Source organism: Mytilus galloprovincialis, chromosome 5, assembly GCF_965363235.1.
Source record: "Mytilus galloprovincialis chromosome 5, xbMytGall1.hap1.1, whole genome shotgun sequence".
NCBI lineage: Eukaryota > Metazoa > Mollusca > Bivalvia > Mytilida > Mytilidae > Mytilus > Mytilus galloprovincialis.
The window spans coordinates 7,961,303-8,105,481 of NC_134842.1; the positions used below are offsets into that span (position 1 = coordinate 7,961,303).

Here is a 144,179-nt window from a genome sequence, read left to right on the forward strand (position 1 = left end):
TACATCATCTGACATCAGACTCGGACTTCTCTTGAACTGAATTTTAATGCGCATATTGTTATACGTTTACTTTTCTGCATTGGCTAGAGGCGTAGGGGATGGTTGAAATCTCATAAACATGTTTAACCCTGCCGCAATTATGCGCCTGTCCCAAGTCAGGAGCCTCTGGCCTTTGTTAGTCTTGTATGATTTTTAATTTCAGTTTCTGATGTATAATTCAGAGTTTAGTATGACGTCCATGATCACTGTACTAGTAAACATATTTTTATAGGGTCAGCTGAAAGACGCCTAATGATGCGGGAGTTTCACGCTACATTTAAGACCCATTGGTGGCCTTCGACTGTTGTCTGCTCTGTGGTCGAGTTGTTGTAGCTTTGACACATTTTCCATTTCCTTTCTCAATTTTATTCCTGTACTTGAATAAATGTAACTCCGTAACTGTGAATGCTTTCTTGGGTTTTTTTTCTCGAGAGAGAGAGAGAGATTGGTTACAAATACACAATTTCCTTCCTGTTTGAATGGTTTTTGTTTACGGACCAATATACCTTGCTATTAGTTGTGAGCCAAGGCTCGGTGTTGAAAACATTACTTTAGCCTATATTTGTTTTTCATTTACAAATTGTGCTTAGATGGAGAATTGCCGCATCTTCACTCCTACCTCAACTTTTTATGTTTTTATATTATGTCTGTTACTGTTACCTCGAACTCATACACTCTCAACAGTCATTCAGACATATGTGAATCTTACTAATCTTACTAATCTAACTAATCGTTCCAGATGAAATGTAATCCAGAAAAACGCCTCGGACGCATCAAAAAATACAGCTTGTTGTTTTGAATTTTGTACAGCTCTGGGTTTTTAAAATCATAGATGGAAAAAAATGGTAATGCCATGACTAAAAAAAAAGACAAACAGACAAATAATACTACACACGGTACAACATGGAAAACTTAAGACGAAGCAAACACCAAACCCACCAAAAAACTGGGGATGATCTCAGATGATTCGGAAGGGTAAACATAACCTGCTCCACATGCGTCACCCGTCATGTTGCTCATGTTATTACAAACCTAGTAAATAGTCTAGTTCGTTAGTTTATTCGAGAAAAGGGAACGGGATTGTAGTGACGACATAAGAAACATATCCAACGAATGGTACTAATGTACAATTTAGACGTTTATCCAAAAAAATCGAGCTCCTGAGGCCAAATAAAAAAATGAAGTTAAGCAAAAGATGACAAAATCAAACCCTTTCAATAAACGGATTTTTTACACGTTTTCCTTAATTGTTTTATTAAACCAGTGTCACGGGTGAGCACTGCATTTTTTTTTCAAACGAAAGAGTTAAGCAAAAACAGCCCATTGTTCATTTTCCAATTATCACTAGTAGTTATCAAAGGTACCAGGATTATAATTTAGATACATAGACTCATCAGTGACGCTCAGATCAAAAAAGTTATGATGCCAAACAAGTACAAAGTTGAAGACATTGAGGACCCAAAATTCCAAAAAATTGTGCCAAATACGGCTAAGGTAATCTATTCATAGGATAAGAAAATCCTTAGTTTTTCGAAAAATTTTAAATTTGGTAACAGGAAATTTATAAAAATGACCATATAATTGTTATGCATGTCAACGCCGAAGTGTCCGTAGTTGTCGTTTGTTAATGTGATTCATGTGTGTTTGTCGTTTCTCGTTTTTTATATAGATTGGACCGTTGGTTTTTCCGTATGAATGGCTTTACACTGGTATTTTGTGGGGCCCTTTTTAGCTTGCTTTTCGGTGTGAGCCAAAGCTCAGTGTTGAAGACCGTACCTTGACCAGTAATGGTTTACTTTTAGAAATTTATAAATTGTGATTTGGATGGAGAGTTGTCTCATTGGCACTCATACGACATCTTCATATATCAAAGTAACTATACTTGGCGTATTTGTATTGTCGCCAAAACGTCTTTGTGTCTAACGAATGAGTGAAAGTTACAATATTACAGGTTGTTTTGCTTTTTACTCTACGATAATTGATGATTGATGAAGCACTATCCATTCCACATATTATCATAAACGAGTATAATCAAGCCATTGCGACCATTTGACAATAAAGCAAACACTTCAGTAAACCAGTATCACAGAATTATCCACAGTAAAGAAGCTGAAACGTGACCATGGAACATCTACAAGTATAAAACAAAATCAACACTGTCGATGTGAGCTCGAGCCAAGGCTCCCTGTTGAAGCCCGTACTGTGACCTACAATGGTCACTTAAACATACTTATAGCAAGCAAGTGGCTCATTTAGTTTTAATACTTGATTTATTAAAACATTCAACATAGATACCACTACTATAATTTCTGTACGTCAGGCGCGCGCGTTTCGTCTAGAAATGACTCTTCAGTGACGATTGAATTAAAAAAGTACAAAATTCCAAATAATGTTCGACGATGGAGAGCATTAGAGCATTTAGGATTTTACTTTTTTCTATATTTTGATTTTGAATGTCGTTCTGTGATTTTCTTAAATTAACTCAACAATATTGACGCCTAATGACAATTTACATGGAGAACACACTTTTTTCAACAATAATGTTCATTATTGTGTACATTTGGTATAATATTTATTCATTTAAAGATTGGTTGCACAATGTATGTCGTGCGAATCAACACTTGATACTGACAGAGATTTTTCGAATGTTTTAAAGTAGTCACCTTGCTTATTCATAAACTAACTATTGTATCTTACTCGATCAATGGTTAATCATAACGATTTTGGTGAAGATAAGTCATTAATTGTTTTAAAAATCAATCAGTATTTAAGTGGCACCTTTTATCCTTGATACGTCAGCCTTGTTTTCCGAAATTTTTTATTATTCTCTTATTTTATCTTATGATACATTTGATTTAACCTTAATGTTAAACATCCTATTTTATAAATTTATCAGACCTAAACGATGGCTTTACAAATTGGAGTTTAAGCTAGCTATAATACCAGAATTAGCCCACCGTTTTCTTCGGAATAAAATATCTGTAACAAAATCAAGAATCTAAAATTTGATTTACACGTTCCTTTGATTGATAACATTATTTTGTATTTTTAATTGACTTCCCCTTTTTGAGTTTACGTCACAGTTTTGTATTTTTAATCAATCTAACTCTGTTTTAAATATGGTCTCCTAGGCTACATCACAAATTTATTTCATTCATAAACATTTAGCAAACTTATGCTGATTAAACTATACATGCATGTTAACACTTACTTCGGGTAAAGACAATTTTAATTCTGGCTAATTAAGTACTCTTCAATAAAAACGAATAGAACATATCTTAGTTCAGAGCATATATAGAATTAAATATGCCCGATATTTAAGGAATGACTGTAATATTTTTTCTGTCTATTCGAAATAACATAAAAAATTTGGTGCACACTGAATAACGCGCGTAGCGGGTTATTAAACAGTGTGCACCACATATTTTATGTTATTTCGAATAGACAGAAAAAATATTACAGTCATTTCTTATAATTTAATTCCAAATTCCATTTTAAACCGTAGAAAACCATGAAAAAACGTTGATGACGTCACGGTCACATGACTAAATTTTGTCTATGGGCTAATAACAAAATAACGTCAGCCAATCAGAAGACGCGTTGCATCCTAAATTAATTATAAAACAATGGCAATTCATTTTTGATATTTTTAAAAGTTCTATTAAGTAACTGGATTTGTTATTTATCATATTGTGAGTGTAGAATAACTGCACGAAAGACGTCGACTTTCAGTTTGCATAATTCAATATTAATGCATTTTAATAACATTGATCAAACAGAACATGCTTACGAAAAATGAAATACTTTAGTGTTCACTGATAAAATTATTGAATGAAATATTTTATCAACTGACTCACTGTTTAATATCTAATTATTTGTTTATTTTTATCGTATTTCGTAACATCTTTATCTTTGTGTCCTAAATTTAGAAACAAAAATCGATATTAAACAATGTCAAAATATTGTATGTTCTTTAGATACTGATTTAATTTTAAAGTTTTTCAATACATATATATGCCAACTGAAAAATGTCCCCTAGGTACGTGTATACATTAAAAAGTTACACAAAATAGATTGAGGTTTTGTTTACTATAAAACATCAAGCTATTACAAACAATATGTAGTAAGAGAATCTATTTATTGTTATACACAAATCCTTGTGTTTGAATGAATGCAAATTTTAAGAAAAGATGATATGCAAATGTTAAGTGTAACATATTAAACATTACCAAATATCAAGAGGATTTGATTTGTATTTTTTGATAAAATGCAACATGTTTTAAGAATAGAATGCATGTATTCACCCAAAAAAAAGATTGAATGAAATTCGAAAAATAAGACAAAATATCAACCGTATCGGTAAAACAAATGGTATAAGATATCAAGAAGCCTTGATTTGTGGGTACTGTAAAAAAAATGAAAGATATAAACAAAAGAGGGCGATCAAACGTAGATATGGGACGCATACATAAATCATGATGACCTACTGAAGAAGTTAGGAAACTATTGACAAATATTTTATCGTTAATGGTGATTCGTAGATTTGCAATAAAATATATAGGTAAAAATAAACAAAGTATTTACAAGTTGTAGAACCATGTTTATTCTTATTTTGAAATAGATAAATAATAAGTAATTACTTCTTCTATTTGGTAGTTTTACATAATAATATCTAAGTAGCGTAAGATGTATTTATAACTAATTATCAGGTTACATTAACCATGTTAACACTTATCAATGTAATCTACCTCGCACGTTTAACTGTAGCTTATGGAAAGGATATCCCATTATACCAAGTATTCAAAGAGGAAGTAAATAAGCACTAAGCACAAATAACCATTTAGTGGTGTAATCGCAAACCATTGTAAACATAACATAGAGGACAGATTTTTAGATAAGGTAAGTCTTCCCAACCATCTTAGTAATATACATCATCATACAAGTTGAAATAATGTATTGTATATGTGAAATAGTTTGATTTAAATTGATGTTCCACACTATCTAAAAACAAAATGACATGTTGAATTCTGAAAACGAAACTACTACAGTATATTCAACATTGTATTCTCGAATAGACTTTCATTTCGTTATGTGCGCTTTATATATCAATAATAACTTATCAACACATTTGGATTCGTATAACAGTAGTTTTCGATTTCTCTTTTTTCATCATTTTTAAAAACAGCCTTGTATAAATTAATGAAATTAATTAATTAAAAAATGTCAACTTATTAGATAAAAATGTGTTGGGCCTATAAAGATAAATCTGGATTTGTTTTATCTACGCAGCGACCATGGCATTTTTAGATTCAAGCGTAATTCAAATTCTTCAAACGAAAAAGGAATTCAAATCGATATTTTTTTCACATAAAAAAATCTAATGGGGTCTGTTTTTGAAAGTAAGCTGTGTGAAAACTTTCTAATCTGATGTGTAAAGAAACAATGCGTTTTGATCTGGAACTGCTGGAATGGAAACAGTACAAAATGCAACTATAATTTCAATCGTAAGGCAAAAACCTGCTATAGCCGTTTTGGTGACATATAGTCAGATAAAATAGCTAAACAAAGGCGCATGGCAAATCGACTTCAATGTATTAAGATAAAAAAAAAAAAAACATGCACACTAATATAAATCAGGCCTGGAACAAATATCTTTAAAACAGAAATGAAAATGTTCACTCGCAAATCATGCATTCAAAAAAATATTATTAAAGTCATTTTGGATTTTCTAAACACAAAAAGGCAAAATGGTTTTTGTATACGAAATAACAGACTCTGTTGATTCAAGTGAAAAATTAACGGCACCTTATATAATTAAAAACCAATTGTTCAGATAACAATTGAAGGTCTTTCCATTAGTTAATATCTATTTTGATATTAAAATATAAAAAATCAGTCTAAAATGTCAGTTCATATGGCTTTATGATGTATAAATATGAATTTAAAGCAAAGGTCAAAATCTAGAACGTCAAATTAATCTATGACATTGACCTCAATTTCAAGGTAACAAACTGAGGATCTCAAATCAAAAGACCCTAGGTCTCTAATATGTATGGTTAATAAGTTATATCACTTTACCCATAATTTAAGATATGATAGGGGTGAAAACTCCCATTCATTACTTACGCACCCTTTCAACTAAAATTATTTAGTTACCACATGTCGCAACTAACAATTTATACAAAATAATTTGTCGATATCTTAAAAGGTTAATAAAAATGAGTGAAAATAAGACAAATTCAAAAATTGGAATATGATCTTGACCTTTGACCTTGACCTAATTTTCATTTTTTTGGACCAAGGACCTCAAATCAAAAGATCCTAGGTCTCTATCACTTATGGTGTTCTAGTTTAAAATACATTTCAAAATTTCAAATACAAAAGGGGAAATAACTCTCATATGGAGCCTTCATATTGCTTCGGTCGAAATTGGACAAATCATGCGAAGGATATAACGAGCAATTTTATGAAATAAATTTGTCGTAATCTTTTACGGTTGCGAAGGAGTCGTGGACACAAAGAAAACAGTGTTTGAAGAGATCACTCCTACAAAGAAAAGTATTCGGTTACGCAGGGTAAATTTCAAAAGCGCATAAACTGTTCAATATCATATACCAAATATCTAAGCGACATATTGCGAAACAAGCATTTATCGCAAGAACAAAATTAGGCGGAAGAAAAAAAAAATAATCAGAAGAAAAACATTAGGTCTTTCCACAGAAAAGTGGAAAGACCTAATTAATAAAGCCTTATCTGACAATTGTGATTCAATAAGATCATACAAAATAGCAAAATCGTTGATGTACAAAATACATAACAATTTAGTTTAGGCGGATACTCGTGATTTCTCTCAATATGACCTATCGTTTACTGCATATATATGTGTCTCTGTTATGCTTATGGTATCATCCGTTTCCTTGTGATTTTTGTCCAACTCATCTGCTACTTGGTATACATATTCAATGCCTTTAGAGTCCTGCGTAATGGCAAATGCTATTTTTTCATACCTCGGAGATTTTCTCTGCCCCTTCTACATAAATAAAATATTACTTTACAGTTTACCGCGCTTTTTGCATGTAAACATCAAAAAAGATTAAGACATCCGAGTGACCCGATGATATAGACTGTACGTGAAACTTCACGGCAAAACTTCCAGTAATAAAAATGTCGGATTCCACATTAAAAATAGTCTTGCATTTTGCGAAGGTCTTGATTATACAGTGCAAACACAATGAAAAGGTAGAACAGTAGTTGATTTTATTTAAGATAATTGAAAAACGTCATCTTGGATGAATGCAGTTGGTAGTTTAAAAATTGACGACAAAAAACACGATGCAAATTTTTCATGACGGAGACTATAGTGCGGAACCAATCCTATTTGTTTTGTTTATTTATCGTTAAGTGACATCAAACTTTAAAGGGAGTTAACTCGTGATCATTGAGGTGCGACAAGGGTTATTGACTGGCAAATAATAGGGTTGTTCGATAGAGGCTTCAATATGTCGAGGTTATTGCTGCCAATTTTCGGAAAACTATGACATGTGATTATATATTAGCCAATCAAATAGCTTCTATATAATAAAAGGTATAGTTATAAAAGGTATTTCACGTTTTACTGGTTTCCGATGTCTTACACAAATTTTTCTCTTTATTATCAAATATGTAACATATTTTAGGTAGATCTCAGATAAAAATGTTATTGAAATTTATTTTCAGATGAAAAGCAGAACTAGTGTAGGGCTCCTTTTATTAGTTTTTGTCTTCATAGCGAATAATAATAACGTAAGTATTTACATGTAACTTAAAGTGACAGCAGTTTCAATGAATTTCAGGAACGATTTATTAAAGCTTACCCTTGACAATGCTTGATCAGGAAATACTATTTACATTAAAATTATTTTTCTTTTCTTTTTCCAGAGTGGACTATGATTAACTAATTAACATAGTTTGTTTTTTATACGACTAAAATATTTTCCGGCCGTATAATGGTGTCATCGTTGTAACCGTCCGATATTTGATTTCCAGATAATAAATTGCAAATAAGTAAATGGAATTCTTTGACATTTAACAGTACGGTGTCATACCGCAATAGAAAAGTTCGCTATGAAATTGTACAACGAGATTTCATATTGCAACAGGAAAGTATGAATTGATTCATGATATCAAAATAATCATTTATATGACTCAATCATACGATATTTACGATAGATATTTAGCTTATCTGCAAAAATTCCATCATCATGCCTTGTATATTCTGTACTGTCATACAACTCTAGATTCCACTAACGAGGAAAGGTAAGATTAGGCCACCGAAAACTCAATTATTAATTCATTTTATGTGACCAAGTGTAATTTTATTACAGGTTTTTTTCAGAACATACATTATGTATTATTACGTCTTTACAAGTACCTAGATAGTTATCAAAGGTACCAAGATTATAATGTAATACGTCAGACGCGCGTGTCGTCTACATAAGACTCATCAGTGACAATCAGGTCAAAATAGTTGTAAAGCCAAACAAGTACAAAGTTGAAGAGCATTGAGGACCAAAAATTCTAAAAAGTTGTGTCAAATACGACTAAGGCAATCTATTTCTAGGATAAGAAAATCCTTAGTTTTTCGAAAAAATTAAGTTTTGACACCGAGAAATTTATGAAAATGACAATTTAATTGATATTCATGTCAACACCGAATTGCCGACTACTGGGCTAGAACCTGTATCCGTCTGTTACCGATACATCATTAGTGGTGCTATAAACCAAATATTTTTTCAACATAAGTATTCTATCGTAATTCGTTTTGTGACAATGAGCACTTTTTCTGTATTTCAAATTAATTTGTTAGTACATGACTGTATATTTGAAATTCCACAAGAAATTCAAGTTAGTTACAAATGTAAACGTTCACGAAACCTAAACACTTCTTAATGGAAATTGTATCAATCGTTTTTCCCGGTCTAGATTGTGAATGCCTGTAAAATATATGAGTTCGAATGCACAGATGGAAGTTGTATCAATTCAACATTGAAATGCAATTACGATTTTGACTGTCCAGATCGCCACGATGAGGTTAATTGTGAGTATATTGTACATGTAAAGGAAACAATTATAGGCCATTGTTATATTATAGTTGTTTCTGTGTGTGCTTCATTGTAGTGTTTCTGTTGTGCCGTTGTTCTCCTCTTATATTTGATGTGTTTCCTTCAGTTTTAGATTGTAACCAGGATTTTCTTTTTCTCAATCGATTTATGAATTTCGAACAGCGATATACTACTGTTCCCTTATTTATAGGTTACAACAATTCATTTATGTTCAAATGTCATGTCTTTTTTATTAACAACAAACAGATTAAAATCAAGTTTATCGAAATGGTAATCATCTCAAGTTTTTATTATTTTCCTCTCAATCTGCCAATGTATCTATGCTTTCTAATTGTATTTCACGTATTGAATTTGAAAAAAAGGAGTTTGTTATTTATGCAAAGGGACGAGAAAATATTTCAAAAAATCTCTGTTCACTGTTCATTGGATTGCATGTTTTGTAGATTTTTTGATAAAAAGGGATGGCTTTTGTTGACATTATAAAACAATTTACTTGTTTACTGCAACAATTTATTTGAATAAAACATAGGTTAGAAGTGTTTTAAAATCAAGATGATATGTGCCAAATAAATGATTTATATTTATCAATTAAATCGAACAAGGAAACAGTCTTACAATGGTTTAATGTTCACGTTTATTATTATTATTTACCTATGTTATATAGGTACATATATTCAGCCATGCCCTGAAGGAAACTATAGATGTGCAACAGGCGAATGTGTTAACAATAAAACCGAATGTCCAATAATGACATCATTAGTATCGTTATCTTCTACCATTGCTGTCGATATTCAATCTTCCTTTGTGTCACCAACTACTAGTTCAAAGATGATATCAGCCACCAGTCATCCAAATACGTATACATTACTGAGTTCTGGTTTATCGTCAACAGTAATACATCATTTACAGTCATCATCTGCTTTTATATCATCAACAATTTCAATAGAACCAACAACAATGCATCATTCATATCAGACCTCTTTTATACAAACAACACCAACGTATCCCGTAAAGACACCTAGGTCTCCAACAGACGATCAAAAACCCGATGAGGAAAGTAATAAGTTATTATGTAAGTTCTTTATTCTCTTGATAACGAACAGAAACATGGAATTTTAAATGAATCAAAGTAAGGGTTGAAAATTGTTACCTCCTCAATTTAAGTATTTCAAATTTCAGAATAATGCAAAGATTTGTTCTAACATGTTTAAACCATCGATATTTTATATAAACTTTTGTAATTGTACATATTGATAGTTTCTTAAGAAAATGATTTAATCAAACTGAAGCCTTATTTGTTATTTTTTATATGATGTTATGTAAATACGTATAAAAAATATATAACTGTAAATTTTTTCTTAAATAAAATGGCCGTATGTATGGCGTCAGAATAAGAATTGTAATCACTATTCATACAAGCTCAGGCCCCACAGAAACAACCTCTGATATACAGGTTTGTAAAAATAAATCTGAAGCGTTTAAAGTTTGCATGTTTATAGAGTTTGTATCGGAGAGCAATTAAATCGTTAAGAAGATGTCTCCACCAAATATACAAACTAGTATATATTTGTTTAGGGGCCAGCTGAAGGACGCCTCTGGGTGCGAGAATTTCTCGTTGCATTGAAGACCTGTTGATGACCTTCTGTTGTTGTCTGCTCTATGGTCGGGTTGTTGTCACTTTGGCACATTCCCCATTTCCATTCTCAATTTAAAATATAAGATGTGTGGCGTACAATTCGAGACATTATAATATTGTTCAAAAGCAAAACGTCATATTCTAGATTATTTTTTGATTTTTTATTGATATTTTTATAATAAATATTTTGCTTTTCAGATTTATTATTTCTCTTAGTTTTATTGGTTCCATTGATTGTCTTGGTCGGATGGAGATATAGAATGAACATGAGGTAAATAAATTGATCTCATAAGATATTTTCCTTTGGTTTTGCCATATTATTAACCAGTAGTACCGGAATAATTCGTATATATTGTTTTTGGAAGTTAAAATATTAAACAGACCTTTAAGTTTAGCACATGAAATTATCAAAACAAAATAATATACATGTATTAGACAATAACACAAAAAGAGCGGGTATATACCAAAAGCAATACAATAATTAAGAAAAGATTAGTCATAATAAAAAGTAGTAAAAGGAGTTCTCAGAACAATATAAATGAAATATTCAAAAGAGAAAAATGATGAAAATAAAAACAATAATTACACAACCTATAACCAGGTAAATTAAGTGAAAATCAAAAGCATTAACTCAGCCGAATTCAAAATATAGATGAAAAACCACAGCCGATTTGCACAACCTAATTTTAAAAAAGAAAAACAATAGGCATTTTAGATACGTTACATTGTGAATATATACAGTCGCCTTCTTAACATATATATACATGATATACTAGCAAAAGGTATTAGATGTGCATCATAAAAAAAACTGCTGAAAGTGCATCATATAAAAACTGCAGAAAGTTAAATTTAATGTTCTAAGTTATAATGCGTCAAATATTTTAATATTGATTTTTTGGACAGTATTTGGGATATTAATCTCCCTCCGATGATAATAAAATTTAGGAAAACCCATATTAACAACAAAAACCAATTGTATTGTATGTTTTCTATCAAAATGAAACTCTTTAATTGCAGTGTGGAATACACAAATACCCATTTTGTTAAAACCAGAGTGTTGTAACGTAACTGCACTTTAATAACTAACATCACTTGTGTATATAGATTTAATGATTATACAACTCGTCTAAACATCAACCCAGCAATGTTAGATCTGTAAATTTGCTTTCGCAAATTTTAGGTTCTTCCCTCGCCGGGATTCGAACCCATGCTACTGTGATATCGTGACACCAAATCGCCTGCACTGCAGCCGTCCCGCTAGACCACACGACCACCTGGGCTCTCAAAAAAAAGAGCTTTCGCTGGCCATGTGTTACCTTTCCATGTCAGTTTTAATCTAGCGGCGTACTACAGTACATGATATATAAGGCATGAAGATGTTATTGTTACAGATCAGTTAAATTATCTATAGTAAAGGATCCTACAAATTAATGTAAGATACAGTCACAGAAAATAATTATATTCATAAGTACGTCTGAGTCAATGGCAACCCTACAACAGAGGTATCCATCGGATCGCCATCAATGATGGTGATACATGGCTGTGTACATAATGTATATACAACTCGTCTAAACATCAACCCAACAATGTTAGATCTGTAAATTTGCTTTCGCAAATTTTTGGTTCTTCCCTCGCCGGGATTCGAACATATGCTACTGTGATATCGTGACACCAAATCGCCTGCACTGCAGCCGTCCCGCTAGACCACACGACCACCTGGGCTCTAAAAAAAAGAGCTTTCGCTGGCCATGTGTTACCTTTCCACGTCAGTTTTAATCTAGCGGCGTACTACAGTACATGATATATAAGGCATGAAGATGTTATTGTTACAGATCAGCTAAATTATCTATAGTAAAGGATCCTACAAATTAATGTAAGATACAGTCACAGAAAATAATTATATTCATAAGTACGTCTGAGTCAATGACAACCCTACAACAGAGGTATCCATCGGATCGCCATCAATGATGGTGATACATGGCTGTGTACATAATGTATATACAACTCGTCTAAACATCAACCCAACAATGTTAGATCTGTAAATTTGCTTTCGCAAATTTTTGGTTCTTCCCTCGCCGGGATTCGAACCCATGCTACTGTGATATCGTGACACCAAATCGCCTGCACTGCAGCCGTCCCGCTAGACCACACGACCACCTGGGCTCTCAAAAAATAAGAGCTTTCGCTGGCCATGTGTTACCTTTCCACGTCAGTTTTAATCTAGCGGCGTACTACAGTACATGATATATAAGGCATGAAGATGTTATTGTTACATATCAGCTAAATTATCTATAGTAAAGGATCCTACAAATTAATGTAAGATACAGTCATAGAAAATAATTATATTCATAAGTACGTCTGAGTCAGTGACAACCCTACAACAGATGTATCCATCGGATCGCCATCAATGATGGTGATACATGGCTGTGTACATAATGTATATTCAACTCGTCTAAACATCAACCCAACAATGTTAGATCTGTAAATTTGCTTTCGCAAATTTTTGGTTCTTCCCTCGCCGGGATTCGAACATATGCTACTGTGATATCGTGACACCAAATCGCCTGCACTGCAGCCGTCCCGCTAGACCACACGACCACCTGGGCTCTCAAAAAAAAGAGCTTTCGCTGGCCATGTGTTACCTTTCCACGTCAGTTTTAATCTAGCGGCGTACTACAGTACATGATATATAAGCCATGAAGATGTTATTGTTACAGATCAGCTAAATTATCTATAGTAAAGGATCCTACAAATTAATGTAAGATACAGTCACAGAAAATAATTATATTCATAAGTACGTCTGAGTCAATGACAACCCTACAACAGAGGTATCCATCGGATCGCCATCAATGATGGTGATACATGGCTGTGTACATAATGTATGTACAACTCGTCTAAACATCAACCCAACAATGTTAGATCTGTAAATTTGCTTTCGCAAATTTTTGGTTTTTCCCTCGCCGGGATTCGAACCCATGCTACTGTGATATCGTGACACCAAATCGCCTGCACTGCAGCCGTCCCGCTAGACCACACGACCACCTGGGCTCTCAAAAAATAAGAGCTTTCGCTGGCCATGTGTTACCTTTCCACGTCAGTTTTAATCTAGCGGCGTACTACAGTACATGATATATTAGGCATGAAGATGTTATTGTTACATATCAGCTAAATTATCTATAGTAAAGGATCCTACAAATTAATGTAAGATACAGTCATAGAAAATAATTATATTCATAAGTACGTCTGAGTCAGTGACAACCCTACAACAGATGTATCCATCGTATCGCCATCAATGATGGTGATACATGGCTGTGTACATAATGTATATACAACTCGTCTAAACATTAACCCAACAATTTTAGATCTGTAAATTTGCTTTCGCAAATTTTTGGTTCTTCCCTCGCCGGGATTCGAACCCATGCTACTGTGATATCGTGACACCAAATCGCCTGCACTGCAGCCGTCCCGCTAGACCACACGACCACCTGGGCTCTCAAAAAATAAGAGCTTTCGCTGGCCATGTGTTACCTTTCCACGTCAGTTTTAATCTAGCGGCGTACTACAGTACATGATATATAAGGCATGAAGATGTTATTGTTACATATCAGCTAAATTATCTATAGTAAAGGATCCTACAAATTAATGTAAGATACAGTCATAGAAAATAATTATATTCATAAGTACGTCTGAGTCAGTGACAACCCTACAACAGATGTATCCATCGGATCGCCATCAATGATGGTGATACATGGCTGTGTACATAATGTATATTCAACTCGTCTAAACATCAACCCAACAATGTTAGATCTGTAGATTTGCTTTCGCAAATTTTTGGTTCTTCCCTCGCCGGGATTCGAACATATGCTACTGTGATATCGTGACACCAAATCGCCTGCACTGCAGCCGTCCCGCTAGACCACACGACCACCTGGGCTCTCAAAAAAAAGAGCTTTCGCTGGCCATGTGTTACCTTTCCACGTCAGTTTTAATCTAGCGGCGTACTACAGTACATGATATATAAGGCATGAAGATGTTATTGTTACAGATCAGCTAAATTATCTATAGTAAAGGATCCTACAAATTAATGTAAGATACAGTCACAGAAAATAATTATATTCATAAGTACGTCTGAGTCAATGACAACCCTACAACAGAGGTATCCATCGGATCGCCATCAATGATGGTGATACATGGCTGTGTACATAATGTATGTACAACTCGTCTAAACATCAACCCAACAATATTAGATCTGTAAATTTGCTTTCGCAAATTTTTGGTTTTTCCCTCGCCGGGATTCGAACCCATGCTACTGTGATATCGTGACACCAAATCGCCTGCACTGCAGCCGTCCCGCTAGACCACACGACCACCTGGGCTCTCAAAAAATAAGAGCTTTCGCTGGCCATGTGTTACCTTTCCACGTCAGTTTTAATCTAGCGGCGTACTACAGTACATGATATATAAGGCATGAAGATGTTATTGTTACATATCAGCTAAATTATCTATAGTAAAGGATCCTACAAATTAATGTAAGATACAGTCATAGAAAATAATTATATTCATAAGTACGTCTGAGTCAGTGACAACCCTACAACAGATGTATCCATCGTATCGCCATCAATGATGGTGATACATGGCTGTGTACATAATGTATATACAACTCGTCTAAACATTAACCCAACAATGTTAGATCTGTAAATTTGCTTTCGCAAATTTTTGGTTCTTCCCTCGCCGGGATTCGAACCCATGCTACTGTGATATCGTGAAACCAAATCGCCTGCACTGCAGCCGTCTAGATTATATATCTTTTTTTTCCTTCATATTTTAACCTGATAGTAATTTTTCTTTTTTGGTATCTTAGAGTCCTTAATTAGCGTATCAAGCATTTTCCAAGCATGACCTTACATTTTGTTTATGTGAAGTTTAAATGTAATTGAGCATGTAAAGATAAGTTTCAATCGAAACGGAAATAAAAAAGTAAAAAAAAAAACACACAAAATATTGTAATATAAAGAGATGTTCTGTATTAGAACCAATATATTTTTACAAATGTATTTATCTTTTTTTGTCTAGAAGCATGATCTACAGAGTAACAAGGAGGGGGAATCATTACCATGATGCTTCGAGGAATAGGTATGCTGTATGATTCATTATTTTTTTTATAACGGATACCATTAAAATATCTTTATTTATGTTCTGAACAACTGTAAAACGTCCGTAGGGGATACGTATGTAATTTACCTTCCATGTTTTTTTTTTTTTTTTTTTGTATTGTGGTATCCATAATTAAACTGTATAATTGCCAGTGTGAAATATCTGTTGCATCTTTTAGAAATGCCTTTATTATCATCTGACAGTTTCATACTATGTCAATCAATACTGTTCTACCATGCCTTTTTTTTCTCCCAAAAATAATATCTTTATTGCACTTTTCTTTGCTGTTTTGACAAATTACTCAACCTACAGCAGTTGATTCCTTGTGAATTAGTCACTGGATAACCAGGGAATTTATTTAGTGAATTCATATCTATAGGTAGTTTGTTCTACCATATCAATCAATCAATATATACAGGCAAAGACAGAAGCATGACTTTGTTAATTCTTATTCTTCATTAATTTGTTTGGCTTAATTCTATTTTAACTGCTGACTTAACGTGAAACGTGATTTATCAAAAGATTGAAATAGTTGTACAAAATACTGGAGGCCGTTAGATGTCAGACAGATATTTCATTAGATCGACCAAATTATGATGGTGTCCGTAAAACTTTCGAAGGTTGAATTCGACTTTATCACTGAGAACATTAGTTCAATAGAGAACTTTTAAACAACAATCCTATATCATGGAATTCATAATAGGAATAAAAACTCTTGAATTTCATATCACCTTTTGGAAATATATACCATACATGTATGCAGACGCTGCTGAAATGTTTCTACATAGAAATTGAATGATCACAGACGGAAACTGAACACATCTTTTTGTCGTAAAATGTGTTCTTGCAGTTTGTACGTAAATTGTCTTCAGTCAAAAAAGTATATAACAGAGTATGTATTTATGAAATCAAAGAGTATAAGTAACATAAACGAAACTGTCTTGTTGTATGACTATTTCAAATTGATGTTTTTGACGGATGTGCATGTAAATTCTAACGTTGTTTTGTTTTGTTTTTTTTTTTTGCAGAGAGATGCATTAGGGAGTAAGATAAAATATGAGAAAAATCATTTCCCTGAATCAACAATAGTCCAACAGACCAGTTAAACAAATACTTGCAATTGAACTCACCCTCTGTAAAGCATTTATCCAAGGGCATACTATACAGTTACAGTGAAGGCTATGACGTTGCCAACGTAAATGATGTTTTTCACCGCGTCAAAATTGAAATATCGGGTTAAGATGCTGGATTTTATCATTCGGATGATTTAACTGGTAAACGGGACGCCTCTTTTTAAAAATGACACTTTGCTTGATACTGTATGAGGATTGTTAATGGCTAATTCAGCGAAAAAATTATATATGGTTTTTTTTTAAAGAAAATTATACAGAAAAAAATGTTGTTCTTTCACTAAAATCTTGAGCATGTGACAACAAAATGGATATTTCGAAATATTGGTACACACATTAATGCACAGTTATGTGCTCCTAAAATAGATTCTGATCCAGCCGAGTTATGAGGAGGAAAGATTAAAAAGGACACTCCAAAAGTTTTATGGGCACCATCACGAATCCATACTATGTGTCTGTGTCTAAACATACATTTTTACCACGTCTTTGATTTTGATTTACCCTGTCCGTGGTCTGGTCAGTTAAGTATCGAATGTGACCAATTTCCGAATATGACTGTTTTGTAGGGTATATTCTGAGCCAAAAAAGTTTAGCAACACTTTTATTTTAATTTTTTTTTTTTGTGTTTCTGCAGAAAAAAAATATTCAAACATCATTGATATAATCCTTAGTTTTACCTGTAATTTAAAACAGACGTACTTTTTTCCTGGTGATTGATTTCGCGCCATTTCAACTTTGCACGTGTAATTGACGTTTTACCTTCTGTACCTGTACTTTTAAATTGATAGTAAAACTTTCTTTTTCACTGACGTTCAGAAACATGCCATTGATAGGAAAAACACATACACCTTTGAAAAAATTGCATGGCGTCAACCAGGGATACCCGAAAATGACCGTCAGAAAGGTCTTGGACTGGTTGATGTCGGAATGAGTTTTGCTGACAGCGTGGATCGATTTAATGTGCATACGGCTATAGTTTAGAGAATAACAAACAGATATCGACAAATTGCAACTGCACAGGATAGGTCGATATCCCGTAGACCAAAAAAACTATCGCCAAAGTAGGAGCGATACCTTTGCTTTTCATCAACACGTGACAAGTTTTTTTCGGCCACAAAAGTAGTGGATTGACTAAGGGCAGCTGCTGGTGTGCCTGCCAATCCTTCTTTGGTGCACTAAGGGCATGGCTGAGAAAATGATTTTGAATAACAGTATATTCATTTCCGCATTTTTACCCTCCCGCGCTCCATACAAAGAAAATTCTAATGAATGTGAGTGATAAACACCCATATTGCTTCTGACATGTAATACTTCCAGTTTTTTATTATTAAAATTATATGTTGTTATGATTTTGTAATAAAATAAAATTTCATATTTTTGTTGCTAAACTTTTTTGGCTCAGTATACATTTGCATCGCTATTAGTTTTGTATTGTATTTCTATCACGTAATGTTGTGATTGCAGCGTTGTTTTTAACATTGCTATATTAACAGGATGTTGTGCTAGCAATAAAACCAGGTTCAATCCACAATATTTTTTTTCTTAAAATGGCCTGTACCAAGTCAAAAATACAAATAGCTTAATCGATTACTTTCTACTGAACAACGGTAAACTACTTTTGCCTTAATGTACAGCAGATATTCCTGACGCGTTGACGAATAACCGTTCGTGTTTTTTATTCGAAATTAAGAAAAATGAAATGTACTAGTCCAAGAAACTGAAATGTTAGAACATGTCTGAAATTTTGACTCCATTTGTTTCTAAAAATAGCATATGAAGGTAAATGATTGTAACATATTTCAATCGACTACATGTAGGTTCAAAAAAGCTTGTAGGCAAACTTTTGTCTACAATTCACCGCGGGATCAAAACTGTATCGTATGCCTTTGAAATACAATTATTTATATACTTGATAAATAGTTCATCAGGGCTTATTTTTATATGTTTTATACATTATTTATTTAAAATAAAATGTATTATATCTATATCTGTTTTTTTGCATATCAAGAATAAATTGTTTTTTAACAAAATAACCATTGATGTTGTCTTTAATGAGATATCATATCTTTGTGTTACTAGCTTAAACTGAATGTAGTGTCTGTTATATATTCAACATTTCTAATATTGATCATAAGCTATATTAATGACAACTAAAGCCACGTTTTATTTGACCAAACTTAAGTTGTACCATTTAATACGGTAAATAAGACCGTTAACAATAACACTCGATTAACAACATGGTTCATACAGGAAGTCGAAGTGTAACTAATCCAGATTTACCGTTTGTTTAAAAATATTTCTGTAATAAAGAGCGGAATCTGTTCATCAAAATAGTTATAAAAGGTACCAGGATTATAATGCAGTACGCCAGACGCGCGTTTCGTCTACATAAGACACATCAGTGACGCTCATATCGAAATTTTATAAATCCAAACAAGTACAAAGTTGAAGAGCATTGAGGATCCAAAATTCAAAAAAAAAAAAATGTGCCCAATACGGCTAAGGTAATCTATATATGCCTGGAATAGGAAAATCTTGAGTTTTTCGAAAAATGCAAAGCTTTGTAAACAGGAAATTTATAAAAAAAAAAATGACCACATTATTGTAATTCATGTAAACACCGAAATGTTGACTACTGGGCTAGTGATACCCTCGGGGACGAAACGTCTCCCAGCAGTGGCATCGACTAGGGCAATATATATTATGAAATGGTTAAAATGTTTCAACGAACTTTCTTTTAAATCTCGGTTGGTGAATAAAGGTATCATAAAAACAACAATGTTTCAAGTCGATTATGCAAAACTGACTTCTCGTAAATTTCTGATTATTTTTAATGTGGTCCTTTTTATCATATAGTTATTTGAGTATTTAGATCTTATAGAATGTAGTTTTAGAATTAAAAATGTGGTTGTTAAATTTGATAGATGTTTTTTGTTCTTCTTTGTTAAATATTTGTTTGTTTTGAGATTGTGCTTACTGGTGTAGCCATATAATGACAATGTTACCTATCATGTCTGTTTTGTTCAAGCATTCTTATAAACTAATGGCTTTTGATGCGACTGTCATACAAGTGAGAGGTTTAGCGCTATGAAACCAGGTTCAATCCACAATTTTTTATATTAGAAAATGCCTGTACCAAATCAGGAATATGACAGTTGTTGACCATTCCTTTGATGTGTTTTATCATTTGATATTGTCATTTGATTAGGGACTTTTCGTTTTGAATTTCCTCTGAGTTCAGTATTTTTATTATTTTACTTTTAATACATGTACAAACTGACTTTAAAATGTTTTAGTTTGAGCGTTTCTCTAAAATTATGAAAATTTTCATATTGACAACGCAATAAATAAATAGTTTCATTTGTTATCTATTTGAGTAGTCCTTTAATCAAATATTATTAAGTTTTGAAATTACGCACATAATCAAAATTTAACAAAGATCAGATATCGTTTATATTCTCATGACGACAGGTATGGACAGTTCAAATAAGAACAAAGAAACAAAAAAAGACATAGCTTCAAAGCACATTAGCAAATATAAAAGACAAGAATACAAAAATATGCAATAACACAATGATAGGATATATAAGTTTCCAGACCATATCAGTCTTTGGACCTTATACGTATACTCGTACGGTCGAACCTTACGCGTAGGGTTGGACCGTATGAGTATACTCGTACGGTCTAGTACGAGCTTGACCATATACATGTATTTGGACCATATGGGGTAATTTTAGAATACACATTTATGAGAATATTGAATTGTGTTTTAAAATTAATATTAATACAATAAGATGAATAAAGTGAAGGAGCGAACATTCAATCAATAAAAATTTAATATTCATTTATTTGTCTATCTGAATCCAATTAAGCTCTATCGCCCAAGGAGCCCATGACGCTTGCAATATGCAATGTCAGTTTTTTTTTTACGTTTACATGTTTTTTTCATGCATGTTTCTTTCCATTTGCAGTTTTCAATTGCAAATTTCTATATATTCTAAAAAAAATATTTCCATATTATGTATAAACTTCTAATAACTAGAACTTCAATGAGCATAATGCAATGTTTGACAGTGATATACTGTATTTACTGACATGCTGAATACATGAGATGAACAGATTAAATTAACGTGACTTTTTAAACCATTAAAATATTCAGTTTTTTTCAATTACAATTGAACATTTTATATCAACTCGAGATTTCAGTTTTGTTGCACTATAGGTTAATATATAATGAACTTGGTCAACTTTTTAAACTATGGCAGATAGTACGCGTCCAGTACGACCGTATGCATCATTTGAAAAAGTAAGCATATGGTCCAGACCGTACGCGTACGGTCTAAATACTCATATGGTTTGGAACATAAGTACAGTGTCACGTCATATGTAACAGAGAAACACAAAAAGCAATAAAAACAAAGTACATTAGCAAAAAAAAAAAGACAAGAATACAAATTTTAACCATAGCACAATACCACAATGACGGAAAGTTTAAGTACGGAGCAACGTCATATGTAACAAAGAAACACAACGAGGCTCATAGACAAAGCACATAAGCCAAAATTAAAGACATGAATAGACAAATTTACCATAGCGCAGTTAACACAATAACGGGATGTATAAGTACAGAGCCACGTCAAATGTATATCACAAAAGTAGACTAAACATCAAAGTAATTTTCAAAAAGACAACTTAAAAAACACTATAATTCGTTATGAAGATGATAAACAACGTTAGTACACAGAATCTATAAATAACGGTAACAGTAATTCAACAGCGGTTAAATTAATTGTCACATGAATATGGATTCAATCATGTCAAAACATTGATTTGCAAGTAAATTATTCAACAGAAATGTATCTTATTTTACTTTCCCATCCTTAAACCAAACTTGCTGCTTAAGGCGAATTATATTACCACTATGTCACTTCCATGCATATGGCCATAAATTTTAAACGATTTAACAAACAACAACAAAAAATATTTGATTTTTTATTTCTCGTAGCAAAATCATTTTATGTTAGCAAACAAAAAAAACATTGTTTTCTTTTAAATTTAAGTGTGTAATCTCAATAGCTAGTCAACTAAAACATTGATTTTTCTGTCTTAAAATAGATTTTCCAAAATTGTATGTTTACAATAAATTCTGTATATCTTTCAATCGTTCTAATTATAACCATTGATAACTTTTCACAAACTTTTCTTCGTATATTGACATTTTACGAAATTTAGAATTGATTTGCACCTATTGGTGTTACATGTGAACGATAACTACATTTTATTTAATAACGGAATATCAGTTATATATGAAGAGTATTACTTAACTCATTGAAGGGTCAAATAATGGATATTATTTTTATTGATATGACATGATTTAACGTACATTTAATGGTATAAATGCTATGTTATTGCATTGTTATGTTGTTTGCCATTAAAACGAAGGAATTTCTCTATTCTATTTGACACTTTCACGAGTTGAATTATGGTTGTATCAAACTATATCTATCTGCATATTATCGACTGTAGATTGATCATTTTGAAATATTGAATGTATTATAAATAACATTTTTGATAAAGGGTAGGAAGATCTGATTCGCTTCTTGAAGTTAAAGATACTGCATGATCAATAGTGTTCGAAAAGAGAAATGCCAAGATATATTCAACAGTATGAAGAATGCAACATCTTTAAATTCGTTGCACTATTAGGTGAATTTTGTCATGACGACAATTACTAGGCAAAGCAATAACCGCAATTTTTATTTTGAGTTATCAAGTATTTTACAAGTGATCAAGATAATTGTGTATACTGAGCGACACATGATTTATACATCGACGAAGACATTACAAGTATGCAACCTCTTCACCAGGGCAATACTGAATAGCTGTTGTAGAGAATAATAGTCTTTTCATACATACAGATACATGTCCAAGTGTAAGCAACACCATCAAGAAAATAAATACTGAACGAAAATTCACATAAACTCAGCATCGATACCAGGAGTGCAATCTCCGAAAGGTGTCACACTTAATTATGTATTAATTAAGTATTTTCTAGTACATTTGTTGTTAGCTCTTACATCTCCTAAATGCAATCATGCATTTCAGAAAAAAACTAATCTTCACCTCCTGTTATCTTTAGAACAATTGCTAACAAAAGCAGTTATGCCCTTGAAATAATAATAATTGACAATTATCACAAAGAACAATTATTAAACATTCTATTCTAGTTTTGGACGGTTCAAATTTAGTAATCGATTACGACAGTTCTAACTTAGAACAAACCTTGACAGTTCCATTTAAGAACTGTTGGCCAACGTTCATCCATGATACATTTGGGCGGTTTGAAAATAGAAGTTTGAACATTTTTATGCAACCATTCCGTAACGTTAATAACGTCTGGTATTGTTCTTTATGAACTTCTATTTTCTGAACCCCCTTTTTTATTATTGTTTGTTTCAATGTTTTCGAGAACATTTTGTTTAATTGTGTACCTGACAGTACTTTCCAATGACAGTTGACACAGATTAGGATAGTTTTTTTTATATTTTTTTTTGCAACAATAATTTTGTCCTTTCGCGCCAGAAGTTATTTTCATTCCATTTTTTTTTATATCTAAGCTCTTATGAACATATAACATCCATCATAAGCCTTAAGCCAATATTTTAAATCTGACACCTTAACTGAATGTTAAATGCATAGCACTGTTCTCATATTTATAAACAAAATATGTGTGTATATGTTTATGACAAACAGCCAGATGACACACATAAACAAATAGAATTAAGTATTGTTTATATCAGCCTCATTTCCAGTGTACCTGATTTCACTTTTAGACTTTTAAGAAAAGGTGTCTCTATTGAAACTTATAACTCGTCTTTTTTATTGAATGTATTTAGGGAGCAACAAACAGTCTTCAACATAAGATAGAAGACTTAACAATACGCCAAGCACTAAAAGAGGGGCGACAGCTACATCAGGGATATTCAAACACTTGGATAAAAAATAAACTGTCAACGCCATGGCTAAAAAGAAAAAACAAACAAACAGACAGAAAAAAACATTAGTCAACAAGACACAACATAACACACTAAAACATAGCTACACAAACCCCACCACAAAAATTGGGGGGGGGGGGGGGGATATCAGGTGCTCTGGAGGAAGAGTAAGCAGATCCTGCTCCATATGTGGCTCTCGTCGTTTCAATCACTCAGAGTCTAGTAGTTGTGATTAAATTAGAGACAAAAATATGAGGAAGAAAACGGGACTTAATTTAAAATTTTAAAACAAGCCTAAAGATATGGTTAAAAACAATCAGTGAACTAATCCAGATTTTGAACAGACTTATAAATATGTATAATGCTTAAACTGGTACATGTATATATATTAATCTCTGACCCGTCATCTGTATATATATTTAATTTAAATAATGACAGATAACTAACCGTGTATACGACATTTAAATTTTAATCATTATATTTACTAACAAAGAAGAACATTCTAGCCATGAATACATCAAATTGGGTTTTCCTATTTTGATATTATCTGTGTTGGTTTAAACATATTGATTGGAATATAATGAACCGACCTACATTTGGTGTTTAGTTCGTGATAAACGTACATTGTTATGAGATAGAAGGAACTATAAACACATTATTTAACTCAGGTTAAGTTATTTGATATAACTGAATATTTTTTTGTAACTGTATATCTAACACATTAAGACCTCAAACTTACACTTTTGTACATCCGATTTGTAGTTTAACAAGTATTTTTTCCCCGCTTTTAAACCCAGATTTTGTTAAAAGAAAAGTTCCGCTTAAGAATGAATACAACTGTTTGTACATTTTCTAAATACTTTTGTATACGCGAGAAGAAAATGCGTTCAACATATTTACTTTATGAAATCTATCTAAAAATACGATGAATGAATTGACTATCTTTACATGTGTTTTTTAGGTGTAACTTAGTACCATTACCGGTGAGTGTTGTTATATAAGACTACAAAGATCATAATGAAAACCACCATATTCCAGTGTACATTATTTGTAATAGCTGCAGTTCATATATCTGTTAGTACTTAATGTAGAAATACGTAAAATATTTTTTTTTAAATACGCATTCCCGAAATTTTAAAATATTTAGAATGGTTAGACAAATTTGATCATACATTTTTACATGTATAAAAAGTAAAAAAAAAACAAAAATACCACATCAAACGTCTGGCATGATCCTGACATGGTACAGTCATATTCTTAGGTTTAAAAAAAAAAAAGTGGATTAAATCTGGTTTTATAACTAGCTAAATATCATACTGGTGTGACAGTTGCATAAACCCCAAGTATTCTATAAAGTGGTTAACTTCCTTATTTAGCACAATCTGGAAACATAAAGCCTCTACTTATTAAATCAAAACTTAAATCTGCTGTATAGTTTTTAATTGTAAAAAAAGAGTTACCAAAGCATACATACACATGAAGTTTGATTGCTCCCCTCTTTATGTCTCTGCAACATAAATTACAATAATTGATAATAGAATTACCAAAGCATGCATACACCTGAGTTTTGATTGCTCCCCTTTTTAAATATGCTACATAGTTTACAATTGATAAAAAGAGTTACCAAAGCATACATACACATGAATTATGATTGCTCCCCTCTTTAATAGTTATCAAAGTTCCTTAAGTCTGATAGATAGTTTACAATTGATAAATAGAGTTACCAAAGCATAGTACTATTTTTTTTATATAAATAAAGCCGCTACTTTTCTCGTTGTCATTGTCATATCGGGGCCTTTTATAGCTGACTATGCGGTATGGGCTTTTCTCATTGTTAAAGGTCGTACGGTGACCTATAGTTGTTAACGTCTGTGTCATTATGGTCTCTTGTTGACAGTTGTCTCATTGGCAATCATACCACATCTTCTTTTTTATATACACATGAGTTTTTTTGCTTCCCTCTTCAAGTCTGCTACATAGTTTATAATTAATAAATAGAGTTACCAAAGCATATATACACATGGGTTTTGATAGCTTCCCTCTTTAAGTCTGCTACATAGTTTATAATTGATAAATACCAAATGTAGAGTTACCAAAGCATATATACACATGAGTTTTAATTGCTCCCCTCTTTAAGTCTGCTACATAGTTTACAATTGATAAATAGAGTTACCAAAGCATATATACACATGGGTTTTGATAGCTTCCCTCTTTAAGTCTGCTACATAGTTTTATAATTGATAAATACCAAATGTAGAGTTACCAAAGCATATATCGTCGCTGTTATGCAAAAACCTCGTATCTAAGGTTTTGATAATTTTACACCAGGCAGTAAAAACTGAAATCTTTTTATCGATTATTTAGAATTAAATATGTATGTTCCACTGTATGCAAAAATATCTGACCTTCTAACCAATCAATTACCAAGACGAGCAAAAATTTCTGCACCTATATATTGTAATTTCAAAGCTTTTCATTATTTCTAAGCTATATTAGAACCTAAAATTGATAAAACTGTACCTGTTATAATGTCAGCTGCCGTGACATGTGTTTTTCTTTTGAGATACGATATTTTCGCACAACAAAATGTGTCATCAATCCGACTACACTTTTTCGTCACATGTCAGAATTCGGGTTAATGATTGGTTAGAAGATCAGATATTTTCGCATACAGTGGAAGATACATATTTAAATTCTAATTAATCGATAAAAAGATTTCCGCAAAAAATTGAGATACGAGATTTTTGCATAACAGCGACGATATACTCATAAATTCTGATTGCTCCCCTCTTTAATAGTTATCAAAGGTCTTTAAGTCTGCTACATAGTTTACAATTGATAAAAAGAGTTACCAAAGCATACATTCAAATGAGTTTTGATTGCTCCCCTCTTTATGTCTGCTTCATAGTTTACAATTGATAAATAGAGTTACCAAAGCATACATAAACATGAGTTTTAATTGCTCCCCTCTTAAGTTCTGCTACATAATATACAATTGATAAATAGAGATTCCAAAGCATACATACACATGAGTTTTAATTGCTCCCCTCTCTAAGTCTGTGACATAGTTTACAATTGATAAGTAGAGTTACCAAAGCATACAAACACATGGGTTTTGATGCTCACCTCTATAAGTCTGCTTCATAGTTTATAATTGATAAATAGAGTTATAAAAGCATACATACACATGAGTTTTGATTGCTCCCCTTTTAAGTCTGCTTCATTGTTTATAATTGATAAATAGAGTTACCAAAGCATATATACTCATGAATTTTAATTGCTCCCCTCTTTAATAGTTATCAAAGGTCTTTAAGTCTGCTACATAGTTTACAATTGATAAATAGAGTTACCAAAGCATACATTCAAATTAGTTTTGATTGCTCCCCTCTTTAAGTCTGCTTCATAGTTTATAATTGATAAATAGAGTTAACAAAGCCTACATACACATGAGTTTTAATTGCTCCCCTCTTAAGTTCTGCTACATAATATACAATTGATAAATAGAGATTCCAAAGCATACATACACATGAGTTATAATTGCTCCCCTCTCTAAGTCTGTGACATAGTTTACAATTGATAAATAGAGTTACCAAAGCATACAAACACGTGGGTTTTGATGCTCACCTCTATAAGTCTGCTTCATAGTTAATAATTGATAAATAGAGTTACCAAAGCATACATTCACATGAGTTTTGATTGCTCCCCTCTTTAAATCTGCTTCATAGTTTATAATTGATTAATAGAGTTACCAAAGCATACATACACATTAGTTTTGATTGCTCCCCTCTTAAGTTCTGCTACATAATATACAATTGATAAATAGAAATTCGTAAGCATACATACACATGAGTTATAATTGCTCCCCTCTCTAAGTCTGCTGTATAGTTTATAATAGATAAATAGAGTTAACAAAGCATACATAAACATGACTTTTATTTGCTCCCTTCGTTGTATTTTCTCTCTTTCGTACAATTTGCTATGAAATTATACTAGGACGCCCATATGCATATTTACCGAGGGAGTGTCCGTATTGATAAGTGTATCATAAAGGTGGAGTTTTAAGAAAACTAATGATTGCATTACATGTATAACTATAACGCTAATAATCTTTATTATTCTTTTAACAATTTGAAATTTAAAAAAAAGCAATTAAGATATATTTCAAATGTCAAATTTAATTACCTACAAATTGAATTCACTTCAAAAATACCATTTTCAAACCAATAACTTGTTGGTTATGATTTTCTTGTTTTTATTTTTTATTTTTATATAGACAGTTGAGTCATGTAATACAACTGAATTTACTTGTACAAGCGGCGAATGTATTGATTTAGGACTTAGATGTGACAATGATTTTAATTGTGGAGATAAAACTGATGAAGAAAACTGTAAGTTTATTGTAGGCTAGGACTGTTATTTTCCAACGTATAGATACTGTGGGGGTGGGGAGTGTGCAGGACGTTTTTCGGGAAGTCGGAATCGGATGTTATTAAGCTCGGGATTTTTGGATCCGGGAATTCTTTTTTCGAATTTCTTAAAATTCAGGACCTCTGGATTTCATGTGTTATAAAGCCGGGATTTCGGGATCAGGACACCTCCAACCCCCTCCCCCTACACTTCATAGAAGGGTTATTATTTTGGATTTTGATTTGTTAGCATGTCTTTCCTGTTATTGTGGGATCTTTAAAATTCTTCAATAAACACTTGAGTACATGTAATTTAGAGAGAGGAAATCCTAATGACAAACAGGAAACTTAACTCACTGCGGTATCCTGAATACGATTTCTCGTCATATATTTTATAACATTATCACCTTCTTATTTAGAAGTATGTGACCTTGCTACACAAATATTATCACTTGCATAAAACTCTTTTGCGGTAAATTCAAAAACTTATTTTAAATTGAATGAACCTGTATTTTATGTTGCACAATAAAAGGTCAAAATCTATAAAAATAATAATAAATTGGTCAAACAGTGTAATCCCTAGTTCCTATAAATCGATCAAAAATCAACATTTCAATTGTCAACTTGAAACAAAGAAATGTAAATTCTTAAGATAATCAGTTTTTAATGGGAATAATTCTCAAACGGTAAATGCACACAACCGAACGTGGTCTACTTAAAAATACAAATGAAATATTATTCAAATTTCAAAAGATTTGAAAAATTTCAGCGTTCGTTAGTAATAGAAAAAACCTTACCAAGACTTTGAATGATGATAGTCAACACATCACATTCGAACTAAGCATTTATCAAATGACAAATTACATGGAATTCAAGATTTAAAGGATTTGGTAAAACTGCCAAAACCCTAGAAATACTGTAGTTGTTAAGTCTGCCGTCCAAAACAATTTTCCTATTCAAAACGGAATCGTGTTTCTTCTTTCTACCTGTAAGACATATATCCTTCTTAACAAACCCACAACATTTATTTTCAATCCTTATTTTTCTTTTTCCGAATGCCTTTTTTTATGTGTTTAATTGATACGCCGTTTCACGCGTTTTACTCGATCTATCACAATTTAGTCATCGTTTACATTTTAGGTACGGTTGTACAAATATGTCCCGAAGGGAGGCAAAAATGCGATACTGGATAATGTGTTATAGACATAAATCTATGCTCAACACAAACAACTGTGATAGAATTATCGACGTCTATTGTAGAACCATCATCTCAAAGCTTGATATCTCCAACAAACACATTTGAGATACAGTCTAATCCATCTACAATATCTACATATGGTATTCAACTAACATCTACATATGATATTCAACCAACATCTGTATATGATTTTCAACCAAAATCATCACGTGACATGCCTGATAATTCAGTTATGTATATGACGACTCCATCAGTACAATCTGTCAAACCTCCAACTCCTGACAGTAAATTCAAACCCATATGTAAGTTGTCTCACTGATACTTAGATGGGAAATTATTGGCACCTTTTGATCTATTTTTGATTTAATCTATTTTACATTGCCAGTGCAAATATGTACATGTACGGGAAATTCATAAGTAAACAATATTTTTTGATGTATTAATTATTGTATTTGTTTAAATGTTCCAATTTATCATATAATACGAATATATGATAATCCAATTCAGATCGATTATGACGAACACATGATAAGTTGTAACTGACTGTTTACTAGAAATCAGTAACTACAATAATGAGTTATGTGATGTTTGTGCTTTAAGTTGATGTTGGTGTGTTTTTGTGTCTAGGACCGTATTATTAAATTGTATAGTTTGTTCTTCTGCAATCTCCGGCGCAGAGATCACATATCCGTTCCGTTCAATACTTTGTAACACTACACTTATAGTAAGTGCAGTATTGCGGAGCATGTATCGAACTGATATGAACTCTGCGCCTGAGATGGGTTCTTCTGTTTCGCTAATACATCATGATTTCTGGTAAACGTGGTAAATTCAGGTTGAAAGCCTACAAGCATGTTTTAAACTGTCACATTCTGTTTGTATTTGCCTAAAGTCAGGATAGTAGTCGTTGGTTCATGTTTTTCCTCGCAAATGTTTGAGACCGATTTTTAACAGCTGATTATACAGTTTTTAGTGGTATGCTTTGGCTCAATTTTGAATTCATTCTTAATTCTATCCTTTTTTTGTAAATTGTTAGAAATTCAAATGTGACGTCACTTTGTGCGCCGAACTCTTCGGCTAACTCGACTGTAACTTTTTATGTGCTGGTTTAGGCTGTTTTTATTATGTAATCAATCACCACGTCAGTGTTGACACATATATCTATTATATAGAAATTTTTATAAATTTACTGTTTGCAAAAGTATGAATTATTCTAAAAAACAAGAATGTTCTTATCCCAGGCAGAAAACCTTAGCCGTATTAAACACAACTTTTTGTAACTTTTGGTTCTCAATGCTCTTCAACTTTGTACTTTTTTTTGCTTTTGAACTTTTTTATCTGAGTGTCACTGGTTAGTCTTGTGTTACCGAAACGTGCGTTTGGCGTATTAAATTCTAAACCTGGTACCTTTTGCTAGTATTTGTGTGTTTTTCTGTCTCATATGTTCTTCCATTTATTTGTATTGTAGTCCTGTCATGTAATATTGTCATTTTAATGTTATATTTAACATTGCCATAAAAGCGGGAGGTCAACCTAGCCACAAAACTAGGTTCAACCTACCATTTGTTTTTCTTAAAATGTCCTGTACTAAGTCGGGTATATGGTCATTGTTATATTATAGTTAGTTTCTGTGTGTGTTACATTTTAGTGGTGTGCTTCTGTTATGTCGTAGTTCTCTTTTTTTATGTGTTTTCCACCGTTTTAGTTTGGAACCCGGATTTTATGGAGTTTTTATCTCAATCGATTTATGAATTCTGAACAGCGGTATACTACCATCGCCATTATTTGAAGGCCGTATGTGAACAAAAATTGCTTATAAACGTCATTTCAATTCGAATCAATATGTAGAAGTCTCAATGGCACTCACACAACATATCATTAACAGCGGACTCTGTGTCATTTTTAGATATATAATAAAGGGTATTAAATTGTTATTATAATGTTGCATGTAACGTTTATACATTTTTTTATAGGGTGAAAATCCTCACTACTCGTTTATTCAATGCGTATGCATGTATTGAAAAGAGCAGTAGCTGTCAAATTCATGTTCACTGATTTTAATCAAATTCTCATATTTTATTTATAACAATGTAAAACATTTATAAAATCTATTAAAAGTGTAAAATATTCAATAAACAGGGCACGGGCATGAACAGACGTAGCTTCGTTTCGTGTGTAATTTAGTCAAGACGACATCTAATTAATTATCGAGTTAACCTCTAAAATCATCCGATGACCATTTAAATATAAGCGATAAATAAATATATATATAGATTCAGCAAACTCGTGCTGTTGGATTATTATAGGTCTATTTAATTCATATTATAGATGAAAAATAAATGTTTATCATGGTTTTTACCTGTATAAGAATGATATTTTGTGGATCGAATAAGTCAATCAAATGATTTACCTTTGTTTCATTTTAATGTTGACATTCTGTTTCTTTAAATAATTTTACACACACAATGCATATGTTATTCTTCTAAAGCTAAGGGGTTGAATTAAAGTTCACATCAATACGGATTCAACTAGCAAGTGAATAATTCATAATTAATGTTTTATATTTATATTTTGTCAAAATTGAACCATACTGGCTACTAAAAGCGAATTATTATTTCACTTTTTGCATTTCATTAATGGTTGACTTTTCTATATATCTCGTAACTAGTGCCCCTTTAATTCTGATATCTGTAAGAAATTGATATAAATTGTAAACAATCATTCACAACTTCTATACATCCTTCACTATGAAATATCCAGCTTGAGTTTACTGAACTAGGTACATTCAGCAAAGTTCGGACGCATGAAATGTATAACTTGTTGTTTTCATATTTTACAGCACTTGGTCGATGCCTCTGCTGGCTTATCTTGTGGAGTGTTGTCTAATTGGCAATCATACTACATAAATTTGTTTTACATCATATATTGGCATTTTTTAAGGTTTTTTCGGTTTACAGCTCTTCAACTGTTTAGGTTTGTATCCATCTCTGGTTTTCAAATATTTGACTTTGAAGGTTCCTTATGAAGGTCAATATAAAATCCGCATCAAACGCATGAACTTTAAAGTGTGTTGTTTTAATTTATTATTTTGATTGGGTGCGATAGATATACAAAAAAGAAGATGTGGTAGGATTGCCAATGAGACAACTGTCCACAAGAGACCAAAAATGACACAGACATTAACAACTATAGGTCACCGTACGGCCTTCAACAATGAGCAAAGCCCATACCGCATAGTCAGCTATAAAAGGCTGTTTCATACCACTCGCGTTTAACTAAAACTAGATACCGCACACTCGATTTTTTCTCTTGACATATTTTGTTGTTGATAGATTCGTGTCCCGTCACTCTCTTCAAATGAAACTGATTGCTTTATGTGTAAGTGTTAAAGACCCCAATGAAATCGTTGGTGGTAATATTCCACGTAATCAAGGCTTGATGTAGTAGTGTTATGATTCAATATTTGCTATGCACATTAGCAGTTTGTGTTATCAAACTAACTTTTTATCCTTTCAGACTTTTTATTCTTGGTTTTATTGATTCCAATTGGTATCACGATATATTTCATATGTAGAGATATCAGGAATTGAAATGATAAAACCCAGGCACCCGACAAGGTATTTATGCTACTTAGCCAAAAAAAATCATTGATTGCTGGTTATATGAATCAGTTGAGAAATAGAATTGAAGGCTGAAACAAGATGTATTAAATGAAAACAAATTATTTGATATAAAGTAAATGAATGCTTCGTGTCAATTATCAACCTTGGACAATCTAACGCTTTATGTATTATTTTTCGTTTCAATTCTTTTACTTTGACATCACTATTTCACTTCTTGTCTGGAGAACAGTCCACTAGAAGGTGTATAACACTATACTTTCCAAATTCCCATACTATAAGATTGATTGTTTTGAATTTTTGTTTAACATTTCTTACATAAAGGAAAGAAAAATAGTATCAATTTTTATAAGAAAAATGAAATAAGTAATTGTCATTTTATCAATAACAACAATTAACATTGTATTCTTTTTATAGTTTCAGATGAGAAACATGACGTAAGGAAAGTTATCCCATGTTTATTCATCATAATTTTAAATCTAGACCACAGTTCCTTTATGCATGTAGTGGCGACATTCATTTTACATGCTCTATTTACATTTCTACTCAATTTCAGTCTGACTTTATTTTAGAACTATTCATATTGAATGAATGTTATATAAACTTATCCCGATTTCAAATTAGAACAATTTACTGAATAACATTATATTTGCATAACATAGTGGAATAATGAATAATAGCGAAAAGGGAAAAAAACGAGAAGAAGACAACACTACAACTTAAAAGAACAAACACCGAACAACCTAAACCCTACCAAAGAAATACGGGGATGATCGGAGTCGCCCAGTTAAGGATCAACAGATAATGCACCCACATGCGAAGCTCTTCGTATTTCTCATGTAAGAACACAACCGGTGATAAGTTCAATTCGTAGGGTTACTTTCGAAGACATTTGGACGGGATTCAGATACCAACAAATGTAACATATCCGATTTAAACGAATATTCAATGACATCATTCAAAAATGTCATATTTTTACTCGTGGTATGCAAATAATATGACAAGTGGTAATATTATTTGGCATACCACGAGATCTATCACATTTTAATTTCATAACACATTGTACATTATGCTGACATATATTCTTGTATTAAGTTTGAACACACATTTGGACAACGTTGTATATCATATACGATATGTAAATGGAATCTTAAAATGAAATTAAATGATTTTGCTTCTTTTGTCTTTTTGTATTTGACAAATGTCTAATGGAATATAAAACATATATTCTTCGATTGATTATTTTATTCTTCTAAAAGCGAAATATTTTAAAAATATATAAATGCATTGAGGGGTACATTGAAGTTTGTTCCAACTGTTCTTTAGTTTTGCAATGGTCCGATTCTACAAAGACAATAAGAGTTTAACCTCGATGTCTGGTAAGGTAATGTTTTTCGTTATAATGTCTGTAGTTTTGTTATTATCTATATGTATTCTGTTTTTATCCCCTCTTGCATTGGTTATGACATATATCTTTACAAGTGTTCAGCGTCTAAAAACATTTATATGAATTACATTATTGCTACTGAACATTATCTCAAACATAAACCCTTCCAAACAGTTTAGATTTATAACTTCAAAACCCCTTTTACAAGAATACAAAAAAGAGCCGTTGTCAATCGTAGACTGCTTCAAAACAAGGCTTTTACCAATTTAAATTATGGTAAGTGTAAAGAGAAATATCGATATTTTAAGATATATCTAGTGATTAATAATAAATGATATCCAAAGTATTTATCTTAACAACCCATTAATGTTCTTTATAAATTTGAACAAGATTACACACATTATGCACATATAAATTTCCTCTTTCCGCTAGCTCTCCATTGACAATAAAAAAAAATGAATGTCGCTCTCGGTCCGGTGACACAGTTATCGTCCCTTGATTTTTGTTGTGCCACGAGTAAAGTTCATAGTATTGACAATGTGTAACTTGGCATTTTTTTTTTATATCTTTTCCAAATGTATTTCTTCATATTTTATGCTTCAAATAGCAAGTAAAGGGATGACATTACACTGTTTAAGTCATGAATTTTAAAGTAAAGTAGATATTTTGTCCAGCTAAAAAGGTTAAAAATTAACAGTTTGGCAGCTGTCAAAAAAAATTTCAAGACTTCCCTTAACATAAAATTTTCCATTTTTTTAGTTAGAGCCGATGAAGTTTTCAATAATTTTTATGTAATTTGTCCCAAAAGTAGTGCAAAGCTGTAAAAATGTTATTGAGGTGGGACAAGACAACAGCGTTGCATTTTAGTGTTTCTGATGTGTCGGTGTTCTCCTCTTATATTTGATGTGATTCCCTCAGTTTTATTTTGTAACTCGGATTTTGTTTTATTTCTCGATTTATGAATTTTTAACAGCGGTATACTACGTTTGTAAAAGTTATTAAGACTCGAATATTTAATACATCGTATAAATATTTTAAATATCTAGAAGGAAGTGTACACCATTATTTCGCATAAATTATTTTAATAAAAGTTTGTTTATAGTATACATTGCAATAAAGTGACCGGGATCTTCTCAAAGATGGATATTATATCCCTTGTATTGCGTAACTGTTATACTATATGTGGATTTACATGATTTATATCCGGTAACGATAGAAAATGATTTATGTATTACGTTTTTCAACTTTCAAATAATAATATTTGAATTAATCAAATTATAATAGCTTGCATATTTAACATTTTGCATTGTTCCAACAATCAAACAGACGGGTACAATGAGATAACGATTACATTCTGAGGTCTTCGTGAGAGATCAATATTACAATCGCATTTTGTTGTATTTCAACTTCTTGGACAGATGTGCGTTGATATATATGATGTTGATAGGATGGTTTCTGCTACCATAGCTTGTTTAATGGAGAGTTGTCTCGTTGGTACTCATACCGCATCTTCTTATATCTATAAACAGAAACAGTAATAATCTTAAAGACAAATAAAAGACTACTATTACACGTTATCAAGATGATAACCAACGTCACTACCCTTAATCTATACTTCAAGAACATCGTGTATTAGTTGTGATATAGAATATTTATCAAAAAGGATTAGGTACTTTCCGATGATGTTTTTATAGAAAAAAAGACAAGACATCATTTGACATACATTGTGTACCCCTGGTTCATCAACTTTCTACTCAGACTCAAATGTTTCTGTTATCTTTAAACATTATATTTGAATTAAAAATGTGTATGTATTTAAGTAACCGGACAATATTATCAGTTTTATTTACCTGTAAATAGTTATTAAAGGTACCAGGTAAATTCATATTAAAAAAGGATAAAAGAATTGTACTATGTCTAGCAACATAACAGGGAATGAATTAACTATATTAAGATACATGTACTTGGTCCATTAGAAAAAAAACCAGAAAACTGAATAACAGATTCATAGCTTGTGACAGTCACATAAACAACGAGGTGGTGTTAAATATGGTTGTAGGACCTTAAGGTTTCTTAAGATTGGACAGTGGAGTAGCAATACAATAAAACAACGTAAAAATAGCTGGGAAAAGTTTGCCTCACCAGAGAGGTACCAAGCAGAAACAGAATTTCTCTGTTGAATGAAAAGTGACAGAAACCATCAATCACAATCAAAGGATTACACGTTCTGGGAAAGGGACAGTCACTTAAAGAATGTGACGGGGTACAATAGGTTGTAAACGCTGAGATCCTTCCTGAACATGGACAGTTGAGTAATAACATTACATAATAACAAACTGTAAGCACAAGTTGGAAATTAATTAAATCATCCGTGAACATTTTTAGTTGGGCTACAAAAGTTTTCATTATTTTGTTCGAACATGTTGTGTTTTTGTAATCTGTTGTGTTGTTAATATAGAGTAAAATTGGTGTTTCCAGAATCCTATTTTTCTGTTATTGATCTTTTGTTAATCCATTAATACAGGTTATAAAAAAGGGGGTTACACAAAATACATACAAGTAGTGCTACTATTTTGACACAGATTTTTATTCAATACATATTTAATACATATTCAACCTTGTTTACTTTTAACATGTTTTGTTTGCTAACAAGGAAGAAGTGTCAGTTTAAGTCGAAATTTCATAACGATAAATTTGTAACCTCTCCTTTGTTCTATATATCTGTGTCTACATATTTGTATAATAATAGTATATATGTACATCAAAATCTTGTAAGGTAAGAAACAATATGGTATTTATTTTAAAAAGAAATATTTTTTATGATGCTTATGAACATAACAATGAATAATGTAAGCCAGTGAGTCATATACGCGTTTTTATATTAGATAAATGCGTTTGCAATGTTTCAAGCTCAACATCAGCTTAATCGTTCCTTTCTTTTCCAAAATTCCCCAAAATGCAATTTCTCTTTACAAGGGTAAGCAATAGCTCCATATAATTTATTTAATGAATTTACCACAGAAAATGTAGGCAGAAGATCGCAAACATTTCTATTTTTCCTATAATTTCTATTTCATAGGTGAATGTATGTTATTTTAAAAAGACATATTTATTATGAATTATAAATGTAATATTCAATATGTTTATATAATATAACATTGTAGTCACGCAGACATGAACCAAGTTTAAAAAGTACAGGGTTAAAACAAAATTACATAATAGGTGGCTATCGTATTTCTACCCTCATGCTTTTTAAATCAATATCCTTTAACAACGTGTATGTGTTGATAGTTTTTGATAAATTTATGATTTACAATACATGAATAATTACACATTTGAACACTTTAAATGCATTGAGGGGTATATTGAAGTTTGTTCTAACAGTTCTTTAGTTTTGCAATGGTCCTTTTTTGGTAAATCATTTGAAGAATAGTTGTGTTTGCACAATTTTTATAATAGAAATTCAATGTTATAAAGGATAAAATAATACTTTATATATAACGACGAAACACGGTTATAATTATTAGTTTAACTTAACTATGAATGCGTTATCTTCATGATCTGGGTGACGTGTTCTCACTGAAAGATTCAAAATGTGATGATACTGATGGCATCGCTCCGATTTAACGTGATAAAAGACAACGTAAATTATCTACTTATCGAAGCAACGACTAAAATATGCTGCCATAAGAAACATAAAAGAAAAGCAAGTGGAGGCAAAAATGTGTTTCCAGCCGGAGGCTCTACATTTCTTCTCTTTACGCTTTTGTGAAACATTTCTGTGTTGTATTTTTTTTTTAATTCAAGTTTCCAATTATCAGTGTATGATTTCTGGTTATGTTATTAGACCGTGTATATTTACGCCAAACATTTTTCATTTTAAGCTGAAAAAATTGATTTTGCAAAATACTCTACAAATTTAAAAGTTTATTGGTTTGATAAATGTATCAAAAAACTGTTGAATTCACTTCTGAAAAATCATTTTCGTTATGAGATTAGAAATTTGTAATTTTCATGATATTACAATATTTAATTTCACGAGGATAATATAAAAAGTAATGATAAGTTTGTCTTTAAAAGATTTCATCTTATCAACAGTTTGAATAAATTAAAACATTTGAATTTGATTGCTTTAGATAAAAACAAATTTCAATCTCCTTCCTAAGAACAAAATATTGAAATTGCTTACCTTAAGCACTTTTCAATTTGCCTTAAAAAATTGAAAAATGAAAAATGCTCCAACGTGGAGCATTTTTCAATTTGTCTTTCAAAATTGAAAAATGAAAAATGCTCCAACTTCGAGCATTTTTCAATTTGCCATGAAATATTGAACAATGAAAAATGCCCCATATTGGTTGAATTTTCATTTTTTAGAAAATTTTCTCAAAATGAAAATGTTTTTGTGTGTAGCATTTTTCAATTTTTGTAATCGTTTGACAAAATGAAAAATGTTCTAAAAAGGTTAAAGAAATTGATATAAAAGATATTGAAAAATAGATAATCAAATAATTTTTTCATTCATTGTTAACACTTTAGAAATTTTGTTTTTATGCTTTAAATATAATACACATGTGTGTATGTGTGAACCCGTAGATGCACATTTATAACCTAACCCCGAAAAGATAGATGAAGAGCAACGCACCAGCAATTTTTTTACTGATGTGGCACAGAATATCATGCAATCTTTATTAATATTCTATATGTATCAGTTAAATCAAATAGATATTGGTATGTTGAATTCATTGATAAAGATATTTAATTTTACTCTCAAGTTTAGTATTGTTTTAAAAGTTAATAAACATTTAATATAAGATCTGAGCCATTAATGAGTGTTATGATCAAGGTATAACTATGCCTGATTTGAAAACGAAGTTGAGGTTTTTTAAATGAGTATGCAAAGCTGGTAACAATAACAGAGTGATCTAAGCCCCAACGACAGAAGAGAGAGTTATTCACAAATGTAAAGTAAAAAAAATGTAAGATGGACTTTTAATAAATTAAAATTTCGTACTTTCATGCACTGGCTACGCGTTTGGTAATATCCTCGGTGACAACCTAGAAAAGATGTAAAGATAAAAACAACACCTAGGAAAGCTGTTCTTTTCCCAATCTCCATATATTCCTTCCAAATACGGCTTATTTTGGAAGTCATTTTTTTAACTAGATAACATTAATTTTTTCACTGTTTTTGATTTAATTATTTACTTAAGCTATTCAGATACCAATAGTGCTTTAACATTTGACATCCATCGTCTCAGCTGTTCAGAATTACTCGGGTTACTTTTTGGTCCCGCGAGCAGGGTGCTGAATTTTTTTTTTTCTGTTTTTAACTGAAATACATTATTTTGGGAAAACTAATCAGGAATGAAGTGGACTAAAGATACGACTGTCGTTAGGAGAAATTTTGAAAACTTAGGTGTATAATTGTTCATGTTGTCTTTTGTTTTTATATTATGGTTTATTTGGTAAATGTATAGTAAAATAGGTTTGATGTTGTCAAGACTGATATTGCTGATTACTTTGTTCATTTTGAGACAGATTTTCTATTATTTAGAATGAATGTGAGGTGGCATTTCAGTTATAAATGAACTTCAAATGTGAAGGTAGTTTACGTTTCTTAAGATATAAGAAGATGTGGCATGAGTGCCAATAAGACAGCTCGTCTTCTAAGTCACAATTTTTAAGATAAAAACCATTATAGGTCAAAATACGGTCCCTACACAGAGTGTTGGTTCACACCAAACAGTAAGCTATAAAGTGTCCCAAAAATGACAAGTGCAAAACTATTCAAACGGGAAAAACAACGGTATAATCTATATACAGAACGAGAAATACTTATGAATCACATGAACAAACGACAACAAGTAACATTAGAAGATAACAAAACCTTTAAACAGACTTATTAAGAAGGGATATAGTTACTATACTGTTGTCAGGTCATTAAAGTTTGCATATTTTGGCTTAAATATTGATTCACTTATAGGGTCTTTACATCGGAATTAAACAGATTTATTTAAAAAAAAAACAGTTGTTGGCATGACACGGGTTATGTTCTCCTCTTAAATACTTTATGATTGTATAATACTAAACCCCTAACGGGAGTTGCCTGGAATTCCTACGATGAAGACGTAATCGTTCAATCAGTTTAATTGAGGCTTGGAGCTGTCATGTCAGTAACTGCTAGTAGTCTGTTGTTATTTATGTATTATTGTCATTTTGTTTATTCTCTTTTGTTTTCTGACAGCGGACTCGGAATTCTCTTGATCTGAATTTTACTGTGCGTATGGTTATGCGTTTACTCTTTTACTTTGGCCAGATGTATTGGGGGAGAGATCTCAAAAACATGTTTAACCCTACCGCATTTTTTGCACCTGTCCCAAGTCAGGAGCCTCTGGCCTTTGTAAGTCTTGTATTATTTTTATTTTAATTTTTTTGTGTATAGTTTGTTTAGTATGACGTCCATTATCACTGAACTAGTATATATATATATTTGTTTAGAGGCAAGCTAAAGGACGCCTCCGGGTGCGGGAGTTTCGCGCTGCATTGAAGACCTATTGTTGACCTTATGTTGTTGTCTGTTTTATGGTCGGATTGTTGTCTCTTTAACACATTTCCCATTTCCATTCTCAATTTTAGAAAAGGGTATTGTCTATATAAAAAATAGAAGGTTCAAAATTATTATGTCTGAAGCTGTCAGGGACAAGATAAAAATTATCAATATTTTGAGTCAGAGATGGGAGATCTTCCAATGATGCCGCCCCTCCCCCTCCAAAAAAAAGTAAACAACACTAAAATCTTATTCCGACATTACATATGGAATTTTATTTCATTCACGTGAATGATGTTTGAGTGACTCGGTATGCGCCTTTTCCTAATTATACATAAATTCCTCTTTTTTTGTTCTCCAGATCCCACCTTTGGTGTCCCCTTTATTTCATTACCCAATTTTTATAATCCTATATCCAACATCCCCTTTTTGTAACCTCAACATCACCCCTCTCTATATCCCACTTCGAGGGCTACTTGCAAGATTCATTTTTATGCCCAAAATTATCAGCCTGATATGGAACAGTTTCGTGATCCCTGTAAAAAAAAACAAAAAACTTATGACTTTCTGTTTACATAACGCATATAAAATGGGAGCGGATGAGCTACAAACAATATAATAGTATAAAAAAGCGGCAACATCGATAAATGTTTTAATAAAATTATTTAAAATTTCTCAAATTACAAGAGTGCACGCGCTGAAATGTCTCTACTTCTTTACTAATCATTGATATTATGGTGAGGGGGGTCGGAGGGGTCCTGATTCCGAAATCATGGACGTAAAAACATGAAATACATTGTAGCGAGGTCCCGAAAAAGGTTCTGCCCACTCCTATGTTGATAGTCCTAAATATAAAGCTATCCTACAACGATCACATAAACTTAACATGGTCCAAGAAAATTAGGCCAAGATCATTTAAACACAACAAGAAATACATGTACTCCTTACAATAAATCACTAAGTATAATTGACCTTTTTCTTATAGTTTCTAAGAAACAGACTTAACCGAGAAAACTAAACACACGAACCATGAAATTAAGGTCAAGGATCCGAACCTTGGCAGGCAGAGGTGCACAGCTTACAATTTTTCCATACAGCAAATATATTTAACATATAATTGCTTATAGTGACACGTTTAGAATTTCCTAAATATTTGACGTAAATAGAAAATCCTAGTTTGTCGTAATTACAGTTGTCGATTATATATACATGTGGTTGTTTTGTTGGTGTGTTTCGTTTTTGTTAACTCTATCGTCCGTCGGAAAGGAATAACAGTATTTGACAATCAAAATGATCTAGGCCCGTTTCAGATGACAGAGGGTCCATTCCGGAAAGTTATAAATCAATACACGAGACTGGATACATGAACTTTCACATACTTTATTTTTCCATCTAACATGTATATGAACAATCACAGTTCATAAAGCATATTTACAAAACATTAATCATGGCAACATACATTAACCCGCCGCTGCTCGTAGATCGAGAGCGGGGCAAACCGGTGCGTCACATGGTTCTCTCTATTTCTATCCCCTTTTCGTTTCAAAAGTAACCTTTATAAAATATGATCATAGAAACGTTTTTGACCAATGAAAACAGAAAAGGGTTGATGACCATTGTTATCAAAAAGTATTCTCACGACATAATCTTAATCCATAAATATTTCCTAGTAACGCTGAAACGACTAATACATGTCTTTTATAAAATTATTTGAAAAATAGTTCAAAATCTTGTTTCCTTATAAAACGCATTTCTAGCGTAATAAAAATATTGAAACTAAATTACGCACAAGAAATAACTGTTTATGCCAAACACGACACAAAAAGATGAAAATTCTAAAATTCACAATTTCACGCATTTTTACAACATGACAATAGTTTAAGAAAATTAGACCAAAACTAAAAAAACTGAACACTGAGCAATGAACAGTGAAAATGAGGTCAAGGCTAAATAAAACCTGCTAGACTGACATGCACATCATTAAATATTTCCATACACCAAATAAAGATGACATATTGCATATAGTGTTAGAAAAAAAGACCAAATATAAAAAAAAACTTAACTTTGACCACTGAACCATTAAATTTGATCAAGGTCTGATAACCACTATCATGCTTGACACATCTATATCATTTCCGCTATTGTTCAATAAAATATCGTCATTCGATCTCGATGGACCAGCAACGCGTTGTGACTCAGGTTGGATTGGTTGATCCGGCATGTTTACTGGATCAAAATTCGATTCAGAGGCTCCTCTGATTCTACATCTATCCCTACCATCACACCCCCTATTTCTGGTACATTTTGTTAAAATGCCTGTGTTGTTTTCGAGAGTTCTACGTATTTTAAATGACAATTAGATGGAATTAAATTGAACAGTATTTATATGGAACATGATGTTGACGATATTGACGAGAGCGTAGTTAGATCACGGTATGAAAGTGGAAAGGTCTTAGACTGATCGTTGTTAGAGCGGGAAAACAATGAAAATCCAAACCTTCATCCTGCTCGTACCGTGACTCACCTTTTAGATCGCGGTGAGAGTTGTGCAATATTGGTCTAGTGTGATTTGGGCATAAAACATGCTCCTTGTTTCTTTACCTTTCCTATTGTTCAAAATGAGAAACTGGTTCTCGTCTTGTATTTTTGCTACCATACGAAACCTGCTTTCATCGTGTCAGAATACATTTTTTAATAATCGTGAAATATATATCACTTATAGTTCAGTAATTTCATTTATTGTTATTGATCGTAACGCAATCAATAAACATAATCAATACAGAAGAAACGTTGCTATCTTACTTTTTCTTAATTTCCCCATTAGCATCATCAATTGATACATGTACATTTATAAAAATTCATATATATGGCACATGAAAATATATAACGCTGCCGCACGCTCTCCGTGTATTCATTTACTCTATTCGTGAATGGCGTGCTTTGTAACTGACCTGACGAGTACTAAACTAAGCGTAATTTCATAAAAAAAAAAAAGATGTGGTATGATTACCAGAGAAACATTTTTTCCCCACCAGACATTAAGTGATAATGAAGTAAGCAAATATAATTCATGGTACAGTCTTCAACATTTAGGAAAACCAATACCTCAAAGCAAGCTACAAAAGATTTAAAAATGAAAAATTTAAAACAATTCAATTCATTCGAGAAAAAATAATTTTACGGCTCATATATAGAACTCTAAGTGATTAAAGATCACGAAACTCGTTTTAGGTGCGCAACCATCCCCTTAACATTGAACAGTGATAAACAGCACTATAAAACATCTTATAAAATCAGTTGAAAAGACTTGACTCATTAAAAAAATAAATAAATAAAGGGCTACGCTGTAAGCCCATGATACTCCCCTTGTCCTTATGTTTGAAATGAATTTTCTCAACGAATATTTTCGAATTACTTTATTAAGGTGTTGAGAACCTTTGGTGACTCCATAGTTTAAGTGTCTTTAAAAAGTACATAGTGAGCAGTGGTCGTTACATACAAACGTTCACCTAAATTGTTCCAGTCAATGGATGAATTTAATGTGTCAATCAATGACCACAGCCACACTGTTTTGAATTTCATTCTATAAACAATTCACTAAAGATTTATAAAATTTTGTAAAAGTTTTTATGAGTGATTGTCCAAACAATGGAGAAAAAAAACTTTTTAAAGCATAAAATTTCATGACACGGAAACGTAAAATCTGAAATTTTTCAAAACCGAAAGGGAGCATACGTCAATAGATATAAACCATTCTTCGAAGTTTGATTAAAGTTGATGGAAGCATTTTTTAATTATTGTCCGAAAACTGGAAAATCACCCCTTTTTAAGGATAAAATTTCATAACATGGAAACTAAAAATTTTAAATTTATAAAAATCGAAAGGGAGCTTACGTCAATAGTCAATAATCAATTCAACAAAGTTTCATAAAAGTTGGTGGAAGCGCTTTTTTATTAATTGTCTGAAGTGTGGGCGACGGACGGACGGACAACAGTATACCATAATATGTCCCATTTTAGACGGGCGTATAAAAACCAAGAAGCAAGTTATTAAAAAGGCTAAACGCATAGTACAGATACAAACGTGCCTGAAGTTTGTGATGGTATAAAGTTCTAAGCGAATAACAACCTATCAACCATCATGTGTCTGAGTCTACAAAATCAGTCATGCAGTAGAATTGCAATGGATTTTGACAAAAAAAAAATACGATAATTTTATTATCGACACCTGTTAGGATTATAAATCAATTGTGTATCAAATAGATCGACAGTTAATTTTTATCAATCTTTTTCTGTAAGTTTGTATTCTCAGCAGAATCTCTATTAAAACTATGGCTTTATAAATCTCTTCATACCTTTTTTCTATTACATCGAAACACGATGATTTGATATAAACTGATATGAACAGAAAAAGATGTCGCTTACACGGCAGCGAAATAACAACCCAACTAAACATATAACCTACAGTCTCTTGGGAAGCACTTATATTGTATTTAACAGATGACAGGGGTCTCTATACATATATTATGTCAACCTCCGGGTTCAAGTCTCTGTCATGCCATTTGGGAGTAGAAAAGAACACTACCAAGATAATGATACATAAGAAAAAAGCGACATGACTCACTAGAAGACGATTTTTACACACACACACACGAAACTTGTACAATGACAAATGATTTATCTATTAAATATTAACTTTTTATTGACCTTTCTTTTGACTAGCAAACAAAAATTAAGGCTATTTAAAAGAGATGTTGTAGGTCCCGAATAAAACGCAAAATCCATGACCGATCATGGTAACAGTCACGAAAGCAGACGGAATGTAGGATGAAAAACTTCAATCAAATAGTTTTGGTGGGAGAGGGTGAGGGGTGTAAAATTGCAGCAAATTTTGTTTATCCAAAATCGATTTTACATATGTCCATATTTTACAATCAATTTTTCCCAAATCAAGTTAAGAAAAAGTGGGGTGTCAGTGAAAAAAATATGTGAATTAAGTTTTTTTTTTTATGTCGTCCTTTACTTCTTGGCTTTGTGGAAGCATTGACAATGTGTACTGTCATCATTGCAGCAATTAAAACACTATGTTTTTCCGTTGGTGCCCCCCTTTTTTGTGGGGAAAATTTGGTTGATTATATAGGTAATCACTGAAGCATGACTGGAGTGCACCCTTTTAAGTTCAGTCAGAGCCACCTTAAATGAAAAGTCCTGGATCCGCCACTGCTGCTGTCGTAAATGGTGGTAGCGAGGATTAACTGTCTCTAATGCTTTACCAACTCTAGCCTCAGACTCGTTGATTCCTTTGCTTGATAAATGGCCTGTCATCATTTTACGACCGCGTATGTGGGTCCAACTTGCAAATAACACACACTATGCGCACATCATGTTTTGAATGTAACTACTAGTATATATTCCATGTACATGATGCATATGGTTTGGAATACATTTGTGTCGATCTGTGTCGATCTGGATTTTTTTTTTTTACTTTTTTTTTTTTATTTCAAAAGAAGATTGTCAATGACTGAGACCATTTTTTGTGTCGACCTATTTGTCCGACAATACTCGTTTTTCTTTCACATATTAAAGATGTAAAATCATATTGAATAAAAGGTAATAGAATGTACATAAAACAGAACCTCATGGGAACTGTCTTATGTTTGTTGAAATACTATTCACATAATTATGATATATTCTTTGCTACATTTGTTTTTCCGGTTAAAGCAAATATATAAGAAGTCATTTATCCTTCGAAATATAAATTTACCACAAATACATGCATGCAAGTTAATTTCATATTTTTCTTTATTAGATGATGCTTATTTGATATGTTGCGACAAAGAATTGTGATATTGTAAGCTTGGGAAAACATGTTTGCATTAACAGATTCAAAATATGGGAAATGCTGTACAATGCAGAAAAATACAAATTTGAAATCAAATACTTATCAGAATAATATAACTTCTACATCCATCCCTCCCCACCCCTATCCATCCGCGAACCCTGTTCCGTGAGCATGTACAAAAACTGACATAGACAATATCTAATATTCTAATATATTCCCTTCTTTTCTAACATGTTAAGTTTGACACTTTCAGCCACGATATGGTTAAGATAAATGCTCCTCCATATACTCTGCATCGCCTATTAATTTCATTTTTAGAACAAAAACGGCTTATTGTTTGCGCTAATGCATGTTTACTTTTCTACATTGGTTAGAGGTATAGGGGGAGGGTTGAGATCTCACAAACATGTTTAACCCCGCCGCATTTTTGCGCCTGTCCCAAGTCAGGAGCCTCTGGCCTTTGTTAGTCTTGTATTATTTTAATTTTAGTTTCTTGTGTACAATTTGGAAATTAGTATGGCGTTCATGATCACTGGACTAGTATATATTTGTTTAGGGGCCAGCTGAGGGACGCCTCCGGGTGCGGGAATTTCTCGCTACATTGAAGATCTGTTGGTGACCCTCTGCTGTTGTTTTTTATTTGGTCGGGTTGTTGTCTCTTTGCCACATTCCCCATTTCCATTCTCAATTTTATGTTTGATTCCTAAAGAATTTGATATCCTGGAGGGGGGGGGGGGCAGGAGGATTTGTTTTTGATCGGTTATTTATTTTTGTAAACTAAGAGGACAGATTATTCATTTTCTGCACTATTGAAGCAAGATTTTTCATTTTCATTAAAGCAAGGAACTGATTATTCATTTTCACCACTATATTTTTGATATTCGAAAACATACAATTTTTAAATGATTTGTTTATTATAACATGTATAAATAATACATATAGTATAGTCAAGTCATTATGTACCATTTAATTAGATTAACCATACCCCTCTGGAGAAATGAATATTTTAAATTCCCAACTGCATATACATGTGTTGTATACATACATAGTATTAAAGTTTAGTTAGAACTAGGCACTTTTTAAAATGTATTGGCAAACATAACGCCGATTGGAGCGATGCACATTTTTTTTTTGACGGGTTTTGAGCCACTGAAGGCCCAAGAAGCTATAGAACAAATGATGCAAAGTCATGCTTTCTGGGTGTTCCAAAGACCCTTTCATAATCTGAAAATGAAGTTTTGTTTTAATAATTTTTTGACAATACTTTGGTCTCAAAGCAAAATGAATAAATTCAGTGTAAGACTGAAGTTTCTAGGGACAACATCAAAAGACCAATGTGCATAATAAAGCAAAAATGGAAATCACATAGTTAAGTCTGTGGCATCTGTTTTTTTTTAAACTCATGATCAACTTCATAACAAAATTGCTAGATAACAAAAGGAATGCAACACTAACAGAATACAGAAGGGCAATCAATGAACACAAGACAAATAAATAAGAAACATTGATCCCGAAAAATCAGTGCTATAAGTCTGAGGGAAAACAGAACTTTCTGCTTGCAAGGCTGTGAACACAATTTAATATGGAGACAAGCGTTTGGTTTTGAAATTTCCTACATGTAGTTACGGCCCTGTTAAAATAAAAGTGAGGTAAGGTTTCCTGAGACAATATACCTCAAGTTAAATGAAACCAATTTTCAGACATTTCAAGTATATTTAAATAATATTTATACTTTTGTGATTGAAAAATTTGGGAAGTGTTTCCCGATTGTTTTGGGGGGAAAAGATGAATTTATGAAGAATCTGGTGCCATCTCATACTTTCGATTAGAACTGCCGAGTTATTTATTTTCTATACATTTCAAGTCAGGTAATTTATTTTCAAACTACCACAGAACAAACCATTTATTTTGTGATTATCAAGGCTGAATTATCTATTTTCAAAATTTTCCTGCACCCCCCCCCCCCCCCCCCCAGAATATCAAATGGTCGTCCCCTTACAACATGTACATGTATATAAACAAATGACTTCTTTCTTCACTTCGAGAGAACTAAATTAAAGATTTCAACCCCGACAATTCAAAGAAAGACATGACAAAGAAAAACAAAAGTCAGATATATAGATATATTGATATATACAATGAATGACAGATTGATAGATCGAAAGATAGATGAAAACATATAGCTACAAAGACAGCTAGATATATAGATAAATAGAAAGAATGATTTTTTTTGGTGGTCATTATCGTACTTGTCATTGTACCATTCTTGTTCGGTATTTGTTGATATCACACATAGTTCACACACATACACACACACACCTTAAAAAGATCTTCAAGATATATTGCGATTAAAACTAGAAAAAAGAAAACGGAAATAGTAAAACATTTAATAAAAAGTGTCAACAATTTAAACATTTAAACGCCTATTTTGAAACAAATTACATTTTCGTTCATATTATTACACATTTAAATAATGAACATTTTTCAAATTTGAATATTGCACAGTAAAATGAAACATGAAAAATTGGAGCATTTTTCATTTTTCCATATCAAACGTCAAATTGAAAAATGCTCCACGTTGGAGTATTTTTCATTTTTCAATATTTGAAGTCAAATTGAAAAAATGCTCCATGCTTGAGCATTTTTAATTTTTCAATATTTTAAGTCAAATTGAAAAATGCTCCACGTTAGAGCATTTTTCATTTTTCAATATTGTAAACTAAATTGAAAAATGCTTAAGGTCAGTATTTTCAATATTTGCTTTTAAGAATGAAATTGAAATCTGGTTTGTTTTCTAAAGCAAACAAATCCAAATGTTTAAATATATTTAAACTTTTGACAAAATAAAATCATTTTTAACACAAACTTATTGTTATTTGTTTCAATATCTTCGTAAAATCAAAAATACAATTCCATGAAAATAACAAATTTCAAATCTCATAGAGAAAATGTTTTTTCGAAAGTGATTTCAATAGATTTTTGTTACAATTTTCAAACCAACTACATTTAAAATTTGCAGAGCAATTTGAAAATTTATTTTTCATTTTAAAATGATAAATGTTTGGCGTAAATGTACACGGACGGTTATTGTCTTGTCTACTGCACTGTTGAGAAACTGTCTGTATTCATAGTTTTACATATTCACAATTGATGACGGTTGACACTTACAGGTTCTGCAGTTAAACGATTTTAATAATACCGTACACTTAATGCAAGAGGAAAGACATTTGATTATCTACCATTGATTAGAGCATGCTTAACAATAATCAATAATCATATTTCAAATTGGCCATCATCTGATTTCATATATAGTGACCGATTTTTCCTAAAAAATATGAGCTTAACCTCGATGTCTGGTAGCATAATGTTGATACTTTCTAGTTTCATTGTCTGTAATTTTGTTGTTTTCGATTCGACTGCCAGCTTTTTATACCTTCTTGGTCACAAGTGGTCAGCTTGAAGAAACATTTATATTAACTACATTATTGTTAATGAACTTTACCTTGGTATAATCAGTACACACATATCCTTCTAAACAGTTTTGATTTCAAAATCTTATTACCAGAATATAAAGTATACACTCAGGCATTTATTCTACTTAACATATTTAACATTCTGTAGTGTACCAACAATGAAATATATAGGGACACAGTGATATAAAGATTACATTCTGAAGTCTTCATGAGAGATTAATTTTGCTATCACATTTTGTTATATGTCAATCTCAAGGACAAACGTGCGTTAATATCCATGATATTGTGAGGAATAAAAGATAAAAAAAAGTTATGTGTAATAACAAAAATGAAAAGATATTACTTCACACTACTTTCCTTTACCGATTTAGTTACTTGCATATACTTAAGTTCAATTTGAAAACAAAATAAGGGGTAAATGTTTGCAAACGAACAAGATATCACGGTGTATTCCTTTGTTTAACCTTATTTGTTCCAGGGAGTAATATAAATTGACTTTTCGATCATGTGTCAATGTTTTGTTCATGCAATGAATGTTCCAAAATAAAAAAAAAATCTTGGTAATGAAATATTAATTCTATAATATAGGACATATTTTTTACAATTTGCAAAAAGTTTAAAATAAAACAAAATTGATCCATTATGTCTGTTGAAGTTATTTGGATTCATATGTTTAATACATTGTTTAAGGTGGTATGGGAGTCTTAAATAAAAAAGATAGAATTTTCTCATACTTTGCCAAAATGTAGTATCTATTGATATACGTTCATTTTCCCATTTATCTTTTTATTTATTGTAAACCTGTCGTGTTATGTTGTCATTTAAATATCATTATTAACACTGCAATTCAAGCGGGAGGTTTCGCATGCCACAAAACCAGGTTCAACCCACCATTTTTTTCATAAAATGTCCAGTACCAAGTCAGGAAAATGGCCATTGATACTTTATAGTTCGTTTCTGTGTGTGTTACATTAAGGTGTTGTGTCTCTGTTGTGTCGTAGTTCTCTTATATTTGATACGTTTCCCTCAGTTTGAGTTTGTAACCCGGATTTGTTTTTTTTTCTCTATACATTTATGAATTTTGAACAGCGGTATACTATTGATGCCTTTATTTATTCAAAAATATAATAAAAATGATAGGTCACGGCGCCTTTTCTTAATCTACAGGTTGTGACACATTTTGTTTGGATATCGATTATACAGGGGAAAACACTATTTTGTGATTAAAAACTAAATTAAATGAAAATTCATATTAGATATCTGCATTCCTGCATCTAACTTTGCTAACTTGATAGACAGTATGGACCATAGGTTCTCTGTTTTTTACAATCCAAGATGAAGAAAGACACCCATAGCACCTTTAATATCTAGAGGAAGTTTATACTCTTATTTCGTATGAATTATTTCAATATAAGTTTTATATAGTATAAATTTCAATAAAGTAACCGGGATCTTCACATAAATGGATATCATTTCACTTGTATTTCGTAATTTTAATAATATATGTGGATTTACATGAACTATTCAATAACGATAGAAAATGATTCAATTCTTTAGGTTTTCCAATTTCACTAAATAGTATTTGAATTTATCAAAATGATAATGGTTTGCATACTAACGTTGTGCATTGTACCAACAATCAAATATACGGACATAATGAAAAAAAGATTACATTCTGAGGTCCTCGTAAGAGATCAATATTTCAATCGCATTTTGTCTCATTACAATCCGTCTCTTGAACGAATGTGCGTTGGTATATATGATGTTGTTATGATTCTTTCTACTTGCATAACTGGTTTAAAATTTATAGTCATGTAATCTTAAAACAATACGTTTAAATTGAAAATTGTATGTCATATTGGTACTAAAGAAATCAGACATCGGACTAGGACTTCTCTTAAACTGAATTTTAATGTGCGAATTGTTATGCATTTACTTTTTTACATTGATTAGAGGTATAGGGGGAGAGTGGAAATTTCATAAACAGTTTAACCCCGCCGCAATTTTGCGCCTGTCCCAAGTCAGGAGTCTCTGGTCTTTGTTAGTCTTGTATGATTTTTCATTTTAGATTCTTGTGCATAATTCGGAGTTTAGTATGACGTCCATTATCACTGAACTAGTATACATATTTGTTAAGGGGCCAGCTAAAGGACGCCTCCAGATGCGGGAGTTTCTCGCTACATTGAAGACCCGTGGTTGTCTGCTCTATGGTCGGGTTGTTGTCGCTTTGACACATTCCCCATTACCTTTCTCCATTTTTTTATTATCATTTTTATTTACCCGGAATTCATATTCAGGAATATTTACAGAATTGTACTAGGTATAAATTGCAACATCTAGTAAAAACATTATAGTGGTCAATCGAAACCAGAAAAATGAATTACAGATTCATAGCTTGTGACAGTCACATGAAAACTGTTGTGGTATTAAACATGGTTGTCAGATCTTCTGGATTCCTTAACACTGGACAGTGGAGTAACAACAGATGGAAAGAGGTTGTCTCACCAGATAAGAACTAAGCAGAAACAGAATTTCTATGTTAAATGAAGAGTGACAGACATTTATCGATGACAATCAACGAATTACAAATTCCAGGGATAGTAAATTCACTTAAAGAGTGTGATGGGGAAATCACAATTTTAAGCGCTGAACCCTCCCTGAACATGGACAGTGTAGTAACAACGTTACATAATAACCAACTGTAAGCATACGTAAGGAATAGATTGAATCATCAGGTTGCAGCCGATGTGAACATTTTAAGTTGGGCTATAGTTTTCATAGTTTTGTTTGAACATATTTTTTGTTTTATTACGTTGTGTTGTTCTTATAGGGAATTGTGGCTTTCACTAAACTTATTTTATCTTTTTCTAAGTATCTTTTGTTAATCCGCTATAAAGGTAAAAAAAAAGGGGGGGGGGTCAACAATAAATAACAGTAACGAAGTGTTTGTCATACTTTCATTTGTAATGGTGTTTTTTTTCTAAAATATTTGGCAAAATTCACCATAGATAGAAATTGATGTTGATGATAGATCTTTGACATTCATTTACCGCTGTGTTCAGATATTGGCGATTTAGATATATATTGATTTGATATTGTATAGACACTTGTCCAATGTCCACGACTGTCTGCTGACTTCTAGAAGTCTTTTGAGTTTTGTACATCGTTTTATTACTATCCTATTTATTTTGATTCGAGCGTCACTGATGAGTCTTTTGTAGACGAAACGCGCGTCTGGTGCAAATATTAAATTTTAATCCTGGTATCTGTGATGAGTTTATTGACGTTTATCACACATCTTTTTCAATGCATTTTAAATCTTTAAAATTACAATTTCGAAATTATAAATAAAGTTAAAGGATCAAAATATTTAGGTCATCAAACTTTTTCAAATGCTTTCAGGAAAGAATTCGATGATTTGAAATAAACATTTTAGTTGAATACACGACTTATTATGTTTAGAGGTTACTTCATCTTTGTCACGATTGTGTTATTTGGGTCAATACAATCCTACGTTATCAAAATAAATTCAAAATGAAATAATTTGCATTCCAGTTTGAGGTTTTAATAATATATTCTTTTCAGTTCTTAAACAGTCACTTCGTTGTTGAGCCTTCACACAATTTGTAATAAACTGAAGTAATCTATGAATCACTTATTTATGTTTTTTTAATCTTCGTGAACATGGTGATTGATCTGTTAGGTTGATAGATGTACTTACAAAGGTTAAAGTCACTACAGAGGCGTGCTGTAGAAAGAAAGAAAAAATATCAATACCATATTATCTTTATTTCTAAAATTCGGGTTTCTCTCGCGAAATAAATGTTTTACCTGAGTGTTCATCTATTATAAAAGCATAAACCAATATATTGCCAAAACGTGTATTTTGATAAACATGCGTAAAGCGATTCGAAGAGAGAAACACCGTATAATATAATATACAAATATAACAAATTGTGCAGTGATATTGGACATATAGTTAATTCTAATAATATGATGAAATTTACCGATAACTCTTCATTAATACCAGCTCTGCTATGTTAAAGGGTAGGTTACCATACAATAACGACGGTACAGTTAGGAAATCACCAAATGAATTTCTAGAGAATTTCATTTACTTTTTCGAAGTTTAACTTTTCGAAACAAAACCTAATCGACCTCTTCTAATTCTGCGAATAGAGCTATTATATCTGATTCAAAGTAGTTAGCATTAGTGTTTTCTAAAAATACCCATCGCTGATTATATTACAACAGTTCTATATTTAATAAAATCCATTACACATTATTTCAAACCAGGTAGTATAGTGTCAATTTACGTATAAATTTCATAACGCTAAATTTAAAACCCGGTATATTTTTCATGTATATTTATTTTTACATATTTGTATAGCAGTAGTTACGAGGTAAGAAAAACAAATGATTAATAATTTTAAGAAGAACGTTATGTGTATAATGCTGAAAATATTTATTATCTTTATTGTAACGGGGTAATGTTCGTATCTTCAAAGAGTGGATCCAAACAGACTACACAGTTACCTGTAAATAAATGTATGCAGTATATCATAAACAATGTTATTTTCCGTGTAATATATATTTTCTACATGTTCTAGGCACATATATTCTAGTTTAAAAGAAATTGTTAATAATATGATTATATGTTATATTCAATTTGTCCATATCATGTAACATTGTATTCATACAAACATGAACCAACTTTAAAAATGACAGGTTAAAAACAAAAACAAAAAGCATATTAGGTGGCTATCATATTACTTCCTTCACGCAATTTAAATTCCATATCTTTTCACAACAAGTATACGTTCATAGTTTATGAATGATATATTTGTGAATTACATACTTTAAACATTTTAAAATAACTGTTGTGTGTTAAAATATTCATTAAACCTATTTATAAACCTGTTTGGTTCACATAGAATACGTTTTTTTTTATTTGGGTGAGTTTCGTTTAACAAGCGAATCATATTAAACTTTGATACTTTTAGACATACATTTAACATACAGCCGATAACGTTTTAAGCTTTCACTTTGTCATGTGCATATATTCTATTCTAAATAGTCGAACAATGTCACTGTATTTTATATCCGTATATTCTTATTATTAGTAAGATTTGTAATTATTAACGTAACAGAACCCAAATTGAACCCAATTAGCCTTTATTTAGCAAAATAACTGTAAAAATCTTATAAGTTTTCGTAGAATATTAACAACTTTTATGATTTGACATTATGTCTTTAAAATACCTTATTATATTCACATATTCACAAATTGTTTACAATATGCATCAACAGATAAGTATTTACTGAACAAATGTAAATCTACATAAGACATTTAAGACATAAGACGTAAGATATTTCATTTCACAAAAACCCAGGTTAGTACAACATTTTTTAACAAACAATAAAAATGTTAACATATTTACATTAGAACAACATGGTAAACAAAGGTGCAATAATAGTATATATAATTAATACTGATATTTGACAGGAAGTACAAATTGGCAGCAGTCCTTTTCCGCCAATTACTGTTTTTCAGGGGTATCATTTGCGCCAAATTCTGTTTTTCAAATGTATCAATTGCGCCAATATTCGGAACTCATTTGCGCAAAATCTAACTGTACACATATCTATCACAAATATTACTGATTGATATTATATGTATTCTTATTTTTGGCTTAAAAAGTATCATATGTTCGGAGATATTTCCCCATGAATATGAGCATCGGGAGAGAAATGACTTAAAATGCATTTGACAGTCATGGTACAGATATATATATATATATATATATATATATATATATATATATATATATATATATATACAACTCGTCTAAACATCAACCCAACAATGTAAGATCTGTAAATTTGCTTTCGCAAATTTTTTGTTCTTCCCTCGCCGGGATTCGAACCCATGCTACTGAGATATCGTGACACCAAATCGCCTGCACTGCAGCCGTCCCGCTAGACCACACGACCACCTGGGCTTCACAAAAATAAAGCTTCCGGTGGCCGTGTGTTACCTTTTCTCGTCAGTTTTAATCTAGCGGCGTACTACAGTACATGATATATAAGGCATGGAGATGTTATTGTTACAGATCAGCTCAATTATCTATAGTAAAGGAACCTACAAATTAATGCAAGATACAGTCACAGAAAATAATTATATTTATAAGTACGTCTGAGTCAGTGACAACTCTACAACAGATTTGTCCATCGGATCACCAGCAATGATGGTTATACATGTATGTGTACATAATGTATATACAACTCGTCTAAACATTAACCCAACAATGTTAGATCTGTAAATTTGCTTTCGCAAATTTTTTGTTCTTCCCTTGCCGGGATTCGAACCCATGCAATATTGGAAAAGAGAAGAAAATAGAAGCTTTTCCTGATTATGTTTTAGCCACATATGTTGATGACGTAGTGCTTTGTTCCCACCACGTTTATGGGTTTTACTATTATTAGGAATCATTATGAATTATTTTATGCATTTCAACCTTCAATGTTTGTGTTTTTGGACCATAAGGTGAAGTTACAAGCTACTACATGCATGAAATTGAGAAGTATCTATGCAGCAGCAGTAAGAAGAAGATATGTTTCAGAAAAGGAAACATTTTCAAAAGGTTCCAAGTCCGAATAAAGGAGTAGGGAATTCTAATTGGCGCAATCGTATGTTTAATTTTTTGCGCAAATGATACTATGTAGTTTTAAAACATGTGGCGCAAATGTAGCATTGGAGAAAAGAGTTGTGACGCAAACGGATCTCTCCCTACAAATTATAGTAACATGTTAAATAACACTTTTGCAAACTTTTGCTGTTCCAGTAAGTGTAAATACATCTGATGTATTCATCAGTTCTTTAAATTTTAAAACATTTGGGTTATTACATATATTTAAAGGTAAACATTTAGCTGTTACATTATTGAAAAAGGTACATTTGAATAAGTAATGAATCTCATCACCAAGTACATTAGCATTACAAAGATTACAATGTCTTTCAGTTCTATCAATATTTTAAAATCTGTCCGTTTACATTAGTATCTTTGATCACAAATTAATACAGATAAATGATATGTTAACACTATCATCATGGTGATACTTTCCAATGTGTGTTTTCAATTTTTGTTTATGAATCTGATAGACACCGCGGGTTATATATACATCATATATATATACATATGGCCATCATTACTGTAGAAAGAATTATGGTCAAAATTTAACATATTTTTAGTCAAACAGGTTGACGACCAGGCCAAATATCGTGCCTTGTCGGAATTTTTGAAAAGTTTAAGTGCCCAGTATACAAATGGGACATTTTCATCGTCCATCTTGATGCTTATACCAAACAACGAGAACTATGCATTTATAATTATCTAAAATTGGCACTTTCGAGAGAGGTAAGACAGTTGTTTGCCGTGAATTCCAAATTCTTTAAAGAGATGTTCAAAGTTTTTTAAAGAGATACTTCAAATTATTTAGCCATATTTATTTTTGTTTGGAGCTTTGTCTGACATAAAATCAAGCATATATATGTTCTGAACAGAGTCTAAGCAATAACAACATTCTTGAATTCTTGAAAGTGTAAAACAAACTGTGAGCTCATTTCAATTCGTAAATTTTGAACGCGCTATATCCATTCAGATGAGGTGTCCAATATTAGTTCAACTGGCTCACGTTTTACATTTTTGTTATAAGTGCTAGGAACAAACTTAAACATATACAAAAAATGAAAAATACAGATTGAAAAGAAAAAAAGAATAACAAGGTTAAAAAAAGGGAATAAAAAAAGAAAGCCTTATAACAAATTGAATAAAACGAAAATGATCTTAAAGTATACCTTTTTTGAAGATGACTTAAAATGTAAATAAAGACAACAGTAGTATACCGCTGTTCGTAAGTCATGAGTTGATCGCGACTAAAACTAATCCGGGTTACAAACTAAACCTGAGGGAATCACATCAACTATAAGAGAAAATTAAGAAACAAAATAAAGAATTATATATTTTTTTCGCATAAGTGCTTTTAATAGATTAAAGCAAAGTCATATATTTAATGTATCAAGTATATTCACATGTCTTTTTTTAACAGCAATTACAATGAGAAAAGATGCACACTACATGTACAGCTATAACGCCGGTGAAAATTCTTCTCATAATTCTCATTACAAAATGTGCAAAAGGTAATTTAATTTCTTATAACGTTGTTTTTTATTAGTTTGCTCTCATTCTTATCTTAGTGAAATATCAAAGTAATACTAACTCGTTTCTGAATTCATCTGGTATGAATCCAATATTTGAAATTGGATCTTTAGCAGAAGACTATTTTTGACAAGCTTATAGTATACAATGTACTAACACTTAATATCAGTTTAAAAGATATTGAAGCTGCAAAATGAAACAACTGAAAAAATATTTTTGGCGGAAAAAAGCAATTTTGATAATTCAGGATCAAAAGGATGAATACGTTACTAATACTTCTAAACCATCGAGACGGTTTTACTTATCATATGAAGATGGCAGACATTTTGTTATATGTGAGGATTTTCTCTTTTTGTTACTGCTCATTTTGTTTCACATTAAGCATGCACTGACTAAATAATTTGTATAGTATTCCTGTACGACCTTTTGTGTCTTGTTTAAGCAATAAATATATTTATCCTGATTTAGAGTAATTTCTCGCAATTTGATTGGCTGATATTGTCCCAATAAATTACAGTACAATTTTTATCACGTCAATTGAAATTATCTCTCTTATTTATTACGTCAATTGGAATTATCTCCCTTAAACCATTGACCTGATAAAAACAAATTAAAAAATTGAGTTGCTTTATAGTCATAATATTTTTAATTTTTCAGTTTTAGATTAAATATCTGAAGTATAATATTGATATTGTCCCAAAATTGAATTTGAATATAATAATATGAAATATAACAAAATCAGGATAAATTCGTTACACAGTGTTCAATTGTCCTAAAACGGAATTTATCGGGTCAATACAATTCATAACGGGTTTGGCTTCGCCTCACCCGATATGAATTTTATTGACCCGATAAATTCTCGTATTAGGACAATTGCACACTGTGTAACTAATAATATCCATATAGTTTGTAGTTTGTAATAAAATTAACGCTACCAATTTTCTTGCACCAGATGCGCATTTCGACAATACATGTCTCTTCAGTGACTTACATCTTTTCTGCTATATATTAACAATATCTAGTGAAAAGGCAATTTGGTTTTTATTTCAATGTTTAGGTACTGTATATTTCACAGTAAAACTAATAAGGTATAATATTTTGACTGTTTTTTTTTAGTGGGAAATCTATTTACCACCAACAAGCTTACAAATGACAATACATGATTTGGTCTTTTTGTTTCTTTTATTTATATACTACAGGACCTGACATTACTTTGATGTCAATTGATTTTTAAATGTCGTTTTCTTTTAGTTCGTCTTCATTTTCTTTCATATTAATAGTGTCTTCATTGACTACGGAAACCACAACATCTTCATTGCCTGCAGGGACAACAAGTAAGCATTTTAGTAATGTTATAATGATATTTTATTCGATTGGTTCAATTCCCGTTTGGGATGAAAATTTCAGGAACTCAATTTTTGGCTCTCCCTTGACACCATTGGCGAGTATTGCATTGAGGATACGATGGTAGTCCGTCAGAAGGGGACGATAAATGACTGACCCGTGTTAAGAGAGAGCCATATTTCTTGTACGTAAAAGACAACCTTGTAGATTTCGAAAAAGAGCAGGCTAATGCCGCTACAAGGCAGCACTCGCATCCGCAAAGTGAAAAGGGATTAATATAAGTTGAAAAACTTGTTTCCCAATCCACTATAAAAAAAGATGTTTTAACTAAAGTAATGATATTATATTGTAATTATATATCTTGAGAGTAACTCCTATTTTTTTCGTGAATCCTTTTTCTTTATGTGTATCGTAAATATAATTATCATTTTCCCTTTTGATTCCGTGCACAATTGTGTGATATCTGGAATAATAGCTAGCATATTTCAAGTTTCAAGTAATTACGATTAAGACCTAGAAATGTACATATATCTACATCTTCTCAACAACACATTTTATATTACTACAGACCTTAAATGACCTTCAGATAAAATTTCATTTGTTGTTATTGTGTCCTTTATTTCTTTATCGTAACTATCGATACAGTTTTGTAATATATGAAATTATTTAAAAAGTAACTTAGACAATGGTGTATAACTTTTACATATGTGAAAGCAAAATTCATCTCTATCATTATCATGTTTGTCTTTTCTAGATTTTTTTTAAATTCTTGTAGGACAGTCGTGTTCTACAATTGAGCATCAATGTATCATAGGCGGAAATTGTATAGACATAGAGTTAAGATGTAACAATGACAAGGATTGCCCACACAAAGATGATTTGTCTGATGAAACCGGTTGTAAGTAATATATTCAACTTATATTTAAAATATGAATATCCAAATGATGATACTCTCGTTACCATAATTGTCAGACGGAGAAAATATAAAAAATATAACAACACAAATTAAAGTCGGCTCAATATAATTTCGTCTGGTGTCATCTTTGAACAAGGGATGTGCACTTACTGTTTACCCAATCAAAAAAAAAAATTCAAATCTTTCTACTGAAGGGCAAGTCGATCTTGTGTGTCCTAATATTTGACAGCAAAGGGGAGAAATGATGAGATTTTAACGGATCAAAGTGATATATAATGTAATATTAAAGAGTACTATAAAAAGTTATACTCGACGCACAGCCTGATAAAACATCAAGTGATCAATATATATTTGAGACAAAACTAGAGAATGAAATGGATGAAAATGATAAATCACTCTGCGATGGGGATATTACATTAGAAGAATGCTCAGATGCTATTTATAAAATGAAACTTAATAAATCTCCTGGATTAGACGTTCTAACATTTGAATTTTATAGAAAATTTTGGGATAAATTAAAGTTCATAGTAGTTAATATTCTTAATAGTGGATATAAAGATCAAACACTTACATATTCACAGCGTACAAGTGTATTAACGCTATTATTTAAAAAAGGTGATCCATTGTCACTAACTAATTACCGTCCTATTTCTCTTTTAAATATAGACAGGCAACTTCTATCGTACGCTCAAGCACAACGATTGAAAAAAATCTTATCAAAACTTGTTAAAGACCAAATAGTCCGGCGGCTACAAGCATATTTCAGACGAATTGTGCACATCTTCCTCAACTATTACTCTTTTATTTCAGATAGGGAGGCATTTGAAAAAAATGTCTCACTTCCGGTAAAATCCAAAATGGCGGACTTCATACTTAAATCAGCCCAATATCAAAGACTAGTATTTGAAAAGGTGTTATTAGCATGGTACAACCATAATATTTGGTACAAATCTTTGTTTTGTACTACTTTTGGATATCTTATATTGTTTAGATGTCTGCAAAAATCCTACTTCCGGTAAATTCCAACATGGCGGACATTGTACTAAAATAAGCTTATTTTTTAGGGAGGGTAATTGAAATGTGTTTACACGTATTGCTACTATCATTACATTGTGCAGGAACATTTCTTTGGTGCTTCTAATGGATACAATGTATAAAAAATCTGTCTTTAAGACCCCTACTTCCGGAAATATTCAAAATGGCGGACATAGAAATATCAATTCATTAATTAAATATTCAACTTTTTTTCAAAATGTAAAGAAAATGTTGTTTTTTGTGCTGGTCATTAATACTTTGGCTTTTAGTTATCCTCAAAACCTCTAATTCTATTCTGTTGTAAATGTTTAAATACAAAGTTGACACTTCCGGTAAAAAATATGGCGTAAATTTCAAAGATGAGTACTCAATCAATTTCTTCGATGTAGAGTTTTGGATAGATTGATTAAAAAAAAAATCAGTATAATACTAAAACATTTTTAAAATAACTTCTTTTTGGCCAAAAATTCATGTTTATTCACAGTCCCTACCACATGCACACAAAGCAGTGCACTGGAGACCCGATTTTCCACATTAACAACGACCGAGACATCATTTCTTACATCCACAATGTACAAGCTTTTGACAAAATGATGAGACCTCAATGAGAGTTTTTTAAAGGGGATCTTCTTTGTACCTTCGCCATCCATTAGCGCCTGGACTGGGTAGCATAAGAGCCAATCCATTGCTCGTCCCCCTGAACACCTTCCCTAGTATATTGCACGTTTTACATGCTGGAAAAGAGAAGACCAAGTTGAGGAAATAGCCTCAATTAGCCTTCCCTTTTGTGCAAATAGTTATTTTCTTGCTTCGTTAACCATGTTAGCCCCATCTGATAAGTTTGTGCGATCTTACAGTAAAACCCCGGTAATTTCGGTTTATCAATCATCATTCTTTATGTTGAAGTCACATCTTCAAATGCAATCAATGACTCCCACGCAGTCTTTTTTTCTTTCCAAGCAAAGAGAGAACCGTATCACAACCGATAAAGGCATTGCTCACAATGAGTGTGTGTGATCACTTATTGCCTAGTACATTTGAAAAACCATTGATAGATAGTAATCCAACGTGTTTTGCCTTCCCAAACATAATCCATAGTTCGTCTACCCCTATGTCACGGAATAGCGACACAGTAATGACAGCATCATCAGTAACGACTGTTCGAATCATGACTCGTTTAAGTTCGTGTTTCACTGCATCAGAAACATGCACCATGATTCTAGTGTCAGCCTCTTAATGTGAACATGGTGCTAAATTTGAAATACATCACGTGGTGGATAACACTGAAAATCCTGAGCATTTGTTGCTACAACTACTATACTCATCAAAAATTGCATCCACTCTTGTTACAGTTTCAAGGTATTTTATTAAGGTAAGGACATAATAATCAGCATACTCGTTAGGAAACACCTTGAAACTGTAACAATAGTGGGCGTAGTCTTGGATGCGTACATAGACAATACTGGTAGTTTGAAGGCTGCTAGAAGAAGCAAGAGCTACATTTAGGGAAAAGAGAATACACACACGAATCCAGGGTCAAAACAAATTCCTCAAAATTGGCAAAGTGTTCTGAGAGATGACGACAATAAGAAAGAAATTTTTAGTTTTCATTCACAGCAGCTTGCTCAATAAAATTTTGAGGAAAATTAAGGTAGTTGTAGCAACAAATGCTCAGGATGTTCAGTGTTATCCACCACTTGATGATGTTTCAAGTTTAGCACCATCGAACAGTCGATACGGATGTCATTGCGGTGTCGCTATTCCGTGACATAGGGGCAGACGAACTTTGGTTTGCATTTGGAAGTGGCGAAAACTTTAGATATATATCTATACATGACCTTTCAAATGCACTAGGCATTGAGAGATTACACGTTTGCTGGAAAAGGAACTGCGTTAGTGACATGGATGGCGTTTGAAGATGCGACTTAAGCATTTAGAATGAGTACAAAGCAAGAAAACATGCGTTTTTGGGAGAGGAAAGACTTATTGAGGCTATTCCCACAACTCGGTCTAGTCTTTTTCAGCATGTAAAGCGTGCAATATACCATTGCGGCTATGAATGAGAAACAAGCTTGGAATTGGTTCCTATGCTAACTAGTCCAGACGCTTATGAATGGCGAAGGAAAAAATATGATCCATGGGAACCCTTTTGAACTCTTAGTGAGGCCTTTTCATCTTATCAGGAGCTTGTACATTATGGATGTAAGAAACAATACCAGTCCTTGTAAATGTGGAAAATTAGCTCTCCGATTGTGAATAAACATATTTTTGAGGGCTAACGAGTATGCTGATTGGGTATAATGTCCTTACCTCAATAAAATACCTTAAACTGTAACACAAGTGGATGAATTCTCGAATGCGTATGGTAGTTGAAGCAACAAATATTCAGGATATTCTATCTTGTCCACCACGTTATGGATTTCAAGTTTAGCACTATGTTCACATTAAACGGCAGACACTAGAATCATGGTGCATGTGTCTGATGCAGTGAAACACGAACTTAAACGAGTCATGATTCGAACAGTCGTTACTGATGATGCTGTCATTACTGTTTCGCTATTCCGTGACATAGGGGTAGAGGAAGTTATGGATTGTGTTTGGAAGGGCAAAAAACTTTGAATTATTATCTATCAATGACCTTTCAAATGCACTAGGCAATGAGTGATCCAGACACTTATTGTGATCCATGCCTTTACCAGTTGTGATACAGTTCTATCTTTGCTTGAAAAGAAAAAAGACTGCGTGTGAGACATTGATGGCATTTGAAAATGTGACTTTAACATAAAGAATGATGATTGATCAACCGGGGTTTTGCTATAAGATCGCACCACAAATTTAACAGATTGGGTTAACATGGTTAACTAAGCAAGAAAATAACTATTTGCGCAAAGGGAAGGCTAATTGAGGCTATTCTCTGAACTTGATGTAGTCTTTTCCAGCATGTAAAACGTGCAATATACTAAGGCAGGTATTTAGGGGGACGAGCTTGGAATTGGCTCTTATGCTACCCAGTCCAGGCGCTAATGGAATGCGAAGAGACAAATAGGATCCCTTTAAAAAAAATCTTTTTGAGGCCTCATCATTTTGTCAGAAGCTTGTACATGTGGATGTAAGAAAGGATGATGTAAAAAATCGTGTCTCCCGTAGACTGTCTTGTGTGCATGAGGAAGTGATCGTGAATGAACATGTCTTTTTGGCCGAATTGTAGTAGCAGTTTTAAAAATGTTTTAGTACTTAAGTAATTTTATTTTGTTTTAATCAATCTATCCAATACTCTAAACCGAAGACTCATCTTTGAAATTTTCGCCAGATTGGTTTTTTGTACCGGAAGTGATGACTTTGTATTTTAACATTTACAGTAGAATAGAATAAGTGGTTTTGAGGATAACTTAAAGCCAGCACAATAAAAAACATTTTCTTTACATTTTGAAAAAAGTTGAATATATAAAAAAAGAAATTGATATTTCTATGTCCGCCATTTTGGATATAACCGGAAGTAAGGGTCTTAAAGACAGATTTTTTATACATTGTATCCATGAGAAGCACCAACGATATGTTTCCTGCACAATGTAATGATAGTGGCAATACGTTTAAACACATTTCAATTACCCTCCCTAAAAAATAAGCTTATTTTAGTATTTTGAAATGTTGAAATTTGAAATTTCCGCCATGTTGGAATTTACCGGAAGTAGGATTTTTGCAGACATCTAAACAATATAATATATCCAAAAGTAGTACAAAACAAAGTTTTGTACCAAATATTATGGTTGTACCATGCTAATAACACCTTTTCAAATACTAGTCTTTGATATTGGGCTGATTTAAGTATGAAGTCCGCCATTTTGGATTTTACCGGAAGTGCGACATTTTTTTCAAATGCCTCCCTATCTGAAATAAAAGAGTAATAGATGGGGATGGTCTACGCAAAATTTCATGCTTGTAGCAGGATGTGCACAATTTTTCACAAAGCCGCCGTACTAAAACTGGATATGTAAAGAATAGATTTAAGGAATAACAGTACTGTAGTTGAAGAGTTGCCACCGTCAATTGTAGTTTTACTGGCGACGCGTAGCGGAGACAGTAAAACGGAGATTTGCGACCGTCAAATCAAAATTGACGGTGGCAACTCTTCAACTACAGTACTGTTATTCCGATTCTAATGCATTACAAAAAGAAAAAATACGATAAAACTTGACAAAATGTCTAAATTTGACAAAAATAAAAAAATCCGCGAAACTTCATGAATGATTTGGCACAAAGACGTCATGGCTTAACGTGACGTCATACAAATGAAAACTTTCAAATTGGAGGTTATTACGTTACCTGTACCAGTTGGAAAGCAGGTCACGGTTTGACCCCAAGTTTATCAGCAACAATAGAGTCACGTGACCGTGAAAATTCAGTAAAAAACCGGATGAGACAAACCTCATTTTAACTCGCTGAATACTATTGTCGTAATAAAAACTTATTGACCTAACTAATCTTGAGTATCCATAGTTTATTCTCGTCAAAGCTCACACATCAAATCAAAGTCCTTTATTCTTTATTTTATCTGCAAACTTGGAATTTGGGTGAAAATTGTCAAGTCTCCTGAACGAAAAATCTAAATATTTACGGGGAAACTAAAAATGATGGGCTGAATTTAAATTTAATAAAGCATCTCATTAAGACAAACACTCGATATGAATATCTCGGCAATAGAATGTTGGATACGCAAACGTCAAATTGATTTCAAACCGAAGCGGTGGTTTTTATGCCGATTTGTGCAAGTGGTTATCTCCCCTTAATATCACCAGTCAAAAATAAAAACCCAGCAAAATGCATAAAAATTAAAAAAGGAGTTTACTTTACAAAAATTAGAAAGAAAATAAACGAAACTCGATTTATAACTATGTTATGATAATATAAAGAAGAGATACTTCCCCTTATTTTTCAGAGAAGGACTAAATGTAAATATGAAAAGACAAAATATTACTGCAGTAAAAAAAAAAACAATTCAGAAATGTGGATAATATCACACCTACATGTAAAATTAAAAACCTAGTTATATTGAAAGAAATTAGATCTGGCGGATGAAATATACTACATGCAGAATTTTTTTTAAACACTTCTGATTATATGTAATGCAATAAAACATAGTTTATACAATTTCAATAATCTTTCTGAAAATTGATATAATTATTAAATAAATAGTACTGATCATATATATTTTATATTCTATAAAGTGTGACCAAGAGTCTCCACAAATTTCTTCAAATTAAGAGAGCCTTTAAACTCAAGCCTATGTTTCTTAGCTGAACAGTAAAATACAAAAAAGGGATTTATAAGTTTTATACCAAAAATATTGACAGAAATTCTGTAAAAAAATATATGCTTTAAATTATAAGTGAAAGTGACACAATTTTGAATTTCAGAATCATTATTATTGTAAAATTAAACTATTAGATTAGCTTGCACAGTAGCCCTTTGTCTTATTTCTCAGGGTATTTTATAGATTATGAAAGTAAACTTTTTGGAAAAAATGGGGCTTCTTCTCTTGAACAGGTTGCTGTATCAGCTTCTTTAAATAATTACATATTTATAAACAAAGTATTGTATATATACTTTATCTGAATACTAGTAATAGGAAATGAAATGAAACTGGTGGGACAAATTTTGTGCATTTTACTTCAATAATGATCAAAGATGCTTAAATTTGACAAGAATTTGCCATTTGAATAAATTCCATTTTGTAAGAACACATCTCTGAATAAACTTCTTGTTTGGCTGACTTGGCTTGATAAGCTAGTTTTTGCTCTTATTACTATAAAATTGAGAATGGAAATATAGCTTACTAAGTAAAGAGATAATAATATAAGCAAGATTTTATTAACTGACCTTCATTTTCTTTTTTCATATGTTTTTTTTCCTACAGAATTTTCTATTGCTATTTTTGTGCTTTTGTCCATCCATACAGTAGGCTATCAATAGTTTGTCAGATCTGTCAGAATTTTCCAAGACGTTTAGCTTTAAAACGCAATAAAGAAGATCTTTGTTTTTGTGGTTTCACTTTTCCAATGTGTAAATTTTTACTATGCACATGACCCTGACACATATTTTGTTATAAACGTTACATGACGTATGTTGAAAAAAGAAAACAATGTCACCGTCAATTTGTGTAGGGGATCAAAAGGGGTTTTAGTTACTTTAAAATACAAGTATCGTATGGAATTGTGAAAATCCACAATTTTTAATCAAAATTTCATTCATGTCTTTAATAAAATCAGTATGTTAGAGCACTTTGAAACAGGTACAATGAAAAGAAGCTAAACTTCACTGTTTTGAAGTTGAAACCAAATACAAATTGACATGGCTGGTGGTCATTAAAATTGATGTATAAAAGTAAAAAATGATGGCTTCAAAAAAGTGTATAAATTTGAAATAGGTTTCCCGGTTTCATTTAAGATTATAACCGTTCTTTTCTGTATTTGGATACGCAAACGTCAAATTAGGAAAAATCGATTTTGTTTGGCGAACAAAAAAAATGGCTATTTTTTTTAGAACGGACAGGAAAAAGGAATAGCAATAACAAGCTATTTTTTGTAATGTTTGTATGTCGTAAATAAATTATATTGGTTACAAAACCTACAAATTTTAAAATTTAATTATAATAAAAACATGACAAGTTGCAAAAAATACTTTAAACGTCAATCTTTTAGCCGATAGATTTGGCGGACTTTTTGACGTTACAGACGACTGTAGCGCCACCTAATTAATTCCCCCTGCTATTGTTGCTGATAGAGCTTGACGACAACGGCCGTATCGAAGGACTTGCTTTCCAACTGTACGCTTCAAATTCGGATAAAATTACATTAAAACGGCGAATTCGAGGTAGGTGTTGTTTTATTTTCGATTACATAGAATTAAACGAACATTTGTTGATTCAATCAATTCAAAATGGCGTTCCCTCCTTAGTTACGCCTGGTCAACTGTGGATTTGACGGCAATTTTTTAGCCAATGAAAAAAATCTTTACATCCAAACTGCATTAGAATTATTGGTTTTAATCTAAGACAGATACAAGATATCATTGGTTTCACTGATTTATACAAAATTGAGGGGGCTATAGTCTTCGTTGATTTTTCTAAAGCGTTTGACTCTTTAGAATGGAATTTTATGTTTTCAGTTTTAAAACATTTTGGATTTAATGATTGTTTTATAAGATGGGTTAAGAATTTATGTAGCGATATTCAAACATGTGTTATGAATAATGGTTGGATATCTGATGTCTTTTAAAAACACCAGAGGTATACGCCAAGGATTTCCCATATCTGCATTATTATTTGTTTTATCTGTGGAAATTATGGCTTCCAGAATAAGAAGAAATACTGATTTTAAAGGTATAAGAATCAACTTAGATTGCAAAAGTCATGGTATAAAAATTAGCAGATGATACTACTTTATTTTGTTGCTCTAAATATGACGTTCAAGTAGCTATGAACGAAATTGAAATATTTGGTTCTTATTCAGGATTGAAATTAAACAGAAATAAAACAGAGGGGTTATGGAGTTATGGGTAGGAAAGATGAAATCATGTAAAGACAAAATTGAGGGAATCAACTGGAGTAATAGGCCAGTTAAAACTCTTGACATATACTTTTGGCATTGTAGGGAGGAATGTGAAAAATTAAATTGAGAAAATAAAATTGAAAAGATGAATAAATTATTTTGTTCTTGGCAAAAAACAAATCTTACTATTTTGGGAGAAATTTGATAATCAAAACACTAATTGTGCCCATTTTTGCTTTTGTGCGATCTGCCTGCATTATTCCAGAGAAATATTTAATATTTAAAAGAAATAGAAAAAAAGTTGTTAAATCTGTTTGGAATAATAAACCAAATAAAATTAAAATAAATTCAATTATTGGTCCATACGAAAAAGGGGGTTGGATATGATACAAATAAGGAGTTATTTCACTGCTTTATAAGATATTTGGGTGAAAAGATTAGTAAATGATAGTGAAGGAGGTTGGAAAAATTATACCTCAGCACTATTTTTTATATTTTGGGTCAAATTGGTTAGTGTTGTAAACAGCCAGACAAAAGCGTTGAACACATCACAGATTTTTTTAAAAAGATAACATTAAATGTTGGAAATTAACTGGTGAAGGTCTAACAAATAAAACCAGAAACATTTACAGATATAAGAAAAGAAATATTATGGAACAATAAATTTATTAAATTTGAAAATAAAGCTATATTTTTTAAAATATTGGATTAAAAGCGATCTTATTTGTGTAAATGATATCATAGATGAAATAGACTGTATTTCTCAAGACATCGTTTTAAATAAACTAAAAAATAAATCAAACTGGATAGCTGAAATTATTTTAGTAAAGAAATCAATACCAAAAGATTAGTCAGCAATTTTAAAATCGGAAAACTCTGTAAAAAGTATTGTTAATATAAAAAGAAACCAATTTATATTGGAAGGTTTACCTATAAAATTAGAACCACTATCAAATAAACTTCTATATAAGTCTCTGATAAATAAACAAATTTGAACCAGCTATTGGACCCAAAAAAATGGCTGCGTATATTTAATATAGATGATGTGTATATCAAACCAATTTAAATATTTTTTTATTCAGATATTTAAAAGAAAATAAATTTAAAATTTTTAGATGGAAATTACTACAACATATTCTACCTACAAAGAAACTTTTATGTAGGTGGAAAATTGTAAACAATAATTCTTGTAATTTTTGTACACAAGAAGAGGATTATGATCACTTCTTTATGCTGTGTCCGTATTTAAAAAAATTTTGGAATCAAATAAATGCAGTTTTAAAGAACAGTAAAAGAATGTTTAAGATAAAACTAAGACACTTGGTATTTGGATATAAAACTTCTGACGAAGAATATTTTGACTTTAACTATTTTTTAACAATTGTTGGTCTTTCAATTTACAAAGATTATTACATATCTGATCAAAAGACCAAAAATGTCAATGTTTTCTCAATGTTTTCTCAATGAGGTCAATAGAAGAGAATGTTTGAAAATTAAAAGTAATTTTTAAGCAACTATTAGAAAACATATAAATAGTCATACTAAGTGATATTATTTAATATATATTTGTTATACAAATGTTATATGCATTTTACAACTATTCACTACCCTGAGTGATTAGTGGATTGTAACAGGGAACATCAGGAGGAGCTTGGACTCCTGAACCGTATTGTAACAAGCCAATATTTGAAATAAATATTTAATTAAGTTGTTAAAAAAAAAAAAATATTAAAAAAAAATATTTGACAACACACGTTTATAAAATTAAAAATATTACGAAAACGACAAAAAGAGCCAATACCTAAAAAGCTAGGCAATATCAACAGCCTAAAGAAAAACAAACAACAAACATCAAAAGAAGCACATGTAGTGTTACTCATTGCAAGTAAAAATAGGTGTGTCATAAACGAGTTAAAGAAGCTGGGCTTGTGTTTTAGAAATGTCTCCAAAATTGAAAACTTTTTTTTGAGCTTTTCGTTGCTGACGGTTTTTCAAAGCTTTGATTTGTCGACAAAAAATAGTGTTCTTACCATACAGGGTTAACGCATTGTTAGCATTGTTACAGTTAAGTGAAATACAAATTGTTTACAGCTGCAAGAATCTTCAACCAAATATGTGGACGATAATTGAACCATAAACGTGTGACCATGTATTGTGCAATATATAGCAGGACAGAAGTAGGACTCTGTATTATATCCAAATCAAATAGGTCATTTTTTTATAAATGAGGCTGAACATCGTGTGTTAAAAATATTTCCGCAGACCATACATGAACTGTCTATGTGCAGTCTTCGTATGTATAATTATTCAACAAATTCCGTTCCCTGAAAGACGAAGGAATAAATGAGCAATTTCTTTAGTAGAGTCTACAAAGGGGGACTATTAAGTCAAATATATTGCATAGTGATAAACAATTGTACTTTAAATAGTTATGGAAATTGAATCACAAACGTTTGGAGCAAAGCGATGCCATTGTACGTATATATATAATTAAAAAATAGAGCTTTATTCTGTACCTACTACTGTGCATGGGTTTCCTAGCAAGTGTCTCAATATAAAAATTCTATGTTGATAAATTGTAGCAATCCCGCTGCAATCGTTGAGACTTCTACTTATTCGAATAACAAATGCAAAAATTGTCCCGAACTGCTAGCAGTCGGTTCGATATTCAAATGTAGGTGAAAGTCATAAAAAAAAATTGATAACATTAAAATCATAACATAAACCCTTATGTCAGTTGCGTATTTGTCTTTATGTAATATAATTTTTTATCAATAAAATGAAATAGGTCATTTAATATATACTATATACCGTATACAATATTCTACAAAAACAAAAAAAAACGTTCACTCTAGAAACATTTAGAAATATAAATATTAATATTTATGGAGAGCCCAAAAAATGTTTAGTGAAAACCTACCGGAGACCACTTTAATAACAATGAGACCCCCTGGTCTTTCCATGTCCATAAAATTCTACGAAATCATAAACTTTGTATATATTAAGATTGTATCAAAAAGAATTCCCAAGAATAAGGTCATCATTGATATCTAAGGAGGGCTTAGAATGTCACTTTTCAGATAAAACATGTCAAAATGTCAGGACAAAGGTCACGGGGTAATGGTGAGACCCCCCTGATCACTCAATCTCCCATATACTGCAGACAGTTAGTTGATATGTAGATACAAACGCGACTTAATGAATTTGGGTAGACTTCCCGTCCTCTATGTTTACGGAGAGCCCAGAGTGCCAGTTGGATATTCAAAATTAACAGTGAAAACCTACCGGAAACTGTTTAAATGACGGTGAGACCTCCATGGTTTTTCAATGTCCATAAAATTCAAGGAAATCATAGAATCTGTATATATAAAGGTTGAATCGAAAGGATTTCTCAGAAATAATGTCATCTTCGATATCCAGTCAGGGGCATTACTTAAACAAGTAACAATTAAAATTACATATACAAGTTATGTTGAAAACGAGGCTAATTTAAATATAACTTATATAAGTTATTTTTCTGAATATTATTTGTATAGGTGTCCAAGAATACAGATTTTACTAGCTTTAAAAAATTTTCACAGTTATCCGGTTATTTTTCCTTTGATATATAAAAACTAATTGTTCAGAAATACTGATTAACTTTCCGACGCACTTATCTTTCATACCGACGCTTCTGGATCAAAGATTGCTCTCTTGGGACTATTAAATTATCATTTTCCTCTAAAATCTTGAAGGTAGACTGATTTAAATAGATAGATACTTGTGAATTAATTTAGACCTGAAGTTATTTATAATTTGTAACCTAAATCAATTACATATGTGCCTTAGATAAGTGTAATTGCTATTTTTTTCAAAAATGTTTAAAATAACTTATTCAAGTAATATTTTTGTCATTATTTTCAAAGTAACCCTTAATCTCTATACTCCTTTCAAATCTGATAAATTCTTTATTTTATGATATAAAATGTTGTTTAAAATCATGAAAATTACATTTAGTCTATGTTTCTATTGAAAATTAAAATAACTCTATTAAGTAATTTTATTATTTTTAAAATAAAAAATTACTATTATAAGTAATTAAAAAAAAATAACTTGTTTAAGTAACGCCCCTGACTGATATCTACGCAGGGCTTATATTTTTCACTTTTGGCATAAAATTGTCAAAATTTCAGGGCACAGGGCAATAGGCAGACCTCCATGATCTCCCAATCGCCCTAATATTATGCAGATATTTAGTTAATATGTAGATACAAACGCGACTAAAAGGAATTTAGGTAAACTTTCTATCTTCTATGTTTACGGAGGGCCCAAAGTGCCAGTTGGATATTCAAAATGTATAGTGAAAACCTACGGCAGACCGCTTAAATGACGATGAGACCCCTGGTCTTTCAATGTCTATTCAGTTTAAGGAAATCATTGACGCTGTGTATGTTTCAAGGTTGTATCAAAAGGATTTCTCAGAATAATGTCATCTTCGATATATCTACGGAAGGCTTTTGATTTTAAATATCCAATTGGCATTTTAGACCCTCCGTAAACACAGAAGACAGGAAGTCCTCTCAAATTCCTTTTAATAAAATTTAGAATGGAAATGGGGAATGTGTCAAAGAGACAACAACCCGACCAAAATAAAAAAACACAACAGCAGAAGGTCACCAACAGGTCTTCAATGTAGCGAGAAATTCCCACACCCGGAGGCGTCCTTCAGCTGGCCCCTAAACAAATATATACTAGTTCAGTGATAATGAACGCCATACTAATTTCCAAATTGTACACAAGAAACTAAAATTTAAATAATACAAGACTAACAAAGGCCAGAGGCTCCTGACTTGGGACAGGCGCAAAAAATGCGGCGGGGTTAAACATGTTTGTGAGATCTCAACCCTCCCCCTATACCTCTAACCAGTGTAGAAAAGTAAAAGCATAACAATACGCACATTAAAATTCAGTTCAAGAGAAGTCCGAGTCTGATGTCAGAAGATGTAACCAAAGAAAATAAACAAAATGACAATAATACATAAATAACAACAGACTACTAGCAGTTAACTGACATGCCAGCTCCAGACTTCAATTAAACTGACTGAAAGATTATGATTTCATCATATCAAGCATGTTTGTATCTACATATTAACTAAATGTCTGCATAATGTAAAGAAGATTGAGAGATCAAATTTGCACGACTTTTAGCTTGCAAAACTGCATGGTGACCCATACTTTTTATTATATTTTTGAAAAGAGCATTTATAAAATTTTCATTTTTGCAAAATATACAAAAAAAAAAAAAAATCTATATGCGGAAATATATACCGATAATACACCTTTTAAAAGTGCTTTAACACATAAAATAAAGACATTAATTTTATTTCAGTACAATCGTATACAGTGTTATGATGTTCCTGACTGATAAGTATGAATAGGTTTTTCCTTAATAGTTATCCCATAAGGACGCGGTGTGTCAGTGTAAGATCATCCCGATGGCCGGAGGCCAGAGGGTGATCTTACACTGACACACCAAGTCCGAATGGGATAACTATTTTACATCCCAGCTGTTTTAGATTAGACGAAAAACCATTTACAATTCATAAAATCTAGTTTAGAACGCCACACAACCATTATAATATACTTTATATATTACTATATGATGTATACCCTTTATGACCCCCTAACACGATGAGTAGATATCAAACAATGTAAACTCGCCCCACTGGTCAATCGGCCCACACTATATCGCCACTTTATGAAAAAAATCGCCCCACTCTTGTAACCGACTTGCCCAACTTTAAAAAAGTGTAAAATCAAATTGAACAATCAGTCTGACAACTCATTTATTTAACAAAAAGGGTTTAAACCCCACTGAGTAAAGGTCTGCCAACTCGCCCCAGTTATAATAATATCTTGCTTCCTTTAAGTATGTTAAATTTCTGTTAGTTCATATCCAGTCGTCCTGGTGAAGTGGTATGTGTCGTGGCTTGATATGCTAAAGGTCTTGAGTTCGAATCCCAGCATATACACTGGATTTGTTCTACGTGAATTTTGATAGATAGTCTATTCCGTATAAATAATTACAAGTTTTGTACTGGATTTGACATTCCCGCCAAAATGTTACAGAACAAAGGAAAGCATGCATAGAAACTTAAACTAGGGTGATCTGGTAGGTGTGATCCGGCTCAGATCACCCCTGTTAGAACAAAGGAGCTGGGATGTAACTATGTAAATAGTTATCAATGTGTTTGTTTACAAAAATAATAGTAACTTTTATTACTGACTTTCTTGGAAATTCCTTTTAATTTTCTGAATTTCCGAATAATTACATACAGATCATGAGTTATACTCGATACAGGTTTATATATTTGAGTTTATATAATATTTAAAACCAATAAAATTAAGTCATATTTACAACAATTGATTTAAGAAAAAAACTTACTTTCCAGGTGATACAGATATACCTTGCCCAGAGGGTTTACACAAATGTGACAATAATCAATGTGTGTCAAGTGATGCCAGATGTAATGGACGTACAGAGTGTGTAGACGGTTCTGATGAGAGTTCGTGTGGGGAAGAAACAACGGAGTCAGACACTACTTCGGTGTTAATAAACTTGTCTTCTAGCTCAACTATTCCTTCACTTACAACAATATCAACAGAAACAACACAATCGTCATTACCAACAGAAACAACACAATCGTCATTACCAACAGAAACAACACAGTCGTCATTACCAACAGAAACAACACAGTCGTCATCACCAACAGAAACAACACAATCGTCATTACCAACAGAGACGACACAGTCGTCATTACCAACAGAAACAACACAATCGTCATTACCAACAGAAACAACACAGTCGTCATTACCAACAGAAACAACACAATCGTCATTACCAACAGAAACAACACAATTGTCACTACCAGCAGAAACGACACAATTGTCAGAACCAACAGAGACAACACAAACGTCAGTACCAACAGAGACAACACAATCGTCAGTACCAACAGAAACAACACAATCGTCAGTACCAACAGAAACAACACAATTGTCAGAACCAACAGAGACAACACAATTGTCAGTACCAACAGAAACAACACAATCGTCGATAACAACAGAAACAACACAATCGTCATTACCAACAGAGACAATTCAATCGTCATTACCAACAGAAACAACACAATCGTCAGTACAAACAGAAACAACACAATCGTCAGTAACAACCCAAACAACTCAAACGTCAGTACCAACAGAAACAACACAATCGTCAGTTCCAACAGAAACAACACAATCGTCATTACAAACAGAAACAACACAATCGTCAGTACCAACAGAGACAACACAATCGTCATTACCAACAGAAACAACACAATCGTCATTACCAACAGAAACAACACAATCGTCATTACCAACAGAAACAACACAATCATCAGTACCAACAGAAACAACACAATCGCCGGTACCAACAGAGACAACACAATCGTCATTCCCAACAGAAACAACACAATCGTCATTACCAACCGAAACAACACAATCATCAGTACCAACAGAAACAACACAATCGTCAGTACCATCAAAAACAACACAATCGTCATTACCAACAGAAACAACACAATCGTCAGTGCCAACAGAAACAACACAATCGTCATTTCCAACAGAAACAACACAATCGTCATTATCAACAGAAACAACTCAAACGTCGGAATCAACACAATCGTCATTACAAACAGAAACAACACAATCGTCCTTACCAACAGAGACAACACAAACGTCATTACCAACAGAAACAACACAACCGTCCGTACAAACAGAAACAACACAATCGTCCTTACCAACAGAAACAACACAAACGTCATTACCAACAGAAACAACACAATCGTCCGTACAAACAGAAACAACACAATCGTCCTTACCAACAGAGACGACACAAACGTCGATACCAACAGAAACAACACAACTGTCCGTACAAACAGAAACAACACAATCGTCCTTACCAACAGAAACAACACAATCGTCGGTACCAACAGAAACAACACAATCGTCAGTACCAACAGAAACAACACAATCATCATTATCAACAGAAACAACACAATCGTCAGTACCAACAGAAACAACACAATCGTCAGTACCAACAGAGACCACACAATCGTCATTACCAACAGAAACAACACAATCGTCATTACCAACAGAAACAACACAATCGTCATTACCAACAGAAACAACACAATCATCAGTACCAACAGAAACAACACAATCGCCAGTACCAACAGAGACAACACAATCGTCATTCCCAACAGAAACAACACAATCGTCATTACCAACCGAAACAACACAATCATCAGTACCAACAGAAACAACACAATCGTCAGTACCATCAAAAACAACACAATCGTCATTACCAACAGAAACAACACAATCGTCAGTGCCAACAGAAACAACACAATCGTCATTTCCAACAGAAACAACACAATCGTCATTATCAACAGAAACAACTCAAACGTCGGAATCAACACAATCGTCATTACAAACAGAAACAACACAATCGTCCTTACCAACAGAGACAACACAAACGTCATTACCAACAGAAACAACACAACCGTCCGTACAAACAGAAACAACACAATCGTCCTTACCAACAGAAACAACACAAACGTCATTACCAACAGAAACAACACAATCGTCCTTACCAACAGAGACGACACAAACGTCGATACCAACAGAAACAACACAACCGTCCGTACAAACAGAAACAACACAATCGTCCTTACCAACAGAAACAACACAATCGTCGGTACCAACAGAAACAACACAAACGTCAGTACCAACAGAAACAACACAATCATCATTATCAACAGAAACAACACAATCGTCAGTACCAACAGAAACAACACAATCGTCAGTACCAACAGAAACAACACAATCATCAGTACCAACAGAGACAACACTGCCTGCAAACACAACCCAATCGTCATTATCTCCATCATCGTCCTTTCTTTCTGAGAAAACGACAGTATTATTAACAACAGAAGCAACACTGTCATTATCGTCAGTACCAACAGAAACAACACAATCATCAGTACCAACAGAGACAACACTGCCTGCAAACACAACCCAATCGTCATTATCTCCATCATCGTCCTTTCTTTCTGAGAAAACGACAGTATTATTAACAACAGAAGCAACACTGTCATTATCTTCAGATACTACGGGGTCCTTATCAACAGCGGAAACAAAAGCGGCGTCACAATCAACAGAGTCAAAAGCATTGTCTTTTCTAACAGATACAACATCATCATCATTAACTACAACGAACAAAGAAGGGGATCGTCCAGATGAGAAAAATGACCAAGGTAAAATATCTTAATATATATTCCATTTCATGTAATTTCACAGGAAAATAATATAACGCTTTTGTGGTATGATTAAAGTAAACAAAATTCTTCACTATTAAATTCTTATATTAGAATATTTGTATTTGTTTACAAGTTTTTTTTATCATTGTGTAACGTGTACACAGGGTAAGTGTGTCTATTTCTATTTAGAATGAGTCCGTTACCAGTTTGATACTGGATGAAAAATGTTCTATTTATAGAATATATAAAAATAATCTTTCTTCAAACATTAACGTCAATGAACCAAAATATGTACAACTGCTCTTTGCAATCTTTAATTCTACTTCTTTAATTCTTCTTTTTATACGCCCGTCAAAATTTTGACGGGACGTATTATGTTATACAAATGTCCGATGTCTGTCCGTCTGTCCGTCTGTCTGTCTGTCTGTCTGTCTGTCCGTCTGTCCGTCCGTCCGTCTGTCTGTCCGGCGTAAACATGTCGCACCGTAACTTGAGAACGACTTAACTAAATTTCATGAAACTTAATATAGTTGTTTCTTATGATGGTCAAATTATCTGTATACCTTTGGGTGAAAATAAGATTTAAATTTTTTGAGTTACGGCACTTTGTAACTAAAACAGGGCGGGGAGGGTTCACATGTCGCACCGTATCTCAAAAACTATTCTTGATTATTGCTTAAAACTTTACACACTTCTCAGTTATATTAATTCTAATATCTGCATACTTTTTGGTGATGATTCAAAATTTCATTTTTGAGTTATTGAGTATTTTGTAAAAAAGGGGGAGGGTATTTTTACATGTCGCGCCGTATCTCAAAAACAATTTATAATTATTGCTCGAAACTGTACACACTTCCTTGTTATAATAATCTTAAGATCTGTATACTTTTTGGTTTGATTCAAAATTTTATTTTAGTGATATTTAGTTTAAAAAAAAAAAGAAAAAAAGGGGGGGGGTCACCTGTTCCGCCGTGTCTCAAAAACAATAAATGGTTATTGCTTAAAACTTTCTCAGAAACTATTTATGATTATTGCATAAAACTTCCACACAAGACGTCGGGCGCATCATGCGCTCATGGCGCAGCTGTTTATTAAATCTATGATACACTGGTACAAATTTGTACTCTTACAAATTTGTCCTGGGTCAGGAACAAACTTGTCCGCATGGTACAATATGTACACTACAAGTTTACACACTTGTCTTTGTTCTGTTGGTACAATTATGTACTTTACAAGGTGGTCACACAGACTCACACTTGTCCTATACGGTACAATACGGTTCAGCTTGTAAACGTACAAGTCCGTATTTCTAACAGGCACCTTTCTGTTCTTTATTACACTTTCTAACAGGCACCAACCTGTTCTTTATTACACTTAGTAATATTATCTAATGTATACGAGCCAGCGATCTCGAACCGTACCGTACCGTACTTCAGGTCTTCATCTTCAAACGTATGACAATCGACCCTGAGCTAGGAATATCTCCTGTTCATATACCCCAATGGTAGCCGTAACATTATTGAAGGAGGGGTGTTCTTCCAAAGTGTCTCATTACTCGTATGACATTTTCCTTTGGAACACCCCTTCACATTTGACCTGACCAAAGTTTACCCGCGAAACATCCAATTTTTTTATACGTTTATTAAAATATCATATAAATATGTAAAATAAGGATTCTTCCGAACTGTAACCAATATAAACAATTTAACCTTAGATACAACATCAACACAATTGCATTACACTTAAAATCAATGTATATAACTTGAAAAAATAATATTTATATGGATTTCGTTTTAAAACAATCTTTCTGCTTTTTTACCTGGAAATGAACGCTATTTTTTATGATTTTTTTTTTTTTCAAACATAACCGAACAACAGGGATGTTGTTAATTACTGATCGACCCCTTTCGTTTTAATATCGACAAAACTCTTATTCAGGATAATCCCTGACTTTCAAAAATGATTTTGCGCATTATCAACGAATTTAAGAATCCTCGCAATGGAAGAAAAGTCTGTACAAGAATTGTATGCGTCCAAATTGCTTCATATATTAACCTTGATCAGAAATACGTCAAAAATTAACTAACTATACCTGAGTTACCCACAATGAAAATAAACATCTTAGGTCAACTTTGAATATATATATAAAGATATAAAAAGCATTATATTTTAATAATTCTTAATTAAGTTCCTGTGCATTGTTGTTGTCTAGTATATAATTGTTATCTGTGTCTGAGTGTTAAAATAATCTTGAGATCTTGAAATCTTATCATGCAGAGTATAATCACACGTGGTTCTTCTTATTGGAATATAAAACCATAACTTTGCAATAAGTCTCGAGCTTTATCTCTACATAAAACTTGTCGAGTGCTATGAGACCCATAGCTATATAATACATGATAATGAGATATTAAATGAAAATATTCCAACGATATACAAGCGTTTTACGCGTTCAGATTGTATTGGATCGAATGAATAATATGTACACATGCTATCATAATATTTTACAGTTTCTATTCGAAAAGTAGATCAAGAGCATTACTTTTCTTAAATTTTATCAATATAATACTATGGTTAATTGATTGATGCATTTTCCGATTGTTTTTCGTTTATTTTACAGATACTCTTGTGATTCTAGCAATTGTTATACCTGTTGTTATTGTGATTGCTTTTGGGGCGTTTGGATTAGTCCGGCTATCCATCGGAATGAGGTAAGTACTAAACAATGAATGTATAAAAAAGAAGATGTGGTATGATTGCCAATGGGACAACTGTTTACAAGAGACCAAATTGACACAGACATTAACAACTGTAGTCACCGTACGGCCTTCAACAATGAGCAAAGCCCATACCGCATAGTCAGCTATAAAAGGCCCCGATATGACAATGTAAAACAATTCAAACGAAAAAACTAACGGCCTTATTTATATAAAAAAATGAACGAAAAACAAATATTTTATCACCGGTATAAGGAAATAATTCGTAAATATAACTCAACATGCAGACATCTTATACGTTCAGGTATTTCACATCCAAAATTTTATGGAAATATTCTTTATAAAGCACAAAAATGTCAGTATTCTCCTCAGAAACTAACAAAACCTTTAAATAGACTTATTAAAAGGGGATATAGTTACGATACTGTTGTCAGGTCATTAAAGATTGCATATTTTGGCTTTAACATTGTGTTACGGCCAGAAATCGCCTTTAAATTGTAGCCAACAAAAGACACAAATCAATAGTAAAATTTAACAATATCTAATATACAAAAGTTTACAAAAGGTATTACACAAATATTACTGTTAACTTAACTGTCAAAATATGAGTCCAATCTGTTATCTTTATCTGTATCCGGAAATCTTTCGGAATCCAGTCTGAATATTATGTTCACTACTAAGGTCACAATCCAGTATGATGTTGTTTGTAGAATAAAAGTGTCAATCCAAATGCTGTGAATACTAATGTCTATCAATGTCTATGTCCAAGTTTAATTATGAGAGTTTAACTTTAGTGTCTGTATATATAGTGTTGTCATGGAAAATTCTAGAACACTCTATAATGGAACATTGTGGAAAATCCTGGAAAGTTACAACGGAAGTTTCTGGAATAACGTAGAAGTTTAAATTACGCATCTTTTATAAGGATCATTCTAGAAAGTTCCAATCATTCCTAAACTGCACAGTTATAAGATTATTTGGTAAACAACTATCAGGCCATACAACACAAATTAGGCCAACATAAATAAACATAATAATTACAATATCATAACACCTCCCCCCTTAAAAGAAGTTTTAGTGTAACAAAAACTTATCATGAATAATATGAACAAAAATACATAATATATACAAAGTGATTTAATAAGCTCTAGATAAAGCATCAGCTATTACATTATCTTTACCCTTAATATGTTTTACAATTACATCATATTCCTGTAACAATAAACTCCACCTAGTCAACCTCTGATTCTTGTTTCTCATTTTATGCATGAAGGTGAGAAGATTATGATCAGTATAAACAAGAATAGGATATACAGTGGGATTCAAATATACATCAAAATGTTGAAGTGCTGACAACATTGCAAAACACTCTTTTTCAATAGTTGAATAATTTTTCTGATGTTTATCTAATTTCTTAGAAAAATATGATATAGGTTTCTCAACATTATCATCTGTCTCTTGATATAAAACAGCTCCAATTCCTACATCGCTTGCATCAACGGCAAGTTTAAATTGTTTTTCAAAATCTGGAGTAATCAGAACTGGACTATTAATTAAAAGTGATTTGCTATTTTCAAAAGCGTTTTGATAACTATTTGACAATTTTCACTCCAGATAAATTTAGAATCTTTTCGTAAAAGATGAGTCAATGGTTGAACCACAGTAGCAAAATTTGAACAAAATTTTCTGTAAAATCCAATCATGCCTAAATATCTCATAAGTTGTTTTCTATTTGTAGGAGGAGGAAATTTGGAAATGGCTTCTACTTAAGCCATAATAGGTTTCACTTGACCTTGGCCAACTGTATGCCCTAAATAATCAACAGTGGCCTGACAAAATTCACTTTTACCAAGATTAACAGTCAAATTTGATTGTGACAATCTATCAAAAGTATCATACACATGTGTTAAATACTGTTCCCAGCTATCACTACATACAATTAGATCATCAATATAAGCATAACAAGTTTAAATCTTTTATAACATTATTGATCATTCTTTGAAATGTAGCTGGTGCACTTTTCATGCCAAACGGCATTACAGTATATTGAAATAAGCCATCTGGTGTAACAAAAGCTGATATTTCACGAGCTCTCTGTGTCAATGGAACTTGCCAATAACCTTTCAACAAATCAAATTTGCTCACAAATTTTGCTTGACCAATGTTATCAATACAATCGTCTATCCTTGGAATTGGATAGGAATCAGATTTTGAGACTGAATTTACTTTTCTGAAATCAGTCACGAAACGAAAAGTTTTATCTGGTTTTGGCACAAGGAGACAAGGAGAGCTCCATTCACTGTTACTCGGCTCAATAATATCATTGTCAAGCATATATTTAATTTCTTTTCTCATAACTTCAAGTTTGAGTGGATTGAGCCTGTAAAGATGTTGCTTAATTGGAGAAGCATCTCCTACATCAACATCATGACAAACAGCAGTGGTTTTGTTTGGCACATCTGGAAAAAGATTTTTAAAAGAAAATACCAAAGTTTTTATTTCTTCTCTACGATCAAAAGACAGATGTGCAAGTTTTGAATCTAAATTTGACAAAATTTCTGAATTTTTCAATCTAACTGTCTCTTCCATAGTTTTACAACTAAAAGTTGGTTCAATTACATCTGGTTTGTCATGATTGTTCTCAAATTTAACCATGCCTAAAGTGGCAACTGGTTTACTATCACATAGTACATTAGTACGCTCAAAATATGGTTTTAACATATTAATATGACACACTCTGTTTTGTTTACGCCGACCTGGAGTTTTTACAATATAATTCAAATCATTGATTTTACTCTCTATTGTATAAGGACCACAATATTTAGCCTGTAAAGGATGTCCAGGGACTGGCAAAAATACAAGTACCTTATCACCAGGCTCAAAAACTCTGTCCCTGGCATCTTTATCATACCAAATTTTCATCTTGCTCTGTACATTTTTTAAGTGTTTCTGAGCAATTTGACAAGCAGTATACAATTTTTCTTTAAATCTAGATACATAGTCTAAAAGATTTAAGTCAGTATGTTCAGTAAGCCACTTTTCCTTAATCAATTTTAACGGTCCCCTTACAGTATGGCCAAATACCAACTCAAAGGGACTAAATCCAAGGGATTCTTGAACAGCCTCTCGGACTGCAAAAAGTAGAAAGTGAACTCCATCATCCCAGTCTCTGTCAAATTGAAGACAAAAAGTTCTAATCATGTTCTTCAATGTTTGATGAAAACGTTCTAAGGCACCTTGAGATTCTGGATGGTACGCACTTGATCTATACTGAGCAATCCCTAACTGGTACACGACTTGCTGAAATAATCCTGACATGAAATTTGATCCTTGGTCGGACTGTATAGACTTAGGAAGTCCTACTAATGTGAAAAATTTGATAAGTGCTTTGACTATAGTAGGTGTCTTGATATTTCTTAGCGGAATAGCCTCAGGAAAGCGAGTGGATGTACACATGATTGTCAATAAATACGCATTTCCAGTTTTGGTCTTTGGTAAAGGTCCAACGCAGTCAATTAAAACTCTGCTGAAAGGTTCATCAAAGGCTGGAATAGGCAGAAGTGGTGCTGGTGGTATTTTCTGGTTAGGCTCACCAACAACCTGGCATATATGGCATGATTTGCAGTATTCTGTGACATCATTTCGAAGTCTGGGCCAGTAGAAATGCTGCAAGATCTTAAGGCAAGTCTTCCTTATACCTAAGTGTCCAGCCAAGGGGGTGTCATGGGCAAGACCAATAATTTCTTGCCTATAAACTTTAGGCACCACCACTTGGTATACCACTCTCCATTCCTCCTCTGGGGTAGCATCAGGAGGCCTCCACTTCCTCATTAAAACGCCGTCTTGATGGTAATAGCATTCGGCCACTTTGTCTGCTTCCTCCTGTGGTTGAGCCCTCTGGCTGAGCTGAAAAACCTCAGGGTCTTTATGTTGTTCTTCGAATAAATTCTTTCGGTCTAATGAATGGCTGTTTACGTCTGGCCATGGCATAATAACATTCTTGTTAACACTAGGTGGTCTTAATATGGCCTTTTCTGAGCTACCAGGACCTTCAATGTCGGCTAGGAAAGTGTCAGAAAGGTCCATGTAATCAAACTTGTCTTCTTGCAAATTCTCATCTTGTTGTTTTCTAGCCATCGCCCTAGTAACAACACAAGCTGGATACAATTCAGCATCATCTTCAGGTGATTTAACATCCACCACTGGTTCACTGGTAACAATTGGTTCAGCAACCACTTTGTTCCTAGCTAGATCATTTCCTAGCAATAATGTAACACCCTCAACAGGGAGATTAGGACGAACACCCACATTAACTGGTCCAGTTATCAAATCTGACTTCAGATAAATACGATGAAGAGGAACATCTATACAACCCAACTCTACACCTTGTAACAAAACGGAGGCACCAACAGAAGTCTTCTCGGACAAAGGCAACACACCTTCTAACAATAAAGACTGAGAAGCTCCAGTGTCCCGTAAAATCTTAATAGGCTGAAGAGTGGTATCATCAACAATAGAAATAAACCCATCAGACATAAAAGGTTTATATTCCTCCATGTAATCACAAAAACTGGACTTAAAAGCCTGACTCGCAGGACATTCCAACGTACTGGTAATATAAGGTGTCGTACAAGCACTGGACTTCGGCTTATTATCTCGTTCATTCTTCTTCTGGAGTCTAAAACAATCAGCCATCAGGTGACCAATCTTCTTACAATAAGCACAAGTCAGTGACTTCTTCTCAAAAGTATCAAATTTTGGACTAGACATATTATAACTGGACTGACTCTTATTCTGTGGAACAGGCTTACTATCAGCATGCTCAGTGCTTTGACTTTTGTAATTTCCACTGGAAGTATTAACATTTTGACCCTTGAAACTTCTTTTATGTGAAAGGGTATAATTATCTGAAATTACAGCTGCACCATGTATTGTCCCAACAGTTTTGTCGTCTAAATGTGTTTTTAAGTCTAAATGAACACATTGTTTGAACTCTTCTAATAACATCAATTGTCTTAGGTTATCAAAATTGTTATCTGTTTTCTTTGAAGTAAGCCATTTATCAAATAGATCTTCTTTTTCTCGAGCAAATTCCACATAGGTTTGTGAATCAAACTTTTTATAACATCTAAATTTCTGTCTATATGCTTCTGGTACTAGCTCATAAGCTTTCAAAACTTCCTGTTTCACCGTGTCATAATCGGAACTTTTTTCTGTTGGAAGTGCGGAGTATATTTCAGCGGCTTTACCCTCAAAAACACTTTGTAGCATTGTAGTCCAATATGGCTTTGGCCAATTCAAATTATGAGCAATTTTCTCAAACTGTGGAAAATATTTATCGACTGTTTTTTCACAAAATCTGGGAACCAAACGTATATTTTTTGCTGCATCAAAATATTCTGATTTCGACTGGACTTTAGTGTTGCTTTCTTCTTTGACCATTTCAATTTTCAGTTTTTCCATCTCTAGCCTTTCTCTCATTTCAAGTTCTTTTAATTTAAATTCATCTTCTTTTTCTTTTTTCTCTATTTCCAACCTTTCCTTCATTTCCAGTTCTGCTTGTTTTAATTTAAATTCATGTTCTTTTAATTTGAGTTCATGTTCTAATTCAAGCTGTTTTAGTTTAAAGGCGTCAACGTTTTCAACCTTAAGATCAAGAGCCTCTTCACCTAAAATTTCTGATTCAACTAATTTGTCTATAACCAAATTTTTTATAACTTGTTTTCTCATAGATACTTTAAAAACTAATTTCAGTTGTTTAGCAAGCAACACTAATTCCTCTTTCTTTAAATTATCAAAACTCTCCAGGTCTGGCGTTTTCAAAAATTTACCAGCATCAAATGCCATTTTGTAGAATTTTGTTGGCTAGTTATAATACAAATACTAAACAAATTTTGAATAAAATATTTTTTAAGATCCCGGACGAGCCCCCAATTTCTGTTACGGCCAGAAATCGCCTTTAAATTGTAGCCAACAAAAGACACAAATCAATAGTAAAATTTAACAATATCTAATATACAAAAGTTTACAAAAGGTATTACACAAATATTACTGTTAACTTAACTGTCAAAATATGAGTCCAATCTGTTATCTTTATCTGTATCCGGAAATCTTTCGGAATCCAGTCTGAATATTATGTTCACTACTAAGGTCACAATCCAGTATGATGTTGTTTGTAGAATAAAAGTGTCAATCCAAATGCTGTGAATACTAATGTCTATCAATGTCTATGTCCAAGTTTAATTATGAGAGTTTAACTTTAGTGTCTGTATATATAGTGTTGTCATGGAAAATTCTAGAACACTCTATAATGGAACATTGTGGAAAATCCTGGAAAGTTACAACGGAAGTTTCTGGAATAACGTAGAAGTTTAAATTACGCATCTTTTATAAGGATCATTCTAGAAAGTTCCAATCATTCCTAAACTGCACAGTTATAAGATTATTTGGTAAACAACTATCAGGCCATACAACACAAATTAGGCCAACATAAATAAACATAATAATTACAATATCATAACAATTGATTCACTGATAGGATCTTTGCATCGGAACTAAACACATTTATTTCTTAAAAAACAGTTGTTGGCATGACACGGGTTATGTTCTTCTCATATATTTTATGATAGTATGATACTAAACCCCTAACGGGAGGGATTGTACCTGATATTCATATGATGAAGACATAATCTTTCAATCAGTTTAATTGAGGTCTGGAGCTGGCATGTCAGTTAACTGCTAGTAGTCTGTTGTTATTTATGTATTATTGTCATTTTATTTATTTTCTTTTGTTACATCTTTTGACATCAGACTCAGACTTCTCTTGAACTGAATTTTAATGTGCGTATTGTTATTCTTTTACTTTTCTACATTGGCTAGAGGTATAGGGGGAGGGTTGAGATCTCATAAACATGTTTAACCCCGCCGCAATTTTGCGCCTGTCCCAAGTCAGGAGCCTCTGGCCTTTGTTAGTCGTGTATGATTTAAAATTTTAGTTTCTTGTGTATAATTCGGAGTTTAGTATGACGTCCATTATAACTGTACTATTATGCATATTTTAGGGGCCAGCTGAAGGACACCTACGGGTGCGGGAATTCTCGCTACATTGAAGACCCATTGGTTGCCTTCGGCTGTTGTTTGCTCTATGGTCGGGTGGTTGTCGCTTTGACATATTCACCATTTCCTTTCTCAATTTTATGTAACACATAAACAAACGACAACCACTGATGTGTATTTTTTATGTCATACTTTGCTATTGCCTGGTAGTTTGGCGATCTGTTAAAAAAAATTTACCACCACCTGAAAAAAATGGGCTTTCTGTTTTTTAGAGCTGTATCATGATCACTATGGAGGCTTTTCTAGTTTTTGTAGGTCAATATCTCTACTTGCAGACTGTTAGTTCAAAGTAGTATACCAAGATCAAATAATTCGAAGCAATTTAACATATAATATTAAATACTATAAAAATTATATTCGATCCGATTTTGATAAAATGAATATAACGCAAAGATAAACAGATGTAAAAAGGTATAATGACATTTCCAAAACCGATTAGAGTAGAGAAATATTTCACGAGACTGTCATTTGAAGATCGTAAAATATAAATTATTTCCGATTCTGCCAATTTAGAGTCAAAACAGAAAGATTGAATTGAATTTCTAGAGATGAGATGGAAGCCATTGTGATGGGTGCTCCTCGTCAATTAGAAACGTGTTTCACTATCTGTTTGAGTGCCACTTTGAAATTGTTTAAAATATAAGCAATAAATATAGTTATATTGCTACAAGTATGCATATCGAAGTGTGAAAGAACTGCTTTCATTTGACAATGTTAGAACCAAGAAGAACTTATCACTTTTCATTAAAAAAACAGTTAAATAGTATAACTATACTCTTAATTGTAGGATAATGGTAACATTTTTTTCTGTGGCAACCCTATAATTATGTTATTTGCCTCGTGTTACATATTTATATGAGTAAGAGTATTTCAAAATAAAGTGCTATTGTTGTTGTTTTTGACTACCATTGAGACATGTGTTTAGTTAAGTATGTTTGTTCCGTAATACATGTATTTTTTACTAAAGTCGGTTCTGAAATCGATAGCCTAGATATGAAAACTGTAAATAAAAAATCGATAAAGCAGATCAAGTTTCTTTAAAATTAGAAGCAGAAGGTGTGTGAGTGAACGAATGAGTATTTAAATACGCGTCATCTCAATTTTTAGCAGCCCGAGTTTTTTACATTGTTAAAATATCATTTTTTTCAGCGATACTGGAACACATAGTTCAATAGAGAAAGGAATAAACTGGTCAAGAGCTGATCCGCTTATTAGAACTAGTGAATCGTGGGCACATAATGGTTCACTTCCAACACGTTTTAATTCTTCATCGTAAGTTTAATCACTTAATAATCTAAGTGAATGGTTGCTTACATAATGTATACTAAAAGTTATACAAATGTATACAAAAAGTTATACAAATGTATACAAAAAGTTATACAAATGTATCAATGAAATCTTGTTATTTGTATTGGATAATTTATAACGAAGATTCTCTAGTTATGAAACTTTATGGCATATTTTATTTGCTGAGAGACCATACAATGTGCAGCAAGTTATACGTATTCCTAAAGTCATGATATAATATAACTTTATACATTAATTTATAAACCTTAGATATTATCTTTGAGATAATTTGGTTATTGTACAAGGCTTTAAGAACATTAAAATCCAATGTCTTCTTATGTTATATACATGCTTATAAATACTGTACTCATACCTTTGATGATTTTTTCAATTTAAAAAAATTCGTTTAAATAGCATTTTAAATTTCATTTCAGATGTTCATTTTCACAGTTTACGTGTAAACGTACTTTTTTTTTAGATTTTGTTTTAAACAGAAACTATCAGAATCGATGCTTTAAACCAACAGCGAGAACAAGGTGCTGGATTTGGTTCCCAAATGTGATAACATCTTGGTGCGTTTAGATTCCTCTGTTAAAATGGATCTTGATCAGTTAAAAAGAGAAAAACGAGGCTGAACTAATTTGATTAAAGAATATCTAGAGGAATACAAAATATATAGCTTCAAGACAAAAGAACAGTAAAAGTCATGGATATTCGATACTTGAACGATTTTATACATATGTCATATGAATATGAATCCAGCTTTTGTTATTCTAAAAGTTTAGAGCTTTTTTTTTACTACAAAGGTGAAGTGTATATGTCGACAATAAGGCAACCAAACTATATCAACTTTTAATATAAATACTTTGAAAATACAGTTGACTATGGAATGCTTGTATGTCATGATACTTTAGCATGAGACAAAACAAATAGTAAATAAATAAAACGAAAAACTTCAAACATATTGCAACACAACCATTTTATTTCCCACTGACTATGTGAACAGCCGGCTGTTTCTGAATAAGTTTTTTCTAAAGTTGTGATCTAACAAAATAAAACAAAGAACACAACCGAAGTTTGTCACACCTCAATGCTCGATACCGTGCTCATCTCTTAGTTCTTTCATTTTAAAGGTATTTCGTAGCAGTCATGTCCTTTTTGTAGGCATTGTTATAGCAACAGATCTGTTATTCACATCATGGAAAGGAAGTTTTTTTATCTATTTTCTTAGGAACAAATCTAGTTATGTACAATTTAAATACAATTTAAAAAGTAATTAAACAATATTATATCAGCTAATTGTCAATTTATTTTGTTTGGCGGCAGATTCTTACACACACTGAAGTATCCTCGGAACAAGGTACATTGTATTGACAAACAAAACTGTACTATAGTAAAAACTTCTACCGTAGATGCTTAGGCTTTAGTTGGTTTATTTTATAACAATTTATTGCTTGTTATTAGTAATTTTTTTCGTCGTTTGTTATATTGGATATGGTTTTGTTTGGGTTTAATATACTTTAGAATTATCCCTACATATCGCTTTTCTCTTCTGTTATTCCTTGGTGAAGGAAACTATTACTCCCAATCCATTATTGACAGATTCAGACACTTGGTGATTGAAAAAATATACAAAATTAGGGGTGATCTCAAAACTGTCGATTGTTAGATGACAATTTGCAACGATTGATTACTCCTTTCTCTTTTTAACATATTAAAATTCAAGTGAAGTTGTTTAGTTGGTACATGTATGCTCGTGATGAAAATTGTTGGAAAGCAAAACCTATAAAACTGTCCAATGCTTACAAATGAACATGCATTTATCACTACAAACTCCTCAGAGTCTGAATTGACCAGTTTTTGAGCTCGACCAGTAAAATCGAGCACACATTTTACTCGACTAGTCTCGACATTGTCTCGACTGTACTTAACTGTACTTAAGTGTACTCGACTAGGTGTCGACTTTACGTAATTAGTCTGATTCAGTACTTGATGATCTTTGTGTAGTCTGAAATGGTCTTGACCAAGGCTCGACCTGTCTCGACTCAGTCTCAACCAGTCTCGACCTGTCTCGACTAGTCTTGACCTTCAAATTTAGTTTTGACTGGTGTAAATCAGCCCATCTAACTAAATTAAATATTGATCTTACAAAATTCAAGCTTATTAGGTAGTTTGATTTATTGCTGTGAAATGAAAGAATTTAATTTTACAATGTGTAAAATAAAAAATTATTATATAAAAATTCAGATAGGCATCTCTAATTTTTTTTATAACTTTTTCAAATCAACTTGGATTTTCATCAAACTATGCAGATATCTTAGATATATATCAAGCTTACAGAATCCCATTTCATTTAGTTTTTTGTTGTATTGCTGTAAAATTTAAGAATTAAAGTAATTTTGGTAAAAAAAGGCTAGGATTTGCAATTTTGGACAAAATAGAGATATTACACTTTAATTTTTTTAATTACTTTTTCAAATCAACTTGGATTTTTATCAAACTATGCAGCTATCTTACATGTATATCAAGCTTACTGAATCCCATTTCATTTAGTTTTTTGTTGTATTGCTGTAAAATTTAAGAATTAAAGTAATCTTGGTATAAAAAGCTAGGATTTGCAATTCGGACAAAATAGAGATAGTACACTTTAATTTTTTTAATAACTTTTTCAAATCAACTTGGATTTTCATCAAACTATGCAGCTATCTTACATATATATCAAGCTTACTGAATCCCATTTCATTTAGTTTTTTGTTGTATTGCTGTAAAATTTAAGAATTAAAGTAATCTTGGTATAAAAAGCTACTGGATTTGCAATTCGGACAAAATAGAGATAGTACACTTTAATTTGTTTAATAACTTTATCAAATCAACCTGGATTTTCATCAAACTATGCAGCTATCTTACATATATATCAAGCTTACTGTATCCCATGTCAATTAGTTATTTGTTGTATTGCTGTCAAATTTAAGAATTTAATTAATCTAGGTAAAAAAAGCTAGAATTTGCAGTTCGAACAAAATAGAGATAGTACACTTTAATTTTTTTTATAACTTTTTAAATCCAACTTGGATTTTATTGAAACTATATAGCTATCTTGGTGATGTATTCTTCTTACTGAATCCCATATTGTTATAAAGTTTGTTGTATTGCTGTCAAATTTAAGAATTAATTTAATCTAGGTAAAAAAAAAGCTAGGATTTGCAGTTTTGACAAAATAGAGATGGTACACTTTATTTTTTTTCATAACTTTTTCAAATCAACTTAGATTTTCATCAAACTCTACAAATATCTTTGCAATATATTGATCTTACTGAATCATAGGTTGTTATTTTGTTTGGTGTATTTCTGTCAAATTTAAGAATTTAATTAACCTAGGTCAAAAAGCTACGATATTAGAAATATATCTTTTCTCATAATTTGGGAAAAAGTATATAAAATATTAATATATTCCTTTAATGTTTTATTCCTTTTGATATACACTATATAAATATATCAAAAAGGGATGAAACATTAGAAATTATTAAAATAGTTCTTCTGATTTGTGGTGATTTATAAAGCAATACCTTCTGCTTGGGGCAAACTTATTAAAAAGATCACATCTACCAGAGAGTTTTAAATTCTAAATAACATTTATTCAAAGTTGCAACATCCTGTTAAATCTAAATCGCAGGGCTTTTAATTCACTAGATAAGTAATACACGAGTTTAAGAAAAGTAGGGCTTTCTTTTTACCTGTAAAACTCACGTGTACTGATGTAATTAAATCATAGTGTCATGTCATTAAATTTGACAAAAAAATATTTTAAAACTTCATAACAACCTTGGATTTAGTAAGATCACCAAGGTAGCTATATAGTTTTAATAAAATCCAAGTTGATTTGAAAAAGTTAACAAAAAGCTAAATGAAATGGGATTCAGTAAGCTTGATATATATGTAAGATAACTGCATAGTTTGATGCAAATCCAAGTTGATTTGAAAAAGTTATTAAAAAAATTAAAGTGTACTATCTCTATTTTGTCTGAATTGCAAATCCTAGCTTTTTATACCAAGATTACTTTAATTCTTAAATTTTACAGCAATACAACAAAAAACTAAATGAAATGGGATTCAGTAAGCTTGATATATATGTAAGATAACTGCATAGTTTGATGCAAATCCAAGTTGATTTGAAAAAGTTATTAAAAAAATTAAAGTGTACTATCTCTATTTTGTTCAAACTGCAAATTCTAGCTTTTTTGACCTAGATTAATTTAATTCTTAAATTTTACAGCAATACAACAAAAAACTAAATGAAATGGGATTCAGTAAGCTTAATATATATGTAAGATATCTGCATAGTTTGATGAAAATCCAAGTTGATTTGAAAAAGTTATTAAAAAACTTAAAGTGTACTATCTCTATTTTGTCCGAATTGCAAATCCTAGCTTTTTATACCAAGATTAATTTAATTCTTAAATTTTACAGCAATACAACAAAAAACTAAATGAAATGGGATTCTGTAAGCTTGATATATATGTAAGATAACTGCATAGTTTGATGCAAATCCAAGTTGATTTGAAAAAGTTATTAAAAAAATTAAAGTGTACTATCTCTATTTTGTCCGAATTGCAAATCCTAGCTTTTTATACCAAGATTACTTTAATTCTTAAATTTTACAGCAATACAACAAAAAACTAAATGAAATGGGATTCTGTAAGCTTGATATATATGTAAGATAACTGCGTAGTTTGAAGCAAATCCAAGTTGATTTGAAAAAGTTATTAAAAAAATTAAAGTGTACTATCTCTATTTTGTCTGAATTGCAAATCCTAGCTTTTTATACCAAGATTACTTTAATTCTTAAATTTTACAGCAATACAACAAAAAACTAAATGAAATGGGATTCAGTAAGCTTGATATATATGTAAGATAACTGCATAGTTTGATGCAAATCCAAGTTGATTTGAAAAAGTTATTAAAAAAATTAAAGTGTACTATCTCTATTTTGTTCGAACTGCAAATTCTAGCTTTTTTGACCTAGATTAATTTAATTCTTAAATTTTACAGCAATACAACAAAAAACTAAATGAAATGGGATTCAGTAAGCTTAATATATATGTAAGATAGCTGCATAGTTTGATGAAAATCCAAGTTGATTTGAAAAAGTTATTAAAAAACTTAAAGTGTACTATCTCTATTTTGTCCGAATTGCAAATCCTAGCTTTTTATACCAAGATTACTTTAATTCTTAAATTTTACAGCAATACAACAAAAAACTAAATGAAATGGGATTCAGTCAGCTTGATATATATGTAAGATATCTGCATAGTTTGATGAAAATCCAAGTTGATTTGAAAAAGATATAAAAAAAATTAAAGATGCCTATCTGAATTTTTATATAATAATTTTTTTTTACATATTGTAAAATTAAATTCTTTCATTTCACAGCAATAAATCAAACTACCTAATAAACTTGAATTTTGTAAGATCAATATTTAATTTAATTAGATGGGCTGATTTACACCAGTCAAAACTAAATTTGAAGGTCAAGACTAGTGGAGACAGGTCGAGACTGGTTGAGACAGAGTCGAGACTAGTCGAGACAGGTCGAGACTAGTCAAGACAGGTCGAGACAGGTCGAGCCTTGGTCAAGACCATTTCAGACTACACAAAGATCATCAAGTACTGAATCAGATTAATTAAGTAAAGTCGAGACCTAGTCGAGTACACTTAAGTACAGTTAAGTACAGTCGAGACAATGTCGAGACTAGTCGGGTAAAATGTGTGCTCGATTTTACTGGTCGAGCACAAAAACTGGTCAATTCAGACTCTGAGGAGTTTGTAGTGTATAGAACAACCAATTACGTTAGGTTGTCTGTATACTTTCTGCTTCTTCTGTCAGATAATGGCCACAAACAACGAACTGATTATACGGCCATGCAATTGATGAGTTGGAGTTTTCAGAGAATAGATCTTTCATATATTTAACATTTGCATCTTTATCTTTCAAAACTGATCTTTGACTTAAATAAACTATTGTAATAAAATATATATAATCATTATAGCGGAATTAACTTTTTTTGGAGTGTAAAAAAATCTTTGGATGCTTTAGATAAATTGCATGCTTTTGATGGTCCTTTTGACTATGTTAACAGTTTTGATTTTTCTACTCTTTACACTACATTTTCACCCAATCTATTCAAACAATAGTGTTCCTATTTAATTAAATGGTGTTTTGGTAAATCTGAATGCAAATTTATGCTGCAATTCATTTCTAATGAGAAAGGTAAATATGCTAGATATACGTACTGGAGGTGTGGTGAGATGATTGAAGTATTATTTTTCTCTTTGATAATATGCATTTACGTTCGGACAGCAAAGTTTATTGCCGGAGGTTGTAGGTATTCCAATTGGCACTAATTGTGCCCCTAAAATAACAGACTTGTTTTTATTGTGAATAACAGTTTATGATCAGTAAAGTCACGTCTGAATTGTATTTAATTGATAAATTCAACAACGCTTATTGTTATCTGCTGATATTTTTTTCGTTAAATAATCAAGAATTTCTAAATATACTGCGAAATGTACCCAAAGGAACTAACCTTAAATAGATCAAATTTGAACAGTAATAACTCTCCTTTCCTGGTAAACTTATCGATCATTTGGCAATCATACCACATCTTCTTTTTTTATATCAGAAAACTAACAAGGATTTATTTTTCTAAAGATTTTAAAAACTAAATGTTACAAAATTATAAAGAGAAAAAAACTGGTAATATAAAGGAGTCAAATTTTATTTTCAGAAAAGTGGTGAAGAACTTTAGATAAATTAAGTACAGAAGCCCTTGCTACTGTGTAACAGTACTGTTACAAAAGCCTTTATTGTAATACTATTTTAGAGACGAATTGTCTTTCAGTATTATGACAAAATAATGTTGTCTGATTGACAATCATCTTCGAAACAATTGGTGTGTCTAATAGGGACAGTAAGTATGTGTATGGTTCAAGCATTATTCATTATGGAAGAAGGTATCACAAGCTGCAGGTCACCCTTCTTAAGCTGTTAACCAAATATAAAGTCATTCTCTTCAGTAGAACCAATAAAAACTGTTGAAAATATTTGACTTCAATCTAGCACCAACTCATGGAGGAATAGTATATGATCCTTGTTTGTTTGAAATGGAGGCAGATTTTGACATTCTTACATGTTTTATTCTGTCACATTGTTTGTGTCTCTATTCTATTGTATTTTATTGATAATAATGACACTTTTCACATTTTCGATTAATTAGTATGAATTTTGCTCATTGTTTGAAGGTCATGGTGACTTGTTCTTGTTCACATTTTTTATTATTTAGTGTGGATTTTGCTCTTTGTTTGACCATGGTGACAAGTAATTGCTTCATTTTTTTTTTACATTTTGGTATCGATTTTGCTCTTTGTTAGACCATGGTGACATATAATTGCTTCAAATTTTTTATTTTTTGGTATTGATTTGCTTCTTGTTAGACCATGGTGACAAGTAATTGTTTCACATTTTTTACGTTTTGGTATCAATTTTGCTCTTTGTTTGACCATGGTTATATGAACTTATTCACATCGTTGATCATTAAGAAAAGTTGTCTCCAATCACACCACATCTACGTTCTTTATATTCATCCATCAATATTACAAAACAAACATTCACACTATTTCTTTGAATGTCATTTGCCATCATGAAGAAAACACAGAGAGATTTTTTTTAAAGTTTATTAAAGTAGGTCAGAAAAATAATAAAGTTTAATTTATACTCAAAAGTATAAAATTGATCATAAAAGTTAATCAAATACTTATAGTCCATTGATCTAAGTTTTTGATTTCTGAGCCATACATGAAAAATAAATGAAAAATAAATTAAAATTATATAAAAATATATCCATGTAAAAATATATCTATGTAAAAGTAGATCTATTCAAAATCATATATTGCAGTAGTAAATGCATATGGAAATTTTTCTGCAGTATATGCATATGAAAATGATAAAAATAAATAATGTCCATGTTCCATATCTATTGTCCATTAATGTGAATCAGTTGAGGTCAAATTCCTCACAGAAGTGGTGTCATTGTTCCATCATACATTGATACTTCACCAGTCTTTTATGGATGTCTGTCTGTCACTGACACTATGAAGAGATATACTTCTACATGACTGACTGTCCTCCAACCCGTTAGAGAGAGGTGTCATTTGACCCGATGGCAATGGTGATCCATTAGAGGGAGGTGTCATTTGGCCTGATGGCACTGGTGATCCATTGGAGGGAGGTGTCATGTGACCTGACGGTACTGGTGATCCATTACAGGGAGATGTCATGTGACCTGACGGCACTGGTGATCCATTAGAGGGAGGTGTCATTTGAACTGACAGCACTGGTGATCCATTTGAGGGAGGTGTCATGTGACCTGATGACACTGATGATCCATTAGTCATGTGACCTGATGACACTGGTGATCTATTAGTCATGTGACCTGATGACACTGGTGATCCATTAGTCATGTGACCTGTTGACACTGGTGATCAATTATTTATGTGACCAGATGACACTAGTGATCCATTTGTCATGTGACCTGATGGGACTTGTGATCCATTAGAGGGAGGTGTCTTGTGACCTGATGGGACTGGTGATCCATTGGACGAAGCCCACCAGACAGTATTCTTGGACTTTGTGATGGAAGTACCACTTTCAGCTGGCGATCTATCATCCAATCCATTAGAGGGAGGTGTCATGTGACCAGATGGCAATGGTGATCTACTGGATACAGATGGAGTCCACCGGACAGTATTCTTGGACTTTGGTGTAGAAGTGTCACTTCCAGATGACTGCACATCATTAGATCCACTAGAGGGAGGTGTGATTTGACCTGATGGCACTGGTGATCTACTGGATACAGATGGAGCCCATTGGACAGTATTCTTCGACTTCGGTGTAGAAGTATTTGATCCTGAGGACCCTGGTTTAGGTCCATTATCTAACATGGCGTTAAGGTCTGCTGCCAGACTAGAGTCAACAACTTCACATGAATGTGGTGCTATTTTAGACCCTGAACTTGCTATCAGAGGATCAAATGAAGACACATGACTTTTTTCAATGGTGCTATCACCTTTTGAAAAAGATTCCTGAAATGGAAAATTAAAATGTCTATTTTTTTGTTGCAGAGATTAAGACGTATACATGTATAAAGATGAACAACCTAAATGAATCAATTATGAATACAAAATAGATCTTTGATACAAGCCTAATACATCAATCATCTGGTATCTCAAGAATGTCAAAATCCCTACTTATCTTAAATTCTTGTGATAAGTTCTCATATTACACTAGAGTTACAACATTATTACAAAAGATTCGTGTTTAATAAATAAATCACATACTGTGGATTAATTCATTTTTCGCGGATACCAATTTTTTGTGGGCAGACAGGTAATTGAAATATGTAATTGTAATTGACCGTAATTAATTACAATTTCTAAAGTAATTGAATGTAATGTGTAGTTGAGCATTTTTTCAATTACATGTAATTGATAGTAATTAATTACATAGCCAAAACTGTCTGTAATTGTGACTTAGATGGAGAGTTGTCTCATATATTGGCACTCATACAACATCTTCTTATATCTACGAAGTATTGTTGATAAATAAACAAAACATCAACTTACCGTTTTATCTGGATTTTTAAAATCTGTAAAAAAAAATTAAAAAATAATTAAGATAAATTATAATACAAAAAGATTTTAAAGTTCAACTGAAGTTACTTATCATATATCTATTTGCTTTTAAAAAACTGTATGAAATAAAGAAAATTAGAGATACGCATGCTCTGTACAATGGTGGACGTTATTTTTTTAGCTCGTGTTAGATATTAAAATTATGACCATTTAAACGCTTTCCCTACTCTTCAGGATGTGTGATATCGAACTTTAATGTAACGTGAAACGTTACAAAGACATTGGCTATCTTCAAAATGTGATATTTGTGATATGAACTGATGTGAAGTTAGTGTATTCCAGTGGGCAGTTTGTATACGTTATATACAGTGAGTTCTTCTTATCGAGGTAATTCAACCATAAACATAAACATAAACAATTACGGTCACCTGTCATTTATAATAATGTAAACATTGTAAACATAACATTAAATATTTTCATTGATTAATACTACTATTATTAATTTCAATGTCTACATCTGATATTAATAAACACAGGCTGCGTAGAGACAGCAAGCCGCCACCACCAGCACAAGAATCTACAAAAACATTTATAATGTCATCGCAAACTTCTCCAGAAACATCAAAACCTCCGTCTATAAATGTAGATCCGTCCGTTATAAGGCATGCTCCTATAAAAGCTGGACAGAGCTCATTTGACCACCTACCACCCTCGAAGTCTACCTCTCAGCTTTTCACATGTACTTTATCTCAATCCGATGTAACTAGAATTGCTCTGGAACTAAAAAATATGCTACATTCCGAAATTGATTATACCATCAAAGCAACCATAGACCAATATAAACAAGAGATAAATACACTTTCGAATGAAAATCAAAAATTGCGAGACGATCTTGATTCTCTCGAGCAGTATGGTCGTCGTGATTTAATGAGAATCAATGGCATTCCTGATGGTGGCAATACGGAAACATCGGACAAAACTACCGAGCTGGTAACAACCCTAATGAAATCGATTGACAGAGAGCTGCAACCTGGAGACATTATAAGATCGCATAGAATTGGTTCGGCGCCGCTCACAATTAACAGCAGTGAAAATGAGAATCATGTTCAATCCAAAACACCTAGGCAAATTATTGTAAGACTTAAAGATCCTCAAGTCAAAAAACGCATACTTCGATGCAAAAAGCTACTGAAAAATAGACGGGATATGAAGTATGTTAAACTAAACGAGGACTTAACTAAAACAAGAAACAACATTGCTTACAAGGTCCGACAGTTAAAAATAGAGCATATTATAAAGGTCACATGGACAAACGATGGCAAAATTATGGTGAAGGACAACCAAGAACAAATACATGTAGTAAACACTCAGGACTCATTCGATCAGTTTTGTGCCAACTTTTGTATTCCGGGCGTCTTTGACTTCCGTCATAGAATCGAAATGAACTCTAAAGAAAGACACCACAACAAAGAGAGTACCAAGGGTCCCAAATACCGTACTTATGCCCAGTCAGTATCTTCTTCTATCAATCAATCAGCCACCTCAGATGACCGACAAGATGGATCTTAGACACTGATACCATTCACATGTACAAACTGTATCTAAATATATAGCTAATTAAGACGGTAGTAGCTTCGCAAAATAGACACTAATGCCTAAAAAGTTATTTGCGTAAAATGTATATCGTTAAACTAAGGGAAACCCTACTATCAAAAAGGGTAAATTATATTTTTGCTTTCTTTTATAAATTTGCCTTGTGTATTTATATTTAAAACTTCAAATTTACAAATAGAAATGTATAAACATTTAAATTATAATAACAAAAAAATATAAAGTTATCGGTAAATGATAATTCTGCTATTTGTTTTATAATATTAAATATGAATTCGCTACAATCTATATTCTCAACAAAAATGTATAAAAATGTTGTTACATCTAACAAACATCTAAGAGAGTAATAATTATAACTTTACTGTTAACATCGTATAAATATTTATTCAGGCGTATAATCACGACCTAACGGTTGTGTAAAAAAAACAGTTCACAATAGTTCACAAACGAATGACCTTTATATTAAAATATTTTCCAGTCATAATAGTATAAAAAAAGTTTGTTTTAAATCCTCCACGTCCCAGTTGTATGTTCCTTGATCTGGTCAGGAACATATTTTTTGTATATAAGTTAAATTCCTTTTTTTATTGCTTATTTTTGTACACCGATGAAATGCAAACTGTTTTGAATGTTTTGAATTCTATTGCATGTTTATTTATAGACAGTGTAGACTTGTATTGTTATCTTCTTGTATTTTTGTATGACCACTCTCACTACTTAGTTGACCAGTCTGGTGTTACATAATGGGTATTGAAATCGATCAATATAGAATGAGAGTTGGTCTTTTTGTACATAACATATGTGGTAAAACAAATAATCTATTTTGAAATACGTATGAGGTATATCTTTTCTACTTGTTGTATTTTTCAAAAGAAAAGGTTAACACTTTTAGAATTATCACAATGATTTGGTTTTCTCTTGAATTGTCTGTTTTAAACAAATGCATAAAAAATTGTTCACATTTCGGTTTTATCGAAAATGATAGTCAATCGCATTGTTTAGGGGATAGAGATCAGTCTTCGGATAACGTTGTTCAAATTATATTTGTGTTACTTGTTCTTCAATTACTTCTTATTATGGGTGGAATAGAAACTAATCCTGCCCCTCATCCGCTATCTGATGACAATGACGATCATAATATTAGCTTCGAAAGTATATCAGAGAGTAACAGTATACGGGAAATGTTTTCAACTTCAATTTCCTTTTTACATTTAAATGTGCAAAGCTTACTTCCAAAACTTGATCTGATTCTTGCTGAGTACGAAGATTTTGGATATACTGTCATTTACTGAAACTTGGTTGAACGGTAATAACTCGTCAGACTCAGTTGAACTTTTAAACTACCAGAAACCATTCAGGAAAGATAGGGGTCCCATGAAAAGTGGGGGAGCGGTAATAGTATATGTTAAAGAAAATATTCATTCGAAGAGACGTGATGATTTGGAAGTGCCCGGTGTTGAGGTTATATGGATTCAGCTAAAAATAAATAGCAAAAATGTATTGTACGGAACCTTCTACGTGCCACCTAAAAGTAATAATGAAATATGGACAAAAATTGAAAGTTCAATTGAGTCTGCCGTAAATGATGTAAAATGTGACCGAATTATTGTAACGGGAGATTTTAACGATAACTTGCTAAATGGGGCTAATTCCAAAATACATAATATTTGTACAAATTACAGTCTAGAACAACTTATTGAAGATCCAACTCATTTTACGGAACAATCGTCTTCGCTAATTGACTTAATTATAACTGATAATTCCGATTTTGTACCGTATTGTGGAGTCGTGCCACCACTTTTAGACCAAATAAGATATCACTGTCCAGTTATGGGGTTTATTAATGCACAAAAACCTGCTTGTTTGTCTTTTAAAAGAAAAATATGGTTATATAAGCAAGGTGATTTTGATGAATATAGACGCATATTGACCAAAACCAACTGGGATAGAATATTGCTCTAAATGATGTTGATAAAATTAATTCAGAAATTTCAAATCGTATCCTTGATGCAGCTGAAATTTCAATACTCATTAGAATCGTAACTATTCGTAAATCTGACCCTGCTTGGTTAAATAACGATTTAAGAAAACTCATAAGAAAGAAAAACCGTTTACACTCGAAAGCTAAGCGGTTTAACCGACCCACCGATTGGAATAAATTTAGACAAAATAGAAATAAAGTGACCACTTCAATAAGACAAGCTCGCGAACAATATCAAAATAATCTTATACAAAAATTGTCAAATAGTAACCTATCGGCAAGAACTTGGTGGAAAACTTGTAACCAAATTTCTGTTATCAAACCTACTCACTCGGGTATTCCTCCCCTGCTTAAGGATGATAACTTGATTTTTAATGATATCGATAAAGCGAATGAATTTAATAACTTTTTTGCCATGCAGACAAACATAGATGATACCGAAGCTGTTATTCCTGACTTAACCGTTCCAGACTATACACTAAGTGACATTACACTTAAAGATAGTGAGGTCGAAGATGTTTTAAAGATTTTAAATCCAAATAAGGCCTCAGGTCCAGACTTGATAAGTCCAATTTTATTAAAAGAGACTGTATCACAGCTAAAATTTCCACTTTGTAAACAATTTAATTGATCTTTATCTAAAGCTATATTTCCGGCAGATTGGAAAAAAGCAAATGTAACTCCTGTTTTTAAGAGTAATGAAGTAAAAAATTACAGACCAATCTCGCTGTTAAGTATATTATCAAAGTGCATGGAGCGATGTGTCTATAAACATGTACATAACTTTCTTATTGAAAATAGGATAATCATCCCTAACCAATCGGGTTTTACAAAAGGCGATTCTGCCATAAATCAACTTATAGATATTTCTAACTACTTTGGTAGAGCTTTAGATAACGGAAAAGAGATTAGGGTGGTTTTTTGTGACATCAGCAAAGCTTTTGATCGGGTTTGGCATAAAGGGATATTATCAAAACTTAAGCAATATAGAATTTCTGGAAATTTACTTAATTGGTTTTGTGATTATCTATCTGAGAGGAGTCAACGGGTGGTCTTAAATGGAAGCAATTCAACATGGAGACAGATAAATGCAGGTGTCCCACAGGGCTCAATTTTAGGTCCGCTACTTTTTCTTATCTTTATTAATGATAAAGTATCTGATATTAAAGCTACTATCAAATTATTTGCAGACGACACTAGCATTTATTTGACAGTAGACACCCCTGAAAATACTGCTGAAATTCTTAATGGAGATCTGAATAAAATTCATATGTGGTCCTCTAAGTGGCTTGTAAACTTTAACTCACAAAAAACAGAAACCATGATTATTTCAAGAAAATCAATAAAACCTAGTCATCCGATCTTAAAAATGAATGACACTGATCTTCAAGAAGTTTCTACTCATAAACATTTAGGTATTATTTTTTCAAATAATGGATTATGGAATATTCACATTGAATATATAGTTAAACGTGCATACAATAGAATAAATATCCTTAGGAAGATGCGTTTTGTACTGAATAGGTTCACTTTAGAAAAAATGTATTTTTCATACATTCGACCAATATTAGAGTACGGGGATGTCATTTGGGATAATCAAACACAATGCTTGATAAATAAAGTGGAAAATGTTCAAATTGAAGCTATGAGAATTGTAACAGGTGGGAATAAATTAACTTCGATACAGATGCTTTATAAGGAAACGGGTTGGGAAACACTTTCAGAAAGAAGGGAAAAAAACAAGCTCACTATGTTTTATAAAATGGTGAATAAGGAAACTCCATATTATTTATAAAACTTGGTACCAAATCAAATAGTTAATTTACGTAACCATTTCACTCGTCAGACTCAAAATATTTCGGAATTTCGTACAAGAACCAATCTATACTCCGATTATTTCCTTCCTTCGTCTGTTAAATTGTGGAATAAGTTACCAGACCAAACGAGAAATTCTACGTCTAAGCATTTTTAAAAGTCGTATAAAAAACCCAATTAAGGATGAATAGTAGTTCTCTAAATGAACATTTGTTCAATCGAAATCTAGTAGATTCTTCAAACTGCTCGTGTGGTTTGATCGAGTCTACAGCTCATTTCTTATTGCATTGTAAAAAATATGACGAATTGCGTAATGACATTATTTTCTCAATTAATTATCCAGTCACACCTGTACGAAAAAATCCAGGCGTCTTTTACACGGATTCCAGGCGGATATTTTAGAGGAAATGCGTTTAAAGTCTACTTTTACACGAAGAATCTTTCTTACATGGATTCCAGGCGGGTTACGGGCGGAATAGAGCCGAAATATGCAAATTTATCCGCCTGTCTTAGGAGGAAAAATTTCCGTCTAATTAAAAGGAAAAATGTTTTTCTCAAAAATATATCCGCCTAAAGAGACGGAAAATATATCCGCCTAAAGAGACGGAAAATATATCCGCCTAAAGAGACGGAAAATATATCCGCCTAATGAAATGTAAATACATCCGCCTTCGAAAAAAATCTGCCTTAGAATATGAAAAAAAATCCGCCTTAAGAATATGAAAAAATTCTGTCTTCAATGAAAGAATTTTTTCATTCCAAAGATTCAGGTTTTTACTACTGCCATGCCTTCTTGCGAAGAAAAACTAGGCCTTCATACAATAAAATGCAAAAAATGTTATCAAACTTGATCGAATTTATTTAAGCAACTACAAATTACTATACATGTATGTATAATTTTGACATTTTTAGTTCTTCACAATTTCTTCATTTTCAGTTATTAGTCATATTTTTAAGTTTTTTTTCAGTGTTCTTTGAATATAAATTATTATCACAAGTTCCTGAATTTATTTCGTGCATAACTGATTTGCTCTGTAACAGCATCATTGATATGACCATCTTGCATGGATCTGTTGTGTTTTGTGCACCAAGCAGTAACATAACCTGAAAAAAAAGAGGACATAAATTACAGTGATATTGTTTGCCTAAAATTAGTGGAGAATAAAGGCTTTTTCCCCTGGAGAAGAATCCCAATTTGAAAAAAAATGGCTTAAAATTATTCCCAACGAGAGAACTTTTTTCCCAAACAGTGCAGTCTCAGTAGTAATTGTGCATGAATGAAAACTGAAAAACACTCATTTCAACATTTTTCATGCATAAAATGACTATATGTGCAGATTTGAGGGTCTATTTATGTATAATCACTGACAAAAAGGGGTCTTATTTTAAAGCAGGGGGTGACTATTGAAAGCGGTGGTCTGTAAATTGAAGTTTCAGTCAAATTTGTGTTTATTTTAAATTTCCCAATTTGATGAAAATGACGCATATTTTCCCAATAAAAAAGGGTAGAGGTAGTTTTGATAAAAGCCAACAATATCACTGAATTAAAATTACCATGCATTATTGGTTTTACTAAGAGGAATTTGACAAATTTCTCTATGTTATACAGGTAAATTGTGAGCTGCCTAAGTAGGTGGGGTTTTCCTTCATTTTGACATATTGACTTGAATTTACTATTTTTACCATATATCATTCAATATACATTGTACAACAGAAACATCTAAAACTTGAAATTATAAGATTAAACTATGAAAAATAAGATGTTAAGCATGTTTTAAAGAGTAATTATATTTTAAGAAAAAATCCTTGTAAAATCAAGGGCAGATAATTATAATGAATTTACTATGACCTGTTTTGGGGAGTTTCTCAATAAAATAAGACCTGTGGGCTGTAACACCTGTTTTCAATTTGCTAATTTTAAAGATATATATCATGTTTATATCAAAAAAATATTACAGATGGTTTTACAACTTTTGATTTTTTTCAAATTGTTTTAAAAGTCCAATATGTGCAAAAGTTACTTAAAAAGCATTCATAAGGATTTCTTTCATATAAAACTACTTACTCCAAGTCTGATTGAATGTGTCCATTCTTCAGTCCTATCAGAAAACAATTTTCTTTTGTTTCACCAGTTCTGAAATATAAAAAAATATTGTCTTATTACAATTAAACAAAATAATTATTACATATACTGTGCATGAAATGTATAGGTTATTCTTTACTTTGATTAGTACATGTAGTATTGATCTTTTATTTTACTTTAACATCATAGGCCCGCATTTACATGTACAAAATGTTTGTCTTGCCATTTTAAAAATCTTAAATTTGATCCATAATCATGATAATTGAGTACATATGTACTAAATTTTAAAAGATAACACTTTATGATTTTTCGGAATAGATGTCTATTATATATATTTAATTATTACAGTCATACAACAGATCTCCAATTTTGCCAAAACTTAACTATTAAATAATATCATATAAAAGAGATTGTCTTAAAGATATAAGTCTTGTGTCATACACAAATACCACAGTAATTATGTACATGATGTAATTATGCAAATATTGAATGGTCTTATATAGTTATTTTCTTGATCCTACATGGTACTTATATATATATATATGTCACAAGTTATTTGAAGGAAATAGCAGTTTCATAATATTCAAAAAGGTTGAAATACTTAATATATTCATAATTTCAACTTACCAGAAGATTCAATCCAAAATATATGAAAACATCAATCTTCACAAATCCAATAGTCATGTCATCAGAAGAATATACATCTGCACTTTTTAATGTTAATAGAATACTTTGGCTCTTTTTAGTCCACAACTCTACATCCATGGTAAAATTCATATTTTGGTCAAGATAAATGTTTAAGACATCTTTTCTTGTAATGTCTGCAAGTTCAAATTTTGAATCTGACCTGAGTGTTGGAGTTATTTTGGGAGTTGTTTGATTCCTTGAAATGTTTCCCTAATCATACTATTAATTACCTAAATCTTAAATATTTGATTTAATATGAGGAAGGCGCTACCTTAAATGCCAGCTTTATTCATGTACCTATTTATGATATACCTATAAGCTGTATTGCTAACTAATAAATAAATACTAAGACAATGTCCTATATATATTGATTGGTTGTTGAACGTCCAGTGGCAAATATTTCAGTCATGTTCAGAACGAATGTCCTAGGCTACATTAACATATTGTTTATGTCTAAAATAAAATTATAACTTCAGATGGAAAATGTTTAGGGAACGATCATTGAACTTGAAAAGGCAGGAGGGGTTATGGTATTTTTCCTAAAAAAATATCCTGATTCCCAAATTGATGAATAAAAAATCTGTTCAAGCAGAGGACAAAAAAAATATTTTGAATCCAGACCTTCACCAAAAGTGATTTTATCTTTCAGATATGCAAAATAAATTTAACTTTTATATATCTAAAAACATTTAAAACTTCCCAAATCGCACAGATAAGTCTGTACACACTAGTTTTTTTAGGTGATAATGGCTATATTTGCCAATTTGTTATGATAAACTTTAATACTAGTGTTAAATTTTGACTAAATAATTTTAATTTTTAATTGATAGTGCTGAAAGGCTTCGGTGAAAAAAATCTGACTCGAATAAAAAAACATTTTTATTCCTGATCATCTTCAGTTTGTGAGTCTCATGTATTTAGAGTCAGTTTTATGTCATTTCTTGCATATATTTTTTTGTTTGTTATATGTTTCGAGTAATGCTTAATCATGTCATAGTTGTTTTCGAGAAGACACATTTAGTTTCCACAGAATAACTTGAGTATAAGTGAATGGATCTCTATGACATTTTACTAGAAGGATCAATACATAAAAGGAAGATTAGAATTGATTTTTGCACCTTGATTTTTTGGTTATGGAACAACATTTTTGGGTTGGGTTTTTTTTCAAAATTTTGGGTTTTTCTTCCAAAATTTAATTTAATTACATTTATTTAACTGGTCTAGTATATATAGATGCAAAAAATACTGATTTGGCAGGAGATGCACACAAAATAGGGTGTTTTAAATATTTTATCTGTAATTGGTGCATTTTTCCTATGATGTGTACTTCTTGATAATGTCGACGTGAGTATCATGATAAAGAAAATATATTTGGTAACTAAGTATATATATATTCACAATTGATATGCGCCAGTGCGCTGCAAAAGGATCTTCTTTCCCTTTAATTACCAAAATTGCACATGTTTTTTTCTCTCACAGAAACACATGAGTTATTTGGTAAATAAAACACTTGTCATTGTTTGAAACTTTCAGTAATACAAATTTAGTTTAGCCTGTTTGAATGTTTCACTTATTGTGTGAAAATTTCAACAGAAAAGGTACAAAACACTTGGTAAAATTGCATTATCTGCAGAATTATTGATAACTTTCCTCACTATATATTCACAAGGACATATACCTAACATATTGTCCATGCTATTCTGTCAGATCTGAGTTTTTATTCATACATACATGTATACTGGCATGACTTGTGCTGTTCCAAGTTGTCTTCTTTTTCTGTTTCTTGAGAAGTATTTGTTTAACCTGTTCAGTCACTACAAAGTGTTACAATTCTTATTTAGACGCAACACATAAATAGTGACCAAAAAGGTACCGCTTTCACATGAGAGAAGCTAGAAAAAAATTAAATGTACACATTTTCAATATTTTTGTAGGACTTACTATCATATGAAATTAAGGAGTTAAAGACTTCTGCTGAATAGAAATGTTTGAGTTCACCTGATACCTGTTTTCAAATTAGAATATGTTTGATTTCAACTGAAAATAAAAAAATTGATGTTTTTGAAATGCTAAATATACATCTGTGGTTGTATCAGGCTGTGCATGGCGAAGTATTTTATTGCCTTTAGGTTTGTACCTTTTTTTGTTTTGGTCATGAAAATAAATTTGTAGTTCTGTTGTGAAGTTGATAACATGAGAATACTCAAATTGCACCTACATATATATTGTCAGTTTTTTTTCACCAACTTTTTTTTTTATGTACCAGGCAAAAGTTTATTCTGTGCTTTTTTTTGTAGACTATCCTTCTTTAAAATATAGTTACACCAATTTAATTTTGAGTCCATGTAGAGTCATAGAAAAATGGGTTTGAAATGACCTCTAAACAATCCATGATACTGTAATGAGGTCAGTACCCTAATTCCATACATCATTACATGTATGATGTATGGTTAATTTCAAATCCTTAAAACTGGAATATAAACAGATGTTTTGTTTTATTTCTTCAAATATTTCAAACAATTTGACATTATTCCATGCTTCAACTATTATTTTTTGAAGAAAAGGATGCTGGTAACAAATTTAATTTGCTCATTTTAAAAAGATGACAATTATATAACTTTACATGGTCATGGTGAAAGAAAACTTGTAAGATTTCTGCAGGTTTTTTTTTGCTGAATAGCAATTTGGTAACTGAGTGCAATTTTGGTACTGTGATATTATATACATGTAACCATAAGTGTGTATTGCTAAATAGGTTGAAATGTGAACCTGAGTGACAGTTATATAGTGATAAAGTAGTTGGTAGTGTGAAAATGTTTTGATCAGGTTTAAACTGATGCATAAAATATATACAAGGGACTGCTGCAGCTTGAATTTTAAAAGATGTAGCCCACATTCTTCAAAGTAACATGCCCTGTATATACCTACATGTATCAAAGTCATGGTATTCTCATGGGTTATCATAATCTTCCCATAAAATATAATTTTGGACAATATGGGAGCATCAATGTATACAGTACTAAATGTACTACTCAGACTCAAGTCTCCTTTTATGATTAACCTTAGAGAGAGAGAAAACAAAACAGTTTCCTTCTCCTGGGACTTATAAGGTAGATATCTGATATGTGACATAATCAATAAAAAGATGTGTTGAGAGTTTGCCAAAGGAAGTACAGAATTAAAAGATTGTGAATTAATTGAATATTTTTTTTTGTTTTAAACTTTTGTTATTAAAGTTGTGATTTAGTCTGTGGGCTACCATAGGCGGATCCAGGGGGGGGGGGGGGGGCTTTTTCGTGGGGAAAATTTTGTTGATTATATAGGGAATCACTGAAGCATGACTGGAGCGCCCCGTCAGCGTGTCCTCCTTATGAAAAGTTCTGGATTCGCCATTGGCTACATGAATAACCGTGATCACATTCAACAGTATAACCAACGTCATTATCACTGTTCCTTGATGTGTGGAATTATGTGGCAGATGAACATAAGTAGTCCTGCATGGTCAATCAGTGCACCGGAGTTTACCCCGCATGGTCATTATAAAAAAAAATCCGAAATGTATTGCTTGCAGAGTTTTTTTCTGTGTTCCCATGGCTGGACGGAACGTTTACGCTAAATATGTTATCGTTAATTATGATTTTGTGACTTTTAAATGAAGTACCTGTGATTGTTCAAGTAATTTGTTTTGACCTCACTGATAATGGAAAGTAGCAGACGAAACATGGCGTCAGATGTTCCTAACTTCGGTAATTTCCGTGGTACAATAAAATTTAAATAAACTTCACAAGTTAACAAAATTTCTAAATTCTTGTTTCTGTAAAACAAATAAAAATTCATGTCGTATTTCATATTGAAATTATTCCTATCTGTCCCGTTTTTTCAAGTTCGCGTTGAAACGTTAAATTGGGCCGCCATTAAAAAAAATAATCGTACGAGATTTAACGAGAGTGACGAAACTTTTCAGATGGGTCGTGTAGAGAGAGTTATCGTTCTTTATTCCAAAACGATGCTTCTACCATAAGTGCCAGCTAAAGCTGGAATATAATAATAAATAAATAATATTCACCAATTTTTATCTATTATTTTTATATTTAGGACTGTAGAAATTTAAGATAAATGTACAAAGCAATGTGGTCTCCTTTATAAGGCCCCAACTCTTGAGTGTGTACATATCATTTCCTGTCCATTTCACAGAGGCAAATGGAAAACAGATGCCGGGACCTACATAACATTTCTATCACTAACTGATAAGAAAGAGACTACATGGAAATACTATTTGTGTATTATCATGATTATTACTTAATTAAATAGAGATACACTTAATAATTAATTGTACTTGAAAATAAATTAATTTAACCTGCAATTCCTATGTTGGAAAATTCAAAAACAAGTTATTGTTATCACTGTTAGTGAAATAAGTATATATATTCTAGTCACTTTTTATATGTTTAAATGTATATAAATAGCAACACATAACATAAAGTTATAAATTACCTAACAATGCTATCACAATTTAAATTTAATTGAATTTAATATGCCATCTTTAAGACTCTTTAAATATAATAATATTAAATATGTTGGATTTCAGGGGGTACAAATACTGGCTTTATGGCCCAAATAATCACCATGCATGCTCTCTCTCATCAGTAATGATACATTTTCATTTGAAAAAAAAATTAAAAGAACAATTCTGCCTCAAAAGTTAGAAAAAAATTCTAAGTACAATTCCCGCCTGGTAAATTTGAACAAAATCTTTTAAGTCCAATTTCCTCCTAACAAGCTTGAACAAATATACTAAGTCCAGCATTCCGTCTATGATATTTCTTTTACTAAAGAAATCCTGTTAACTCAACAGGAAAGTAGTAAATATTTCGCCTAAGGTCTTTGATACTTCAGGCGGATTTTTTTCAATATTCCATGTCCGCCTTAATTCCGTCTATAAGTCTTAATTTTTAGGTGGATTCCGCCTGGGTTCCTGCTATTTTTAAGCGGAATCCTCCTAATATTCTCATACGGGCACTAAACACGAATTTACTTTTATTTGGATCACAAGCTCTAAATTTAGACCAAAATAAAGATATATTTGGAAAAGTACAAAAATTCCTACTAAAGTGCAAGAGATTTACAAGCTAAATTGTTATTCACTATTCTCACTAAGTTGCATTTCATCTAAACATGTGTGTAGTATTTCGGTGTAGTTTTCTTTTTTCTTTTTTTTTTACTTTTTTTTTCTTCTTTTGTTGTATTTATTTTCATTATTTTAAAATGATTTTTTTTCTCCTTTTTTTTTGTTATATAGTTACTTAGTTTATACTTGTTCCATATCATAGTAACATTGCATGCTATATTTATGTAATAGTTAACTTGAGTTGGTATTTCAAGGAAACGGATTAATATAAGCTATATATAGCTTGTTTCCGAATCCTATTATTATTGTGTATTTTGTATGATGATATATTTGTATTGATGATGAATACATATGTTTAAACTAAGTATACACTTTTATTGTATATCTTATGGTGAATATAACGAATCATGGATTTTGTTTTCATCCCAATTTATTCGTTATCATAATTGTTATATTACTTCTCTGTTCATAAATATCAAGTTTTGCTTTCACATTAATATAAATTAATACCATTATGATGTATAGTCACAAATTAAATAAACTCATCTAGAATCTAATTTTCTTTATTTCATACAGTTTTTTAAAAGAAAATAGATTTATGATAAGTAACTTCAGTTGAACTTTAAAATCTATTTGTATTATAATTTATCTTAATTATTTTTTTCTTTTTTTTTTACAGATTTTAAAAATCCAGATAAAACGGTAAGTTGATGTTTTGTTTATTTATCAACAATACTTCGTAGATATAAGAAGATGTTGTATGAGTGCCAATATATGAGACAACTCTCCATCTAAGTCACAATTACAGACAGTTTTGGCTATGTAATTAATTACTATCAATTACATGTAATTGAAAAAATGCTCAATTACACATTACATTCAATTACTTTAGAAATTGTAATTAATTACGGTCAATTACAATTACATATTTCAATTACCTGTCTGCCCACAAAAAATTGGTATCCGCGAAAAATGAATTAATCCACAGTATGTGATTTATTTATTAAACACGAATCTTTTGTAATAATGTTGTAACTCTAGTGTAATATGAGAACTTATCACAAGAATTTAAGATAAGTAGGGATTTTGATATTCTTGAGATACCAGATGATTGATGTATTAGGCTTGTATCAAAGATCTATTTTGTATTCATAATTGATTCATTTAGGTTGTTCATCTTTATACATGTATACGTCTTAATCTCTGCCACAAAAAATTAGACATTTTAATTTTCCATTTCAGGAATCTTCTTCAAAAGGTGATTGCACCATTGAGAAAAGTCATGTGTCTTCATTTGATCCTCTGATAGCAAGTTCAGGGTCTAAAATAGCATCACATCCATGTGAAGTTGTTGACTCTAGTATGGCAGCAGACCTTAACGCCATGTTAGATAATGGACCTAAACCAGGGTCCTCAGGATCAAATACTTCTACACCAAAGTCGAAAAATACTGTCCAATGGGCTCCGTCTGTATCCAGTAGATCACCAGTGCCATCAGGTCAAATCACACCTCCCTCTAGTGGATCTAATGATGTGCAGTCATCTGGAAGTGACACTTCTACACCAAAGTCCAAGAATACTGTCCAATGAGCTCTATCTGTATCCAGTAGATCACCAGTGCCATCAGGTCAAATCACACATCCCTCTAGTGGATCTTATGATGTGCAGTCATCTGGAAGTGACACTTCTACACCAAAGTCCAAGAATACTGTCCGGTGGGCTCCATCTGTATCACGTGGATCACCATTGCCATCTGGTCACATGACACCTCCCTCTAATGGATTGGATGATAGATCGCCAGCTGAAAGTGGTACTTCCATCACAAAGTCCAAGAATACTGTCTGGTGGGCTTCGTCCAATGGATCACCAGTCCCATCAGGTCACAAGACACATCCCTCTAATGGATCACAAGTCCCATCAGGTCACATGACAAATGGATCACTAGTGTCATCTGGTCACATAAATCAGACTTTATTATATCGTGCTCTTGGATGCAAGTTCCATCTAGATGGGAAACAAGTTGTTGTCTTTGGTGAGCGCTCAACTGTTTGTGTCTTCCAAGGAAAGCCACGTGGACTTTATTCATTTGACAATTCCCATTTGTCTCCTTGGCGTAACACATGTACACCAATGCAATGGTGTAGTCTGTGTATACGATTTGTAACGAAGCTGTGGTAAAGAGAGAGAAAGAAAATGTGCATAATTATCGGAAAAACATTTAGATATGTGAACAATCTTTGCTTTTGTTAAAATGATGGATTTTTGGAATATTGATTATATGATGATTCTAGCAAAAATACAATGTAATAGAATTTCGTTCTTTATACTGTATCCGTATTTAAAACTTTTTTGGAATAAAATAAATAAGGTTTTAAAGAACAGTAAAATAGCTTTTAAGATAAAACTAAGACACTTAGTATTTGGATATAAAACTTCTGAAGAATAATATTTTGACTTTAACTATTTTTTAACAATTGTGGGTTTTTCAATTTACAAAGCCTACTACATATCTGATCAAAAGACAAAAAATGTGCATGTTTTCTCAATTTTTCTCAATTACAATGTAGTTCAATGGAAGAGTATGTTTGAAAATTAAAAGTAATGTTTTAGCAACTAATAGAAAACATATGAATAGTCATATTTAGTGATTAAGTGATATTAATCAATATATATTTATGTTCAAAATGTAATATGTATTTTACAACTAATCAGTACCCTGAGTGATTAGTGGATTGTAACTGGGAACATCAGGAGGAGCTTGGACTACTGAATGATATTGTAACAAGCCAATATTTGAAACAAATATTTAATTATGTTGTTAAAAAAAAAAAAAGGATTTAGTTGATTATCAGATATGAAGGCTACAAAAATAACTTTTATTGATACTTAAGTTTAAAATTGAAGCAATTATCAATTTTTCTTGCGGGAAATGTTTTGTTGTTTTTGTTTTAGGAATTAACTTTATTTACGTTATATCAAAGAATAAAAAAGACAAGAAGTTGACATCATTGTATATGAAAATGACTGGAACCTATTTATGGATTTTAAGAAATCATAAATGTGTGCAATTATTATTTTTGTGCTGCCATTGTTGTTTGCAAGAAGTGAAGTTAATATAGTTTGGTACAAATAAAGTTTGTTTAATAAAAATAAAATGGTGACTATGCAGTATGGGCTGTGTTCATTGTTGAAGGCCGCAGGGTGATCTATACGGCTGTTATTTCTGTGTCATTTAGTCTCTTGAGAGTTCTCTAATTGGTATTTTGTTTTATATTGTATAAACATTACTGACACTTAATGCTTAAATACTTTTCAAATAAATACTTTGAATTTGAATATTTTTATAGAAATCAAAGATTGAAATATTTTAAGCAGTTATTTCTTCTGCCTGTTCAGAATACATTGTCTTGTGTTGTGCATGCAAATGTTTATAAAATGTTGTCAGAACATGTTTATATGACTGTATGTATCGATTTAACAATCATCAATATTTCAATAACACTTATTGATATGATGACACAATTACCAATATTGTTTTGGGTACATTTTTACTTCCTTGCATGCCAATGAAATTGTAATCATGCTTATTAGTCTGGACTATCTAGACTTCTGTTAACTCAATAGAAACTATTGTATTTCGATTAAACAAATAAAAAAATAAGACAATAGATAAATAATGGATCAACAAATACACTAGTGTTGAATACTATCCGTTGGTCCGAGATGTCGTTTGGAGTATATGTATACCACACAATAAGTAAAAGAATAAAAACATAAATATTCATACCTTCGTATATATTTTCAGCTGTTAATATGTATGATCCGTTTGATCCAGATATCAGTCCAGTCCTTGCTGTCGAGCACGTTTTTGAAAATGTTCTGTTGAAATTGCAAACATTTTAATCGAAATTATAATATGAAATCGAATTTTTCCTGCTTGTTAGTAACGACCATCTTAATAGCTTTATATACGTATGTAACGACCATCTTAATAGCTTTATATACGTTAGTAACGACCATCTTAATAGCTTTATATACGTTAGTAACGACCATCTTAATAGCTTTATATACGTTAGTAACGACCATCTTAATAGCTTTATATACGTTAGTAACGACCATCTTAATAGCTTTATATACGTTAGTAACGACCATCTTAATAGCTTTATATACAGAGTCACACGATACAAGGACATTCATTATCTCATTTGAGATACTCCATTAAGTAACTAATAAATAAAAGAAATACAAAGACCTAATGGTAAACTGTTTTGTGAGTTTATTTACAACCACTGGGTCGATACCACTGATGGTGGAGATTATTTCCTCGAGGGTATCCCAAGCCCAGTAGTCAGCACTTTTTTTGTGCTGACATGAATTATCATTGATATGGTTATATTTATAAATTAACTGTTTACAAAATTTTTAGTTTTTTGAAATACTAAGGCTTTTCTACCTCAGGCATAGATTACCTTAGCTGTATTTGGCAAAACCTTTAGGAATTTTGGCCCTCAATGCTCTTCAACTTCATACTTTATTTGGCCTTTTTATCTTTTTTGGATTCGAGCGTCATTGATGATATAAAAAAGAAGATGTGGTATGATTGCCAATGAGACTACTGTCCACAACAGACCAAAATGACACAGACATTAATAACTATAGGTCATCGTACGGACTTCAACAACGCGCAAAGCCCATACCTTATAGTCAACTATAAAAGGCCCCAATATGACAATGTAAATGAATCTTTTGTAGACGAAACGCGCGTCTGGCGTATATACAAAATTTAGTCCTGTTATCTATGATGAGTTTATTTAGTAATAGTCCAAAACGTTTAAAGGTAATAGCCAGATTTACACCAATATATTGAAATCGAATGTATAATACATATAAATATAAAAAATAAAATGTGATTTGATTGCCAATGTAAGCTTGTTTATCTTCGAATTAAGGTTCATCATTATCTAGTATATATTTTCATCTACTTATGCAGTTTTTACACTATGACTATTTCATACTTTAGATTATTGCTTCTGGTATTTGTAGATTTTATTACACACAACAGCTTTAAAGGTTTTGAATCGATATGCTGCTCATAAATATCGAAAAAATCATTTACGAGAATCCTCCATATGCCATGTATGTGTTGCCATCTCCACCTTGGATCCAATTCCATACCGACTAGTGCCATGTTCCATTTACTCCCCATTGAAAAGCCGTTCTTTCATGTTCATACCATACTCCTAAAAACTAAACAAAAGGAAAGAGAAATATTTTTTTATCAGATAATTTCAGAAGAGAAAAGCAAAGGTGTTGTGGTGTTATATTTGTTTGACTACAATCAATTTCCAGAACTGGAGTAGTCGAAATAGACAAAATATGTGTAGCTTACTTTTTAAACCAGTATACAACCCAATTTCTCGATTTATCCGTGTTATCAACACCAAATAGGATGATTTGTACTTAACCTGTAATACAAACGTGAAAGGCACTATATAAACGAAGGCTAAACAAACTCTTGGCCGTTCGTGTAAACAAAAATTACATGCACACCAAGGATAAACAGACTATCATTGTTTTAAGTTAAAATGGTTTCCCTGACTGATTCAAGATCTTATTGTACGTGTACAGATTTACGTTTGAATATATACAGTATCTAACTGTATAAGTTATTGATTACATTGCATAGAATATAGTATGAAATAAAAAAGAGACGAAAGATACTACCAGAGAAACAGTCATACTCAAAGATCGAAAATAAACTGACAACGCAATGGCTAAAAAAGAAAAGGACAAACAGACAACTAATGGTATACAATATAGACACAATATAGAGAACTAAAGATATGCCACACGAAACCCACACAAAAATTCTTCTGACTATATTCTTATGAACTCACCTTGTTGATATTAAATGTTGGGTCAGCTACGACCTTATCAAAACTGCAACTAGCCAAGGTACAGATCTGAATAAATTGAAATAAAACCGCAAAGATTAAAAGCGTGTTCATTATTAAATAAACTTGGATATCAATGCAATTCTTACATAACCATTTAACCCCTATTATCATTGTGTCAGTCAATAGGTCCTGAAATGTGGTCTTATTGAAGGCACGAAATTGACATAAATTATCATAAATAGTTTAAAAACGAGGTGACACAGCTGTCGTTCTTTCAATAAAATTGAGAAAGGAAATAGGGAATGTGTCAAAGCGACAACCCGATCATAGAGCAGAAAACAACCGAAGGCCACCAATCTCCTTGTATTGCTTTTGTCTTTTTATTTTAATCTAACAATAGTCATTAGGAATAGTCTTATATTACTATTTATATTTGTTATTGGTCTGGAAAAGAACAAATACTGATTTTAAAAACAAACACATTTCTATATCATGTGTATACCTGCACGAGTTTACTTTGGATTTTTTCGATTCTGGTTGGTTTGTCTTTTTGTAATAAGTAATTGTAAAACATGTGGAAGTTTTCAACCCTTTTTAAATTATCTTGATTTGTTGATACACAAACAGAGGGAAACTAAAACTATTTACAGAACTTTCATTTGGGATGTGACTGTGTTTTGATTTTCATATCAAAACTTAATTTTTCACCTACAATGGATATTGTAAATAGTATATCTTTTAGATAAGTTGCAGTTTTTAATAAAATGTTAAATGTAAAATATTTGCATGATAAAACAAAATCAAATTTTGATGATAAATTATCAGATATAAATACCAGTGTTTGAAATTGTACTTCGCATGAACCATCAACCGCGCAAACTCTGTTGAAGGTGTCTTCACCTTAAGTCAAAAGTCCTATGTCAGGGCCCTTGGCCCTGCATTAGACAGTTCAAATTATTCAACAACAATCTCTATTTAAGAACATAATATAAACCTCTAGTACTTATCAAGGATTCCAGCAAAAGGCTTATGTGTCTTCCTACGCACACTTACCATCTACTATGAGTCAATAATGTTTGGTTCATAGCAGCACACCATTACAGAAACAATTGGCTGCAAGTGGATCCTATCAAGTTTCTCAATGCTGAATGCAGTGCCTACTTACGGTATCATCCCCGTCGAGTCAGTGTCAAATCCCACATTTATCACTCCAATTATGACATTCTCGTCAGTTACTGGAGCTCTAACAGGCTTCCCATAACAGCAAGCTAACTCCACTGACTGATCCATGAAAGGTCAGAGGAAAACAAAATAGTGTGGCAACACCTCTTCTTCAGACTCCTCTGTGGATAGATAATATACCCGATGGCAAGAAAATCTTGTTGCAAGGGACCGGAGCGGAAGCCCACAGCTCCCAAAAATGCAAAAACTCAATTGAAGAGGATCTTTGACTTCATTTACCAATTTGAACTAACTGCCGGTAGATGACAATAGGAAAACAGGAAAAATGTGTGTAGGCCCCAGATTGCCAGGCCGATGTTGGCTTTGAGTAAGGTAAACACAGATGATGATTCCAAGGCCTTAAAACATTCATTTGGAGCAACGCTTCAGCAAGAAAGACGATCAAACCAGATTGGAACCGAAGCATCCCGTCGAAGATGTACAGACAAAATTCTTCAAGGTTAACAGCTTGTTATTGGGAAGATTATAAAGAACGACTCTCGAAATTAATAGAGTAAACATACAATGGGACGTGTGCAAAGAGCCGTTAACAGACGGAATTATACTTAGGCTAGATATTTTGGACACACCGAGCGCAGTGGTAAACCTGAGTACTCCCACAATTACCATCAACATTAAAGTGATATTTGCGGCATTTGTTAACAGTGGAAATGAGATTTCAATTCAGTAAGTTTGCATAAAACGAACTATCACAGTTCCGCCAAACTATTGATTACATAGAATAGTTTGACGATGAAGTGGGTACGGCGGATGAAAACGCGACAAAAGAGGGACGAAAGATACAAGAGGGACAGTCAAACTCATTAATCGAAAATAAACTGACAACGCCATGGCTAAAAATGAAAAAGTCAAACAGATAAGTGACCCTAAGACGTGGCATTGAACAGACACGAGACAAGGTGCCCTCGGCACTGCCTCAAAGTTCAGATGAGTTACTTACTATTCCACCACATTTAACCGACATATACTAACGTTCAATCGACTCGTTTCAACCTATTTCATTCTAACCATTTAAACTGAAAGCGTTTAAAGAACAATTACAATAACATGTAACATATTGATCAACATTTTGAATTTCACTATTTGTTTTTTTATATGCAGCCATATTTGTAAATGAATGTGTTATAGAAATAACCAAATTATTTGTTTTTGATATTCTAAACTTAATTGATAACACATTCAAGAACATGAAGTCCATCTTTAAAGAATCATTACTTTCATTTCCGAAATTATATAGAATACCTTTAAGACAATCTTGATATTTATACCCTTTTTCTGTCATCTTGAAATGGCAGCCATGTTTGATTTTTCAGAGCGGGTCCATAGCTGAAATCAAAGGGTATATTACCAAGAACTACTATGCAAAGTTTCATGCTTTCCTCAATCAAGTCAGCAATTCTGCTCTATATCTGCACCAATCAGCCGGACTATTCAAAATAATGGTTGATAATAGGTTTCGAACAACATGCTTACACATGGTTTTTCAGTGTGCATTCCTGTAATATTTTTTTTCCAACAAAAAAATATGAGCTAACAAATCGATGCGTAATTATTTCCAAACTCCATACAAAAAACAAATCAAGAAAATATGATTTACATTGACCAATCCAAATAAACGTCCTGCCTTCATTTTTCATCTAATCGAAATAATAAGGAGCTAATTTATGCGTTCAAGATTATCTTATGAGTCAGGTGTAATAAGAAAGCGTTTCGGACGCCTTACATTTATTACGGGATATTTTAACTTTTTACAGCATTAGGTCGATACTTCTGCTGATGGACTATCAGTCCTCGAGGGTACCATCAGTTCAGTTATCAGTTCTTCGGTACCGACGCATTTAAAAAAAAAAACTCTTCGAAAATGTCCGTTAATACCATTTGTCTGATGTGTTTGAGCTTTTTATTTTTCCATTTGATTAAGGACATTTCATTTTTAATTTTCCTCGGAGTTCAATATTTTTGTGATTTTATTGATGAACATGTTTTGCAATTACAAGTTACAATTCCCTCAGACAAAATTGACATTAGTTGAATTTTGCTCTTTTCAAAATCCGTTTTGTTATATATACATGTATATGAAAAAAGAAGAAGATGTGGTATGATTGCCAATGAGACAACTCTTCACTAGAGACCAAAATGACCAGAAATTAACAAGTTTAGGTCACCGTACGGGCTTCAACAATGAGCACAGCCCATAACACATAGTCAGCTATAAAAGGCCCCGAAATGACAATGTAAAACAATTCCAATATATCTTTCCTACAGATACGGTTCTTACACACCATTGTCTTTCAGATATTCGGTGATGGAATAAAAAGTAAAATCACAAAAACACTGAACTCCGAAGAAAATTCTAAGCGGAAAGTCCCTAACAGATGGCAAAATCAAAAGTTAAACACATCAAACGAATGGATAGCAACAGCCATATTCCTGAATATGTTTGTTGTTCTTCTGCGGTTTGCAAGTTGTGTCAACTATTATATTATTTATTTGTGCGTTTATCTGTGATGACTGTTCTTGCGTGTGTTTGTGTTGTAATTTTGTCACATAGTTTTGTCATTTTAGCGATATTTCTAACACTGTCATAAAGCGGGAGGTTTTGCTAGCTGTTGAACTAGGTTAAACACACCATTTTTATGTCCTGTACCAGTCAGACATATGTCAAATAGTTCATTTCTATGTATGGTTGTGTTAGTTTGTGTTTCACTTCATTATTCCTGTTGTTCCGGGCCTTTCCTCTTGGAGTTGGTGTGTTTTCCTCAGTTTTACTTTGTCACAATGATTTGGTTGATCTCGATCGTTTTATGACTCTCCTGATGAAGGTAAATCCAAAGAAAAACACGTCGGACGCATGCATTTTATAACTTTTTTCCGCATGTTTTTTAGTTATGAAAATCTAAATAATGTATTTGTGATACGTGTTTGTATACAGGTATTTAATTTAATGAATGAGTGAATACATCTATAAAATTGTGTAATTAATGTGAATATGAGTGATTTTTTCGAATCCAAGAATAGTGTTGGGAACAGGTCCCGTCCAAAGTGCATATAACATGCATTTAAAAAAATAACTAAGAACATTGTTGACGAGTGCAAAAGGACACTTCAAAATGCGAGAACTAGCTGTATTATTTAAACCATATGTGTTTTAGGATCCTACAACTCAGCAAATATGTTCATTCGAATATTTTTAAGAAAATGAATGCAATTGTCTTTAACCACATGGTTGTCTCGAATGCATTCTTAAAAGCGTTTTAATTCCACAAAACGCGTGACATATGCCCAGAAATCTCTATTGAATGTTAATATCACACGAAAACAAAAAAAATACAAGAAAAGTGGGACTGATTTAACAAAAACCCTAAGAATAATTGTTCTTTTAAGCATAAATATTACTACTTAGGCAACCTTAGATTACTATATATATATATATAAGAAGATGTGGCATGATTGCCAATGAAACAACTGTCCACAAGAGACAAAAATGACACAGACATTAACAACTATAGGTCACCGTACGGCCTTCAACAATGAGCGAAGCCGTTACCGCATAGTCAGCTATAAAAGGCCCCGATAAGACAATGTAAAACAATTCAAACGAGAAAACTAACGGCCTGATTTATATAAAAAAATTAATGAAAAACAAATATGTAACACATAAACAAACGACATATATTCTTCTATTCCTTCTTTATAAAAAAGAAGATGTGGTATGATTGCCAATGATACAACTATCCACAAAAGACCAAAATGACACAGACATTAACAAATATAGGTCACCGTACGGCCTTCAACAATGAGCAAAGCCCATACCGCATAGTCAGCTATAAAAGGCCCCGACAAGACAATGTAAAACAATTCAAACGAGAAAACTAACGGCCTTATTTATGTAAAAAAATGAACGAAAAACAAATATGTAACACATAAACAAACGACAACCACTGAATTACAGGCTCTTTATATGTTTTAACGCTATACATGAAAGTTATTTTAGCCTTGGTTCGTCTTTAGAAACTGATTTATTTTGTTATCTGACATTTCTTAATTAATCCACCATTTTCTACATTTGAAAATGCTTGTACCAAGTCAGGAATATGACAGTTCTTGTCCATTCGTTTTTGATGCATTTTGATATTCGATTTTGCCATGTTATTATGGACTTTCCGAATTGATTTTCCTCTAAGTTCAGTATTTTTGTGATTTTACTTTTTTCTTATTGTAATATTACCACGGATATAATGACAAAGATCATTTGACACTTTTAGATTGGCGAGAAACAAATATAAACATTTTCTCTCCTTTTAGGTAACGTTACATGTTAATGTCTACGAGTAACCACTGTAAAAAAGCTGTTTGCATATTGCACATTTGTAATCTGAGTCATTATATGTAATATTTTTAACTAGTGTTAAAATCAAAATCAAATGTCGCAGCTTAAGATGGTTCTCTAAACCAGAAGATGTTTATCTTAGTCTGGATCTTAGCAAATAAATAAGTACACATTTTTGCCTGTCTTTTATATTTTTGAATGTAAATAACATTTTCTGTTTTTTATTAACAATAAAGGTCACTTAATTAGAATGAACTCTTACACAATTTCTAAATCGCTTTTTATCATTATTACGTAGGGACTATTTATATCATAACAACCACAACATTCTGTTAGTTCAACATGGGACTCACTCAAAGTCTATGCAAAATTCTGCATTGAAACGGCAGATGTCAGAAAAAGTTGAAATAAAATGTAAAATATATGCACCAGCTTTGCTATTATTGAAAATGCATTGTCCTGTTTCCTCCGACTAATGATTGTTGTCTCTTTTGTAACTACTTCTTCTTTTTTGTGCCAATTCAATTAAGAAGATTTAAAAACTTTGTTATGTAATTTACACAGCCTCATCCCCTTTCACTTACAACTACTCATACTGATCACGATAATTAACAATTAACTTTAAGTGAACATTATCACATATACGTGTTACAATTCCTTCCAAGAAATCAAATTAGATGGTATCATGCTATCATTCATTATTTTTGATTTAATACATTGTTCATTAACGACAAAACTTATAATGATGATGGCACACTGAGATATGTTTTCTTTGAGATGTTTATTAGAATAGAAACCGTAATTGTGCACAGTGTAATGAATTAAATGACATCTTTAGTACTGGTCTAATAAGTAGAGCAAAATAGAAATCAAAAAGAAAAATGTGATCCAAGCTTATGTAACATGCATAGTCGAATTTGTCATCCATTCTTATGATTATTCAGATTGAGTTATTTTTGGAGAAAAACGACAAAAAAGGAGTCCGGATATTGATTCCGTCATCAGACTGACTTTTAGTCGGAGGACTTCCGGTTTGAACCATGCACAAGTACAACCAAATCGTATGATAGATAGCAAAGCTGAAAAATAAATAAGCCAATCAGAGCGTTCTCCATATCATGGTGTTTAGGTTTGATGTTTTATGGAACGGACTACCATATGAAATGCGTAAAGTGCAAAACACTTATTCTTTTAAACAAATTATAAAACAATACTTGAGACAGTCCCCATATTCAGTCTGAAATAATTGCAACTATTACTCTTAGAATGTATGTTTTTAATGATTCGCGTTAATCTACATGTAAACTACGATTTTAATATATAGAGACTCCGTATTCTGTCTACTGTTTTCTTTGAAATATTTATTATTTAAGGGACCATACCAGTTTCATATATATTAAAATAAGTAAAACATGTGGAAACAAGAATGTGTCCATAGTACACGGATGCCACATCGGCACTATATTTACTAAGTTTCGAGTTGATTGGACTTCAACTTCATCAAAAGCTACCTCCATCACAAACTGTAACCTGAAGCGGGACAGAGGGACGGACGAACGAACGAAGGAACGAACGAACGAACGCACTGATGCACAGACTAGAAAACAAATTACCCATAAATGGGGCATACAAATTTATTGTTGAAAGTGAAAGTAGTGATTTCGCAAAAATGAAAGTAGGGTAGAGATTAGAGGGAGGCAGGATCTTTTTTGGGGCGTCGTGATCGGGTGTTTTTAAGCTCGGGATTTCGGGATTGAGATCCGGGAACATATTTTTCGAGGGATTTCATTTTTTTAAGCCCGGGATTTCGGAATCAGGACCCCTCCGACCACCCCTCAAATTAGCCTCAGTCGGTCTTAGTCATTTATACCAGATTCATATCCTACCATTGGTATGGTAATAAGGATCTCAAAAGAAAAAAAAGCACTGATGGATTGTCCTACAAGTTTACTTTATTAGACTAATAATGGTCTATATATAAACAGTTACATTTATTTCATGTTTGAAGCGGTGCAAATTTTTTAACTTAATTTGACTTTTTCCAAAAGATGCATTTTAGCAAAGGAGAACAATAATTGTGGTCTGAGGCCAGAAACACGAAAATAATTGAATTTAATAGAAAGGAAACAAATATCGGACTTTTGAAAAAGAGAGATGGCTTTTGATACCTTTTATGAAATTCTCCATACATACTATCTTTTTCAAAAAATCATCCTACAACAGTTTACAAAGAGGGACGAAAGATACCAAAGGGACAGTCAAACAAGCTGTATATGTCCGCGATTTCTAAAGTGAAAATTAGATGACACGCAACATGCATATGTCATTATCATCGTGAAACAAATCAGTTGCATATATATTTCTTCATCTTTAAGAACATATGCTGATTGTATCTTGAATATTGTCAAAAATGGAGTATGAAAGTTCTTGACCTTGAATAAATACGTTATTCTCTTGAAATAATAGAAAAGGGATCTACGAGGTACAAGTAGATAAACTCACCATAGATACCAGGATTAAAATTCTATATTTACGCCAGACGCACGTTTCGTTTACAAAAGACTCATCAGTGCACTCGAATAAAAAAATGTTAAAAACGCCTTATAAAGTAAGAGCATTGATGACCAAAAATTCCTAAAAGTTGTCAAATACAGCTAAGGAAATCTATTCCAAGGTAGAAAAACCCTAGTATTAAAAAATTCCAAGTTTTGTAAACAGTTTTATGACCATATCAATAATAACTCATGTCGACACAGAAGTGCTGACTACTGGCCTGGTGATACCCTATACTTTTCAAATCATCAATTTCATTGATAATGTATGTACGCATGAGTAACTATGATCGGAAATTATTGTTATGAAATTGACAATGATGAAGAATTTGATTGTTTTTCAGATATAATGTCACTCATTATCTGGCATCCTTTATTCTTGTGAACATGGCATTCATGAGTATAGCAACACTAGCAGGTCTGCTCCATATCTAAATATATTTATTACAATTGTTACGAAAAACAAATGCTATTTTTTGTTATTTGCTTCAAATACCAACAATAAGTAAGTAAAACAAAGAACGTTACTACAATTCATCTTCCGGCCTCCTTTGGATATTTGACGGTCCCCATAATGTATTGAGTCCATAAATGTACTATAAAAACTCGTAAAATGTCGTTCATTGTCAAAAAGATGTTGAAATTAATTAACAAAAAATTATTATGTAATTTAGACAGCCTCATCCCCATTGACTTACAACTACTCATACTGATCACGATGATTAACAATTAGCTTAAAATGAACATTATCACACATACGTGCTACAATTCCTTCCAGAAATCAAATTGTTTGAATATTCAAAAGTAAAAATTAGATAAATGCATCATAAATATGTCATTATTATCGTTAGAAATAACAGCTACATATGTATTTCTTCATCTTTAGGAACATTATCTGATTGTATCTTGAAAATTGACAGAAATGGAGAAAGAAACAAGATCTTGCCTTCTTTATCCCAGTGAACATTGCTTTAATGATTATAGCAACATAGCAAGTCTGCTTCATATCTTTATTGCAATTTTTACGAAAAACAAAAGCCATTTATTGCTATTTGCTTCAAATAACAACAATTAGTAAGTAAGAACAAATGGGGCTACTACAGCTCAACTTGAACATTTGAAGGTCACCATTATGTATTGGTTCATGAATTGTTATATAATCTCGTAAAATATCGTTCATCATCTTTGATATGTAGATTTAATGACAAAGGTTATATAGACAACGTTAGTCAGTAACGCATTTGTAATATCAAACAACGTTTATCCTATTTTTATTCAGATATTTGATTACCATATTGGGTACTTCATATAAAACTTTTGATACCATATTAACGGTAATGTTCAATGTAATGCCACGAATAACGTATAATCATATAAAATTTACAACGTGATATTACGGATGTACTTAGGTGAGGTTTTGGAATTTGTGTCAAATTTTCGGACGCCTTCGTGTTTTTCCATACAATACAATGTAAAATATTTTGCCCCATAACACCAAATTATTTTTTCATATAAGACTTTATGTTATAGCTCATGAAAGGTCATTTACCAAAATTTTAGAAGATTCTTGATTTTCTTTCTGTTGTTTTAAGACCCAAATAATACCAATGCTAATATAAGGTAAAAGTCCGAGTCCGCCTTTTCCCGACATATTTTAAATCTCAAATATCTAAAAAAGGAGGTCCATGACCTATCAATATTTTTAGCATACATTGTATTCTTATCCTTAATAGATGCTCTACCAGCTTATAGTATCAATTTTAAATTCTTAACTTATTAATTTTCACCTAACCTCACCTAAGTACATCCTTAATAACCTTTTGGTGATCTCAGTTTGTATACTAAAAATTGCAGATCACATGACGTCACTGTCTTTTGCTGCCATACTTATGGGCGGATGTCATATGTACAATTCCAACACATTAGGGTCATTTGAGATGGAAAAAAATAAGGGATAAAACTATCCAATCAACCAGCTAGATAAAAAAAAAAACGTTTGCAAAAAAAAAAAACAAAAAAACCGCAAACTGACATTCTAAATATGGTAAAACGCAGGGTTCAATTTAATCAAGGTTAAATACAAAACAGCATTCATGAACAACACAATATCCTTAGCTAACTAATATTAGTTTTTAATGAGGATCTTTTTCTATCAATCGATTTATGACTTTTTATTAGCGATATAAAACTACTGCCTTTGTGAGATTTTTTGCAATAAGTAATATCTTCTTTGAGAATACATTACTGGAAGTTAGATCTTTTTTTTATATAAGTCAGATCTTGAAGAATATGTAACTTGGTCAAGTTTGGACCTATGAAACGCCGGAACTTTCTTATAGTGTAAATATTTAATGTGTTCTGTCGCTTTGTCTTTACGTCCTATCGTTTCTTCTTTATGTTATGTGCAAATGTCTGTTTTCATGACACGGCATCTCTGTGTTATGTCAAATTAGTTATTTTTTTGGTCAAATAGCAGTATGATTTGTCATTGCTAAACGTTGTTGTGTGCAATAGGCATTACATCATGCTTTTACTACTATATATTCTGAGAATACTTCGAAACTTTATGATCAACCACCTTTACATTCTCTCATATTTTATCTATGTTGTGTCTATTCTTCTTTTACGTAAGTCAGTTAGAAATTGCGTCCTGTCTCAAAAGTGCTTGTTATGCCAAATGTTCTAAAGGTTTTGTTTTGATACACCTTTGTTCTATGTAAATCTCATGATATTATAGTCTTTTGGCGTTATGTTGTGTTAATACATATGTATCTCCAGTGAAAAACACAACACATCATGGTATAGTTCCTATGCGTTTTGCCGAACAATTGATACTCTCTGTGAGCATTCATTACGGCATGTGCAAATGCCTTTTACATTATGTGCAAACAACTAATACGTTTTGTGCAAACTTCGTTTGCCTTATGTGCAAACATCGTTCCCCTTATGTGCAAACATAGTTTACCTTATGTGCAAAAACCTATTGCGTTATGTGCAAATACCTATTAAGTTGTGTATAACAACTACATCATTATGTGCAAACACTATTACTTTATGTGCAAATACCGCATACATTATGTGCAAACACTGATAACGCTTTCTGCAAATGCCTATTACATTATGTCCAAACATCTATTACGTTAGGTGCAAACACCTATTACGTTATGTCCAAACACCAATTACGTTATGTGCAAACACCTATTACGTTCTGGAAAATGCTTTTTTGACACAGATTAAAACAAAACGCATCAGTGATATACACTTTGAAAATTAAGAAAATTATAAGGTTTAGCTTTCTAAAAAGCTCTGAACTACTTCGCTGTATTCTTTTTCAAGGTAATATCCATTAGATGCTGAATGTGAACTGAAGGTAATATATGTGCATCGGGTTGTTGATTTAGTATTGGAAATGTAGTATTTTTATATATTGATTGATATAAAAATGTTATGTAATATTAAGTTTTTTTGTTCTACTAAAAGAGTGTGCGCTATACATCCATTAATTTTATATTTTGTTCACTTTACTTGTTGAAAATTAAAATATTTACAAATATATAGACACGATTTTCGAGGTGTGTCTCTCTGGAGGTGTGCCTAGATTGACAAAAGTCATAAAATACATTTAATGCATTTTTGAAAACATTGTACAGGAAAATTTTTTAGTAAACAAATCGTGCATATTGCAGATTAGCAATGCAAATAAAGACGTACATGTATTAATGATTGATATTTCAATTTTCAATTTCAGTGTGTAATATATGCATAATAAAACGACCATGAATTAATAACATTTGATATGAAATGTAATACGCATAGTTAATATTACGGCATTTGATGGCTTAATATCCTCAGAAGAGAACAGTCTGTAATTATTTATCTCATTTAAGCCAATAGTTGTTGCTGAATATGAGCCACATCATGAAGCAACCAAACAGAATTTATATGTGACAAGTAATTATTTCAAGATGGCGTGTATATCGACTACAACTAAAAGCTCTGCCCTGTTATTCGAAGCAAAACGAAAGGTACATGTAAAAAACAAAATGCAACCTCATTTTTTTACGGAAAATGTCAATGGAAAATAAGTTGATTTAAAAAAAAGAAGACTTGGTATTATTGCCAATGAGACAACTCTCCACAAGAGACCAAAATGACACAGAAATTAACAACTTTAGGCCACCGTACGGCCTTTAACAATGAGCAAAGCCCATACTGCATGGTCAACAATAAAAGGCCTCGAAAAGATTATATAAAACAATTCAGACGAGAGCACTAACGGCCTTATTTATGTAATGTTCTCTTTCATCTGCACCAAGCGGGTCATTTCATAGGTCGCCATATCTTGCATACATAATCATAACATATGATTTTGGAAGGCTCCGAATTACATTTATGAGTTATAGACTTTTGACAAGGTCAACACATTATATATGCGTCTATTCAGATTATATTGACCGAGGACGAAGATAGTTTCCCGCCACCTCTTATCTTGTATTTGTTTTTTGAATTAGCAGGGAGTTTTGACAAAACTGAGTCCAGAGACCCCTCTTAATCAAACTGCTTATAGAACCAACAAACGCAGCTTCCTCATTTTCAAAAATTCTGGTTCCGTTACTGGTCATTGAATGAGAAAACAAAAAGAGATAAAAAATAGGTCCGTGTGTTTGTTTATCTAATGATATCTTAATGAACAACTTCTCCATTCATTTTACATCGGATGACCGTGAGGGCATTCATGTGTATTGCTGTCGCCTAAATTTCCATTACGTAACCTTCGTTTTGAGATTGTAACCGATCTATAAACATGATAATAATAAATACGCGGACATTATCGAGTGCAAAATTACATTCCTTATCACTTGTTTATAATTCATTTCAAATGGATACTCCTAAAAATATATTTTTTGAACATAAATTAATGATATGAAAATGTCGTTAAACTCGTTAGAAACATAAATAAAGTAAAACATCTTTAATATATACCCACGTACAGAAAAAGTGTGTAACCGCATGCGGAAGAATATCTCAAGAACGTTTGCAATTTCCCATGCAGAGTTATCTGTCTTTGCTCCCTCTCTCTGCGTGGGACATTGAGTGTTTTGCTGGAAAATATGAATGCCCACTCAAATCCAATCTATCAGAAAAATCAAATTATTACAGAAGAGTGTCCGCCATGCACTTGCACAGCACTATAATTAATATAGTGCAATAGAATGATAAACAAATGGGTAAAAATTATATAAACATGTAACTGTAATTTACTAATATTAAAATAATGTATAACAAAAAAAAAACCAGAGTTTACTTATTCGTATCATTTCTACGATGAGGTTGAATTTATCATCCTCGCACAGAAAAAATATATATTTGTACTTTAACGTCACTTTCAGGTAAAGAGATGTGATTTGGTTTTCTGAGACAAGTGCTTGTGACCGTCCACAAGAACTTGCGGTCATCCGATGTTCAGTACTTCAGTACTTTGATTAATATTTTTAACATAAAGATGTTCTCAAAAATTAATAAAACATAACAAGGGTTTTATATTTTTTTAAAATGTCTTATTAATATCCTTATTTTATCTTGATTCATTTTGAGAACTCAATTCGTATCAATGACATACTGCACATTTAAAGATTTTTGAAAACTGGGAGTTAGCTGGCAATTGTTTCATGGTGCTTTAAACGGATGAACAAGAGGGTTCCGAAATTCAATATAAAAAAAAAAAAGAATAACAATATAAAACATGACAAGTGAACTTTAAATTTCTTAATTTATAATCAGTAGCAGGAAAATTACAGAAGAATTAAAGCCTTCCCTTTCGTGTTAAAGTCTGTCACAGTTTTCTTTTCGTTATATAGGTGATTTTTTAAAAAAAAAAATTCTCAAAATAATGATGTGCAGCAAATCCCTTTTATAAACATTTGGCTTAATTGTGTATTTAGCTATATTTATCGAACCATTCGCGTTCATAACTAAACGCATCGAAGCTTACTGTTTATACCGTATATCCCGCGATAATATTCATTTAATTTATGACTCTCCGTTCGAAAAATAGGTTGATGTTTTTATACCCCACCTACGATAGTAGATGGGCATTATGTTTTCTGGTCTGTGCTTCATTCTTGCGTCCGTCCGTTCGTCTGTGCGTCCGTTCAGGTTAAAGTTTTTGTTCAAGGTAGTTTTTAATGAAGCTGAAGTCCAAATAACTTGAAACTTAGTACACTTGTTGCTTATGATATGATCTTTCTAATTCTAAAGCCAAATTAGACTTTTGATCCCAATTTCACGGTCCACTGAACACAGAAAATGAAAGTGGGAGTTTCAGGTTAAAGTTTTTGGTCAAGGTAGTTTTTGATGAAATTGAAGTCCAATCAACTTGAAACTTAGTACATATGTTCTCTATAGTATACTTTTTCTAATTTTAATGCCAAATTAGATTATTATCTAATTTCACGGTCCATGGAACATGGAAAAGGATAGTGCGAGTGGGACATCCGTGTACTTTGGACACATTCTTGTTAATTTATACGACGATATTCGTTGAAATATTGAACAAAAAGATAAATTCATATCAACAACTGTGAAATAATGTATTGATTATAAATGTACTTTGTAGGTAAACGTGAAATTTATTTGTACGAGCTTTAGAAAAAGGACGAAAAGCGAGGCTTATCGAATTTTCTCCTGTTTCGCAGCGAGAACTAATACATTTTATGTTTCTGACAATGTACATATATAATTGTTTAAAATTTACACCTGGTATTTGAACATAAGTTGTTTAAATCTTAACCATTGTCTCTGATTTTTACAATTTTTGAAACGCGGACACGGAGAAAACCCCAAAATGAACTATTACCCAGAAAGAAATATCCATATTACCGATTGATCAACATGGAAGCGGGTAGCAGGAAAATTTATTTGTACATGTACAAACAAAGCAAAAAAAAATGTTGTTTACCCGTTATTTGTATCATGACAATAACTAGCGAATTAAAAGCGAATTACTTAAGTGTAACCATTTTTTAAAACTGGTGAAAAATTAAATGGGGTAGATTATACATAGATTAGATGACTATGCGGTATGGGTTTTTTGTTAAAGGCCATAAGAAGATCTATTGTTATTTATTTCTTTGTCATTTGGTCTCTCGTGGCGAATTGTCTCAGTGGCATTCATACCACATCTTTTTTTTATAAATAGTCAGTTTTTTTTCTGAAATTCAAAGGGATAATTATGTTATGATGACCATTTTAGCAACGAAATTGTTTATTTATTCTTATAGACAACAAAATAAACAATATGCATATCACTTATAAAAAAAAATAATAGAAGAAAACAATTACAATTTACTAGAATATGTATTTTTTGTATCGTTTTTGATGACACGGTTCGAAAAGTTACCGAACCAAATACGGATAAATGAAAGTCATTATCTGGAGTTTCAAGTTGCGAGATTTAATTTCGAGAATGGCCAGTGAAGGTGAAACAAGGCTGATAACCCTTTCATTCAGAAAAACATGTGTATGCGTCATTTTTGTGGATTACAGGATAATGCAGTTTTTAATATGAAAAGAATAGTGTTTTTTTTTTGACAAATTGCAGCTTTTTGTTACACCCTTCTACCTGTCTGATCCAAAATCGGATCAAATTTTTCCAACATCCCTGTTAGTTTTAAAAAAAAATTGTCAGATAAGAGGGGCGGGTCACCTGACCAACCCTTTTCAGGACACCTACCCGTCTCAACACGCCTTGTCAGGGACGGAGGAAATAATAAGTCTTAGGAAAGTTATTCAGAATAATATTCACAACTGTTAAAGGAAATGAACGAAAATAAAATCTTAAACATTTTGTAGGATTCCTTAGCTGCTACATGAATCGCGGGAGACGTCATTACATTTGTAGCATTAATCTAGTACACGTTTCTCGCTCGATGAAAACCCTACTGGGAGGGTAATACCAAATCATCCTGGTCTCTTTGGAAGAGATGTCACATTGGCACTCGTACCACATCTTCCTTTTTATATCGTATTGTTCTTTTCCGTGGCACCTCTTAAAAACTAAAGTCGTGTCTGTATATTTGTTACAATTTTCAACAAGTAAATTGAACAAATTTTCAAAGCATGGATGCATAACGCGCACTCTTAAAGTAGAGCAAAATAATTTCCCATAAAACTAGATACATTGTATGTATATAGCATTTTTACACCAATCAATATAATTAATATAAAAATCCACAGTTTGTTAGAAAGATCAAACTTTTAATTTTCTTCATTTTCAAAATGCATATTATTGATGCGTTTTGTTTTAAACTGTGTCAAAAAAACGTCTACCATAAGGTAATAAGTGTTTGCTACGGAAGCGTATATGTGCCGTGTCTTTGCGAGTTATTTTCTCCGTTTCACGAGTATATTGCGTTTTAAGACACTAACGGGTGATTTTAAAAGTCGGGTTGTTGAGAAGTAACTCTGCAACTCGTTATTTTATACTCGTGAAATGGAGAAAATAACTCACAAAGACACGGCACATATACGCTTCCGTAGTTTGCACATAACGTAATAGGTGTTTGGACATAACGTAATAAGTGTTTGGACATAACGTAATAAGTGTTTGGACATAACGTAATAGGTGTTTGGACATAACGTAATAAGTGTTTGCACATAACGTAATAGGTGTTTGGACATAACGTAATAAGTGTTTGGACATAACGTAATAGGTGTTTGGACATAACGTAATAGGTGTTTGGACATAACGTAATAAGTGTTTGGACATAACGTAATAGGTGTTTGGACATAACGTAATAAGTGTTTGGACATAACGTAATAGGTGTTTGGACATAACGTAATAAGTGTTTGGACATAACGTAATAGGTGTTTGGACATAACGTAATAGGTGTTTGGACATAACGTAATAAGTGTTTGGACATAACGTAATAGGTGTTTGGACATAACGTAATAAGTGTTTGGACATAACGTAATAGGTGTTTGGACATAACGTAATAGGTGTTTGGACATAACGTAATAAGTGTTTGGACATAACGTAATAGGTGTTTGGACATAACGTAATAAGTGTTTGGACATAACGTAATAAGTGTTTGGACATAACGTAATAGGTGTTTGGACATAACGTAATAAGTGTTTGGACATAACGTAATAGGTGTTTGGACATAACGTAATAAGTGTTTGGACATAACGTAATAGGTGTTTGGACATAACGTAATAAGTGTTTGGACATAACGTAATAGGTGTTTGGACATAACGTAATAGGTGTTTGCACATAAAGTAATAGATATTTGGACATAATGTAATAGGCATTTGCACATAACGTAATAGTGTTTGCACATAATGATGTAGTTTTTATACATAACTTTACAGGTATTTGCACATAACGTAATAGGTGTTTGCACATAAGGTAAACGATGTTTGCACACAGGGTGAACGATGTTTGCACATAAGGTAAACGAGGTTTGCACAAAACGTATTAGTTGTTTGCACATAATGTAAAAGGCATTTGCACATGACGTAATGAATGCTCACAGAAAGTATCAATTGTTCGGCAAAACGCATATGAATTATACCATGATGTATTGTGTTTTTCACTGGAGATACATATGTATAAACACAACATAACGCCAAAAGACGATAATATCAAGAGATTTACATAAAGCAAAGGTGTATCAAAACAAAACCTTTAGAACATTTGACATAACAACAACACTTGAGACAGGACGCAATTATTAACTGACTTACGCAAAAGAAGAATAGACACAGCATAGATAAAATATGAGAGAATGTAAAGGTGGTTGATGATAAAGTTTCGAAGTATTCACAGAATATATAGTAGTTACAGCATAATGTAATGCATATTTTACACAACAAAGTTTAGCAATGACATATCATACAATTGTTTGACCAAACAAATAACTAATTTTACATGACAAACAGATGCCGTGTCAGGAAATAAAGGCATCTCTGCACATAACATAAAGAAGAAATGACAGGACGTAAAGACAAATCGACAAAACACATTAAATATTTACACTATAAGACAGTTCTGGCGTTCCATATGGACCCACGGAAACATTTTTTTGCAGAAATCTAGACTAAGAATAACTTTCAGCTAACTAAGAGCTAACTTTGGTTAATAACTTAATACAGCAATGAATGAATATTTGCGGAACTTTTTCATATATATCATGTATATGTAGGAAAATGTTGTTCAAGAGGATATCTTCTTACAAACGGGTGTTGCTAAACCATTTTGTAAACGGCGAAAACGGAAAACAGAACGGAATGCAGAACGGAGACAGAATACAGAAACAAAAAGAGTTTTATGTCTGTTCTTGTTTGGTAATATTTGTTCATAAACATTTTGTATAAGGTACCAGGATTATAATTAAGTACGCCAGACGCGCGTTTCGTCTGCATAAGACTCATCAGTGACGTTCATATCGAAATATTTATGAAGCCAAACAAGTACAAAGTTGAAGAGCATTGAGGATCCAAAATTCCAAAAAGCCAAATACGGCTAAGGTAATCTATGCCTGGGATAAGAAAATCCTTGATTTTTTTTTCGAAAAATGCCAAATTTTGTAAACAGAAAAATTTTTAAAAATGACCACAATATTGATATTCATGTCAACACCGAAGTGTTGACAACTGGGCTGGTGATAACCTCGGAGACGAAAAGTCCACCAGCAGTGGCATCGACTCAGTGGTGTGAATAGTTAAATATCATATGTTTACAAGAAATGAAATGAATAATAGGAGATGATGAGCCTATAGATTTTTTTTCACAATGGCAATTAAAAGAAAGAAGATGTGGTATAATTTCCAATGCGACAAGTCTCGGCCACAAGAGACCAAAATGACACAGAAATTAACAACTATAGGTCGCTGTACGGCCTTCAACAGGCTTATTGTACGAAATTTAACTGCAATGGGTAAGCACTAACAATTGTTCCATTAAATGATGCTTTTATATTCCGCTTGTGTTTTCGTCGTTCATGAGATTCACTAGTCCGTTTGACTTTTCTGATTTTCCAAAAGAATAAAAATATGTGGGATAAACATTAATAAGATAGTAATATACCCAAAAAAAAAATTAATCTACATAGGCCTAAACTGATGGACGGTCGCATCGATTCTAGATAGGTTTTGGAGAAACTAAATTTTTGGGGGTAATGCTATTCATCTTTTTTATTCTGTTTCTTTCTTTAATTACTTTGAATTTGGATAAATGATGTAGAGTATCTTGTGTCGTTCTGCAATGGTGAATTTCCTATTATCTTTCCTTGTATAATGAAGAAGGCGTTAGAAAATCCCGATGGGACAATCAAGTATGAATAAGAACCTTGAAACTAGACATAGTAAGAAAGTTGCATACAATTTATCTTTATTTTACGCTTAACAAAATCATTCGTTTAATAAAGCCTTTCTCATCGACACCGAAGTACATGGTTGGTTTTCATGTCGGGGAAAACATAACTATATGCTCTAGATCTCCTAGACTTCAATATAAAAATATTCACGAAATGATACGAAAATAGACTGGCCGGAAAACTACATGGATACATGATTTGTACAAGTTCCATGGTCAAGCTAGCTGTAGTATTGTCCTAGGGTTTCTACAAATCAATCTGTCAATAATGTTTTGAATAACATGCAGATTAATTCTTCTTTGAAAATTCATTAACAAACGCGTATTAAAATAAGATTAAGAAAGGAGATAGGGAATGTGTCAAAGCGACAACCCGACCATAGAGTAGACAACAGCCGAAGGTCACCAATGGGTCTTCAATGTAGCGTGAAACTCCGGCACCCGGAGGAGTCCTTCAGCTGGCCCCTTAAAAATATGTATACTAGTACAGTGATAATGAACGTCATACTAAACTCCGAATTATACACAAGAAACTAAAATTAAAAATCATACAAGACTAACAAAGACCAGAGGCTCCTGACTTGGGACAGGCGCAGCATTGCGGCGGGGTTAGACATATTTATGAGATTTCAACCCTCCCAATATACCTCTAGCCAATGTAGAAAAGTAAACACATAACATACGCACTGTATGTATTTATATTAAATTATGATAAAGTAATGTTAAACATTTGTTCTTTCATTTTTTTTATGACGGTAATGATACTTTATTTTACAATTTTGCCAAACACCCGATTATCCAAGATATCATTTGTAGACTATAAACAGAGGACACAGTATAGTGTCTTCAGGTTCTCAAGTAACAACAATGGCCCAGTTAATTTTGTTGAACTTATAATGACTCTGCGCATGCGGAAGTATATGCATGAGTCAATCCAATATTGTGTGTTACCTTATAGCCACTAACTGGGATAATTTAGATTTAAGTACTTGTAGTTCATGCTGGGTTGTGTCGAAGGCTTTTCCAAATTCTTATATAAACATGTCTGTTCGGTGTCCTTCATCGATATTTCGTCCAATCACTGACTGTACATTGTTGTACTTAGTTGTGTTTCGCGAATGTGATACTTACGAAATGCATGTTATCTTTCATAGATGATATTATAATGATTAAGGTGACTCCTTATGTCGGAGCATACTGTTCGTATAAGTTCGAGCTTCTTACAGAGAATGCAAGATAAGGATACTTAGCAGTAGTGTACCCATTTTAATATCCTTATGTCGGAGCATACTGTTGGTATAAGTTCGAGCTTCTTACAGAGAATGCAAGATAAGGATACTTAGCAGTAGCGTACCCATGTTAATATCCTTATGTCGGAGCATACTGTTAGTATAAGTTCGAGCTTCTTACAGAGAATGCAAGATAAGGATACTTAGCAGTAGCGTACCCATTTTAATATCCAATATTGAATAGTATGGGACATACGTTAGAAAATGATAGTGCGAGTTGGGCATTCGTGTATTATGGACACATTTTTGTTTACCGGTATTTTTTAACGATCTCCTCCCATAACTCATTATGTAAATCAAACTTATACATTTTGATGTCATCCCTATACCACTATCATTATTGAAATTGTTATGACACATCAAAAGCTCATCATTTCAAAATTAGACTTGCCCATAACACGCGTTATACACGTACCAGATTTATTGGTATCAATACCATAAGCTTTTAACCAGGATCTACTGATCACTAATGAGCACCAACTATAACGCATTTTTTTGTAGAGTTCTTGCTGCGTTAATTTCTTTGTAGAACTGTACAATGTATTAACTGTTGTCTGTCTCTTATATTTTTATTCATTTTAATATTTTAAACAATGATATGTGAATCTTTGTATCTTCTATATATTTTTGTAACAATTAAAAAATAACCCAACAACTAGAAAACACAGATAATTTGGTTCCTATTTTTATAATAAAAGCCTCATCCTGATCCGGTCACAGTGAATCATACTGATCTACAATTTATCCCAGGTGATCGTTATCACACATTATTTTTGCAATTGTTTCACAGAAATACCGTGTTATGCTAGCATGCATTACATTTGATTCAATCTCTTGTTCATTAACTATAACACTTAAAATGTATTACCGAGAAATAGTTTCCGCAACGATGTTATTAGAAATAGAAACCTGTATTATGCACAGCGTCATGACTACAATTATGATATTTTGAATACTTTTCTGATAAGTCGAACAAAAAAAACCCTTATAAATATAATTAAAGCTGTAAATTATAAATACTTTATTCCACGTGAATTAATCGTCTATTTTGAGTGTTCCATAGTGAAATATTGAATGGCATGTAACATAATTCTGTAAAAAAAAATTCTGATTGTATCCTAAAGTTGTCGTAATTGAACTTGCAAACAAGTTTTTGACATTGAAAAGAGACATCTTGTTTTAAGACATGTATCTTTTCAAACAACAAAAAAGCTTAGGAGACATGTGATAAACAATATACCTCTTGGAAAAATCTTGTCCTTTGTTTGAAAACTACAATTGAAAATAAAAAAAAAATATTTAACAAACTTTTATTGTACATGTTGTACTAGTGAAAATATCTTTAATAAAAAATAAGAAAAAAGTCCCTTTAGGTCAGGGAATACTAAATGGGCTATGTCAAAGATTTTGGTATGATTTTGCATATAACTTGGACTCTTTGAATTATATCTAAGAGTCGAAAAAATAATATATTTATCATATTTATTTTCTGAAATATTACTTAAATAATTCCTCCTAATATGTGAACATTTCTATAGGAAGCACATGAAATCGACGAACAACATTCATGAATTTACCGTAAAATTAACAAATTGTCACTTTTTTACTCAACAGATTTTTCTGAAAGTCATATGAAACGAATGACGGGTGAAAAATAGTGTTAATCCAATTCTTGAACTAATGCATACATATATCATAAACTTTGTCTTCTGTGCATCATTTTATCATTTTTTTCGTATAAATTTCGTACAATCGTCAAAAATATTTCAATCGGTCCGTGTGTTATTTGCAGCCAATTAATGGTTGTGTTTTGCAGCTGAAGTTTGTCACCCGTTTGTAAACAGTCAACAAAGAAGCATGGAAATTCAGGTAGCCACGTGAATTACCGAAACAATAAGATATAGGGTATATTGATGACGGAGCAATGTTTACGTTTGGTATTCCATTTGCACTTGCGTATTGCAACCACCGGATGTTTACGACAAAGGTAACGCTGCATACGCAAAACATGTCGTCGAATTGTTTGCTGGAAGCAGCAATTAAAAAAGATAAACTTATTCTAAGTTTGAACAAATTATAGAATTTTCTTGAGAAAAAAGTATGCGTACATAAGTTTTATAATAAAAACTAGCCCTTTAGTTTAGTTTTTAATTTAAACATATGCATATTTTTTTCATAATTTGAAATCTCATTTGACTTAAAAAAATTGTCTTACCGGGACCTTTTATAGCTGACTATGCGGTATGGGCTTTTCTAATTGTTGAAGGCCGTGCGGTGACTTATAGTTGTAAATGTATGTGTTATTGTGGTGTCTTGTAGACAGTTGTCTCATTGGCAATCATACTACATCTTTTTTTTTATATTGAACATCTTAACACTGGACAATTTGATAGACCTTTGAATATTTATGTGCAAATTTCACTTTATTTATCTACAGTGTTGTTAAAAATTTTATTCAATTGTATATAAACCTGCAAGTGTTAACACATTGTTTTTTACTAGTTATTGTTTTAATATCATATAATATAAAACTCGACAGAAACATCAAATATTTTAGGCGAAATAGTATACGAATTTGTTTCTGTGTAGGATATTGTTTTTCTCTTTTGAAATATGGTTGACTACCGTTATATCAGTCAGGTTTCTACTTTGTCAAAATGTCTCCCCATTACGCCAGTTCATTTTCACAATCATAGAAATTAAAGCCCTTGTAGATATGACGCGCTGCCAATTTTGCTCTTGAAAACCGATTTACACTCTTCTCTGTTTCTTTTAGCCCGGTCGATCGGTGAAAAAATTGCTTAAATAATTAGGAAAGCAACAAATTTTGCATGGTAGTACATTTTTGTGTACTGAGCAATATAAGCTATGGATCCATCCTCAACATTCAATATGGCGGCTTATTTCAAAATGGCTGCCATACATTCTAAAATATTTTCCAGTATTGCACAAACCACTGTGGTTTTGATGCTGGAAGAACAAAAATCAACATATTTGAATGACTTGGTGTACTTGTTTTGATCTATCTATGAAATACAAACGGTAACTATTTTCAAAATGGCCGCCTTGAAAAATAACCAAATATTTATTATTGAAAAATGACCGAAATTTAAGCATTTTATTTATGTTTAGTGTCATAAAGTCTTTGTCCCAGTTATGTCCTTTTTTTATTTTGCCTGGCTTGTCATTTAATACACAAAGTAGTAGCTTTCATAAAAAGCGGCAGTAGTAGCTTTCATTAAAAGCTGCACCATTTTTACTAGTCTTGAGTCACAAATAAAAGCTGTGATTTGGGATTTATCTCCCTTAAGATATTATTCAGTGCATATCATATTTCTAGGGTCGCACTATTTTGCAATTTGAGATATTATACTTGGAATTGAGAATCTTTTAAACACATATCATTGAAATGGCAGGATTGGAGGACAACAAGGACAATAACATTGAAATGGCAGAAACTGAATCACTTGGGGATATAGAGAAACCCACAGCTGAAGCCGCTTTAACAGAGGACGACTTGAAAATTACTATTAGGAAATCTAATGCTCAAAGAACAGCTGAGATTTACCACAACAGAGCGAAGCGCGGATTAATATGTAATGGTCTCTCCGAAAATGTAAAGACAAATATTCTACAAGGCATGTAATAGAGAGGAACTAAGAAACATACAAGGCGTTAAAATAATTGAAAATCCTCAATAGCCAACCAGATGGCGATATATCATGGATCAAAAAGTTCCAATAATGCCCTTCGGCAAGTCTACTTTACTGATGGCGCAGTATCATCTACCGATAAATCAGTCCTTTGGAAAATGAGGTGCATAACCTCACACAAATTGTCACAAAACTAGCTGATGTTATGCTTTTAACTAATCAGCATAACCCTGGATTGGCCGATCAATATAACATTTGTCCTTCTGATAAAAAGATCATGGAAGATCACCAGTTCAATGGAAGATCACCTGGTCAGTATACACGTGAAAGATCTCCTGAGGAATACAATCGCGATAGACTGCCAAATAGAAATACACCCAAGTTTAATGCCCATCGACAAGCAACACCCCACTAAGCCAGAGGTCATATAGTCCCTAAGGACAACGGTTAGAATCTCCATGGACAAACTCCAGAAATTCCGGTTATTTCAGACAACGGTCACCTTCACCAGGATACAGAGTAAATCAAAACGCAACCCCTACAATGGTAGTTTTAAACAGGAAGGGGTCGGGCCAGTAGTCCAACGCTTGACTCCCAAGTCTATTGGCGATGAAACATCAACTCATCACAAAATCGAACAGAGGCCCACGGCCTCCTCCTATATTGTTATCAGACGAACGATTTGCAAGAACTTAATAGCAGACTTATTTTTGTACTGTTACGAATCACAGTTCATGACTAAACTCAGTAGTTTCACAACTTGTTCGCTATGCCCGTGTCTGTTGTGACGTTTTTGATTTTAA

The 144,179-nt window shown here is 32.2% G+C and overlaps 3 protein-coding genes, 2 long non-coding RNA genes and 1 pseudogene across 5 annotated transcripts; 4 read left to right on the forward strand and 2 right to left on the reverse strand.

Moving 5' to 3' along the window:
• Positions 1–4,781: 4,781 nt before the first annotated feature.
• LOC143075065 (uncharacterized) lies at positions 4,782–19,047 on the forward strand. The gene is made up of 7 exons (XM_076250325.1): positions 4,782–4,938; positions 7,756–7,821; positions 9,001–9,115; positions 9,805–10,212; positions 10,975–11,047; positions 15,850–15,909; positions 16,959–19,047. Exons 2-7 carry the CDS (start codon positions 7,756–7,758, stop codon positions 16,969–16,971), a joined length of 735 nt encoding a protein of 244 aa, XP_076106440.1. The 5' UTR covers positions 4,782–4,938; the 3' UTR covers positions 16,972–19,047.
• Positions 19,048–24,633: 5,586 nt separating this feature from the next.
• On the forward strand, positions 24,634–34,458 carry LOC143075066 (CD320 antigen-like). Its single transcript, XM_076250326.1, has 6 exons — positions 24,634–24,723; positions 25,017–25,129; positions 28,329–28,443; positions 29,602–29,961; positions 33,176–33,276; positions 33,697–34,458. The coding sequence occupies exons 2-4, from the start codon at positions 25,073–25,075 to the stop codon at positions 29,652–29,654; spliced, it is 225 nt and encodes a 74-aa protein (XP_076106441.1). The 5' UTR covers positions 24,634–24,723; positions 25,017–25,072; the 3' UTR covers positions 29,655–29,961; positions 33,176–33,276; positions 33,697–34,458.
• Positions 34,459–36,493: 2,035 nt separating this feature from the next.
• On the forward strand, positions 36,494–60,082 carry LOC143074300 (uncharacterized). The gene is made up of 3 exons (XR_012977781.1): positions 36,494–37,442; positions 58,638–58,728; positions 60,028–60,082. It is a non-coding gene; the product is annotated as an uncharacterized LOC143074300 (long non-coding RNA).
• Positions 60,083–60,211: 129 nt separating this feature from the next.
• LOC143076985 (uncharacterized) lies at positions 60,212–91,276 on the forward strand. Its single transcript, XM_076252877.1, has 6 exons — positions 60,212–60,221; positions 60,867–60,989; positions 76,021–78,924; positions 81,548–81,638; positions 89,910–90,032; positions 90,526–91,276. The coding sequence occupies exons 1-6, from the start codon at positions 60,212–60,214 to the stop codon at positions 90,563–90,565; spliced, it is 3,291 nt and encodes a 1,096-aa protein (XP_076108992.1). The 3' UTR covers positions 90,566–91,276.
• A 14,651-nt stretch (positions 91,277–105,927) lies between these two features.
• LOC143074301 (uncharacterized) lies at positions 105,928–108,102 on the reverse strand. The gene is made up of 3 exons (XR_012977782.1): positions 107,852–108,102; positions 107,207–107,275; positions 105,928–106,245 (listed from the first exon to the last, which is right to left on the reverse strand). It is a non-coding gene; the product is annotated as an uncharacterized LOC143074301 (long non-coding RNA).
• A 6,834-nt stretch (positions 108,103–114,936) lies between these two features.
• Positions 114,937–121,142, reverse strand: LOC143076986 (uncharacterized; annotated as a pseudogene).
• Positions 121,143–144,179: the final 23,037 nt, after the last annotated feature.

What these genes read in the sequence shown, in the direction of transcription:
- LOC143076985 (XM_076252877.1), top strand. An exon ending in AGATGAGAAAAATGACCAAG is followed by an intron (nt 78,925 to 81,547) that starts GTAAAATATCTT and finishes TTTATTTTACAG; the next exon opens with ATACTCTTGTGATTCTAGCA. An exon ending in CGGCTATCCATCGGAATGAG is followed by an intron (nt 81,639 to 89,909) that starts GTAAGTACTAAA and finishes CATTTTTTTCAG; the next exon opens with CGATACTGGAACACATAGTT.
- LOC143075065 (XM_076250325.1), top strand. Translation starts at nt 7,756, where the DNA reads ATGAAAAGCAGAACTAGTGTAGGGCTCCTTTTATTAGTTTTTGTCTTC. An exon ending in TCGCCACGATGAGGTTAATT is followed by an intron (nt 9,116 to 9,804) that starts GTGAGTATATTG and finishes TATGTTATATAG; the next exon opens with GTACATATATTCAGCCATGC. An exon ending in GGAAAGTAATAAGTTATTAT is followed by an intron (nt 10,213 to 10,974) that starts GTAAGTTCTTTA and finishes TTTGCTTTTCAG; the next exon opens with ATTTATTATTTCTCTTAGTT.
- LOC143075066 (XM_076250326.1), top strand. Translation starts at nt 25,073, where the DNA reads ATGAAAACCACCATATTCCAGTGTACATTATTTGTAATAGCTGCAGTT. An exon ending in TAGCTGCAGTTCATATATCT is followed by an intron (nt 25,130 to 28,328) that starts GTTAGTACTTAA and finishes ATTTTTATATAG; the next exon opens with ACAGTTGAGTCATGTAATAC. An exon ending in TAAAACTGATGAAGAAAACT is followed by an intron (nt 28,444 to 29,601) that starts GTAAGTTTATTG and finishes TTTACATTTTAG; the next exon opens with GTACGGTTGTACAAATATGT.